Consider the following 144,179-nt stretch of genomic DNA (forward strand, 5'->3'; position numbering starts at 1 on the left):
GGAGAGGCTTCCGTCGGGCCACTCTGCCATAAAGCCCCGACTGGTGGAGGGCTGCAGTGATGGTTGACTTTCTACAACTTTCTCCCAACTTTACTTCTCTCACCAATGTTCTTCTCCCCACCTGATAGCTCAGTTTGGCTGGACGGCCAGCTCTAGGAAGGGTTCTGGTCGTCCCAAACATCTTCCATTTAAGGATTATGGAGGTCACTGCGCTCTTAGGAACCTTAAGCGCAGCAGAAATTTTTTTGTAACCTTGGCCAGATCTGTGCCTTGCCACAATTCTGTCTCTGAGCTCTTCAGGCAGTTCCTTTGACCTGATGATTCTCATTTGCTCTGACATGCACTGTGAGCTGTAAGGTCTTATATAGACAGGTATGTGGCTTTCCTAATCAATCAAGTCCAATCAGTATAATCAAACACAGCGGGACTCAAATGAAGGTGTAGAACCATCTCAAGGATGATCAGAAGAAATGGACAGCACCTGAGTTAAAGCGGAGTTCCACCCTAAAGTGGAACTTCCGCTCATCGGATTCCTCCCCCCTCTCCGGTGTCACAATTGGCACCTTTCAAGGGGGAGGGGGGTGCAGATACCTGTATAATACAGGTATCTGCACCCACTTCCGGTTATAGCTAGCCGCAGCTAGCCGCAGACCCCCCGCCCACCCCCGTTGTGTTGTGGGAAATACACAGTTCCCACAACACAACGGTGACCAGTGTAGACGCGCAGCGCGACTCGCGCATGCGCAGTAGGGAACCGGGCAGTGAAACCGCAATGCTTCACTTCCTGATTCCCTCAGTGGGAATGGCGGCAGCAGCACCCGAGGATCGAGGGACGGTTCGGTCTCGGGTGCTGACATCGCTGGACCCCGGGACAGGTAAGTGTCCTTATTTTAAAAGTCAGCAGCTGCAGTATTTGCAGCTGCTGACATCTAAAAAAAATTTTTTTCGCGAAACTCCTCTTTAAATATATGAGTGTCACAGCAAAGAGTCTGAATACGTAAGACCATGTGATATTTCAGTTTTTCTTTTTTAATAAATCTGCAAAAATATCAACAATTCTGTGTTTTTCTGTCAATATGGGGTGCTGTGTGTACATTAACTACTTGACCACTGGGCACTTAAACCCCCTTAATTGCCAGACCAATTTTCAGCTTTTGGTGCTCTCACATTTTGAATGACAATTACTCAGTCATGCAATACTGTATCTATATGAAATTTTTGTCCTTTTTTTCACACAAATAGAGCTTTCTTTTGGTGGTATTTAATCACAGCTGGGTTCTTTATTTTTTGCGCTATAAAAGAAAAAAGATTTTTCTTCATATATTTTGGCCAAAATTTATACCGCTACATATCTTTGGTAAAAAATAACCCAAATCGGTGTATATTATTTGGTCTTTGTGAAAGTTATAGAGTCCACAAGCTATGGTGCCAATATCTGAAAATTGATCACACCTGAAGTACTGACGGCCTATCTATATTCTTGAGACCCTAACATGCCAGAAAAGTACAAATACCCCCAAATGACCCCTTTTTGGAAAGAAGACATTCCAAAGTATTTAGAAAGATGCTTGATGAATTTTTTGAAGTTGTCATTTTTTCCCACATTTCTTTGCAAAATCAAGTTTTTTTTTTCACAAAATTGTCATATTAGCAGGTTATTTCTCACACACAGCATATGCATACCACAAATTACACCCCAAAACACATTCTACTATTACTCCCGAGTATAGCGATACCACATGTGTGAGACTTTTACACAGCGTGGCCACATACAGAGGCCCAACATGCAGGGGAGCACCTTCAGGCGTTCTGGAGCACCCAGGCCAATTCTGACAATTCCCTCTCACATGTAGAAATCATCATTTATTTGCTGGAAAATTACATAGAACCCCAAAACATTATATATGTTTTTTAGCAAAGACCCTAGAGAATACAATGGCGGTCATTGCAACTTTTTATCTTGCACGGTATTTGCGCAGCAATTTTTCGAACACGTTTAAAAAAAAAAAAAAAAACTGTTTTGTGCTTTAAAAAAAAAAACAAAACAGTAAAGTTAGCCCAATGTTTTAGCATAATGTGAAAGATGAAGTTACGCCGAGTAAATAGATACCCAACATGTCACCTTTCAAAATTGCACACGCTTGTGGAATGGCGCCAAACTTCGCTACTTAAAAATCCCCATAGGCGACGCTTTAAAATCTTTTACTGGTTACATGTTTTGAGTTACAGAGGAGGTCTAGGAACAAAATTATTGCTCTCGCTCTACCAATCGCAGCGATACCTCACATGAGTGGTTTGAATACCATTTTCATATGTGGGCGGGTATTCAGTCGCTTCTGCATGCGTGCACACGGGGACAGGGGCGCTTTAAAAAAATATTTTTTTTATTGTTCATTTTACTTTATTTTATTTTGACGCTTTTTTCCCCCCAAAAATTTTTTTGACCCCTTTTTTCCTATTACAAGGAATGTAAACATCCCTTGTAATAGGAATATGGCATGACAGGCCCTCTTTACAGTGAGATATGGGGTCAATAAGACCCCACATCTCACCTCTAGGCTGGAAAGCCTGAAATAAAAAAAATAAAAAAACAACGATCCTGGCTTCGATCGTAGTGGTGAGTCGGTAGAAGCACCAGAGGGCGGCGGGAGGGGGGACGTCCCCTCTTGCCTCCCGTAAGAACGATCAAGCAGTGGAACAGCCGCTATGATCATTCCTATGGTGTAGGGAATTGCTGGCTGAAAAAGCTGATATCCGAATGATGCCTGTAGCTGCACCCATCATCCAGATATCCCCGCACAAAGTCAAGGACGTCGTATGACGGCGGGCGGGAAGTGGTTAAAACGCTTTTTTTTTTTTAACACAAAGTTGTTCATTTATACAATATTTCTAACACATAGCATGTACATACCAAAAATGACACCCCAAAATAGATTCTCCTACTCCTCCTGAGTATGGTGATACCACATGTGTGAGACTTCCACAGCCTGGCCACATACAGAGGCCGAGTACACCCGAGTATGGCTGAGCATGGCGGAGTATGGCTGAGCATGGCAGGGTATTGCAGGGTATCGCAGAATATGACTGGGTATGACAGAGTATGGCTGGGTATCACCGAGTATGGCAGAGTATGGCTGGGTATGGCAGAGTATTGCGGGGTATGGCAGAGTATTGCAGGTTATTGCAGAGTATGGCAGGGAATTGCAGGGTATCGCCGAGTATGACTGGGTATGGCTGGGTATGGCAGAGTATGGCTGGGTATCACCGAGTATTGCGGGGTATGGCAGAGTATGGCAGAGTATTGCGGAGTATTGCGGGGTATTGCAGCGTATTGCAGAGTATTGCGGGGTATTGCAGAGTATTGTGGGGTATTGTGGGGTATTGCAGAGTATTGAACAGTATTGTGGGGTATTGCACAGTATTGCGGGGTATTGCAGGGTATTGCAGAGTATTGCGGGATATTGCAGAGTATTGCAGAGTATTGCGGGGTATTGCAGAGTATTGTTGGGTATTGCAGAGTATTGCGGGGTATTGCAGAATATTTCAGGGTATTGCAGAGTATTGCACAGTATTGTGGGGTATTGCACAGTATTGCACTGTATTGCAGAGTATTGTAGTGTATTACACAGTATTGCAGGGCATTGCAGAGTAGTGCAGGGTATTGCAGAGCATTGAGGGATGGCTGAACATCGATGGATGGATGGCAATTGTCACTGAGCAGCGCTGTGGGCACTACACATGCAGCCCACAGCGCTGCTACCATCCGATCCCTCCCCCTCTCCGCTCACAGTGTACCGATCGTTACACAGAGGGGAGGAGAGGAACCGGCGTCGTGAGATGACGCCGGTTTGTTTACATGTGATCGCTCCATCATTTGACGGAGCGATCACATGGTAAACGGCCGCGATCAGCAGCCATTTACCGGGTCCTCTGGACCTGGCGGTCACGGATGTTCTCGGGTGCGCGCCCCAGGGGGTGCGCGAGAGCAGAATTCTGGGAAGACCTCACTGTACGCCCTCCCAGAGTTAAAAAAACGCCCTGTAGCCGTCATTTGGCTATGGGCCAGTTATTAGGTGGTTAATGAGGGGAAAAAAAAAGAACTTAAATGATTTTAGAAAATGGCTGCAAGATAACAAAGAGTGAAAAATTTAAGGGGGTCTGAATACTTTCCGTCCCCACTGTATACACACATACGAACCTAAGCGCATGCGTCGGGGGCTCCTACGTGTGAAAACGTCGATTGCGAGACACATGTTACATATCGCTGCTCACACCAGAGTGAGAGCAATAAATCGAACACAAGACCTCCTCCGTAACACTAAACTGATACCTATAGGGGGCTTTTGAAGCATCGCCTTTTGAAAATATAGGGTACTGAAGTTTGTCGCCATTTCATGTGCACTCACAAATTTAAAGCTGGACATGTGTGGTATCTATTTACTCGGCGCAACCTTGCAACCTATAGTTTACCAAAAAGTTGGGTAGTTTATTGTGTTTCTTTGCCCTAAAATTCCCTTTAGTGTGTCAATCAAAGCCAGTGAGCTAATGAGGAGAGAGTGGGGAGCAGGGCTGAGCCACGCTCTGTGTGTGAATGGACAGTATCCATTCACAGGAACACGCGGCTTGGGAGCAAGCTTGCTCGAGTGCCCCCATAGCAAGAGCCTTGATATTGTGGGCACTTGGCGGGGGAGCCAGGACCACCACCCAAATAGAAGTGGATTGGAGCTGTTCTGTGCAAAACCATTACACAGAGCAGGTAAGTATGACATGTTTGTTATTTTTTTATTTTTTTTTAAATACAACCTTTAGAATCACTTTAAGCTGGCCATACACTGGAATTTTATTTGAATATTGTCGCTTAAAAAATGTTCTTATAATCATAAAACTGGTACACTGATAAAAGTTTAACAGGGGCCGGCTGAGTTTTGATCAGTGAGTGACCATACCTGCTAAGCAGAAGGTGATCGTTTGTTCAGCTGCTGTCAAAGGGACCTGTTGGAAAATTTAGCTCACTCAGCCTCTGCAGCCAATTGTTTGGAGCCGCCGATCATATATCCTAACAATAGCAAGTCAGAACACAATGTCCCAGCGGGGGGATTCCTCTATCCACCGTGTTTGTGTAGATAGAGGCAGCTGTTCGTTTTTGTTATTTTCTCGCCCCGCTGGCTGAAAAAAAAAAAAAATAATTGTCTGGGGCCAGCTCTAGTGGGGTAAAATTGACCATTTCTCCAAAATGGAATGTAAGACGCCTTTCACACTGAGGCGCTTTTCAGGTGCTTTCACGCTAAAAAAAGCACCTGAAAAGCTCATGAAAACCTATTTTCATTAAAATCAATGAATGCTTTCACACTGGGGCAGTGCGCTGGCAGGGTGGTGAAAAAACGCCCCTCTCCATTGAAATGAATGGAAAGAGCTTCAAAAGATCCTGAAAAGCTCTTCAAAGGTGCCTGAAAAGCTCTTCAAAAGTGCTCGGTGTTTTACTGGCAGTTTACAAGCGCCTCAGTGTGAAAGTGGCCTTAAAAGCAAAAAGTTTTGGATAATATTCATCATGTTATTGAATGTACTGATGAGAAATATCATGCATGTTTTTTTTTTTCCCCAAAATGTACTGTATGACCAGCTTTAGAGTTTAAATCTACAAAAAAATATTATATTACTTTAATGCTGTATCCTGCTAGAAGGCAGAAATTCTTAAAAAAAGCAAAAAAAAAAAAAAAAAAAAAAAAAAGCTTGGCGTAATGCAAGCAATTATTTGATGCAGCATATTTTTTATATGACCCCCCCCCCCCCCCCCCACCTAGCCAGCAGTATATCCGGCAGTTGAAGCCAAGGTCAGTTCCATAGGCTGAGGGCTATCCCTTTCCCAGTGTGCTTTGCAGCGTGCATGTGTGCAGTCTTGCACGTCCTCACTAGTGGTAATGAGGAAGGAGGGAGGGAGATGGGGAGAGAGGACCCAGCAGGGGGTGAAGTGGGTGGAGGAAAAGAGGGAACTTCTACCTTCTTTACTGTCTGCTCACCACAAATATAGCAGCATCCTCCGCCGTCTGCAAGTCAGTTTGGTTTAATCCCACAAGCCGTGCTGAGTGTTCATAGGAGAGGGGGAACTTATGATTTCCTTAGTGATGACTTGTAGGGGCTTTAGGTCTACAGGGACCCTGCTGTAAGGCTGCAATACTAGGTACATTGGCTGTTGATGACTATCAGCAGTCATATGAAAGGGAAGACGTGTCATGGCCCCAGGGCTTGTGTCAATGGATGTTGGTTTCCTGCATTTGACAAACACATCAAAACACAAGTCAGCAGAATCCCATTTACTTGTATTGAGCGATAGACATGGCAGTTCAGAGCTTGCTTTGCATTGACACGACATGTCCTGTTAGGATTCACTGGGATCTCAGCTCTGTGATAATTTGGCGCAAGGAGGCAAGTCTCCGTGTTGCTTTGGATTTGCACAGTGGAATCTTGACTGAGGTATTGTTGATGTTTCGGCTGCCTTGACCTCACCTCTCTAATCTATAACACCTGACTACCCCAATAATGACACAATCACATATTTTGGATCAAAATGGCAATAGCAGCCTTTTATTAACAAACCATAAATAACAAAATAACTTATTACTTCCATTCTGCTTAAACAACATATTTCTCAACCATAATGTACCTAACTAACTTTTCCATGAGGCTTAGATTAATGAAGGCACGTTTTCCTCTATTGCATCGGGTGTATCAGCCACCACATTCCTACCCCGGCCCCCAGCCACAGTTACACCAACTCAATATAATACCAGTTTTAAACGATAGCCCCTTATTGATGTCACTGAGTAGGGAAGGTACACCTATACCGAGATGGGCCCAACCCATTACACTCAGGCCCGGACTGGCCATAGGGCAGACCGGGCATTTGCCCGGTGGGCCGGGGGCCGCCGGGCCGCATGTCTTGGACATGCAGTCGGCCGCGGGTTCTGACATGCAGGACCGGTGTTCTAACACCGGCCGCTGATGTTCCACCAGTGGCGTACTAAGTGGGGGGCGGGCCGCCAGTGACAGGCACTTTGAGAACTGTAGTTGCGCTTTGCAGTGGGGGGTGGGTGCGTGTGAGCCTCGGGGCCACACTCGAGTGACACCCGTCGGCACATCAGGGGGCCGGGACCCGCGATGATCCCCTTCTCTCTGGCACTAAGCCGCGGCTCTAATCAGTCTAGGGGTCCAGAGGTGCAGGGTGCTGTGTAGTGTAAAGGGGTCTAGAGGTGAAGGGCGCTGTGTAATGTAAAGGGGTCCAAAGGTGCAAGGTGCTGTGTAATGTAAAGGGGTCCAGAGGTACAAGGTGCTATGTAATGTAAAGGGGTCCAGAGGTGCAGGGTACTGTGTAATGTAAAGGGGTCCAGAAGTGCAGGGTGCTGTGTAATGTAAAGGGGTCCAGAGGTGCAGGGTGCTGTGTAATGTAAAGGAGTCCAGAGGTACAAGGTGGTGGAACCCCACATGCCATCATCAACCGCCGCCGCGAAGCGCCGCCGCTGCGCCCCCCCCCCCCAGGGCTGCTCAGTCTAGAATGCTATTTTTTGTCCCAGTCCGGGCCTGATTACACTCCACCTGTTTTTTGACCATGTCCACCTTAAAAAACCGAAGAACCCTGCCTATTGCTATGACAAACCCAAACCCATGTGCAAAGAACACCCCGAGCAACAGTCACCCTACAGCACCCATTGCTCCTTTAAGAAAAAAACATAGGAAAATACGTCAATTGAGGGGAGGACGGGCAAGTGTCTTCGTCGCTGACCTGGCTCCCACTGACAAACTAGCATCTCCCACCCTTCTGCTAGACCAGTGTTTCTCAACCTTTTTTCTGTCAAGGCACCCTTTAAAATTTTGCATACTTAATTTAAAATGTAAAAAGCAAAACTAATGCCGCGTACACACGACCGGACTTTCCGGCAGAAAAGGACATTCCGATCGTGTGTGGGCTTCATCGGACCTTTTTTTTTTCGAAAGTTTAGACGAACCTAGAAATAGAACACGTTTAAAATCTTTCCGACGGACTCAGTTCCTATCGGGAAAACCGCTCGTCTGTATGCTAGTCCGACGGACCAAGAACGACGCAAGGGCAGCTATTGGCTACTGGCTATTGAAATTCCTTTTTCTAGTCCCGTCATACGTCATCACGTTCTAAACTAACAGACTTTGGTGTGATCGTGTGTAGGCAAGTCCGTTTCAGCGGAAGTCCGTCGGAACTCCGTCGGAAAGACCATCAGACTTTGGTCCGACGGAAAGACCGGTCGTGTGTACGCGGCATAATAGTTTTACATAACACAGCAACATCTACACATGTAGGACACCCAACATTAGAAGAGACACCTTTGTTCAAAGCAAATACATCTTTGCACCAGTGGCGCTGCCCCCCCTTTCCCTGCCGCCGCCTCCCTATCCATGCGCCCGGCCCCTTTCAGGACGCTAGACACAAGGATTCCTATAGTGGGGGTGGGAGGGGGTGTTTTTATTTTAAGCACGTGGTTAGAGCCAGAGGCTCTAATCGGCTTGAAAAAAGGGTGGGCTTGGGGCGCAGAGAGTGCGCCCTAATCCCACCCAATTGTGTGATCATATTAAATTAATTTTCGCTATCTTCACACTACAGTGCCTCCCCGCCAATCAGAAGGCAGGTCGGTGAAACCTGTTTCCCGATTGGCCAAAGTGCCAGGCAAACCTATTGGATGCCTAGTGGCGCTTTGGCAAGCGAAGGAAGCATGAGAGGAGCGGACACCTCTGCCGCTGCTGCTGCCTGAGTGTGGAGGATAGTGGAGACACAGAGGATGCTCTTGTGTGTGTAAGATGTTTAGTGATTTTTCTCTCAAATTTTTTAATGCCAGGGTAAGTGGCTGCATTTGACGGGCACAAATGGCTGCATATGATGAACACAAGTGGCTGCATTTGATTGGCACAGGTGGCTGCATTTGATGGGCACAAGTGCCTGCATATGATGGGCACAAGTGGCTGCATATGATGGGCACAAGTGCCTGCATATGATGGGCACAAGTGGCTGCATATGATGGGCACAAGTGGCTGCATATGATGGGCACAAGTGGCTGCATTTGATCGGCACAAGTGGCTGCATTTGATTGGCACAAGTAGCTGCATATACTGGGCACAAGTGGCTGCAAATGACGGGCACAAGTGGCTGCATCTGATGGGCACAAATGGCTGCATATGACGGGCACAACTGGCTGCATATGATGGGAAAAAGTGGCTGCATTTGATTGGCACAAGTGGCAGCATATGATAGGCACAAGTGGCTGCATATGATGGGCACAAGTGGCTGCATATGATGGGGCACAAGTGGCTACATATGATGGGCATAGTGGCTGCATTTGATGGACACAGTGAAGCTGCATTTGATGGACACAGTGAGGCTGCAATTGATGGGCACAAATGGCTGCATATGACGGGCACAAGTGGCTGCATATACTAGGCACAAATGGCTGAATTTGATTGGCACAAGTGGCTGCATTTGATTGGCACAAGTGGCTGCATATGATGGGGCATAAGTGTCCCTCAGCACTGTGCTCTCCCTCTGGAGTCCTGGATGCACTTCCCTGAAAGCTTTCCCCGGGATCCTGGCTCTCTCTATCTCCCATTCAGCTGAGCATGCTGTGTGGGCTGCAGTTTCCGTGTTACAGTAGGGCTGCCAGTCCTCGGGACCACATGTCCCACAATCCTCTTCTCTGCACCTTTTTTTAATTCTATTTCTTCTCTGGCCGATATGAAGGCGGGGGAAGAAACGTAGTCGGCGGGTGCCACTCACTAGTACAGCAGCGCGCGAGGAGGAGAGGTAGAGGGAGGGGGGAAAGAAGAGACCGCGGCTGCAGTGGCGTCACTAGGGTTGGTGTCACCCGGTGCGGTAAAACATGGTGTCACCCCTCAGAATAGACTCCCCCCTCCGTCAGTACAGACCCCCCTCAGGACAAACCACCTCCCTCCATTAGTACAGAGCCCCCCAGGACAACCACCCCCCATTAGTACAGACCCCCTGCAGGACAAACCAACCCCCTCCATTAGTACAGACCCCCCAGGACAAACCACCCCCCTCCAATAGTATAGACTCCCCTCAGGACAAACTACCCCCCTCCATTAGTACAGACCCCCCTCAGGACAAACCACCCCCCTCCATTAGTACAGACCCTCCCAGGACAAACCCCCCCCCTCCATTAGTACAGACCCCACCCTAAGGATGAACCACCCCCCCATTTGTACAGACCCCCCAAGGACAAACCACCCCCCCAGCAAAAAACAACCTGATCAGCAAGCACCCCACCAGCCCGTTACTGCACCAGCTTGGGCGGCTCTGGTACATAAAAACACCCGGGCGGCAGCTGGAGAGGAGAGGACAGTGTGCAGATCGTGAAAGACAGAGAGGAGGAGGAGAACTGGAACACATGTCAGGCATGGACCACCCCCCCAGCGATGTCACTGAGCGGCTGGTCTCTCTCCACACAGAGACAGCCGCTCCGATCTCCGGCTGCTACACTCTTCTCCTCTGACAGGAGGAGGGAGGGAGGATGGGCTTGGGCAGGAAACACAGCGGCGGCACAGTCTCTCCTCCTCTGATCTGCTCCTGTCAACTGCTGGCGGAGAGAGCCATCTCTGGACACAGACAAGGAGAGGAGGAGGAGGTAGGGGAGCACTCTGACGCTTCAGCGACCCCCCCCCCTCTGTGGCGCCCAGTGCCCAGGCCCAGGATCGGCCCTGCAAAGAGTCAATATTTGCAGTGTTGACCCTTCTTTTTCAAGACCTCTGCAATTCGCCCTGGCATGCTGTCAATCAACTTCTGGTCCACATCCTGACTGATGGCAGCCCATTTTTGCATAATCAATGCTTGGAGTTTGTCAGAATTTGTGGGGGTTTTTTTTGTCCACCCGCCTCTTGAGGATTGACCACAATTCTCAATGGGATTAAGGTATGGGGAGTTTCCTGGCCATGGACCCAAAATGTCAATGTTTTGTTAGTTAACACTTTTGCCTTATGGCAAGGTGCTCCATTAGGCTGGAAAAGGCATCGTTCATCACCAAAATGTTCCTGGATGGTGTTCTTAGGCAAAATTGTGAGTGAGCCCACTCCCTCGGCTGAGAAGTAACTCCACACATGGATGGTCTCAGGATGCTTTACTGTTGGTATGACACAGGACTGATTGTAGTGCTCACCTTTTCTTCTCCAGATGAGGTATTTTCCGGATGACCCAAACAATTGGAAAGAGGATTCATCAGAGAAAATGACTTTCCCCCAGTCCCATTCCTATACCTTTTGCAGAATATCAGTCTGTCCCTGATGTTTTTCCTGGAGAGAAGTGGCTTCTTTGCTGCCTTTCTTGACACCAGACCATCCTCCAAAAGTCTTTTAGTCACTATGCATTCAGATGGACTCACACCTGCTGCCATTCCTGCAAGCTCTGCACTGGTGGTGCCCCGATCCTGCAGCTGAATCAACTGTAGCAGACGGTCCTGGCAAATGCTGGACTTTCTTCTGCGCTCTGAAGCCTTCTTCACAAATGCAGTGGAAATGTTTTTTTTTTTTATGGGATTAAGTTCATTTTCATAGCAAAGAGAGACTTTGCAATTAATTGCAATTCATCTGATCACTCTTCATAATATTCTGGAGTATATGCAAATTGCCATCATAAAAACTGAGGCAGCAGACTTTGTGAAATTAATATTTGTGTCATTCTCAAAACTTTTGGCCATGGCTGTATGTTAACCCCTTCTCGCTGTGCCTCCAACCCCTTTAACCATTGGAGACCACCGCACGCTGATTTATGTCGGCAGAATGGCACGGGTAGGCAAAAGGGCGTACCCGTACTTCCCTTTGAATTTGCTGCCTAGCGTGCCCGCGGGTCCCGCAAACTCGATGTTGGCCGGCAGCCCGCGATTGATGCGAGGAGAGGTAGAACGGGGAGATATAAACAAGGCATTTCCCCTTTCGGCCTAGCAGCATGACAGGGATCCACTGCTCCCTGTCATCGGGAGCAGTGATCTCTGTCATGTTGTAGTGAGCCCATCCCCCCCACAGTTAGAACACATCCAGGGAACACACTTAAACACTTGATCGCCCCCTAGTGTTTAACCCCTTCCCTGCCAGTGTCATTTGTACAATAATCAGTGGCTATTTTAAGCTCTGATCGCTATATAAATGTCAATGGTCCCAAAATAGTGTCAAAATTGTCCGATCTGTCCACCATAATGTCGCAGTCCTGATAAAAATTGCAGATTGCTGCCATTACTAGTAAAAAAAAAACAAAAATTATAATAAAAATGCAATAAATCTATCCCCTATTTTGTAGACTCTATAACTTTTGCGCAAACCAATCAATATACACTTATTGCGATTTTTTTTTTAACAAAAATATGTAGAAAAATACATATCAGCCTAAACTGTGGAATAAGTTCGTTTTTTTAATATATTTTTTGGGGATATTTATTATAGCAAAAAGTTACAAATATTGCTTTTTTTTCAAAATTGTCGGTCCTTTTTTGTTTATAGCGCAAAAAATAAAAACCGCAGAGGTGATCAAATACCACCAAAAGAAAGCTCTATTTGTGGGGAAAAAAAGGACATCAATTTTGTTTGGGTACAATGTCACACAATTGTCAACTAAAGCAACGCAGTGCCGAATCACAAAAAATGTTCTGGTCAGGAAGGGGGAAAATCCTTCCGGGGGCTGAATTGGTTAAGAGCTTCTAAATCCTGAGGGTCGGAGGCGGGCATTCGGGTCATGTGAACGCTGTGATTGGCTGTCACTGAGGCTTTACAATTTCTAGGGTTATCCACAGAAAACATATTCAAATAGCCAGCGAATCCAGTGGGGTTTTGTAGTAATCTGCCACTCTGCTGCTTCTAACTTGGTCCTGCACTGCCATCTTCTTCTGTGACATCTTTGTAGCAGGTAGGTTGTCTCTCCCAGGTTCATGCAACCACTCCCATGATGACACATATGTGCCTCAGCATGAGCAGGAGCATGATCAGCAGGAGTCAGCTGCAAGAACCAGGAAGAGGCAACCAGCTTTTTGATGACGCATTTCGGCGAATGCGCTGTTGAGTACCCCACCTCCTCCTAGGATGTGCACCGTAAGTATCGAAGAGAAAAAATAATCCCTTCTCTTCCTGTCCCCAATCCATCTCCTGACAGCACAAAGACTTGGGGACACTCTGCACATGCTCAGTTTGGTGTGTTATGCTAGAGTTTTTAGTTTTTCTTTTTCTTGAGAGGGTGCATGTTATCAGCACAGGGCCAATCAGCATTGTCCAGACAGAGGGTCAGGGGTCCTGGAGCCTCATAGGGCATTCAGAGTAAAATGAAAACTCATCCTACAAGCTTTAACCCATTGTTTCTCAACCTTTTTACCTTGTAGGAACCCCTGGCAAAAAGTTTGAGATCTTGAGGAACCCCTAAAATAATGTTCACATCTACAGCTCACAGAACATTGGTATGATCAGCGAGCTGTTGATAACAAAAATTATTTGTAGAAATAGCATTAAATAAAAGAATAAATATTAAAACGTACCTATTTAATGTGGAGCTTGTGCTTTCTTTTCCTGCAGAGCTGATCCATTACATGGGACAGAGGACATGACAGGGGACATTACATGGGGCAGAGCGCATTACAGGGGACATTACATGGGACAGGGGACATGACAGGGGACATTACATGGGGCAGAGCAAATTACATGGGACATTACATGATACAGGGGACATTACATGGGACAGGGGACATTACATGGGACAGGGGACATTACATGGGACATGACATGGGGCAGAGCACGTTACATGGGACAGGGCACATGAAAGCGGACATTACATGGAGCAGAGCATATTAGATGGGACAGGGCACACGACAGGGGAAATTACATGGGGCAGGGAACATGACAGGGGACATTACATGGGACATGGCATGGGACATTACATGGGGCAAGGGACATTACATGGGACAGGGAACGTGACAGGGAACATTGCATGGGACAGGGCACATGACAGGAGATATTATATGGGGCAGGGGACATTACATGGGACATGACAGGGCACATGACATGAGACATTACATGGGGCAAGGGACATTGCATGGGACAGGGAACGTGACAGGGGACATTGCATGGGACAGGGCACATGACAGGAGACATTACATGGGACAGGGCACATGACAGGAGACATTACATGGGACAGGGCACATGACAGGGGACATTACATGGGGCAGAGCGCATTACATGGGACAGGGCACATGACAGGGGAAATTACTTGGGGCAGAGCACGTGACAGGGGAAATTTCATGGGGCAGGGAACATGACAGGGGACATTACATGGGACATGGCATGGGACATTACATGGGGCAAGGGACATTACATGGGACAGGGAATGTGACAGGGGACATTGCATGGGACAGGGCACATGACAGGGGACATTACATGGGACAGGGGACATGACAGGGGACATTACATGGGGCAGAGCACATTACAGGGGACATTACATGGGGCAGAGCAAATTACATGGGGTAGAGCAAATTACATGGGGCAGAGCAAATTACATGGGGCAGAGCACATGACAGGGGAAATTTCATGGGACAGGGGACATTACATGGGACAGGGAACATGACAGGGGACATTACATGGGACTGGGGATGGGACAGGAGACTTTACATGGGGCAGAGCACATTACATGGAACAGGGCACATGACAGGAGACATTACATGGGCAGAGCACATTACAGGGGACATTACATGGGAAAGGGGACATGACAGGGGACATTACATGTGGCAGAGCACATTACATGGGACGGAACACATTACATGGGACAGGGCACGACAGGGGACATTACATGGACCAGAGCATATTGCATGGGACAGTGGACATTTCAGGGGACATTACATGGGACAGGCCACATGACAGGGGACATTACATGGGACAGGCCACATGACAGGGGACATTACATGGGACAGGCCACATTACATGGGGTAGGGCACATTACATGAGGTAAGGGACATGACACATTTCGGTTACTGGCTTTCTTCTTCTAGCTTAAAAACTGTCATTCACTTGGGTGTTGAGGTCCATACACCTTGAATCAGCTATTTATGCGGCTGAAGCCACCAGGTGCTGCGTGAATTTCATATCTTCTTCAGTGGCGCGCTGTTCCCCCTCGGCCCCTCCTCCTCCTATCCTGTCCACCCCAGATGATGTCACATACAACCACTCGGGAAGGACAAGAGGGGAGGAGAGGCCTGCGGGGAACAGCGCGCTACAGCCAATAGGATGCCGGCCGCTTCCCTGCCTATCTCTGCCTATGTCTGTGCGATCCTCCTGTCAGCTGCCTGCAACTGACAGTCACATCGCCGCGGAACCCCTGGGGACCTCTCGGTTCCGCGGAACCCTGGTTGAGAATCACTGCTTTAACCAGACACTGATGGAAGCCACAAGACTGTTATATACTGCAGATGAGAAAATGTATTTAGCAGTTTATATTTACTAAAACGATTGCATTTCCATGTTCTGTGTACTGTGGAAGACCAGATATAGTGAATGCAGAGTCCTGGGTTTAGTAACACTTTAAAGTTAAAGGCAAACCTTTTTTTTAAAGCGGTAGTAAACCGCAGTTAAGCCTCGGTTCACACCAGAGGCGGCACGACTTGCAGGTCGCCTCACCGAGGCGACCTGCACACGACTGCCCGGGCGACTTGCAAAATGACTTCTGTATAGAAGTCTATGCAAGTCGCCCCAAGTCACCCCCGAAGTCGTACAGGAACCTTTTTCTAAGTCGGAGCGACTTGCGACGCTCCCCTTAGAACAGTTCCATTGTACTGAACGGGACGCTACTTGCCAGGCGACCTAGGTCGCCTGACAAGTCGTCCCAGTGTGAACCGAGGCTCAAGAAAAAATAAAAATCCCTTGCATAGCAAAGTCATAATGTGCTAGTATGCAACACATACTAGCACATTATGAGAGAGTTACCCAAAAACTAAACTCTCCAGCGTCGCGCTGTCACTGCTGAGAGGGCTTCCATCTTCACCCTGTCTTCCTTCCGGGTTTGCGGCCTCTGGCTACATGAGTGGAGCGTGATGGCGTCACTCCAGCACATGCGCACGGAAGCGGCAGTTTACGGCATGGGCTCTGAAGGTCCGGCATGGTATAACGGCTCTTCAGAGGGCATGCGCCAATGACGTCACTGGCTGCATGCACTAAGAATATCTCCTAAACAGTGCAAGTTTAGGAGATATTCACAGTATCTATAGGTAAGGGTTACCTGTAAGTAAAAGATGAAAAATTGGGTTTACTATCACATTAAGTAAAAAAACAATTTTTTTTTTGTGTTATAAAATAGGTTGTATTTTATTATCTTAGAGATGCAAAAATAGCTTCATCCCAGCACTCCAGTTAACGGAAAACACCAGTATCCCGAGCAGGTTGATGCACACTTGTCATTACTGGTCCTCTTCCTCATTTGTGTGCCAAGTAAACTTGGCAAGCTGTGATAGAGAGGCAGGAGAGATGAAGGCCTGGACCTGTGCAGACACGACACTGCAGACTCCACTTTCCTGACACTCAATGGAACCGAAGGCATGGCTGGGATAAATTACAGAACATCTTCAACGTTATGCCCCGTACACACGATCGGACTTTCCGACAACAAAACTGTAGAATTATGTTCGACGGGTGTTGGCTCCAACTTGTCCTGTATAGACATCACTGAATAATGTTAGGAATAAATACTATTTTCAAAATGTGTGGGTTTGCTGTCCTGTCTTGAATAATCATATTTCTCAGGAGGGTGCAGTCATGCGTTCTAAAAAATGCACGTCTTTGCTGATTTGTCAACTCTAATTCCGGCTGACCCTGACAGTAATACAGACAGCTATGCACTACATTCCTCAAAAACACCCTTAAATTTAAAGCAGATCTTCACCAATTTTTTAAAGTTATGTTCACCATAAAGCCCACCTGCAGTGTATAAATAAATGGATATTCTCATTTTTTTTAAATTTGAAAGTATGTTTTTTCTTTAAGCCACTTAAGCCCCGGGAGATTTGGCTGCTGAATGACCGGCCCATTTTTTGCGATTCGGCACTGCGCCGCTTTAACTGACAACTGCGCAGTCGTGCATCTCTGTACCCAAACAAAATTGACGTCCTTTCTTTCCCACAAATAGAGCTTTCTTTTGGTGGTATTTGATCGCCTCTGCAGTTTTTATTTTTTGAGCTATAAACAAGAAAAGAGCGACAATTTTGAAAAAAACACAATATTTTGTACTTTTTGCTATAATAAATATCCCCATTTTTTCTTTGAAAAAGCAATTTTTTTCTCAGTTTAGGCCGATATGTATTCTTCTACATATTTTTGTTAAAAAAAAAATCACAATAAGCGTATATTGATTGGTTTGCGCAAAAGTTATAGCGTCTACAAAATAGGGGATAGATTTATAGCATTTTTATTTTTTTTTGCTAGTAATGGTGGCGATCTGCGATTTTTATTGGGACTGCGACATTATGGTGGACACATCGGACACCTTTGACACATTTTTGGGACCATTGTCATTTATACAGCGATCAGTGCTATAAAAATGCATTGATTGCTGTAAAAATGTCACTGGCAGGGAAGGGGTTAACACTAGGGGGCGATCAACGGGGGTAAACTGTGTTCCCTGCTACGTGTTTCCAACTGAAGGGGGAGGGGACTGACTAGAGGAAGTGACGGATCGTGGTTCCTAGCTATTAGGAACACACGATCTGTCACTCCTCACAGAGCAGAACAGGGATTTGTGTGTTTACACACACTACCGTGTTCTGTCTCTCATGCCCGTGATCGCTTGTGGCCGGCGGTCATCATGACCGTCAGCACCCCCCGCAGTGCAGCTGGTGCGTGTGTGCCTGCTATCCCGATCCCACGAACCGACATATAGCTACGACGGCTCACGGGATCGTGCCGACCTGCCGCAGTAAAATGATGACGGCTGGTCGGCAAGTGGTTAAAGCATAAGCAGTTAAATCGGTTAAAGCATAACTCCACTTTTTAAAAAAAAAACATTCCCCTCTGGGTGATGTGCAAGGATTTTAACAAACTTTGTTGCAGATTCCTACCTTTTGTTATATACACAGAAATACCTGTGTGCTTGTCTGTATACATGTGGGAAAGTGAGTCTAATGGGAGTGGTTTCCTAATTATTATTTAGCTGCTGCACTTGCAGGGCTCTAATGAGGAAAGTTGTCGGGCCTGCATCCCTTTAGATGTGATTTCCTATTGGAAGTATCTCTCCAAAAATGTAATTTTTATTGCAGGGGATGCCTGATATCTGACTTATATCTTTGTGTAGAATTCTGGGTAAATCAGTGAACCAATCACACAAGCAGGAAATTATGTTTCTGGGGGGGGCGTTCTGTATACCATCTGTGTACAGAACAGAAAGAAGGAAGGGGAAAGGTTTGGGACTTTAAATGAGGTATACATATGATAATATGTGCCTCCATCTCTGATTCAAATGAATATTAGAAAGGAAGTTGGGACTTTGTAGGAAGCAAGTTTAGCTGCCACTTGCCTCATACAAAGTCACAACTTCCTTTCTATTATTCATAGTACAGAACAGCTCCAGGCTGCCATATTGCAATGCATTTTCAGAAAATCACAGTGGCTGCAGATTGAAAAGGAAAGGTAATTTTTAATAAAATTCAATTACAATATGACTTGTGTCGCAATTGTATACGCTATATTATTTTTTCTTTATTTCCTATTTTTTTTCCAATGAAAGTGGAGTTACCCTTTAAGTTTTGCAGCACTTCTGGTCACCGCTTCCTTAGCAAGTGACATTATTATATAAGCTGAATCCACCCCTCAATGGCAAAGATGAAATAGTGGCGCTATCACCACTGACTGTGGGAGTGAGACAGGCGCTAGCACACACCCTGATGACGTAGAGTGAGCTGGAAGTGCACTGGATCACAGAGGCTGTATATATGGGATGAGTTTAGAGTGACCAAACAAATAAACATCCACTATTGATATAGCATAAAAAATATATACATACATAAAAACATGTATAAACAACCTAATGTATTGTGACACTGTAACACAAGTGAATGGATAAGCACAAATAATCTGACAAAAAAAATGACTAAAATGCAAAATAAGTGAGCTATAAATATTATTTACACCTCGTGACAGATGTGTGAGACTGGTATCGTGATACCAGCACTAAAAAAGCCTCCAAAAGCTAGGCTGAAGGAATAAATACTAAAAAAAGTATAAATATATAAACTGGAAAAAAAAAGGAAAATTTATTATCAAATACTTACCGTAATTTTCCTTTCCTGATGGACTCCATGGCAGCCTGCGTGTGGGTTTACCCCGCCTCCTCTCCAATGCTATAGGACCCCATTCCCATAAATGAGTACTCACCACTAGCTACTGCGTTCCGTAACTAGCCTACTCTTTGACCAATGGGTGGGAACTCCGTCTGCCATGGAGTCCATCAGGAAAGGAAAATTACGGTAAGTATTTGATAATAAATTTTCCTTTTTCCTGACAGACTCCATGGCAGCCTACGTGTGGGAAATAACTAGCCGACCACACGGGTGGGTATGCTGAATCAAACAAAAATTTTTAATTTGTCCTATCAACCGATAGGATTCTCAAACCAAAGTCTACAGAGGATAATGAAGCAGGCTCAATACAGTAATGAGACATGAAAGTGTTAATAGAGGCCCACGAGGCTGCTTTGCAAATGGTGTCTGGGGCCACATGTCGAGCTGCCGCCCACGAAGCTGCCATTCCCCTGGTGGAGTGAGCTGTCACCGCCTGTGGAGGAGCCAAGCCCTTCGCCCTGTATGCTTGTTAAATAGTTTGAACAATCCAAGTAGCGAGTGTCCTAACTGAGGCTTTCTTTCCTTTGTTACTTCCCAAATGTAAGATGAATAGATGGTCAGAACGTCTGAAGGGAGAAGTCACTCTCAGATATTCTTTAATTGCTTCCCCTACATCCAGAGGATGAATCTCAGAGGACTCCAGAGACCTAAACGTGGGCAAGACTATCTCTTGATTATCATGGAATACCGAGGACACTTTTGGGTTAGAACCCAGCATTGGGATAAGGACTACCCGATCCGGGAAGAATGTTAAGAAGGGTTCTTCACAACCCAGAGAGCCAATCTCAGAAACTCTTTTTGCAGATGTGATGACTACTAGAAAGACTACTTTAGCTGAGAAGTCCTTGATAGAGAGCGGGGAAGGCCCAGAAGTACTGAATCCGGAGATTGAGTCCAGAACAAGTGGCAGGTCCCATTTGGGGAACCTGGATTTCCTTTGGGGCTTGAGCCTTGCGGCGCCACAAAAAAATTGTCGAATTAGTGGATTAGTTGCCCAGGAGGACCCAGAGAAGGCCGACAGTGCTGAGACCTGAACCCTAAGCGAGCTGATGGATAATGGTAGATCTAAGCCCGTTTGAAGGAAGCTGAGTATATCTTGTACCCCCGGGTGCCTAAAAGACCTGCCGCCAGAGGAGCAAAAATCCACAAATTTAGACCAGATTCTACCGTAAACTCTATTTGTGCTGGATCTTCTTGAACTCATGAGAGTTGATATTACTGTAGGAGCGCAGCCCAGCGAGATTAGCCTCTCCCTCTCAAGAACCAGACCATCAGTCTCAGCACTGCTGGACACGGGTGCAGGACTGACCCCTGAGAAAGAAGGTCCGGCCTGAGAGGGAGAGGCACCAGATCCCTGAAGCTGAGTTGGACAAGGAGAGGGAACCAGGGTCTGTTCGGCCAGTATGGAGCTATCATCAACACTTCGGCCGTTTCTGAACGGAGTCTCTGCAGGAATCTCAGGATGACTGGAAACGGCGGGAAGGCGTACGCCTTGCTGAACTTCCAAAGGTCCGTCAGTGCATCTGACCCGAGAGCCTGACTGCAACGGCCTCTGGTGTAAAATTTCTCCAGTTTGAAGTTGTGGCGAGAGGCGAACAGATCTACCTCGGGGTTGATCCCTAGTGAAGAGATCCATCTGAACGTCTCCATATGAAGAGACCACTCGTTGTTGTCCAGTTCGGTGCGTGAAAGGAAGTCCGCTTGAGCATTCTGGACTCCTGGAATGAACACTGCCGAGATATTGCAAAGATTCTTCTGCGCCCATGAAAGAATGGGCTCGACTTCTCGAAGGAGAGTGGGACTCCGGGTACCCCCTTGCCTCTTCACGTAGGCGACAGCCGTTGTGTTGTCCATTCTTAATAGTACTGACTTCCCTTTCAGTAGGTGAGAGAAGGCCTGTAGAGCACACCAGGCCGCCCTGAGTTCCAGAACGTTCGAACCTGGGACTGTACGGCAGGAATCCCACTTGCCTTGGGCGAGGTTCGAGCCGCAGAGGGCCCCCCAACCCGTCCCGCTGGCATCGGTCGTCACCGTGACCCAGGAGATGGGAATGATGGAATGACATGCCAGGAGATTCTTGCGATGAAGCCACCAAAAGAGGCTGTTCCTCATTGACGAAGTCACCCGGATGACTTGATTCTTGTCCCCTGTTCTCCACTGCTGCAGAAACCCCGACTGGAAGGGACGTAACCTCCACAAGGCCCACTTGACCATGAGCGTCATAGAAACCATCGTGCCGATAATTTCCAGACACCGAGAGGCTTTTAGGTGTGAGGCATGTACAGCCCGAGAAATCCTGTCCCGTACCACCGGAATTTTCTGTAGTGGAAGGGAAATGGTGCCTCTTACAGTGTCGAACTGAGCTCCTAGGTATATTAGGCGTTGCGCTGGTTTTAGATGACTTTTTGCCAAGTTCAGGAGCCACCCAAAACTGGAAAGGGTAGAGATCACCTGTTCTCGGTGGGCCAGCAGCTGTTCCCTGCTTTGCGATAACACCAGGAGGTCGTCGAGGTAGTGGTAAAGACGTACCCCCTTCAGTCTTATGTGAGCCACCGTGGCCAAGAGAATTTTTGAAAAGACCCGGGGGGACGTTGTCAATCCGAAGGGGAGGCAGATAAACTGAAGATGATCTTGCCCTACTTGGAAGCGGAGGTATTTGTGAAACCCTTCCTCTATCGGGATGTGAAAATAAGCGTCCTTTAAGTCGATGGAAATCATCCAATCGCCTGGCTGAATAGCTTGCTGAATAGTCGACAGCGTTTCCATCTTGAATCTCCCTGGCTCTATAAACTCGTTGAGGTAGGTCAGGTCTATGACCGGGCGCCAAGAGCCACTCTTTTTTTGAACCAGGAAGAGAGGGGAGTATATTCCCTGAAACCACTCGTCCCTCGGGACGCACACCACTGCTCCTTGAGATTTCAGGAGATCCACATAGGACAGAAGCACTTGCTTTTGATCTTCCGACCGGGGCAAAAGAGTAGGGACAAATCTGGGGGGCGGAGCACTGGAGAAGGTCCATCTGTGACCTGTCGAGACCGTCTTTATTACCCAAAAGTCTGAGATCGAGGCCACCCAGACGTGCCGGAAGAGGCGCAGCCGTGCCCCTACCCGACCCGCCTGGGCGGGCGCAATCTCAAAAAGACCTCACCTGTTCACGGCCGCTGGATGTCTGGCCTTTAGCGGACTTGCGAAAAGATGTCTGGCCCCTGCTCCAATTCTTCCTGAAGTCCCTACCGGGCTTGTAGGAGCGGGCTTCCCTGGAGCGCTCCGGAGAGCGTCTTCTGAACTGCGGTTTCTTCCGACCAAGAAGGCGCCTGTCCTGGGGGAGAAACCCCGACTTGCCACCCGTGGCTCATGTTATGGCATCGTCTAGTTTATTGCCAAACAGCGAAGATCCCTCGAAGGGAATTTTACACCAAGCTTGTTTGGAAACGGGGTCAGCAAGCCAAGGACGTAACCATAAGGCCCGTTTGGCCGTGACCGACAGCATAATTCGCGCCAATAGGCGAATCAAATCAATGGATGCCTCCCCCAAGAACACCGCCGCTAGCTTTAATTCTGCAGCTGCTGAACTTCCCGCTAGCTCCTCTGAAACCCCTTTAAGGAAGGAATCCACATTCTCTGTCCAGGCCTCCATGGCTTTTGACATGGCTGCCAGAGCAAAAGCAGGTTTGCAGGCCGTTCCGGCCAACCCGTAAATCCTCTTCAAGTCTTGGTCGATCCTTCTTTCAAGACCATCCTTGAAGGACACTGCATCTTCCAAGGGAAGTGTAATATGCTTAGCTAGACGCATTAGAGCTGCGTCTACAAGGGGAGCATTCTCCAGATACTTCACCTCTTCTGACTTGAAGGGATATAATCTGGAGGTCTTATTTGTCATAGAGGACTTCCTGTCCGTCTTACTCCATTCCTCATCAATGATTTCTTTTAGCTCAGAAAGGAGCGGAAAACTTGCGCATTCTTTCCCCAAATGCTTGAAGAATTTTTTTTGCTTGGCTGGGGGAGTAGAGGGGTCCTCCCATTTAAGAGCCTCCTTGATTGCCTTAATTAAAGGTGACACCATACTGAAGTCAAAACCTCCGACTTCCTCTTCTTCCTGAGGATCATCATCTGAGGAGTCAAGGGAGGCCACATACGGCTGAGAAGTGCCCGGGTCTTCACGGGCTTCATCGGCCGGGGGGCCAGACAGTGTAGAAGACTGGCTCAGTGTGTGGGGAGGATCCAGCTCCTTCAGGGACTGCTGTACCACGCGTTTGACGAGAGTTTCCAGACACTGGTTTTCCGATTCTTTTTCCCTGGTCGCCCGGGCATAGCAACGGTCACACAGTGACTTGCCCTCCGGAACTCGTGTTCCACATCCCCAGCAGGCTCTACGATCAGAGCGGCTGTCGTGGCGATGAGAGCGGTGTCTGGAGGAGGAATGAGAGCGTCTCCCCTGGTGGTGATTTCCAGACGTAGAGTCATGCCTGGATCTTGAAGGTGACTGGTGTTGCGGCCTGGCAAGGTCTCTGTCATTCTGGACCACGATCTGAGGGTCCGATCTGGAAGGGCTGGGAGAAAAAAACACAGTAGGGAGGGGGAAAAAGGCGAGACCAACATCAGATAACGCAATTCACAATGCGACTGACTCTCAACCCCTCCCCTCATAAGCACATACCTTGTGCGTGAGGGCTGGCCACTTAAAGGCGGTGAATTGTCCATGACTTCCATATGAAGAGCGACACAGTACGGTTAGTCTGCAGAAAAAAGGCAGCCTGGACGGGCCAAGATACCAGTAAAAAAGGGTCATTCTGCCCCATAAATACAAACAAGTACACTTGCAGCGTGTGTCCAGAAGAAAAAACCCTTCTTATACCTGGACATAAAAATATAACTCATTCAACCCTTTAAAGAAAAAAAATTTCTCTTTTTTTTTTTTTTTTTTTAATAAGCAAAAAGCTTAATCAGGGACTCACCTAAAGCAGACCAGGGCTGGACATGGGGAAAAAAAACGCTCCACTCCTACTCACTGTGAGGGCATTCCCACTGTGAAGGAGTTCATGAGCCGAATTTAAATCCCCCGCCCATGACGTCACCGCCCGACCTCGCGCCTGCGCCGTCGGATGGTGACTGTACTGCGCATGTGCGGATTGCCGAGCGTTCCGCCGCTCTGCGCACCCGCCAGCCAAGCCTCGGACCCTAGGAGGCTACCGCGCATGCGCGAGCAGTGCGGACGGCCGAACCCGGAAGTGCTGAGGCGAGCTGGAACGCACAAGCGCTCCAGCCGCCATGAGGGGGAAAACGGTCCCAACAAAGACCGCCACGGTCATAGCCCGAGCCAGGAGACCTAGGGGGGGAAACGGACAGAACATAGAAACAACTGCCATGGAGAAAAACTTTAAGCTTCCGACCTTGCCAGCCAATGATGTCCCTGGATGTCCGGCATACAGAGGCGACCATCCTTCCACCAAAAGGGTAAACATCAGCCTCTACCCGCTACTCGCCCGCCCGTGGCTGGGCCCTGAGCTGCACCGCAAAAGGTATGCCATGATCCTGGATCCGTCCGACCGGACGCGAACATCTTGTGTAGGTCCATTGGAGGAGGACAAAAAAGGAACACAGTAGCTAGTGGTGAGTACTCATTTATGGGAATGGGGTCCTATAGCATTGGAGAGGAGGCGGGGTAAACCCACACGTAGGCTGCCATGTAGTCTGTCAGGAAAATATATATAGATAAATATATATAAAAAGTTAAATACTTTATACTGGAGAATAATGAAATACATTATACTGGGGAATAATGCCCCAAGGGCTGGATAAAATTCAAGCAAAGGGCCACATCCGCCCCCCTGGCCGCAATTTGGAGACCACTGCCTTAAGATGATCATACACAGGGAAATTCGATCGTTTAATGGTAATTGCAATTTGTTCTCCCATAGAAATAAAAAAGTAATCAAATGAAAATTCTGCTATTTTCGACTGATCACTGGACAATTAAGTTAGAGAAATCCTGATTCAACATAGCATAAAATATGATTTCTTTCTATCTGATTGATTGTGTTCCTGTTTTCAATCAATTTTTATTTATTGGAATTATTTTTTTAAAGGGGAACTGCGCTGCATTAGAGCACCACAAACCAAAAACACTATTTCATTCATTTTTAACCACTTAAAGACCAAGCCTTTTCTGGTACTTTTTGTTTACAAGTTTAAATCAGTATTTTTTTGCTAGAAAATTACCTATAACCCCCAAACATTATATATATATTTTATATATATATATATATATATATATATATATATATATATATATATATATATTAGCAGAGACCCTACAGAATAAAATGGCAATCGTTGCAATTTTTTATGTCACACGGTATTTGCGCAGCAGTTTTTCAAGCGTAATTTTTTGGGAAAAAATTAATTTTAACAAATTAAAAAAACAATAATCTATACCCCTTTTTTTTGTAATAATATGAAAGATGATGTTACACTGAGTAAATATATACCTAATATGTCATGCTTTAAAATTACGCACGCTCCTGGAATGATGACAAACTACGGTACTTAAAAATCTCCATAGGCAACACTTTAAATGCCTTTACAGGTTACCTGTTTAGAGTTACAGAGGAGATCTAGGGCTAGAATTATAGCTCTCGCGCTAACATTTGTGGGGATACCTTACATGTGCGGTGCAAACATGGTTTATGTATATATGTGTGACTTATGTATACATTAACTTCTGCACACAAACACAGAGGGATGTTATTTTTTATTTTTACACTGTCCCTTTAATTTTTTTTAAATTTTTTTATCACTTTTATTCTTATTACAAGGAATGTAAACATCCTAGGAATCAAGAGGATGTTTTTATTAACATTTGGGGTAGAAGACTGTAGCTTCTCTTTAAAGTACAACTAAAGTCACAACTTTTTTTTTTTTTCATTTTAGATGAGTACCAGTCATTAACCCATCAATTTTTCCCATTGGGGATTGGATGTCTTATTGGGGAGATTTCCCTTCACTTCCTGTGCCATAGCCAACACAGGAAGTGAGAGAAAAATCTTCCAAAGTGAGAGAAATCCCTGGTGGTCACCAGAACTAATGTTCCTATTGGAAGATTTCCCCTCTTTTCCTGTTTAACGCTATCAATAAAAAAAGATCGACAATTTTGAAAAAAAAACAATATTTTTTTTCTTTCTGCAATCATACATATCCAAAAAATATATAAAAAATAAATAAATAAATAAAAATGTATTCATCAGTTTAGGCCAGTATGTATTTTTCTACATATTTTTGGTAAATAAACCCCAATAAGTGAATTAATCCTCTCGCTTTAACGTTTGTGGGGATACCTTACATGTGTTGTGCAAACACGGTTTATTTATACATGTGTGACTTATGTATACATTCACTTCTGCATGCAAACTCAGAGGGATGTGTTATTTTTTATTTTTACACTGTCCCTTTAATTTTTTTTTTTATCACTTTTATTCCTATTACAAGGAATGTAAATATCCCTTGTAACAAAAATAAGGAGGACAGGTCCTCTTTTTGGAGAGATCTAAGATCAGAAAGACCCCAAATCTTTCCTTTACCTTGAAAAGCAAAAGATCCAAAAAAAAAAAAATGTTTTGAGCTTTGACTTAAAAAAAAGAGAAAAATTGTTTACTTCCACCCTGAACCGGAAGTGACGTCATAACGTTGTATTATAAATGTATTAAATGTACGCTGTATTATAAATAGCTCCGTAATAAATGTTATAACCTCTAGTGGGCACTGCTGGGATAAAGCATGCACATCTAGGGGGATGCAGGGGATGCCTCTGCTGCGGAGCCAGGGGGGGGGGGCAGAAAATTAGGTTTCGCCTGGGGTGTCAAAAATCCTTGCACCAACCCTGGATAGGTTCCACTGCAAACAGATCCCAGGCTGCAGTCCTCTGACTCACTTGAGCAGGCAACTACTGGGAGCAGTCTCCCAGAAAGTAGGAGATTAGTAGTCTTGGGAGAACTAGAAATGTTCTCCAGTAGGAAATACTGGGAAACCTAGGAATCTTTTTCACTAGGAAACACCGGGAAACCCTAGGAATCTTCTCCACTAGGAAAAACTGGAGAACCCTAGTTTTCTTTTCCACTGGGGAACCCAAGGAATCTTCTCCACTAGGAAACACTAGCGAACCCTAGGAATCTTCTCTACTAGGAAACACTGGGGAACCCTAGAAATCTTCTCTACTAGGAAACACTGGGGAACCCTAGAAATCTTCTCTATTGGGGAACCCAGGGAATCTTCTCCACTAGGAAACACTGGGAAACCCCAGGAATATTCTCCACTATGAAACACTGGGGAACCCTATGAATCTTCTCAAAAATACAGTCTCTGGTGAACCTTGTGCTAGGAACACTAGCTGTTGCACAAACTATATCTGAGGCAATGAGCTTAGCTTAAAGCGGTGTTCCGCCTGGGGAAAAAAAAAATAAAAGTCAGCAGCTACAAACACTCCCTTTTTACATTTAGATTATCACATTTTTGTTTTTTTAGTTATACATACACATTCACAAATATCAATCCAATTTTTATTCACAAATTGTATACCTTACAAGTGGGTTATATTATGGTATATTATAATCACATACATATATATATTTTTATAGGGCTAGGTTACTGTATTATACTATATATATATATTTTTTTTTTTTTAAATTCTTTATTTGTGAAATACACGTTATATTGCAAATCATACAAATATAGTCAATCAAATGTAATAACACAGAGGTTACAACTTTATATTAGTTCAAAACCGATGAATCTCTGTTATTCTGGTCGCATCCCTCCCACCTTGAACGCCTTTTTGGAAAAAAAGGACTAAACCAACTTTGCTCGGTAAGCTATCTCAAGGTATGGGAGCCCGCTGAGTCCCCTGTGTGCTTAATCTCTTATAAGTATGAAACCAGTAACTTACAAGGTATGACCACGGGGTCATTAGTTTCTATTATTAATAATGTGACCTTAGTGGTCCTGAGAATGCTAAAAAGGGGTAAAGAAAAAACAATAGATGAAAGTGAAGTGGAAAGAGAGGGGGCGAAAACAAAACATAAATAAATTAAAGTAAAAAAAATTAAGAAGGGGGGGGAGGGAAGGGAAAGAGTAGGAAGGGGAAAGGGAAGGGTGAGGGGCGACCCGGGGGGTCAACCCGGTCTCCTCTCCTCACCCCCCGGCCCCCCCCGGTCAACCACCAGGCACCACTGTTACCTGTCTGTGCCTCCTCGTCCTGTTTCGTCAATTGTTTTCCTGTGTTTACACTAACAGCCCCGTGTGCTCCTCCGAGTAGAAAAATTCACGCCAATAGTACCATTTCTTAAGAAATTTTTCACTGTTTCCTTTGTCTGTTGCTATCAGGTCTTCCATTTCGTAAATGTCGGCAATTTTCTTTAGCCACATCGCGACTGTCGGGGGTTCCGTTTGCTTCCAGAGCAATGGGATACAACTTTTTGCTGCAGTGCTCAACAGGGGCAAAATCGACTTCCTGTAAGCTTTGCTCGGGATGTCATGGTGATGCAGTAAAAAGAATTCTGGGCTCCTGGGTAGCTCCCTGTCCGCGAACTTTTGAACAATTCTATGTACCTCGGACCAAAAGGATGATAAGTGTTTGCAGGACCAGAAGATGTGGAGAAGGGTGCCCACCTCCTCTCCGCACCTCCAGCAGAGATCCGAGCTCTGGGGGAACATCCGGTGTAGCCTATCTGGTGTGTGATACCATTGGGACAGTATTTTAAATCCCGCTTCTTGCTGGTTCGAGCAAGTTGAGGTTTTAAAAGTGAAAAAAAGCATTCTCTCCACTTGCTTCTCGGTAAGCTGTATGCCCAGATCCCGTTCCCATCTGATTATGTAGGGGGGCTTATAGCCTGTGGGAGTAGCGATCAAGAGTTGGTATGTGAGCGAGATGGTGTGTCGCATTGGTTCTTGGTCTAGACTTATCTGCTCGAAAGGTGTCAGGGGTCTCAGATACGGTGGCGGTGGGATTTGTGCTTTAATAAAGTGAGCTAATTGTATTTTTTGCCAGAAGGAAAGGCAGGCTAAGAGCGGGTCTTCCATAATAGCTTTCCTGGTCAACCACTGTCCATTCAGTATGAAGTGTCGGAGTTGGCTCCTGTCACTGCCTTTCAGCTCCTGAAAACTGTCGTCTTGACACCCCGGCCTAAAGTCCGGGTTCCCTATTACCGGGGTAAGTGGGGAAGGGGCCGGTGCAATCCGGTATTCTCGATTAGTCTTCTGAGTAATACGCCAAGTCTCTCCTACCGTAGGGTGGTTAGCTACTTGAGCTGGTATGCTTTTCTGACACCAGGGTAACCCCTTTAACTCTAACCCCGAGAGAATTTGCTCTATTTGAATCCATTGTTTAAGTTTTTCGTGTTTGCACCAATCCAGAATTCTCGACCAGTGGCACGCAGCGTGGTACAATCTCACATCTGGTAGGCCAATGCCACCTGATGTTTTAGGTAGTCTTAGAATTGCCTGTGCCAACCTTGGACGTTTCTGGGCCCAGATGAACCTACCTATAGTATTGTTTACAGTACGTAAGAAGGCATTTGGAACCTTGACGGGAAGGGTCTGGAGGTGATATAATAAACGTGGTATGATGTTCATTTTTATTATGCTACACCTACCAAACCAGGAGAACATGCCTGATTGCCATTTCAGAAGATCCTTTTTAATGTCTGATAGTAGTGGGGGAAAATTAATTGCGAACGTGTCCTCCACCTTACACGGTAGGCGGATACCTAAATATGTAATGTATGACCCCGCCCACTTAAATGGGAAGTCTAGTTTTAGAAGGTTAAACAAGGAATCTGACAAGGAAATATTTAATGCTTCCGACTTTTGGATGTTAACTTTGAAAGCCGATAATGTGCCATAGGTCTTTAACTCTGACATTAAGTTAGGAATAGAGACCAAGGGGTTCGTTATGAAAAAAAGTAAGTCATCGGCAAAGGCTGCCGTTTTAGGGGCTAGGGATTCACTTAGACGAACTCCCGATATATTAGGATTATCTCTAACTGTACGGAGGAAGGGTTCTAGGGATAATATAAAAATTAGTGGGGACAGGGGGCACCCCTGTCTTGTCCCATTGGAGATAGCAAAGGGGGCGGAAAGCTGGCCATTGACTTTCACTTGTGCTGTGGGCTTGGAGTAGATGGCGTGTATCCAATTCATCATCCGTGTCCCCAAACCTATCTGGCGTAGTGTCTCAAATATGAAGGGCCAATTCACTCTATCGAACGCCTTTTCGGCGTCGGTAGAGAGAAGTATCAACGGGATTTTCCGTATTCTGGCTGCGTGAATCAGATTGATCGCCTTTGTGGTGTTGTCCCTCGCCTCTCTAGAGGGTACGAAACCTACCTGGTCCAAATGGACCAGCGAGGGGATTAAGTCTGACATCCTCATGGAGAGTACTTTAGTGAATATCTTTAGATCGATGTTAAGGAGTGAAATTGGTCTATAGTTTTGACATAATAAAGGGTCCTTGCCCTCCTTGGGGATTACTGAGATGAAGGCCCGTAGGGTATCCTCCGGGGGAAGTGCCCCCTCCCCGGCGTCATTGTAAGCCGCTAGAAAGTGTGGTGTCAGAATGTTGCTAAAAGTCTTAAAATACGTTAGCGTGTATCCATCAGGGCCTGGGGCCTTACCTGATTGCATACGTGCTATGGCTTTCAATACCTCTTCTCCCGTCAACGGCTCCTCCAAGGTCTGTAAGACCTCGTCAGGTAACCGAGACAGGCCGGATTTCTGAATATAAGCCCTTATTGCTTCCCGTTCACGGGATTTCTCGAGTCCCGAGGAGGGGCGTGCAATATTGTATAATGCGGTATAGTAGTTACGAAACTGTTCCAGTATTCCCTCTGTGGTGTGTACTTTGGATCCATCATCTGCCTTCAGTTCTGGGATGAAAGCTTGTGCCCACTGGGTTTTCAGGGCCCTCGCTAACAGCCTGCCACACTTGTTACTGTGTTCATAAAAAGTGCGTTTACACTTTGCTAAGACTGCCTTAGCCCTATCTAATGCCAGGGATCTCAATTGACCCCTAAGGGACGTAAGCTCCCGTAACGTCTGCGTAGCTTGTGATTGTTTGTGGGTAGATTCCAGACTCCTGATTTTCCCCAATAGGTCGAGAGTTTGCTGAGCTCTCTCCTTTTTGAGACGGGTACCTATTTTTATCAGGATCCCTCTAATGGTGCATTTGTGGGCTTCCCACACCAGCAAGGGGGCGCATTCCCCTTCTGCATTTGTTGAGAAAAAATTCCTCATTTCTCTCGCCACTTCCTCTATCACCTCCGGTGACTGGATCAGTGAGTCATTGAGCTTCCACTGCCATTGCTTGGGTCTAAGGGGTAGTAAATCTATGTCTACAAACACCGGGGCGTGATCCGAAAAGGTGATTGAACCTATGGATGCGGATCGTACTTTGGATAGGAGAGATTGGGGTAACAGGAACATATCGATTCTGGTATATGAATCGTGGGGATTTGAGTAAAAGGTAAAGTCCTTCTGGGTCGGATGCAATATCCTCCAGACATCTACCAGATGAAAAGCATAGAAGTTCTTTTTCAGGCGTTTGAGTGCTGCGTATGAGAGTTGGGAAGATTGCCTAGAGGTGTCTAACAAAGGGTCCATGGCAAAATTAAGGTCGCCCCCCAAGATCACCTCACCTTCAGCGAAGTCAAATAGTTTGGTCAAAACGGGTTCCAGGAATTCTACCTGGCCCGTGTTGGGGAGATACAGGTTCACCAGGGTTACCAGGGAGCCACCCAAAACCCCCTTCACAAACAGAGCCCGGCCCTCCTCATCATTCCAAGCATCGTGGAACGTCCACGGCACTGTGGAACGTATCAACATGCTGACTCCCCTGGACTTGGAGTCAACGGAACACCCGTGATAGACAGTCGGGAAATAACGGTCATTTAATTTCGGGATACTATTGGCACGAAAATGAGTTTCCTGGAGGAAGCATATGTGGGCTTTCGCATGACGTATGTTAGATAACACCACGGATCTTTTCTCGGGGGTGTTAAGCCCCTTTGTGTTTATGGACATCAACTTAATGGACTCCATTATACTTATTCAACCGTCTAGGTCAGGGCGAGGACCAGGGCGGGCCGGAAGGGCAAGCAAGGAGGGAGAGAAGAAAAAAAAAAAAAAAGGGGGGGGGGAGGGGGGGTAGGGCAGGCGGAATAGACAGGGGAGGAAAAAGTAGGGAAGAAGAGAAGGTATTAGTGGAAGATGAAGGAAGAAAAAGCAGAAAGAAAAATGGACGAGTTACTTAATTGTCAGTGAACTCGGGTGACTAATGCGCTCTGAGCGCAGAAGAGACTTAGTCTCAAATACACCCGTGGAACTACCTAACAGGGCTCCAGAGGGGTGTCAACCTATGTGGGGTTGTGGCTGCACTAGACGGGACCGAGAGCTCCCTCTCCAGACCCACCACCAAGATATCATATTGTAAGAACACACTAAAAAATATCAAACAAGCATTAAGGCAGCAAATACAGTGAACAATCTAACTTATATAACAGGGCTAACTGTGTCCAAGAAGAGCCCGCTCCTGACAGGATCCACCACTTCCGACCCTCCTCCCCTCCACTGCACGGATACATAGCACCCTGTTGTTCTCTAAAAACGACCCTAGTAGCTATCTTGAGGGCGCACGTGTAACATCATACGCCTTACTTACATATAACTACTCATGTTAGAACATACATTTAAACAATTGGCTTAGCTCAAAGTATAATTTAACCTCAGGGGCTCAGAATCCTAACCAACAAAGCCCGCTTAACTCGCAAGGACCGAGACCCCTGCTCCGAAGGAGGAGTGTTCTCTCCCTGTGCGTCAGTGGGGGTCACGATCCCGACCCAGTCAGTTTTGGGCTCCACGTGACCCTCCCCCGTTGCCCAGGAGGCAATAAGCCGAGATAGACCATCGTCCTTCGGGTCCCTTATTGCCGCTCCCCCATAGCTGGTCAGCCTCCTCCATGACTCCCTCCCACCCCCTCCCCGCCACCACCCACAACTACGCTTTAAATCTAATCATGCATTGCAACCTATATCCTGTAACATATACCGAGCTGCGTCTACACAAATACCTGGGCGAAAAGAAAACCTTTGCGCCTGAAGTAAAACACAGAGAGGTTGTGCTTAATTAAATAAAGGTCTTGGAAGGTATACCTGCAGTGTGCAATGTTAATGACTAATTATTTCTCTGTATGCATTCGGTCAAAGTAACTCATATCTTAGCAGGCGTCAGGTTGATCTTCTCTGGCCTCGTTTTCACCATGTCTGGTAGTGTTTTCACCTGCATGACCTCTCGCTAAGTCTCGCATAGTCTCCAGCCTCAAACGTTCCGGGAGGCGAGAAGCCATACACACAGTCTGCAAAACATGGGCATGCCGCTGGGAGGGGGGCCAAGAGGTCATAGCAAACCGGTAGAGGGAATCACTCGGAGAGCATCAAACAGATCTCAGCAATGAGAGAAAGAAAAACAAAAGTATAAAAATATAGTAAAAAAAAAAAGAGGGGGGGGAGCGGGAGAGACGGCTCATCGAACGAAGCCATACACTTCAGGCATATTAATAAAGACTCAGTTCCATGCAGCCGTTTAAGAGGGTCGACCTGTAACTTACTTGAGAATAGTAAGGGGTCTCAGGGTTCCAGGTCCCCCCTTCCCCCACCGGGAGTGGGTTCCCTCTGACGACGTCTTGCAGAACGGCGTGGAAGTCCCCCCTGGACACTCTGGGAAGCAGGCCGAGGATCGTTTTTTGGCAGAGGCCCCAGCCAATTCCTCAGCGGGATCGGCTCCATATTGAGGAAAGTAAAGAGCTCGGGAAGTTCTGAATGGCGCCGGAGGGTGAAATAATCTGCGCCTTTTCGGATGGTCAGTTGCACCGGGAAACCCCACCGATATGTTAGCTCCGCTCTGTTTAGTCTCTCCAGCAGGGGTTTGAGCATAGATCTTCTCCACAGTGTGGCTCTGGAGATATCAGGGAAAATAGCTATTTGCGCTCCATCAAAGTCCACCGTTCCTTTGAGGCGAGCCGCCCGCATAATCTGCTCCTTGTGGCTATAACGATGTAGGCGGCACAACACGTCGCGTGGTCTGTCTGCATCTGCCAGTCTAGGACCGAGCGCCCTGTGAACTCTATCGAATTCCAGGGACGCTGGTAAGTCTCCATCAAGTATGGTGTGTATGATGGCACTCACGGTTGCTGACAGGTCCTCCTGACCGGTGGCTTCTGGGATCCCTCGGAACCTTAGATTCTGCCTGCGGCTACGGTTCTCCAAGTCTTCGGCGTGCAATTGTACTTCTGCCAGTTGTTCTTGGTGTCTCTGCTGGGCTTTCTCCAGCTGTGTCACACGTAGTTCTAGTGAGCCCACCGAAGCCTCTTCTCTTGTCAGTCTGTCATCAATCACTTGTACCTCCGTACGGATCTCCTGTAGATCTCTGCGGTGCTGCTCCTCCATTCTCATCACCAACGCCTCCATGTCCGCCTTGGTGGGGAGGGCCTCCATGTCTGCTTTGGTCGGGAGTGCCTTCAGCAGGGCTCGAATGTCCGAGTCATCCCCGAAGCTCCGTGCAGAGGGGCTGGTTCCCATCTGACTGCCCATGGACGGGTTTAATAAGGCTGGTATTCCTGTCAGGGGCTGCGAGCTTGCCTGCTGAGGGGAAGCCATTCCGCCTGTGGAGGAAGATGGACGGGTCCCGCCACGCGCTGAAACCGTGTAGGCCTCCGGGCTTTCTTTAAGCTTTTCTCTGAGAAAACGGTCTATCTGTGAAGCCGGATTTGTTCTGGAAGATCCCCTGTGCTTGCCTTTCTTCCGAGAGCTCATGGCCGAAAAATACGGTGTTGAAATGATAGCATAGCTGCCGTTGTAGTGGGTCTGGAGTCAGGAGCTCAAGCACTAAGCGTCCTCACTCCGCCATGTTCAGGCCACGCCCCTTGGCCCAATCCATCTGGAAGTTTCTCCTTCAACTTCTTGTCTGTCTCAGTCTGATCGCAGCTCCATGTGACAAAGGGACTATATATATTTTTTTAACAGAAAGTATTATACTATATTTACATGCACTAAATATTTATATATATATATATGTATTTAATATTTACATCTGCCATGTTTATTAATGACATGGAAACCCTTTATATATGCGTAATTATTTGTTCATCCACTCTTTCATTATTGCACTTTATATAGATGCATTCACATTTGGTTCACCTTTAAAAAATTTCTTTAGACATTTTTGTCTCATGTCAGTCACACTTTATATATATATTTTTTCACATATTATTTTTTATCATTGCACTTTATTATTTATTATTTGTTACAATTCCATTTCAATAACAAGCAATTCACATAAGTCATTCACTTTTATTTTGACTTTTGATTTTTAATTTTTCGTTTTATTTTGTTGTTCATTTATTGATGCTTGTTTTTTCATACTCTACATTTGTATCAAATGTGATTCCACCGCATGTCATTAACCTAGCTAAATTAACACTGAGATCTCATGCAGCTAGCTGTCAGCTGCCCAGTATCATCTCATTAATCCCGGGTCATGTGATATGTATGTTTTATGTATAAAAGTGGTTATCACTCTTATGTAAGCCAGCTATGAGTAAGCGCTCCGTAAGAGCGTGAAACGCGTTAGCGGCTAAGCTGTATTGCTCCAGCGGTGTCATGTATTGATTTTATGCCACGTTTTGAATAAAGAAGATTTTATTTGCTCATGCCTGAGTGCAGCTGTCCAGATCTTTCCTGCACGTATACAACTTTAGCTGCTGACTTTTAACACATAGACACTTACCTGTCCAGGGAGCTCGTGATGTTGGCACCCCAGCCGATTTTTGGATCGGCTGTCGGTTGCTGCCACCCCCATTCGTCGTAAGGAAACTGGCAGTGAAGCTTTTCGGCTTCGTAGCCTGTTCCCTACTGCGCATGTACAAAACGTGCTGTGCTTTCTTATTGGCCCGGTGGCGGGGGAAGGAGGAGGGGGGCCGAACTTCCGAAGGATGGCGCCGTCTCCCGGAAGTGGAGAGGGGTACCTGTCAAAAACAGGTACCCATTTACACCTCCCCCGAAAGGTGCCAAATGTGGCACCGGAGGGGTGGAGGAAGCAGATCAAAAAAGAAAAGAAGATGCCCTGTCTGGGCTGGGCCTCTGGCTAATTGAATCAATAGCAGGTGGTTATCCAGTCTTGTGGGATAACAGGTAACAGCAGAACCTTGCGAGTTAAAGCCATGGCACTACTTGCACCTGCATGCCTGCTGGTCTTTGGGAATAGAGGAGGCAGATAGGTTGCAAACCTACATTTATGGGAAGGTAAATAAATGCTAAGTAATGTATAAGGATAAAACTTCCAAGTATGTATTACCTCTCACAGAGATCTCAGTAGTCCACTGTCAATGACTTTTGCTTTTCTGCCCAGAAAAACAGCGCCATCTTTGTTCAGGCCTTATCCAGGGTCAGCATCTACTACCTGGTGCCTATAAAGCTACTGGCTGTGTTAACTAATGTCTCAGTCAAAGACCTCACTGGATAAGCATACTGCTTCTGTATATTGTGAAATGCGAGGGGTATGTTATTGCAGAATTTGAAAGTTACTGAAAGGCTTACTTTAAACTGGGTTACATCCAATGTTTCCTGTTGAAATGATTTACTTAATTAAAATCTGAATTAAGATGTAATGGTAAGAACAAGTAATTACACTCCAGACACATAAAATGAATTTTCATGGTATGCTGATAGACAGGAACACTCCCAGAAACAAATATTTAAGTCTGGTGGGACTGCTCCTGTAAATTAAATACAGTCGCTCCTACGATTTGTGTCATAAGGTAAAAAGGTGCGGCTTATGGCATTGCTGACTAAAGCATAATGATGAATCGGGCCCAAAATGTTCTACTTAAAGCACCCAACAACTACATCTACCACGACAAGCCACTATGGAGCGTACCCTGCCACTGCCCATCTAAACCCAGTCACAAAAATCTCCCATAATCTTTAACATGCTAATATAATTTAAAAAGTAATTTTCAATCTTTTTAAATCTTTAGATTTCATTAAAATAAAGCCTATCGATCCTGCCATGAAGGTCCTTGTTCAAGCACTTCCTGCAACAGGGTGACAACACTCTCTCACTGTCTCCCGATTGCTCCCCTGCGTTGTCATTCTGTCACATGCAAAAGCATTTGACACAGTTCTCCATAAACGTTTACTGTACAAAGTACTGTACAAAGTAAGGTCCGTTGGCATGGACCATAGGGTGAGTACATGGATTGAAAACTGGCTACGGGGGTGAGTCCAGAGGGTGATGATAAATGGGGAGTACTCAAAATGGTGTAGAAAGTGGGGTCGCTCAGGGTTCTGTCCTGGGACCATTCCTATTCATAAACGACCTGGAGGATGGGGTAAACAGTTCAATCTCTGTATTTGCGGACAATACTAAGCTAAGCAGGGCAATAAATTCTCCGCAGGATGTGGAAACCTTGCAAGAAGATCAGAACAAATTAATGGGGTGGGCAACTACATAGCAAATGAGGTTTAATGTAGAAAAATGTAAAATAATGCACTTGGGTGGCAAAAACATGAATGCAATCTATACACTGGGGGGAGAACCTCTGGGGGAATCTAGGATGGAAAAAGACCTGGGGGTCCTAGTAGATGATAGGCTCAGCAATGGCATGCAATGCCAAGCTGCTGCAAGCAGAATATTGGCATGCATTAAAAAAGGGATTAACTCCAGAGATAAAACAATAATTCTCCCGCTCTACAAGACTCTGGTCTGGCCGCACCTAGAGTATGCTGTCCAGTTCTGGGCACCAGTCCTCAGGAAGGATGTAGAGAGAGAGTATCACCGCTCCAGGTGGGTCAGATCAAAGTAAAAGGCATCTCCTTCAGTCTAGAAGTCCAGGTGCTGGCAATGCTGTAGCATTTAGACATCGAAGAAATCCTGGACAGCCGCACTCCAAAAATATTTGCCTTTATTCAATAAAGTGTCATCCAAAATACAGGTCACAGCAGAGTGGAACAAAGCTTACGCATTTCGCACTACACAGAGTGCTCAGTCATAGCTTCAGGAAGGATGTGCTGGAAATAGAGCGAGTACAAAGAAGGGCAACAAAGCTAATAAAGGGTCTGGAGGATATTAGTTATGAGGAATGGTTACAAGCACTGAACTTATTCTCTCTGGAGAAGAGACGCTTGAGAGGGGATATGATTTCAATTTACAAATACCGTACTGGTGACCCCACAATAGGGATAAAACTTTTCTGCGAAAGGGAATTTAATTAGACACGCTGCCATTCACTAAAACTAGAAGAAAAGCAGTTTAACCCTAAACTGCATAGAGGGTTCTTTACTGTAAGAGTGGTTAGGATGTGGAATTCCCTTACACAGGTGGTGGTCTCAGTGGGGAACATCGATAGTTAAGCACCTGAACGACCACAACATATAAAATCACACACATAGGTTGGACTTGATGGACTTGTGTCTTTTTTCAACCTCGCCTACTATGTAACTATTAAACTTCCAGTTTTGACCATAAACAGCAATGCCAAAGCTCATTGCACAGGTATATTTCACCATTGTCACCACCAGGAATATCACCCTAAGGGCGTCCATATATGGCTTGTATTTTCTCAATTTTATTTTCAATCAGATGAAATTCTTGACATGGGTGAAACCATTGAGATAATTTTCAGGACTGAGGAAACCCCTGATAGTATTTATTGTATCTACAGATCACACCTTAATGTTTACAGTAAGCCACTTAAAATGCGCCCCCTTATATAGGTGGTCAGTGAAATCCTCCCTTAGGCTGGCAATAGACGGTTTGAATCTCGGCCAGTTCAGCAGGAACCTGGCGAAATTTGAACCGTGTGTGGGCAGGCTGAATGTACCAAGTTGATTGATCGATCAACTTGGGTACAACCAGCCTGCTGGATTCACTTGCGATTATCTCTAGCAGCTGCTATAGACGCTAGCAATAATCACTGTCTTCTCCCGGTTGGGGCGGCTTCCCCAGCCCACCCCCTCCCCCGCCGGGAGCAGACAATTGCCTCGGCAGGAGGAATTCCTCTTTCAGCACTGTCTGTGTTGATGGGGAAATCATGCAAATTTCTTTACTGCAACCTGTGTCTGCAGGAAAGAAATTTGCCCCGTCTATGGCCATTAGCCAGCCTTACTTAGATGGCCAGTGGAGACCAGGGGCTCCCTTAGATTGGTAGTGGGAAAAGGACCCCTTTACATTAGTGGAAATTGGGAGGAGGGCTCCTTTACTTTAGTGGTCAGTGCGAACAATGCTACTTACATTGGTGGTCTTTGGGAAGAATGGCCCTTACATTGGTGGGCAGTGGGAACAATGTTTCTTACATTGGTGGTCAGTGGAAAGAATGTTCTTTAAATTGGTGGTCAGTGGGAAGAATGTTCTTTAAATTGGTGGTCAGTGGGAAGAATGTTCTTTAAATTGGTGGTCAGTGGGAACAATGTTCTTTAAATTGGTGGTCAGTGGGAAGAATGTTCTTTAAATTCGGGTCAGTGGGAAGAAGAGTGCTTTTTACTTTGAAGGTCAATTGAAAGAATGTCCCATTACACTGGTGGTCAGTTGGAAGAATCTATCTTACATTGGTGGTTAGAGGAAAAGTGACCCCTTATGTTGGTGGCCAGTGGAAAGAAGAATGATGTTTACATTGGTGGGAAGAATAATCCATGTACAAAAGATAGAGAGGACATTGGTTGTAGTGATTACTTATCTGTGAGTCAGAAACTGCTCATAGCTCAGGGAACCCCTAACAACCTTTGGAGGAGCCCAATACTTCTACAGAACTCTATTCGAGAAACCCTTCCCTATAGTAACTCTGTCATTACAAAATGGAAAATGTTCAAAACTAAAGTAAGCCCAGCCTGTTAAAGAAGATGATGTATACTCGCCTTTGTTGGTAGCCTGTGTGTTAAAACTCCACCGCGTTGATTGTTCTTGCGTCAATGGATAACACAACATACTTCCTACTTGGGTAAGATTGCTTCAATCAAAATTACCATCTTACCCAAGCTGCTTTATTACTTTCACAAGCTCTCTGTGAAATCCCCAGTCGAATCTCAAAAATTTCCAACAAGACACATTGACATTTACATGTTGGGACAACAAACATCATACAGTAGCAAAAACTGTTTTTATGGCCCTTAAGGCCCCATTGGCACTACGTGTTTCCCAAGGGCGCATTTTTTATGCAAAAGCAAAGGGCAGCCCATTCATTTGAATGGGCTGCTCTACACACGCGAGAAAGGTGCCAAAGCACCTTTTACAGTGTGTTTTAGTACATTTTGTTACATGGAAAAATGTGCATTTGCTGGTCGTGTTTGGAGTGCCATGAACAATGGCACTGCAAGCATGTTCTAGGAATGTGCGCACAGATGTGAATAAAGCCCTAATCCCAAGGGGGATGTGCATTTTCATGACATTATAAAGAAGCACTATAAAGCTAATTTCAGACCAGTGACTGTGTGGTCTATTTTATATTCCTACAACAAACAGAGATTGAAAAGCTGTGGTTAGGTGCAGTCCACTGTAATTCTCTGATATGGGCACCTTTGGTTGTTCTTCAAGACTCAGACTGATCCCCAACCATAGCTTGCAGCCTTACACAACGCATGGTACTATCATGGAAACTCACATCTCTCTATCACCTCGGTAGTATCTTGGATATACACACCAGAACTGTCCAACCTTCTGCTACCCTAAAACAGAGATATGATCTATCGTCAAGAGCTCTGTTAAGTTTTCATTTTGTTTAATTTGATTCCTCAAATTTGACCTTCTCCTCTCCTCACCTACCCCCTTTGAAAAGTTTTGCAATTCAGGTGCAACGGGCAGAGGCCTGGTCTTTGACATATACAAAATTTTGATAACCCCAAGCCCTGACACATCTGCAAAGCACAACTAAATGATAAAATATGAACCGATTTTAAATAGAAAGTTTACAGCAGAGAAATGGGTCAAAATCTGGTGCAAGGCACACACATTTTCTCTTTGTACAACCTACTAAGAGAATCAATACAACTTTATGGCTCAAGCAGCCTTTGACAAAGGTCTGTTAGCTATCTCCAATAAATTGTTGTACCAACATGATGGCACTATAGGTCTCAGATTCCTTAGGGAATGGGAGACAGAGTTAAGTTTGGTGCACATGGGCCAAAAACGGTTGGTTTGGCAGGAACCGGCTGACTTCTGGCCCGTGCATACAGCTCCTCATCTGGCTTCTGTTGAAAGAGCATGCTGGAAAACCAGCATCTGATCACCACTCACAGCCAATGGCTCATTGTGCTGAACATTGTGTTCAATGGCTCAGTGGGGGGATCGCCGCGCTAACATCAGATGTGTTAGTGCTGTAATCTGTACGTTTTCTTTTTGTTTAGCCCACTGGGTTGAACAGAATAAAAAATTCCCGTGTGTACCCAGCATTAGACTGCCTCTTTACAGATTTACAGAGATGTAATATGTTAAGACTAGCACAAACCTCTTCTATTTGTACCAAAATACAAGAGACTAATTATAAACTTATGTCAAGTTGGTATATAGGGTCCCGAAGATGTTGGATGTTGTAAATCCTCCAGTCTCAGATAGGTGTTTGCGGGGTTGCAATTTACAGGAATCTCATATCCATATTTGGGGGGTTTGCCTCAAGATTAGACTGTTTTGGGTCGAAATCAGGAATTTAATTTTTGAAATCACTACCGTCCTAATTCAGGACTACCCTTTACAGTGCCCTAACTTTGAGTTCCATTAGGCTGTATAAGAAAAGTATAACCCCCATTTGTTAGAGGGCTAATCCCGTTTTTTGTCAAAAGACGCCTTCTATAGAACATTGGCGAAACAAGTTAATGAAATGATGGAAGCTGAGAAATGGTTGCATCGCTATAGTAATAGATTTGAAAAGTTTCAGGCTAAGTGGGAACCCTGAATCCATTACATAGATGGTACAGGGAATGAGAGTTAAATAATGATGCATTTGGTGACAAGGGGGTACTTTTTTTGGAGCTTTCTTGCTGTTTTATCTATTTATTTATGTAGCACCCTCTAGTTAGGTAGGTGCTAAAGTGAGGATTTTTCTGGAGAGTATGAAAATTTAGGTAGGCCTAGCTGGTGGCTAGGCCTGATTTTTTTCATTCTGGGCTGGGAGTGGCCTAGGGCAGGGCTGACTCACAGGTAGTATCACTGTCACCTCCCTCTTCCTTCTAGAACATGCTGGAAGGAGAGGAGGGGAGGAGAGGTGGAGCTGCCTGGGGTGTCTTGAGGAGCCTTGACAAATCCCCAACTTGGAATGGCAGGAGGCAGGCCTCCTCAAATACCTGGGGTTAGCCCAGCTGGGGGAGGAGGTGTCGGGTGGAAGAGCTGGAGTGAGAGAGTGTGGAGGCTTTCAGGGTCCATAGGGAGCTCCCCGGTCTGGAGGAGGAGTGAAAAGATCCTGGAAGGAGAGGCACATGAGAGAGCAAGTAGAGGACAGCGGGAGAGAACACTTCTAAGAGTCTCCAGGGAGGACAACTGGTCACAGCCATGAGGGCTGGTGAGTGAGCACAGTCAGGAGGCACGCCTGAGAGAACTGGAAGAATGAAGTATGAGATGGATGCAGAACCAGAAGAGAGGACTGTGGAAAGAGGTCTCTGCGGCCAAGCTGGTTGGCAGGGCCTGAAGAGAGCTATCTGGGAGTGGTAGCTGAATAGAGGACAGTTAGCACCTAAACTATTTCTACACCACAGGGGCCCGAGGTCCCTGCCCGCAAAAGTAGTGTCAGGCCTAACCACGCGGTGCTAACTAGTCTGGAGGAGTAACAGTCTGCAGCAAGTGAAGTGCTGGAGGAGTGAAGTTTAGGAGGTCTTAAGCAAGAGTAAGTGCTGGAGAGAAGACTGAAGTGTATATACTGGATAGTATATAGAAGTCCCGAGCAAGTTTACACTGAATATTTCCGGACGCCCCATAATTCCCAATTTCCCATCCAAGTTTAACCCCCTCAATAAAAAAAAAAAAAACAAAAAAAAAAACTATGGACTGTTCTATGTCTCTGAGTGACTGAGAGATGGATGTCTGGCTGGGCAGGGTGACAGGTGAACCACGACATTCAGCAACCCCATACAGTGACATTTATTTTCGCTCGGAACCTTTAAATCCACTGTGTTGGCAATTTAGAGACCATCCAGACTCCCTCTCCCCTTTCTTTTTTTTTTCTGGGTGTAATTTTATTACTGTTCAGTAGTTATATATTTTGCAATCTAGGTTAAAGTCTGTATCTTGGGTGGAGATTTGTATGATGTATTTTTGTATATTTGTTAAGAAAAAAAATAAAGATAAAAAAAAAGAATAAATACAACACTCTCTATCACTGGTACTTCACCCTTGTTTTCCTACATGCTCCGTCCTAATTCTCACATTCTCAGACTATTGTTGGAGATGCCGGCAGCACTCAAGCTCACTGTCCTACAGTATATATACTGGACTTACCCTGAAGATCAGAGGAAGCTGATGAGCAGATTATTGACCCATTATTGTCTTGTTTTGTGACTGTGCATATTCTCTGGGAAGATTCATCATCCTTTACCTTTCACTATTACTTTGCACTTGCCAACTATTGAGCACCGCTAGTCCTGTTTGGCCAGAGTCTATACAGCAGAACTTTAACTATACCTGATCCCCTCCCGCATCTAAGGTGTGCTAAGGAGCCCATTGTTTCTTAGAACTATCCCACTGAGTGTAGAAATATCCAACACCATTAAGCACGCCAACGTCTTCAAGGGCCCCAATATAGCCGACAGAAGACTAAATTTAAAGCAGAGCTCCATCCAAAAGCGGAAGTTCAGCTTTAAGCACATAGTTTTGACAGGTACCCGCTCCCATTCTTGCTCAGACCACCTAGGTCAGTGATGGCGAACCTTTTTGAGCCTGAGTGCCCAAACAGCGACTCAAATCCAACTTATTTATTTCAAAGTTCCAACACGGAATTAAACCTACCAGCGGCTCTGTACAGAGGATGGGACTGATCATCCCTCTGAACGAGCCCTAAGGGACCAAAAACGTATAATGATTCTGCCAGATTCACTCAGAATGCAGGGAACAGGAGTGTGTTCCGCTCAGAATGCAGGGTTCAGGAATGCGTGGTGCTCAGAATGCAAGGTTCAGGAATGCGTTGTGCTCAGAATGCAGGGTTCAGGAATGTGTCGTGCTCAGAATGCAGGGTTCAGGAATGCGTTGTGCGCAGAATGCAGGGTTCAGGAATGTGTTGTGTTCAGAATGCACTGTGCAACATACACTGACCTGCCTGACACATACACTGACCTACGTGACAGATACTTCCTGCACTACTGTGCAATGTAGATCGGAGGATCCATCCTCCTCCTTACCTCTTCATGGCCTCCTCGTCCATCACATCAGGGCTCTCCTCTGCAGCGGGCAGACAGTAGTGCAGGAGTCCCCGCCATCCAGCCGCTCCTTGGTATCCCAGCTGCCGGGAGGTCAGCTAGCAGCCACTGCACCTCTCCCATGCTTATGATCTGCTCAAAGCACCGCCCCTCCGCTGTTCCACAGGTCACATTGCCACTGAGCTGGACCAAAGTAGTCCTGGGGCAGGGGGAATAGGGTGCCGCAGAGAGGTATGCCCGAATGCCTCACTGGAGGTGTAGGAGTCTAGGGGAGGCAATAAGCTGCAGCACAGACCCTTGGGACAGCGGAGGAGTAACTTTACACCCCCCTATATGTCGCACATGGGGCGAGATGACTGGCTGCCCAAGCCCCCTGCCGATGCCACTGGCACTGATGCAAGGAAGTGCAAGTGACTGCCTGACTGGGGGATCATCCACCATCCTTGCGGCGCTGGCACCGTCAGCTGGCGTGCCTACAGAGTGGGCCCTGCGTGCCAGCTGTGCCACGCGTGCCATAGGTTCGCCGTCACTTGCCTAGGTGGTCTGAATGATAGTTCTCCCCTCCCTGCAATCTTCTGGGACACGTCACAAGTCCCAGAGGATTGCCCAACCATTCAGAAGGTGCAGCTCAAATCACACATGCGCAGTGCGCATCCGGCTGTGAAACCGCAAGCTGTAAAAGCCGGGTGCCCACAGTTGTAATGCCTGCACCGAGGAGAGGAGAGGGAGAGAATAGATTGTTCAGGCGGCCGCATCGCTGGATCCTGGGACAGGTGAGTGTGTGTTTATTAAAAGTCAGCAGCTTGCCAGCTACACTTTTTGTAGCTTCTGATTTTTAATTAACACAAAAATGACTGGAACTCCGCTTCAAGAACTGTACCTAGTTCACTTGCTATTGAGGGCCGCTACCATTACACTGCAGTCTTCTTTTACAAAAGGCCTAGGCTTATTTCCCTCATTGCAAGAGCCAATTGGCAACTTAGCCTCTAGCTGTGTATGGTACCTATCTTGGTTGCCTATTTCTGCTTATTTATTGAGGAGAGTTACAGTTTAAGCTAATCAGGTTTGAGTTTATTGCAATACTGTAAATATTTCAAGAAACCCTCTGTGTATTGTGTATGCTGTTAAACTTTTTACTATTATACCTTGTCCTATCTGATAATTAATTGACAATATACTCTGTTATTTTCTACAAAGTCTCGAGTTTAATTTCAGGGCGACCCTAAGGTGTTGAAAAATCACTAGCCTACCTCTGTTAAAATTGGTACCCTAAGGTGTCAGTAGTGCTGAGGAATTTATTGGAGTCACAGTAAGAACAGAGGACAGGACATAACCAGTGGCTCCTTCGGGGGTAACACTGCAGAAGGTGGACCTTACATGTGTTAACAGTTGCGAGAAGCATGATTGCCTCTCACTGGTGGCGGACCCATGGAGCATCCACACTTAAGTTACACTATCATATTTGAGAGGTTAAACTTATTAAAGCTCTTTTGGATATAATATAAATAATATTCTCCCTACCTGGAGGACTCCTGGATGCACTTTGGGGCTCCCTTTTAGGATATCTCTACTTGCTGTTTCCTTTAAAAAAAAAAAATGATGTGGCCATCGTCCTGTTCCTTCCCATGTCCCCATTTTGTCCTCCTTTCCTTCTCCTTTTCTACATCTTCCTCTTGTCTACTTTGGTCTAACATACTATCACCCCCCCCCCCTCCTTCTTCCCTTTTACTGTCTTTTAATCTCATCTTATATTTTGTTTGCATTGGACTATTATACCTCTTGGAACATCTTGTGAGAGGAAAATTACAAGCCTTGGTCCAGTAAGAAATCACTTTTTAGCTAAGGTTTTAATATAGCCTAACTGGTGTTTTCAGAGATTACTACTTTACAGGAATTGTTAGCCAGACACATACCTGAGTCGGCCATTAATTTGTTTTGTTACCTATTGTATTACCTTTCGCTCTATTTAGGGTAAATATATACATATATATATATATATATATATATATATATATATATATATATATATATATATATATTTTTTTTTTTTTTTTTTTTAATATGAAGGCCTTTCTGTTTTGTATTGATGAAAAATTTTCGAATAACAATTATATGAAAGAGAAAAGCTCCATCACGTTGCAGTTTTACTGTGTTGCGTTTCATGTGTTGAATACCTGTGTCCCAACCCTATGCCTTTTTCAACTTTAGTGACAATAGTTCAATTCAATTTACCAGAATTATTTTAGTTCCATTTTACCAAAATCTTTCCGCACATAATTGACTCTCAAACAATGCTCCTGACAATGCCTTCATCTTCTTTTCTTTCCATAAGTATGAAATCATATTTCATTAGGCATCATCCAATATCAGCATGTACTTCCTGGATTGAGATGCAGGCTGAAATGACTTGATCACTTAAATCCTAGTGCCTTCATAAAAATCTGACACAAATTAGCACCTGTTGCAGCCTCTCACCTTCTGAGTTACTAAAAAGGTACATTGTTGTAGTCTGGTCTCAGACTACCGGTCTCATCTTCCAACCCAGGCAAATTCATGTCTATTGGTCTCAGATCCCAATCTAGGCAAAGTCACCTCTACCAGTCTCAGATCCCAACCAAGGCAAAGTAACCTTTACTGGTCTCAGATCTCAGCCTATGCAAAGTCAACTCTACCAGTCTCTGATCCCAGACATGGCAAAGTAACCTCTACTGGTCTCAGATCCCAACCTAGGCAAAGTTACCTCTTCTGGTCTCAGATCCCAACCTAGGCAAAGCCCAATCTATCAGTCTCAGATCCCAACCTAGGCAAAGTCCTATCTACCAGACTCAGATCCCAACCTACGCAAAGTCACCTCTACCAGTCTCAGATCCCAACCTAGGCAAAACCCAATCTACCAGTCTAAGATCCCAACCAAGTCGAAAGCCCAATCTACCAGTCTCAAATCTGAACCTAGGCAAAGTCACCTCTACTAGTCTTGAATCCCAAACTAGGCAAATTCACCTCTACTAGTCTCAAATCCCAACCTAGGCAAAGTCACATCTACTAGTCTCAAATCCCAACCTAGGCAAAGCAACTTCTACTGGTCTCAGACCTCAGCCTGGGCAAAGTCACCTCTACCAGTTCCAGATCCCATCCTAAGCTAAGTTACAAGTCAAGGCTTTTATTGATAAAATGTAAATTATAGTGCAGTTGTATATGTGACATATCTGAAACTTAATAATGTAGTCTTGTAGTCAGATTTACCTCTACTGGTCTCAGATCCCAACCTAGGCAAAGTCACCTCTACCAGTCTCAGATCCCAACCTAGGAAATGTCACATCTACTAGTCTCAAATCCCAACCTAGGCAAAGCAACTTCTACTGGTCTCTGACCCAAGCTTGGACAAATTCACCTCTACCAGTCTCAGATCCCAACCTAGGCAAAACCCAATCTACCAGTCTAAGATCCCAACCAAGTCGAAGCCCAATCTACCAGTCTCAAATCTGAACCTAGGCAAAGTCACCTCTACTAGTCTTGAATCCCAACCTAGGCAAATTCACATCTACTAGTCTCAAATCCCAACCTAGGCAAAGCGAATTCTACTGGTCTCAGACCCCAGCCTGGGCAAAGTAACCTCTACCAGTTCCAGATCCCAACCTAAGCTAAGTTACAAGTCAAGGCTTTTATTGATAAAATGTAAATTATATTGCAGTTGTATATGTGACATATCTGAAACTTAATAATGTAGTCTTGTAGTCAGATTTACCTCTCCTGGTCTCAGATCCCAACCTAGGCAAAGTCACCTCTACCAGTCTCAGATCCCAACCTAGGCAAAACCCAATCTACCAGTCTAAGATCCCAACCAAGTCGAAGCCCAATCTACCAGTCTCAAATCTGAACCTAGGCAAAGTCACCTCTACTAGTCTTGAATCCCAACCTAGGCAAAATCACCTCTACTGGTCGCAAATTCCAACCTAGGCAAAGCAACTTCTACTGGTCTCAGACCCCAGCCTGGGCAAAGTGACCTCTACCAGTTCCAGATCCCAACCTAAGCTAAGTTGCAAGTCAAGGCTTTTTATTGATAAAATGTAAATTATATTACAGTTGTATATGTGACATATATGAAACTTAATAATGTAGTCTTGTAGTCAGATTTACCTCTACTGGTCTCAGATCCCAACTTAGGCAAAATCACCTCTACCAGTCTCAGATCCCAACCTAGGCAAAACCCAATCTACCAGTCTAAGATCCCAACCAAGTCGAAGCTCAATCTACCAGTCTCTCATCTGAACCTAGGCAAAGTCACCTCTACTAGTCTTAAATCCCAACCTAGGCAAATTCACCTCTACTAGTTGCAAATCCCAACCTAGGCAAAGCAACTTCTACTGGTCTCAGACCCCAGCCTGGGCAAAGTGACCTCTACCAGTTCCAGATCCCAACCTAAGCTAAGTTGCAAGTCAAGGCTTTTTATTGATAAAATGTAAATTATAGTACAGTTGTATATGTGACATATCTGAAACTTAATAATGTGGTCTTATAGTCAGATTTACCTCTACTCAGGGCTTTTTTTCCTCACAATAGATGCTGGAACTCAACCATGACCACCCAAAACCCCTTCCCCCACACACACCCTCCAAATCACATCAAATAGTGGGGGTGGTCATATTTCACAAACAGTAGGAGGGTCTTAAATGGGCATTAAATATCAGGATTGCATTACATACAGAGTGCAGAGCTGTCACTTGTAAACACAGAAACCAGACCTCTGTGTTTACAAGTGATTGTGTTGAGCAGGCACCAAAGGGTCTGAGCCAGAGGTGGTGGAACTGAGTTCCAACCAAGTTCCCCCTGAAAAAAAGCCCTGCCTCTACTGGTCTCAGATCCAAAGCATAGCAAAGCCACGTGTCAAGACGTTTTAATGTTAAAAGGTAAATTATACTACAATTGTGTTTTGTGATGGATCCAGAATGTATTAATGTGGTTTTGAAGTTACTGAAACGTTCAAATAAATTTTTATACGAACATGAAAAATAAATTGGCGTGCTAAAACCACATATTGATGGATGATAAATACGCCGGTCAGCTTTAGTAAACGCATGGGAAAACACATACAAAAATACGCATTATAAGCAAAACTGGTCCTACATGCGATCTGAACCTCTGGCTGAGTAGGGGTTAACGAGAAAGCAATAAGGAGCGCGTCGGAGAGATGAATACGCTCATTAGCGTGCAATTTTATGCAACCTCTAAAGAAAAGGCAGCAACGCCTTTGACGGGCATGCATTGCATCCGCCACCACCAGCGCGCCATCAAACCAAATACGTCCAGATCCCCCGCTGCCTGTCCTTGCCACTCATCTGCCTGTGTATGGCCAGCTGCATACAGGGAAGAGCAATCTGGATGGTTTTGGGGGAATATAAATAGAAAGCAGCTTTATATCAGAGTGTTCCAGGCTGTTCCCTCTCCCAATGTATCTCTACTAGCGGCAGACTGTCCCCGATCTCCTGTCTGATGTATAGATCATAGGGGAGGATGAGCCGACCCCCTCCGGGGACACACATCGTCTATCACGTCTGCAATCAGCGCTGTCACTCGCTGCTGGGATCGGCTCCTTACCGGCGCCCTCTAGCGGGCACGATGCGTCAGCGCGGCCTGTCCTCTGTCACATGATCATGGTGCACGTGTATATGACACAAAGCCTTATGGAGGGGGAGACTTGGTCCAGGAGGAGGGGGCACATCACTACTATTACACAAGCAGACTGCTCCGTGCCGGGAGGGGGATGTCTGATCTGAGCATGGCCAGCAGGAGCACGGGGCGAGCGCTGGGAGCCCTATAGAGCCTGGGCACAGGAGCTAGCACTCACATCCAGCCCTGGGAGCACCAGGGACAGGAGTGGGCACAGGGTGAGGTGGGGAGGGCACAGGTGAGTACAGGGTGAGGTGGGGAAGACACAGGGCAGGGTGGGTACAGGGCTAGTGTGGGCACAGTGTAAGCTGAGGAGGGCACAGTGTAAGGTGGGGGAGGCACAGTGTAGGTTGGGCACAGGATAAGGAGGAGAGAGCACAGGTGGGTACAGGGGCAGGGTGGGCTCAGGAGAAAGAGACAGCACAGGTGGGCATAGGGCAAGGAGAGAGCACAGGTGGGCATAGGGGAAGGAGAGCGCACAGGTGGGCACAGGAGAAGCAGAGAGCACAGGTGGGCACAGGGAAAGGAGAGAGCACAGGTGGGCACAGGAGAAGGAGAGAGCACAGGTGGGCACAGGAGAAGGAGAGAGCACAGGTGGGCACAGGAGAAGGAGAGAGCACAGGTGGGCACAGGAGAAGGAGAGAGCACAGGTGGGCACAGGAGAAGGAGAGAGCACAGGTGGGCACAGAGAAGGAGAGAGCACAGGGGGACACAGGAGAAGGAGAGAGCACAGGTGGGCACAGAAGGAGAGAGCACAGGTGGGCACAGGAGAAGGAGAGAGCACAGGTGGGCACAGGAGAAGGAGAGAGCACAGGTGGGCACAGGAGAAGGAGAGAGCACAGGGGGACACAGGAGAAGGAGAGAGCACAGGTGGGCACAGAAGGAGAGAGCACAGGTGGGCACAGGGAAAGGAGAGAGCACAGGTGGGCACAGGGTAAGGAGAGAGCACAGGTGGGCATAGGGGAAGGAGAGAGCACAGAGAAAGGAGAGGGCACAGGTGGGCACAGGGGTAGGGTAGGCATAGATTAAGGTGAAAGAGGGCACAGGGTAAGGTTCAGAGAGCATATGTGGGCATAGGATAAGGTGGAGAGAGCCCAGAAGGCTAAAGGGGCAGGGTGGGCACAGGGTAAGTTGAAGAGCTCACAGGGGTAGGGTGGGCCCATGTGCAGGGGGAGAGAGCACAGGTGGGCACAGGATAAAGTGCAGAGGGCACAGGGGGAGGGTGGTACCAGTTAAGGTGGAGAGGGCATGGTGGAGAGGTGCGCACAAGATAAGGTGCTTAGAGCACAGGTGGACACAACGGCAGGGTGGGCACAATACGAGGGGGAGGGAGCACAGCAGGTACAGTAAAAGGGTGGACACAAGGTAAGGTGCAGAGAGCACATGATGGCGCAGGGTGGGCACAGGTGGGCACAGAGGTAGGGTGCAAAGGGCACAGGTAATGCTGCATCTCTGCCCTCTCCTACACTGAGTGTAGCACACAGACATGCATTGTCAGCCATGCACATCATTGCTCTGCCCTCTCCTGGGCATTCTATACATTTAGGAGCACACATACATTCAGCAGGGTGGGGGCTCCAGACAGCCTGCAGACAGCCCTGGGTGTCAGTGTCTGGGCACACTGAGGACGTCGCTCCGCTGTCTCGGTAAGTCACCTAAGCTGACCATGGCAGGGACTTTCTGGATTGGCTGCGGCGCAGAGCCTCGTGCCGATGGCTTATTTTCTCCATGGCAAACAGGAGGCTCTGCATCTGCCTGGCACTGCCAGATGTCCCTGATACCCAGAGTCCTGCAGAAGCATCCCTGGCATATTGCAGAGGATTAGAGTTATAAGTAGTTCGGGAGGGTGCGTAGGTTCTATAGATGCTGCATCAGCCTCAGATAGCAGGCAGGGCGTGTTAGCTGGGGCTGGAGGAGTGTTAACCACACCACTCTGTTTGTCTTCTCTAGGAGAAAGTTGTGCTTTGACTTGATCGCCTGTCACTGCGGAGGAGAGGAGTGCAGAGAGGAGTGCTACTTGTCAGCTGAAGAATAGAATGAGTGCCCTACCCCTGCTGGCTGGTGCTGTGACCTGCACTACCCTGTGAATGATGGGGCCAGGACGTGTGCTACGTGCAGGGGACATGCTGACACTGACATGGATAGAGTGCATCAGCTGGGTCATCCTGTAAAGAGTGAAGTCAAGCCATCCAACCAAGACCAGGGGAACTCCAGCACGTTGTCCGCTCTGCCGTGTGTCAGGATGGGGGTTGACAGATACCCACAAGTCACCGTGAAAGCATCTCACCCGCTTCCAGATGTTCACTCCACCATCAGCGTGTTGAATGGGGGCAAAAGATGCCACCTGCGCCCCTTAACCATCCCGGAGAAGACTGCTGCTGAGAACCTGTGTGCCGAAGCTGAGGAAGAAGCACTTTTGGCATCATGCACGGTGGCTCCAGTGAGGGCTCGGGTGACACCCAATGGAGAAATGCCAATGGCCAGGTCGGCCACCATAGTTAATAGAGACATAGCAGGGTCTTATTCAAGGGACTTGGAAGGTGGCAGCAGTTGCCAAGAAGTCGTGGTGAATGGGCGAAGGGATGCGGTGCCCATTAAAAGGAAATGGACTGGCAGTGGGTTAGCAGAGAATACAGTTATGGTGATGGCACCAGAAAGCGGACCTTCTGTTTTCCCTCCCATGGAGGGCAAGAGGCGTAAAAACGAGGTACACACCGATACTCAGACCCCTCAAGACCTTACGTGCAGGCGAGAGGGGCCTAATAACTCCAAAACGGCTACGAACAATAATTTGGTGGTCACTCCCCAAAAAATGGCCTTCGATTATATAGTCCCATGTATGACTTACTACGGTATTTGTGTCAAGGACCACTTTTTAGGGGAAGCTTTGGGCTCACGTGTCCTGGACGAGGTGGAATTACTTAACCGCAGTGGGAAGTTTCGGGACGGACAGCTGGTCAGTCAGAGGACCATACCATCCAAAAACATTCGTGGTGACCAGATCGCCTGGGTGGAAGGGAAGGAGCCTGGGTGTGAGAACATTGGGATCCTCATGTCCAGGATAGACCAGGTTATCATGCACTGTAGTGGAAAACTGGGCAGCTACATTATTAATGGCCGAACCAAGGTGAGCAAAATACCACCGCCTCTTAATGTTCCTCCTAAGCATGCGTTTTCATTGCAGGTACTGACACAGCTGTAGATTAATATGTATGACCATAGACATGCCGATCTTTTGTAATTGTGGTTTTTGTAATCGTGCAGTTATAAAGCTGTATTAACCCATAACCTGGCTCTGCCATCAGAAAAACGCGTTGGCTGCCATTACTGGCCATCTTGTGAAAATATTAGCTGTCTGGCTTCAATACCTCTGACCCCCATACCTTTTGCCTCTGAAGCCAAAGCATCAGCATGTCAGCCAGAAAATTTGCATTCTCAAAGGAGAGGGCAGCAGTGGCAGCCTCCATACTTTTCTTATGACATGGACCTTAAAAATTGATAGATAGCACTTGGGGCATGCTTTAATGACATACGGTGTAATTGAGTAAGAGACCATTTTAGCATCCCTTGAACAATATTTAGCGCTTCCTAAGTGAGTTAGATGAATCAGAACCAGTGTTAGCACTATGACACATTGGGGGATTATTTACTAAAACTGGAGAGTGCAAAATCTGGTGCAGCTCTGCATAGAAACCAATCCGCTTCCAGGTTGTATTATCAAAGTTTAATTGAACAAGGTGAAGTTCGAAGCTGATCGGCTACAATGCAGAGCTGCACCAGATTTGGTACGCTCCAGTGTTAGTAGATCAACCCAATTCTGTTTTCTTGAAACAACTCTTCTGACTTTTGAAGTGACAGATGTTTTCCAGCATGCTTGAAAATTTTTTAAAGCACCGTAAAAGATTTTGTGAACTTTCCGGTACCGCTTTCTTAACCAAATGTTACTTGATTATCGCGATCAATATATATTTTTTTTATTCTGCTGATGAGAAAATCAGGGAGCATATTGGGAACTTAGATCTCAAAATGTGGCAACAAACGCTTTTTATAGACTGTTTTTTAAAATGGATTATGAACACAAATTTTTGTTTTTTTGATACTTTGGTTATATACTTTACTTTATACGTAGAAACCATAGCCACCTCAACCCTTCTCTTCTCTACTCTGCTACTGATCACCTCTATGACAAAATCTCACCCCTGTCCTGCCCCAACCTAGCCACTCTAATCTACAACAGCTCACTGTTTTCCTCCCTAGACGAGCTTGCCCCCTCACTACACGCAGAATTAGGCCCCGACTGCTACAACTCTGGCAAACAGACGACACCAGAAGTCTCAGAAACGTATCTGTGCTCTTGAGTGTCTGTGGCATAAGACTAAGTTCCAGGAAGACTTCACACAATATAAATCTGCTCTTCTAAAATACTATTCCTGCCCTCCACACTGCCAAACGGACCTACTTCATCACACTCGTTAACACCTTCTCATCCAGTCCACGTCATCTCTTCTCTACCTTTAACACTCTATTCTGTCCTCCACTGCCTCCACCCTCTTAACTCACTCACTGCCCAGGAGATCGCCAATCACTTCAAAAATAAGATTGATTCAATTCATGAGATCTCCAACGTGCAGAAACCTCCCCCACGCAACACCCCATGTCCACAGATACAATCATTACTTCCCTCATTCAACCCTGCTAGTATTAATGAGGTTGCTAAACTTTTATCTAACACTCATCTAACCACCTGCCCCCTGGATCCTGCTCCCTCGCAAATGCTACGCTCATCCTCTGACTCGATTCTAAACTCTCTAACTCACATTTTCAACCTCTCCCTCTCTTGTGGCATTTTCCCAAACTCTCTAAAACACGCTAGCCACCCCCATACAGCCCTCACAGGACCCCACCAATCTTAACAACCTAGGTCCCATCTCCTTACTCGCCTTCTCCTCCAAACTTCTTGAAAAACTGGTCTACAACCAACTGAGCTACTATCTGACCATGAACAAATTTCTTGATCCCCTTCAGTCCAGGTTTCGCCCTCAACACCCCATGGAAACTGCTCTCCTTAAACTATCAAATGACCTACTAACGGCTAAAACCAGCAGACACTATTCTGTACTACTTCTCCTGGATCTCTCTGCTGCCTTTGACACAGTGGACCACCCCCTCCTCCTCAATAAACTCCACTTCTTTGGTCTCCGTGACTGTACTCTTCGCTGGTTCTCATCCTACCTATCCCACCGCTCCTTCAGTGTCACTTACAACTCTACTTCCTCCTCTCCTCTTCCTTTCTCCGTTGGGGTCCCCTGAGGTTCTGTTCTTGGACCTCTCCTTTTCTCAATTTACAACACCTCCTTGGGTCAGTTGATTGCCTCCTATGGCTTTCAATATCATCTATACGCTGATGACGCCCAAATCTATCTCTCCACTGTCCAGCTCTCTCCATCTGTCTCCTCACACATTACCAACTTGCTAACAGACATATCAGCCTGGATGTCACATCTCTTCCTCAAACTATGCAAAACCAAGCTCATGATATTTCCTCCCTCAGTTGCCACTTCCCCTGATTTCTCTGTCAATATGAACGGCTGAACTATCAACTTGTCCCCCCACGCCAAGGTCCTAGGTGTAATCCTGGACTTTGAACTAAGCTTTCGGCCCCACATCCTATTGCTATCCAAAATTTGCCGCCTCAACCTCCGCAGCATCTCCAAGATACGCCCCTTCCTAACCAATGTCACCACAAAGCTTCTAATCCACTCCCTGGTCATCTCCCACCTCGACTACTGCAATTCCCTCCTCATTGGCTTACCTCTAAATAGGCTATCCCCACTTCAGTCCATCATGAACACTGCTGCCACCTCACAAACCGCTCAGCGCCTACTATACCCCTCTGCCAATCCCTCCATTCGCTGCCATTCAGCCAACTAATTAAATTCAAGATACTAACTATAACTTACAAAGTAGGGGTGCAACGGATCAAACAACTCACGGTTCGGATCGTTCCTCGGATCAGGAGTCACGGATCGGATCATTTTCAGATCAACAAAAAAAAATAATTATTGAATTTACAAAATTCCACCACCATATAGTCCCCACTGTAATATCCACAATCTCCCCACTGTAATATCCACAATCTCCCCACTGTAATATCCACAATCTCCCCACTGTAATATCCACAATCTCCCCCACTGCTGTAATATATTATCCACGTCACCTCCCCACTGTAATATCCACGTCATCTCCCCCACTGTAATATCCACGTCATCTCCCCCACAGTAATATCCACGTCATCTCCCCCACAGTAATATCCACGTCATCTCCCCCACAGTAATATCCACGTCATCTCCCCCACTGTAATATCCACGTCATCTCCCCCACTGTAATATCCACGTCATCTCCCCCACAGTAATATCCACGTCATCTCCCCCACAGTAATATCCACGTCATCTCCCCCACTGTAATATCCACGTCATCTCCCCCACTGTAATATCCACGTCATCTCCCCCACAGTAATATCCACGTCATCTCCCCCACAGTAATATCCACGTCATCTCCCCCACAGTAATATCCACGTCATCTCCCCCACAGTAATATCCACGTCATCTCCCCCACAGTAATATCCACGTCATCTCCCCCACTGTAATATCCACGTCATCTCCCCCACAGTAATATCCACGTCATCTCCCCCACAGTAATATCCACGTCATCTCCCCCACAGTAATATCCACGTCATCTCCCCCACAGTAATATCCACGTCATCTCCCCCACAGTAATATCCACGTCATCTCCCCCCACTGTAATATCCACGTCATCTCCCCCCACTGTAATATCCACGTCATCTCCCCCCACTGTAATATCCACATCTCCCCCCACTGTAATATCCACATCTCCCCCCACTGTAATATTCACATCTCCACACATCTCCCCTACAATTTTCTGCTTGCTTGAGGCGGGTGATGATGACGTCAGAGCGCCGCTCACCTAGGCCGCTGTCGGGTGTACCAAGATGGCCGCCACTTCGGAGCTAGGCCGAAGCCGCGGCCTTTCCTAAGGCCAAGGCGGCGGAGCGCGTGTGTGCGGATCCGAACAGGCTGAACCGTTCGGATCATGGATCGGTGACGATCCGTTGCACCCCTATTACAAAGCCATTCACAATCTGGCCCCCAGCTACATCGCTAACCTAGTCTCAAAATACCAAAATAATCGTTCCCTTCGCTCCTCCCAAGATCTCCTGCTCTCAAACTCCCTTGTCACCTCATCCCATGCTTGACTTCAGGACTTCTAGAGCCATCTCGCATCCTCTGGAATGCTCTACCCCAGGGATATGCAATTAGCGTACCTCCAGCTGTTGCACAACTACAAGTCCCATAATGCCTCTGCCTCTGGGTGTCATGCTTGTGGCTGTCAGAGTGTTGCTATGCCTCGTGGGACTTGTAGTTCTGAAACAGCTGGAGATCCGCTAATTGCATATCCCTGCTCCACCCCAATCTGTCTGTTTTTCTTCTACTTTATCCACTTTCAGACGATCCCTAAAAATGTATCTCTTCAGAGAAACCTATCTGGCCCCCACCTAACAACTGTACATTTATCTTCTCCATCAGCACATCCCCCACAGTTATTACCTTTTGTATCTCTTGACCTTCCCTCTTAGATTGTAAGCTCTAAGGAGCAGGGCCCTCTGATTCCTACTGTATTAAAGTGTATTGTATTCGTACTGTCTACCCTCAAGTTGTAAAGCGCTGCGCAAACTGTTGGTGCTATATAAATCCTGTATATTAATAATAATAATACTTTAAAATATATATTTTTTTTAATGTTTTTTTTGTTTTGTTACATCTTTGCTTTTGCTTTATTTTTTTTAACAATGCACTATTTATTTCTCCGTGCTCAGTCATTTTCTTGTCTTCAGAGCATGCAGTCTGTCATGAGAAGGAAGGACTCTGTGGGGTTGATTTACTATAAATGTAAAGTTCAAAATCTGGTGCAGCTGTGCGTGGTAGCCAATCGGCTTCTAAGGCTGGCCATACATTATACAATTCTCTTGTACAATTTCCCTCTAGATTTACCAAAAACCATGTAATATGAGGTCAAACCTAAACACTTTCAATTCGTATCCGATCAGGCAGGCCCTTGTACTACATAGTTGAAGGTAAATCTAAAGGAAATTGAATAAGGAAATTGTATAATGTATGGCCAGCTTAACTTTAGCTTGTTCCATTAGGCTTTTGATAAAAAAAAACAAAAAACTGGAAGCTGCACCAGATTTAGCACTCTCCAGTTTTAGTAAGTCAGCCCCTGTGTCCTGTAGTCCATGGCTGTGTCATGCAGGCAGGGGGTGGACCCAGGTGATATTTGTTTGCCTCATCTCCACTGGGCCATAGGGCTGTGTCAACGTGATCATGTTTAATAAGTAGAGCAAAGCTTACTGAGCTTAAATGTCACGTATTTCTGTGTGGCTCAGTTGTGCTGGCAGATATATGATCGTTGCAGGAGCGCAGTAGGGAGGAATGTGTAGGACATAACATATTGGAGCTTTTGCCGCGATTTTGTACAGGTCAAAAGGTCACCAATGTAAAAAGCAGAAAAACGCCCAAATCTGCCTAAAAAAAAAAAAAAAAAAAAAAAAAAAAGTTCTAGAACTTGTTTGAGCTTCAGGTGTTTTGGAGTGGAGAAGTGAACCATCTCCATAGAGAATAGATGATTTTTTTTTCCCCTCCAGCGTTTTGTAGCTTTAGGCTTTAAGCTACAAAACGCCCAGGTGTGAATGGAGCCTAACACACATTCCATTCACAATAGATACATCTGCAATCGTGTTGTCAAATATTTGTCGTATTTGCATCTTCGGTGTCAATCAATAACATCATAGTGACAAGCTAAGTGACTGTAACAGCAGGATAGGCTAAGGGTTACCATAGATGGGCAGAGGTTACCAAGATTGAAGTGTTAATAAGGCCCAGCTCCATGGTGAACACTTAAGTGACTTAGGTCTTCACGATGGAGTTGGGTCTCGCTAACACTGTTTCTGTCACAGCAGGAACCATGGTTGGTCATGGTTAGGCACATGTTACTAAGAACAAAGTTTTAGTGAGGTTCAACTGTATGGTGACGACCTAAAGTGACTAACAACAGAAAGACCAGGGGCAGCATTAGATGATCGGATGTTACCAAGAATGACGTTTTAGTGAGACCCAACTCTGTGGCGAAGACCTAAGTGACTGTCACAGGATGGACAGGCTAAGGATGGCTTTAGATGGTCGGATGTTACAAAGAACAAAGTGTTAGGTCTTCTCCATGAAGTTGGGTTTTACTAAGTCACTTAGATCTTCACCATGAGGTTAGGCCTCACTAACACTTCATTCCTGGTAACAGCAGGGACAGGCCAAGGTTGGCCATAGGTGGGCATATGTTACCAAAACCAAGTTTTGGGGAGGCTCAACTCTATGGGGAAGACCTAAGTGACTGTAACAGCAGAAACAGGCCAGGGGCAGGCTTTGATTAGTAGATGTTAACAAGAATGATGTTTTGGTGAGACCCAACTCTGTGCTGAAGACCTAAGTGACTGTAGCAGAAGGACAGGCTAAGGGTGACCATAAATGGGCAAATATTACCAAGAATGAAGTGTTAATGAGATACAACTTCGTGGAGATGCCTTAAGTCACTTAGATCTTCACCATGGAGTTGGGTCTCACTAAAACTTCATTCCTGGTAACAGCAAGGCTAGGCCAAGGTTGGCCATAGGTGGGCACGTGTTACCAAGAGCTAAGTTTTAGTGAGACCCAACTCTAACCTAACAGCAGAAAAAGGCCAGGGGCAGGCTTAGATTAGTAGATGTTAACAAGAATGATGTTTTAATGAGACCCAACTCCGTGCTAAAGACGTAAGTGACTGTCACAGCAAGGACAGGCCAAGGGTGGCTTTAGATGGGCAGTTGTTATCAAGAATGAAGTGTTAATGAGACTCAACTTCACGGAGAAGACCTAAAGTCTCGTACACACTACTAGTTTTATTTTTTTTATATGCAACCCAGCAGGTTGAACAAAAGAATCTGATGTTAGTACAGCAATTTCACCTGCTGAGCTATTGTGTTCTGACAAAGGGAACCCCCCCCCCTCCCCGGTCTCCAGTCACCGCTCTCAGCCATTGATTAAGAGCGTTTTGCAGATTTTCAAACAGAACTGTAATGCCCCGTACACATGGTCGGACTTTCTAACATAAAATGTGCGATCGGAGCTTGTTGTCGGAAATTCCGACCGTGTGTAGGCTCCACCGGACATTTTCCATCGGAATTTCCATCACACAAAATTTGAGATCTGGTTCTCAAATTTTCCGACAACAAAATCCGTTTGCGCAAATTCCGATCCTGTATACATAATTCCGATGCACAAAGTGCCACGCATGCTCAGAATCAAGCAGAAAAGCAGTACTGGCTATTGAACTTCATTTTTCCGTCGTACGTGTTGTACGTCACCGCGTTCTTGACGTTCGGAATTTCCGACCAACTTTGTGTGACCGTGTGTATGCAAGGCAAGTTTGAACCAACATCCGTCGGAAAAAAATCCATGGATTTTGTTGTCGGAATGTCCGATCAATGTCCGATCGTGTGTACGCGGCATAAGGCTACTTTCACAAAGGGACGGGCGCAGAGGTAAATCGGTGTTATTTTTAGCACTGCTTTACTGTCGTTTTAGCGGCGCTATTCGGTTTTAACCACCGCTAGTGGCCGAAAAAGGGTTAAAACTGCCGGCGATTTATCGGCTCTGCCCCATTGTTTTCAAAGATGCGGCTTGCAGGACGGACTTTTATTACCGTCCTGCAAGCACGCCCCTCCAGTGGTCCTCGGGCTTTCACACTGCGGAGACAGGAGAGGCTCTTTACAGGCGCTATTTTTAGTGCTGTAGCGCCTGTAAAGTGCCTCCGAGTGAAAGTAGCCTTAATATATTATATGCTGGCCATACAAAAACAATGCCTTCCTTCAAAAAAAAAAATTGGAATTTTAAGAACTTTGATTTTCTAATCATTAGTGGGGTCAAATTGACGTTTTGTTTTCAAGCACAGTTATGGGAAAATTTAGAAATAGAAAACTTCTTGGTCAAAAATTTTTTTAGACAGTGTATGTGGTTTTCATTCAGAAATTACATTAATTTTAAAACAGAATGTTAAAAGCAAGTGAACTTTTCAAACAACATTCTTTCATTCAGCGAATGTACAAAGATTTTTCGTCTGAATATTCTCGTCTGAAAATTGATCGGTGTGGCCAGCATAAGGCTCGGTACAATCCTATGCAGTTTGCTTTTGATCTGTTTCTGTAGTGCTTTTTGCTGTGCGTTTTGATTTTTGAAAACATGATTTGCGCTTTTGCATTTTTTTTTTTAATGCTTTTTTTTTTGGTCAATTTGTTGTTGGGCAGATAAAAAAAAAAACAAATTGCTGCAAAAACACACTACATGCTTTTCTGTAGCTTCTCCATTAAAGTATGTTGAACCAAAAAAGCACCGTTTTGCGTTGAAAAAAGTCCCTGACCCTTTCCAAATACGCAGCGGACAAAAAAAAAAAAGCATAGAAGCGAACATGTCCCATAGGATACCATGTTAAATGAACTGTAGTGTGTTTCTGCAAAAATCACCAAAAAAACACGTAGATGTGAACCAGGTCTAAGACGTTTAGTAAAATAATGGGGCTAAAAAAAAACTAAAATGAACCCTTTATAGTAGGGCTGGGGAAAAAATTGATTGGAATCTTGAATCGAGTTGAGAGGTCAAATCGATTCAAAATTTCAGCAAATCGATTTTTTTTAGATTTTTTTTTTTTTCCACCAGGACCGGCGCGGTGTCAAAAAAAATCTAAAAAAAAATCGATTTGCTGAAAATTTGAATCGATTTGCAGGCAGGAGTTTTTAGGTGAGGCCGCGGCTTCAGCCTAGTCCGTGAGGCGCCGCGGACTAGGCCTCACCTAAAAACTCCTGCCTGCAACTCCTTAGGACCGGCGCGGTGTCCATCAAAAAAAGAAAAAAAATCGATGTGAATCGAGTTTTTTTTTTTTTTTTTTTTGGAGAAAATCGCCCAGCTCTACTTTATAGTACAAAAAGAAGAACTCACTACTGTAAGGGGTTCATTTTTTTACTGTAGAACTGTGAAAGTAATATTTACAGTAGCGATTATTTGCTCTTTTTGTACTATAAAGGGCTCATTATAGTTTTTTTTAACCCCATTATGTTACTGGCCGATTAATCGATTATGAAAATAGTCATCGATTAATTTCATGTTCGATTAGTTGTCGATTAGTTGTTTCAGGCCTACTCTACATATCGGTTGTAGGAATTTTCTGAGCGGCTCGGAAATCTCTGTACTCTCCATTCAGCAGTCAGGAGAAGAGTTTGGAACGGTAGGGAGGATGTCAGATAATTTTGTAGGATCTCTCCGTTGTTTTCCTCTAGCAAAGCCAATGACATCTCTGTCAGATCTTTGTCTGAACTGGTCATGGATGAGAACCAAACATTCTAGTTTCATACACAGTAATAGAAATGCTTGTGTGATGAGTGTATTAGCTGTATACACTGACAGCTGCAGGCCGTCTACACCTTGTCTGTCCTCCCTACTGCTCACTATGGAATGTTTCAGATTTCCCGTAAAGGATGTTTTTGTTGGGATCATGACCCCAAGAGCAAGACCTTCATCTAAAGTTCTTCCAGTGCAGCTCTATCTTATTTTCTAGTTTTGGGTAAAGTGAAGATGGGTTAGAACCTCTATCAGGGTGTTTATTGCCATACAATGCCTTGAAAAAGTATTCATACCCCTTGAAGTATTCCACATTTTGTCATGTTACAACCAAAAATGTAAATGTATTTTATTGGGATTTTATGTAATAGACCAAAATAAAGTGGCACATAATTGTGAAGTGGAAGGAAAATGACGAATGGTCTTCAAATATCTTAAAAGTGTGGCATGCATATTTGGGGATGTCTCTACCAGCTTTGCACATCTAGAGAGTGACATGTTTGCCCATTCTTCTTTGAAAAATAGCTCAAGCTCTGTCAGATTGAATGGAGAGCATCTGTGAACAGCAATTTTCAAGTCTTGCCACAGATTCTCAATTGGATTTAGGTCTGGACTTTGACTGGACCATTCTAATGCCGTGTACACACGAGCGGACTTTCGACGGACTGAACTCCGAGGACTTTTTGACGGAGTTCCGACGGAGTTCTGACGCAACGGACTTGCTTACACACGATCACACCAAAGTCCGACTGATTCGAACGTGATGACATACGACCGGACTAGAATAAGGAAGTTCATAGCCAGTAGTCAATAGCTGCACTAGCGTCGTTGTTCATCCGTCGGACTAGCATACAGACGAACTGATTTTTCGACCGGACTCGAGTCCGTCGGAAAGATTTGAAACATGTTCTATTTCTAAAGTCCGTCTGATTTTTCGACAGCAAAGGTCTGATGAAGCCCACACACGATCGAATTGTCTGGCGGATTCGTTCCGTCGGACCTTTGCTATCGAAAATTCCGGTCGTGTTTACACGGCATTACACATGAATATGCTTTGATCTAAACCATTCCATTGTAGCTCTGGCTGTACGATTAGGGTTGTTGTCCTGCTGGAAGATGAACCTTCACCCCAGTCTCAAGTCTTTTGCAGACTCTTAACTGTTTTTCTTCTAAGATTGCCCTGTGTTTGGCTCCATCCATCTTCCCATCAACTCTTCCCTGTCCCTGCTGAAGAAAAGCATCCCCGCAACATGATGCTGCCACCACCATGTTTCACGGTGGGGATGGTGTGTTCAGGGTAATGGGCAGTGTTAGGTTTCCGCCATTTTGCTTTTAGGCCAAAAAGTTTAATTTTTGTCTCATCTGACCAGAGCAACTTCTTCCACATGTTTGCTGTGTCCTCCACATGGCTTCTCACAAACTGCAAGCAGGACTTCTAATGGCTTTCTTTCATCCATAAAGGCCAGATTTGTGGAGTACATGACTAATAGTTGTCCTGTGGACAGATTCTCCCACTTGAGCTGTGGATCTCTGCAGCTCCTCCAGAGTTATCATGGGCCTCTTGGCTGCTTCTCTGATTAATCCTCTCCTTGCCCAGCCTGTCAGTTTAGGTGGACGGCCATGTCTTGGTAGGTTTGCAGTTGTGCCATACTCTTCCCATTTTCGGATGATGGATTGAACAGTGCTCCGTGAGATGTTCAAAGCTTGGGATATTTTTTATAACCTAACCCTGCTTTAAACTTCTCCACAACTTTATCCCTGAGCTGTCTGGTGTGTTCCTTGGCCTTCATGATACTGTTTGTTCACTAAGAAACCTCCTGAGGGCTTCACAGAACAGACTTTATTTACTAATTAGGTGACTTCTGAAGGCAATTGGTTCCACTAGATTTTAGTTAGGGGTATCAGAGTAAAGGGGGCTGAATACAAATGCACGCCACACTTTTTAGATGTTTATGTGTAAAAAAAAAAAATGAAAACCATTTATCATTTTCCTTCCACTTCACAATTATGTGCCACTTTGTGTTGGTTTATCACATAAAATCCCAATAAAATACATTTACGTTTTTGGTTGTAACATGACAAAATGTGGAAAATTTCAAGGGGTATAAATGCTTTTTCAAGGCACTGTATGTATCCAGAATGGGCATAGTCAACCCTGCTTTCTACCCGAAAGGACTCCAGGACATGTCATGAGAGGGAACAGAAAGTTTTACAATTGTCAGCAGAGAAAAGGGGATATCGCCAAATGGGACTTTTTATTTGACAGTCAGCAAAAGTGGGTTTTCTCCTTTTTTTTTTTGGAAGATTTTTTTTTACTTCCTGTTGTCTCTGGTGCAGAAACCGAACAGAAAGTCTCCCTGATGAAAATGCATATGAAAACTGTGTTTAAACCACACATGTGCCCCTAGACCTCCTCTGTAACTCAAGACATGCAACCTGTAGAATTTTAATCGTCGCCTATGGAGATTTTTAATGGTAAAAGTTTGTCGCCATTCCACGAGCGGGAGCAATTTTGAAGCGTGACATGTTGGGTATCAAATTACTCGGCGTAAAATTATCTTTCACAATATAAAAAAATTGGGCTTTTTACTGTTGTCTTATTTTTTTAATTCAAAAAAGTGTATTTTTTCCAAAAAAAGTGCGCTTGTAAGACCGCTGCGCAAATATGGTGTGACAGAAAGTATTGCAACGACCGCCATTTTATTCTCTAGGGTGTTAGAAAAAAAATGTATAATGTTTGGGGGTTCTAAGTAATTTTCTAGCAAAAAAAACTGTTTTTAACTTGTAAATAACAAATCTCAGAAAGAGGCTCGGTCCTTAAGTGCTTAAAGAGGGAGTCCACCTAAAAAAAAAAAGATTATAAGCCAGCAGCTACAAATACTGCAGCTGCTGACTTTTAATAAATGGACACTTACCTGTCCTGGAGTCCAGCGATGTCGGCAGCTGAAGCTGATCAATCGCTCGGCTGCTGCCGCCGCCATAATCTGTGAGGGAATCGGGAAGTGAAGCATTGCAGCTTCACTTCCTGGTTCTCTACTGCGCATGCGCGAGTCGTGCTGCACGTCCTAAGTGGTCCCCGCTATCTCCTGGGACCTGTGTGGTTCCCAGGAGACAGCGGGGGGGGGGGGGGGGGGTGTGCGGGAAGGGGCGTGACTCCAGGAGGTGGGTGCAAATACCTGTAGTAGACAGGTATCTGCACCCCCCTCCCCCCTGAAAGGTGCCAAATGTGACACCGGAGGGAAGGAGCAATCAGATGAGCGGAAGTTCCACTTTTGGGTGGAACTCTGCTTTAAGGTAAGCGCATTTCTAATGGGGGAGCACTGTGGTGAATTCATGTAAGGCACGGTTTTTGAGGATCTGTGAAGATTCAGGAAGACTCATCTTGTTTTTGGACACTTATTTGATAATTATTTATAGAGCATTAAATTGCAGTGGAACACTGGATATATTGTTTGGACTATCATAAGAAGATACATTGTTATTAATAATGTATTTATGTATTCAACATTGGCACAGAGTAACAGTTTGACACAATTAGAGATTAGATATGGTTTCACCATAGCATCAAAATGTTTAGTATCCTGTCCTGCTATGTTGCTAGGATGTTGCTAAGACACTCCTAGCCTATTTAAAGTGGTTGTAAACCCATTACAACCACTTTAACCTGCAGGTAAACCTAGATTAAGGCTTAACTGTAGGTGCAAGAAATATCTCCCAAACCTAAAAGGTTTAGGAGATATTTGCAGAAATAGCGGCACCGATGTTTACGGCGCATGCTCCGTAGACATCGGGCGCAGGCGCACTGAGTGTGCCGTTTCTAACAGCGATCAACTCCGGGATAGATGGCGCCATCGGAGGAGGTGAACGAGGGCCGATGCGGGGGGCTTCGATCTCAGGTAAGTAATTCATAATGAGCTAGTATGCTATGCATACTAGCTCATTATGCCTTTGTCTTGCAGGGTGTATTTTTTTTTTTTCAGAGGCTTTACTTCCTCTTTAAATATGTTTGCACGCACTCTTTCTCACCTGTAGCAGTAACTCTGAGCTCAGTAAGATAGTAGATTACACATGTGCGTGGGTTTGAGCGCTTGCTCCTGTGATATTGGGGGTGAGCAGTAACAGCTGGGAGTGTCTTAGCAACGTCCTAGCAACAAGGCAGGACAGGAGGATGCTATCTCTGGGAGTTTTTTTAGCCAGGTATCAGAAGGTAAGTAAATGGCCTACATAAAAACAAGGTTGGATATATATATTTTTTTTATTATCTGGGTAGGGCTGCAACTAATGATTACTTTTATAATCGATTAGTTGACCGATTATTGTTTCGATTGATCGGATAATAGCCTTAGAAAAAAGAGTGGTGTATAATTTAGTTATTATGTAAAGTTAAAAAAAAGGCAATTTATTCATAAATATCGCTATGCAGTGGTAAATATAAATAACCAACTATATGGTTAGGGAGCAAAATCTGTAATCCACTCTGAGAATAACAGACAGAAGAGATATAAATGTATACACTCTAATGCCCCGTACACACGGTCGGACTTTGTTCGGACATTCCGACAACAAAATCCTAGGATTTTTTCCGACGGATGTTGGCTCAAACTTGTCTTGCATACACACGGTCACACAAAGTTGTCGGAAAATCCAATCGCTCTAAACGTGGTGACGTAAAACACGTACGTCGGGACTATAAACAGGGCAGTGGCCAATAGCTTTCATCTCTTGATTTATTCTGAGCATGCGTGGCACTTTGTCCGTCGGATTTGTGTACACACGATCGGAATTTCCGACAACGGATTTTGTTGTCGGAAAATTTTATATCCTGCTCTCAAACTTTGTGTGTCGGAAAATCCGATGGAAAATGTGTGATGGAGCCTACACACGGTCGGAATTTCCGACAACAAGGTCCTATCACACATTTTCCATCGGAAAATCCGACCGTGTGTATGGGGCATAAGAGGTTGAATCTGGTAAATATCATCAGACTCCGAGATCAATTTTTTTATTTAAAGAAAAAAAAAAATTAAAGTCTGTTTTTCAGACAGAACTGTAATATAATAATATGTATGACACACTCCCTTGTCATAGGCAGGTGATAAAAGCTGCCTGCGCTTGCTGTCACTTATGCCAGCCATACAAAAACAATGTCTTCCTTCAAACAAACAAAAAAAAATTTAAGAACATTCGTTCGATTTTCTAATCGTTAGTGGGGTCAAATCGATGTTTGAATTTTCCCATCACTGTGGGTGAAAACTAAGTAGCAGAATAGAAAACTTCTTGGTCAAAGGAATTTTCATACAGTGTACAGTGTAATATAGCGCGCCCCTATAGCAAGGTAAAAAAAAAAAACTTCTGCCTTTTAGAACCGCTCACTTCCCAGTCCTGATCAGGACTACATGTCCCATGAGGCATTGCTCCTCACACATTCACAAGTTCTCAGGCACTTACTGACATGTATGGACGGTGTATTGAGCTGTATGTATGCTGCACTGTATTTCCAGATATGTAAGTAAATAATACATTAAATATAAATAATGCATTCTGTATGCAGGCCAACTAATTGGCTGACCGATTAATCGATAATTGACTGACCGATTACAACTATTTTCATAATCGATTAGTTGTTGATTAATCGATTTAGTTGTGTCGGCCCTAAATCTGGGTTTAGATACAGTTTAGGCTTGTACATTGCTTCGGAAGGTGGGTTTGGCATTGGCAACCTCTTTTCTTATTGGCTTTTCCCAAAGTGTTTGTACTTGTTCCGAGTCCTAAGGATCTCTCTAGATATTGTATGATAACACATTCTTTAATTCAGTTCATCCATTGAAACAGTTACTACCGTACAACCCTTGTAAGTGATACTTATCTATGTCCCTGTTTATACAAGACCAAGTATGCTGAAGAGCAGGAGAATAGTCCTGTTGTACTGGCGGTGTCATGGCGCTTTGCTGCATGCTGTTTCTTAAAGGGAGATTTTGGCTTCCTTTTTTTTTTTTTCTTTCATAGTAAGTGTCAAAGCACTATATTAAATGTATATCTTGTTCGGTAAATTTAAACAATATTTAAAGCCATTTTGGGCAGCACAGTGGCTTAGTGGTTAACATTTCTGTCTTGCATTGGGGTCCCTGTTCAAATCCCAACCACAGCACTACCTGTATACCTGCATGGAGTTTGCATGTTTTCCCTGTGCTTGCGTGTCTTTCCCCCGGGTACTGCAGTTCTCTCGCACACTCCAGGGACATGCTGGTAGGTTAATTGGCTCCTGTCTAAACTGCCATAGTTTGTGTAATGCATGCACGTGAGATATAGGGACCTTAGAGTGTAAGCTCCATGGGGGCAGGGACTGATGTGAATGTACAATGTGTAAATTGTTGGTGCTATAAAAATGCCTCAAAGGGTAACCCCGCTTTGGTGGGGGAAAAAAAAATAAATTATATAGCCTAATAAAATTGCTACACGAGTCATATTATAATTGAAAAATGACCCTTTGTTTTCAATCTGCAGCTCTGTAACTTTCTGTAAAAAATGTAATATGGCAACCTGGAAGAATTCTGTACACAGAAGGTATAAAGAATGCCCTCCCAGAAATGTAATTTCCTGCTTGTGTGATTGGCTCACTGATTTTCCCAGAAGTCAGCACTAAGATACAACTCAGATATTGAGTATCCCCTGCAACAAAAATGTCATTTTTGTTGAGATACTCCCAAAGGGAAATCGCATCTAAAGGGATGCAGACCCTGCAATATTCTCATTAGAACTCTGCAAGTGCAGCAGCTGATTGATAGTGATGGAACCACTTCCATTCACATTCTCCATGTTGATACGGAGAAACAATCAGCTATTTCTTCAGTATAACCAAAGGAATCTGCTTCAAAGTTTGTTAAAAGCCCTGCAGTTAAACAACTAAAAAATATGATTTTAGGATAGAGTAGGTAATTCAAGAGGCAATATGCCGTCTCCTGAATGCCTGTGTTTTGTGCAGTACAGTCCTATTGTTATCAATGGCTGAGTCTGACAGGAGGTGCCGCCTGTCAAACTCGACAAGCTAAGTTAAATTTGCCATAACCGCAAAGCAAACATCGCAACCACCTTCCCTCTGGGTCCATGTTAGGCTTTCATTGGGTGGTTGGGGGGGGGGGGGGGGGGGTAGAAACGCAGCCAAATCACTTGTTTTTACCACCTGCATCACATTGTTATTACTGGAACAAGTGTCCCCAGAATAACATTTACCCTCTGTTGCTGTTTTTGGTAACAACTCAACATTTGGAATTTTCCCCTAAGTGACATGACAGTGATCACCAAGACAAATGGTGAGGGTGAATCTTCCCAGAGATGACACACATACATGTATACAAAGAATAGAGCCGACAACTCCAAATGTTCTTGTTGCTTCTTTTATTGGTGCATAAAAAAGTGAGTAAAAATATACAGGGGCTCACGCGTTTCAGCTGACAAGCCTTGATCACAACACAGTGCTGTGACCGCAGTGACAAGAAATTTCGAAGGAGCAGGATAAAAAAAAGTTTCTTGAACAATCTTCTAACAGTTATGCCGCGTACACACGGTCGGACTTTTCGACTGGACTTGTCTGACGGACGCCGACGGACCAAATCCAGCGAACAATCAGATCGTGTGTGGGCTTCACCGGACCTTCAGCGGACTTTTCCAGTTGCAAATCTGACGGACTTTAGATTTGGAACATGCTTCAAATCTTTACGTCATAACTCCGCCGGACCCAGAAATCCGCTCGTCTGTATGCTAGTCCGACGGACAAAAACTAACGCTAGGGTAGCTATTGGCTACTGGCTATCAACTTCCTTATTTTAGTCCGGTGTACGTCATCACGTACGAATCCGTCGGACTTTGGTGTGATCGTGTGTAGGCAAGTCTGGTCGTTAGAAAGTCTGTCGAAAGTCTGTCGGACGAGCTGTTGGACTTTTGTAGATGAAAAGTCCGACTGTGTGTATGCGGCATTAATGTGGTTTTCATTCGGGCAAAGTCCGTTGATTCCAAAATGAAAGGTAAACGAAATTTTGAAGTACTTTAGAATGATGTGCGTCAAATCATTGGATATACTGGGAATTTTAGTATGAATTTTCTCTACTAGTGTATGGCAAGCTTTATCATTACAAGTAAGTATCAGCATGCCGTGTTTTTTGGTCCTTTTAGGCTTTACAATGCACAATCATCACAAATTATTTTAAACCTGTGATTTATCTTGCTTATTTTGGACTCTGTGGGGCCATCCTAAGATCTAGTGGTCAGCGGTCAGGATTTCTTAAACGTCTACTGGTTTTGTATACTGTTTACAATCAAGAGTTGTTGAAGTTTTCTGGAAGTGGTTATTTAACCCTCAAGGTTTACACATCCGAAATATTCCCAAGAACTCGCAGATCATCCATCTCGTAAAACTGGATTGTCAGGAGGATTCTACGTGACATTGATGACCCCTGAGACTAAGCACACAACAACAGTCGCACGGATGGAATTAATTTGCTCAATGCAACTGCTAAATGGCCGCTTGTGAGAGCCACCTAATTTAATTTGAAAGGTGCGCACAGAATTAGTTACTATCTGTTCACATGCTAACGTTTTCCTAGCGTGACATCGGTCACAGGAAGATATAGGGTTGAAACGTGACAGGCTAAGCTTGCTATAATTGGTAATATAAGGTGGGATGCTTTTGTGTATACAAAAGTAGTATCTGGTTATGCTAATGGTGGTATCTGGTTATGCTAATGTGGAAATTATTCTGTTTAAATCTGTAAGCCATAAGGAAAATTTAGTTTGTATTCAAAACTTTGCGAGCAGTATCACGGAGGTGTTCGGAATTGCACCTATACTGCGCTATAGTATATCGCCACACATAAATGTGAATAATCATCTTGGGTTGAGAGCCCATGAAAACTAAATGGGCAACCTTACTGCAACACACCTCAACACAGGGAAAATGTATAAGGTGGGAATATACCCTTATGCCCTGTACACACGGTGGGATTTTCCGACGGAAAATGTTTGATAGGACCTTGTTGTCAGAAATTCCGACCGTGTGTGGGCTCCATCACACATTTTCCATCGGAATTTCTGACACACAAAGTTTGAGAGCAGGCTATAAAATTTTCTGACAACAAAATTCCGATCGTATGTACACAAATCCGACGCACAAAGTGCCACGCATGCTCAGAATAAATTAAGAGACGAAAGCTATTGGCTACTGCCCCATTTATAGTCCCGACGTACGTGTTTTACGTTACCGATCGGATTTTCCGACAACTTTGTGTGACCGTGTGTATGCAAGACAAGTTTGAGCCAACATCCATAGGAAAAATATACATGGATTTTGTTGTCGGAATGTCCGATCAATGTCCGACCGTGTGTACAAGGCATTAGGGTATAACTTCATCACAAATAATATTTTAGGTATAGGTGGATATTGATGGAGGTGACCTCTGTCTAGCTAGCATATAACCAAAAACTGTCTGTTTAACATAGTCCCTATAGCTTTGTCAAACCTGAATTAAGAGCTACATGGCGTCCACCATTGTTGGCCTTTGAACCGATGGTTTCAGGTCTTGTGAGTCACTGACCTGGAACAAGTATGCAAAGAAGGTTTTTAGACTTTCCTGTCCATATGCATGTTCCATACTAGTGGTTTAGGAAATACTGAAGTCGGATGAGCAACATGACTGTCAAACTGCTAGCATTTTCAGAAAAAATCAACAATACCAACATTCATGTTTCTTATGGTATAGGCTTCCTTTAAAGAAGACCAAGCTTACTTGACTCATGGCTCTAATTTTCATTCTAGCATCTTGTGCACCTGGCAATCACACCATATAAACTTGCCCATAAGAATTTAGAGGGTGTTTGGTGTACAGCAATGATGTGTCCACCCACAGCCAAGAAAAATATGCTTGGTATATTGGGGAGAGGGGAAGAAGGAAGAGGAGGGAGCATGCTGCCATTGCTTATTTATTGGAGAAACAATGGCAATTGGAATGGGCTTTCTAACAAGACTTCTCGTTCCCTCTGATGATGCCTGGCTTGTTTTGTCCCTGTCCGTCCATAGGATCGAGGTTGTCACATGATCTGAACCATATCCGCCCATAGGATCTAGGTTGTCACATAATCTGAACCATATCTGGATGACATTTAGGTGTCCTTCACACTGTTGTGTTGCAGTAACAAGCAATACTGTGTGTTGGGGTGCCATTCATTTTCAGTGCATTAAACGTGGTGCAGTCCAATTTTCAGGCAACTGACATGCTGGCAGCCCTTATGTAATCAATGAACTTCCCTAATGGAAGGACATGGTAACAAGCAATATAATGTGCACTTAATGCACCACAACAGCCCATAGTAGTGTGAATGGACCCTTACTTAAAGGAGCCCTGAATTCAGGCTTGGGATCCCATCTGCTGGGTGCAACCTACTGTATTTCTAAGTGTAAGCAGTCACATGGCATAGAATCCTGCAACAAGAGGCTGCAGTCTACAGAAGCTATGTAAAAATTACGCTGAAGCTGGCTGCCACAGATGAAAGATATAAACTCAGAGGACTCTACCAGGAAAAAAAGACTCAAAAGGGTTTGGATCACCTGGGAATTTGTAGGACCTTTTTCTCTGTTGGGTCTGATAGTTGCATTCCTGATCTCATCACATAGAAGCCTCCTCTGTTTTAGATCAAACCGACTTTAGGAGTAATATTATATATTCTGATCTGGCTGGTACAGTTATAGTACCTTTTTAGAAAGCCCCAGCTGACCATTCCAAGGGGGTTACAATTGGACAAGATTGAGAACCTCGCTCAATAGCTATGTTATGTATCTATAGGTAAACCAGGTGCCTGCACCTGACCGCTACTCTAGACAAAAAAGGTAAATGCCCGGCTAATTGGCTATCTCTTCCATTATTGCTTTGAGGTGTTAATCAGAAATGAACATGGAGTTGAAGAAAGTGGAAATGCTTAATCTGCATCCGCAGCCTAGAAAATGCTGAAGCTAGTGGATCACTATGACAGCGAGGGAATGAGTATTTTCAAAAGAAGAGGTATATACATACAATACATGGTGTATGAATATGCAGTTGCCCTCCTGTGTCTGTGAGCTCTGAAAAAACAATAAAAATACAACATATACAGCAGACACCAAGAAAACCAAGGAATTCCGAGCACTCTGGTGTACCCAGAACTTATCACCAGGAGCTGATTGGCTCCAATGTGTTGTGTGAGCACCATTGCTGGGCATTGTCTACCGGATGAAGAGGATTTCCACTTTTTACTTGTTAAGGGAAACAACGTGTGTTGTCTTATGCCCTGTACACACGGTCGGACATTGATCGGACATTCCAAAAACAAAATCCATGGATTTTTTCAGACGGATGTTGGTTCAAACTTGTCTTGCATACACACGGTCACACAAAGTTGTCGGAAGATCCGATCGTTCTAAACGTGGTGACGTAAAACACGTACGTCGGGACTATAAACGGGGCAGTATCCAATAGCTTTCGTCTCTTAATTTATTCTGAGCATGCGTGGCACTTTGTGCTTCGGATTTGTGTACACGCAATAAATCGGAATTTCCGACAACGGATTTTGTTGTTGAAAAATTTTATAGCAAGCTCTCAAATTTTGTGTATCGGAAATTCCGATGGAAAATGTGTGATGGAGCCCACACACGGTCGGAATTTGCGACAACAAGGTCCTATCACACATTTTCCATCGGAAAATCCGACCGTGTGTACAGAGCATTAGATGTTCATAGCAATAGTTAAAATTTAGGATATTTTGAAAGATCAAGAGCAGTTGTCAAATGATTGAACTAAATAATACATGGTAATGTTTACTAGCAAGGGCCAGTAATTTTGTGTGGGTCAGTGGATCTGAAATTGGTGAAAAACTTGAATATGAAAAGTTAAAAACTCTATTGGTAATCTTGCAGATCGTTGTTCTGTTTTATAATATGCATATTTGTACAAAACAAATGTTTTTTCAGCCTGTACTGGCCAACTTGAAGCCCCAGATAAGCTCAGGGGTTGGTTAATGATTACTAGTCAGTGGCAGATACTGAGTCACAGTGACAATCCACCTAAGGCAGCATTAACCCACAGTAAACCATTTAGTTACTTGACCTTGTTGTTATGTACAGGTTACTGCTAGAAGCTTTTGATCTTGAGGACAGAAGGTGGAAACGCCACACGCTGAAACCCAGCCACTTTATAGAAAGGTAGAGATACAGCTTCAGCCTGAACTCCTCCTGACTATGCTCCTCTAAGAGGCTGAAGGCTGAAGCCATATCTCTACCTCTCTATATATTGAATGGGTTCCAGTGTGTGGTGATTCCACCTTCTGTCTTCCAATCTGTTTCAGCTAGCCTGGATGAGCTTGTTTGAACGTCGCCCCCCCCCCCCCCCCCCCATCTGTGCTTTGGACTGCAGGGGGAAGTTTGCAGTGCTTTGAATGGTGCGCCAAGTTTTTGTGTAGGGGTCAATCTTTTACCAGTCACAGCGCCCTTCCAAAGTTTGCAGAACCTTTAGGCACCCGAATCCAAAATGTAAAAATGTAAATGTTACTTATCCTGAGCCTGGGATGATGTACTCAACCACCTTGATGAAAAAAAAAGTGACAACAAAGGTTGTTTTTTTTTTTAAATAAGAAACATTTCATACTTACTTCCACTGTGCAGCTCGTTTTGCACAGAGTGGCCCCGATCCTCGACTTCTGGGGTCCCTCAGCGGCTCCTCCCCACAGCAGATAACCCCCTGGGAGAAGCGCTCTCCCAGGGGGTTAACTTGCGGGCGCGCTCCCAAGTCCAGCATTCAGCATCTATAGAGGCCGAATGCAGGACTCGGCCCGCCCCCTGGCGCCCGCGTCATTGGATTTGACTGACAGCAGCGGGAGCCAATGGCTGTGCTGCTATCAATCTATCCAATCAACAGCCGAGAACCCCGTGGGTCAAGTTCAAGGGGTAAGGTAAGTAAAACAGGAGGGCCGGGGGGGCGGTCAACGACAGGTGTTTTTTCACCTTAATGCATACGATGCATTAAGGTGAAAAAACATGAACCTTTACAACCACTTTAACGTTACATTAGAGAGCCCTCACATCTCTCCAGAGTACCTAGATGACAGAGTCCCTCCCCAATCACTTAAAATTTCCCTGATCTCTGATTCAGGGCACATTTGATCCCATGTTAGCGGCACCCTGGGGGAACCCAAATGGCATCCTGGTTGAGAAATGCTGGTTTTTAGAGAGTGTACCACACTTTCACACCAGATGGTATGGCTCTGAGGAAGAGGGTACTACCCTTGAAACTCGTAAGCCAGGTTGGATTCAGGTCATGCCGTCCTAAGCCCAGGAGCATGCAGATTAGACCGATGAGCTCTGACCTCTTGATGATGAGCTTTGCTTGATATTGTGTTTGTGAGTAGACTTTAATTTTACAATAAATGTTACTTTGGTATAATGCGCTAGGCTCTCTGTTGTGTTTTTATAGTTATTCAGGCTTACCCGGTCCAAAGAGGGCAGCAAAGCGTGGTGTATTTATTGTTCCAGTGCAGAAGTGGATGTATTTAAAGAACTGGTGCTAGGTCCCCACCACACTCATGTGCAGGAGGTGCTTTGTCTTGTAGAGAGTGCTCCACACCTGGGCTTTGTATGTACAGGTCAATATGGACCAGATCTAGGCTGTGTAATTATAGAACACATTGTACTAAAGATTGGGTACCAGACCTGTACTGTATACAGCATGTACAGGTCATAGTTTGGTGTACTAGAAAGTGTGTTACCGACCTGGGTTGTGTATGTGTACATGTCATGGTGTGGTCAAATTTGTATGCTGGGCTTGAACTGTGTAGGTACAGATAATGGTGTAGCAGAGATTGCATAGTACAGTAGAGATGTACTGGACCTCGGCTCTATACATACATGATTGTATTGGCTCTAAACATTTTGTACATTGATTGTAATGTACACACAATACAGTGTACAGATAAGCCCTTCAAGGGAACATGTTAGGATAGAAATATATAGACGTTGCCCTTGCTGACTGGTTTATAACGATGCAGGCTCTGGGGGTTGTTGACCTGGAAAAAGCATGCCATCGGTAAAGTGTGAAAAGTCAGAAATCCTGCTCAGAATTCCTGTTCCAGGTTAGTGAATCACTAGTTGGTGAAGTCGGGATCAGTAAATGGCAAATCCAGCATTTTTCACCATAGATTCACTTTAAGAACCCCATAGACATGAGATGTTCAGGAGAAAAACATGATTACCAGGTTAGAAAACCCGCCTCAATTGCAGTTGTGCAAGCCAGCGGCTACAGCCCCTGTACTGCTCCCTTCCGCAAATCCCTCCCTGAGATCTTTCCATTCTCAACTTGCCAACTTGGCAGAACAGAGCTGACAAGTTTATGGATTGCTCTGGAGTCTGTGAGCGATGGGAGGCCCTCTGATATCTCTGGCCAGTTTAATAGTCCTTTAGCACTACTATGGAAGTCCATGTTAATTTGCTGGGAAGTTTAGGCTGTATGCTTCTTTAGGGTTAGGGACTCGTGTCTTCCTTTTAAGCACTGGGAAATGTGCTGACACTGTATAGAGGACTAAAAAAAAATATCACCAAAGTCATGTTGGCACACCAAACTATATGAAAACTGTATACTCCCAGAAACGTGCATATTTGTTGGAAAAGGGGTATGAATGTTCATGTAAAAGTCTTTGCAAAGAGACATTTTAGGACTGATGAGCCATTGATGGTCAGATAGGTAGGTGGAAAATACTAATGCCGCGTACACACGAGCGGACTTTACGGCAGACTTTGCCCGGCGGACGGGATTTGGTTGGACAATTCGATTGTGTGTGGGCTCCAGCGGACTTTGTTTTCTCAAAAGTTGGATGGACTTTACGGCAGACTTTGCTCGGCGGACTTTTCAACGTACTTTACGACGGACTTTCTGAATGAACGGATTTGCCTACACACAATCCACCAAAGTCCGTCGAATTCGTACGTGATGACGTACGACCGGACTAAAACAAGGAAGTTGATAGCCAGTAGCCAATAGCTGCCCTAGCGTGGCTTTTTGTCCGTCGAACTAGCATACAGACGAGAGGACTTTTCGACCGGACTCGATTTCGACGGATTGATTTAAAACATGTTTTAAACCTAAGTCCGTCCAACTTTTGAGAAAATAAAGTCCGCTGGTGTCCACACACGATCGAATTGTCCGACGAAATCCCGTCCGCCGGGCAAAGTCTGCCGTAAAGTCCGCTCGTGTGTACGCGGCATAAGGCTACATTTCACACTTGAACAGTAATGTCTTTGGTCGTTTTTCATGTGTTTTCAGGCTTAACTGGTTTTTGTTTTAGCCAATAGAAATCTAGTTACTTGGAGGAGGAGACCTCTGTTGAGCATGAAATTGTGCTAAAAATGCCTATTTTGCCAGCGTTTTTTTAGGCGCACCCATCTCTCGGGTCCAAAAGCACACGATCGTGCCTCAAAGAAGCTCCTGTACTTTTTTTGAGCGTTAAGTGACAGCAATGTGAATAGGCACAATAGAATAACCTAAAAAACGAAGCATTGTGCACTGAAGCCCTTTTGTAAACGTGCTTCAAATTTCTCAGATGTGAATGAAGCATAAAAATGAAAAGGAACTCCTTTATTTATTCATGGCAACTCCACCAAATCAAGTATGAGGCTCTCAGGAGCTCTTGCTGTCTTCTACATACAAGATGCCATCCCAGTGACCATCCCTCTAACTGTCTAACAGAAATTCTTTGGACTGGTTACAGCAGGGGCCCTGTCCTTCATTGGCAGTTTCCGACTCCCCTATGTGTATGAACAATTTAGCTTTGGAATCCCAAACACACTTACGCAGAACAGCCAGAAAACAATTCCAAAAATGCCTAAAATGCAGTTCTGCTCTCTGCCTGCCTCCCGTCACAACAGTATGGTCCCTACTAACCCTTCCACTGCCAGAGTCGGCGATTTCAACTGCAGTGTTTCCAAGTAGCAGAAAAGCTTAAGTTCACAGGAAACATCATTTTAATAGTATTTTATGAGAAAGCAGTCAACCACATTTTACAGGGGTGTAGTAAATATTTCAGAAAGTTGATGATAGTTGAGATAAGGCACTTTATGGCAAGCACAGAGAACATCCTGACCCAGTTGGAGGACACAGCAGATGCCTGCTGGCAGGGTTGGCAGTACACTACCCCGTATCCCCTAAAAGTGCCTCTGAGGGCGACTAGTGACACTTGCTTTATTATATGGATTGAGTTGGGATATCGTTTGAGTATACTGTGAGCAGCAAATATCTTCCACTATCAGCAAATAAGGATGTATTAATTTTCTCTTTGCTTACAAAGTCAGAAGACAGTTCACTTCGGTAAACACATGCTAAAGTGAACCCAAACTTAAAAAGTATGTTATAAGAAACATTTAGAAATAGCAAGTGTGCCTGAGCAGTACCCTTTAAAATGTACTTTTTTTTTTTTTTTTTTTCGAATTTCTTTAGAAAAATAGTAATGCACATCCTGGTATGTGAGTGTGCCTAGGCACTCCTGGGTCTATATCAGTGGTTCTCAACCTCTGCCTAGGCACTCCTGGGTCTATATCAGTGGTTCTCAACCTCTCTAGTGCCGTGACCCCTTGATAAAATTTTGATAAAAGTTGTGGGGATCCCTAACAATAAAATTATTTTCGTTGGTCATTTCATTGCTGTAATTTTGCGACTGTTATGAATCGAAATATAAATATCTGATATGCAGGATGTATTTTCATTCCTACAAATTTAACATCTTAAAGCGTAGTGATTAATCACAAAAACAATCTGTAATATACAGCGCTAAATATTTATTTAACATATAAGTTACAAATAATAAAATGCCCCACCGAGAAACGGGGTAAGTGCCGGGCAGATGGCGGGCGGGCGGCGGGGCGCAGTGGGAGCATTGATGTGGCACGGGGGCAGCATTTGATGGTACAGTGGGAGCATTTGATACGGCACAGTGGCTGCGTTTTGATGGGCACAGTGGCTGCGTTTGATGGGCACAGTGGCTGCGTTTGATGGGCACAGTGGCGGCAATTGATGGGCACAGTGGCGGCAATTGATGGGCACAGTGGCGGCAGTTGATTGGCACTGTGGCGGCGTTTGATGGGCACAGTGGCGGCAATTGATGGGCACAGTGGCTGCGTTTGATGGGCACAGTGGCTGCAATTGATGGGCACAGTGGCGGCAGTTGATTGGCACTGTGGCGGCTTTTGATGGGCACAGTGGCTGCGTTTGGGCACAGTGGCTGCGTTTGGGCACAGTGGTGGCAATTGATGGGCACAGTGGTGGCAGTTGATTGGCACAGTGGTGGCAGTTGATTGGCACAGTGGCGGCGTTTGATAGCACAGTGGCGGCAATTGATGTACAAAAATGCTATCTCTGACTTACCAAATCACTGGTGTTCCGTCAGAATCAGCAAGCCGTCTGTGTTAACCAGAAAAGACGTTTCGTCGCCGCCATCTTGGTAAACTCATCCTCAGCAAGCGGACTTCGGTGGGTGTAAAAAGATGTCCGCTTGCCGACTTCTAAGTGTAGCCTCACTGCGGACGAGAGTACTAAGATGGCGCTGATGGAACGTCACTTCCGTGCGGTCTCTCCTCTCCCGAAAGTGACATCTCGCTGGCCGAGACGGACAGACTCCAACGTAACACAGTAACTTTGGGTCCGTCTCGGCCAGCATTCGTGACCCCCTGGCAAATCGGCAATCGACCCCCAGGTTGAGAGCCGCTGGTCTATATCTTCATAGCTGTACATCTGTAGCATCCTTTCTCAACCTTTATAACGCAGAGGAACTCTTAAAATAACTTTCTGAACCCAGGGAACCCCTGTTTAAAAATGTCTGTATCTATAACTCATGATACATTATTGTGATGGTTAGTGAGAATACTTCTTACACTTGTGGACGTTGGGAAGAATTACCCTCTTACAGATCACTATAAAGACCATTAGCGTCAGTGGGACCTTATCTGGGAGGCAGAAATTGCTCATTGCTCAAGAAACCCCTAGCAACCTCTGGAGAAACCCTAGGGTTCCATGGAGCCCTGGTTGAGAAACCCTGATCCGTAGTGTGAATCTAAGGCCTCAAGAACCAAGGGTGTATGGCAATAGGCAGGATCCTACTGCCAGGATCTTGCTTTTCTCTTTTGTCCTCACTCCTCTCTCCATGGTATCTCTGGAAGCAACCATGGTTGTCACACAGACTGGATCTCAAACATGTTTGCCTTTTGTTCATCGTTGGGGGGGATTTGGTAAAACCGGAGAATGCAAAATCTGCTGCAGTTGTGCATAGAAATATATCGGCTTCCAGGTTTTATTGTCAAAGCTGAATTGAGCAAGCTGATTGGCTACCACGCACAGCTGCACCACATTCTGAGTGCACCTATTTTAGTAAATCTCCCCCATGGCGTATTGATGGGACTAATAATGTACAAAAGCGAGATAACTTTGGTTATGCTGTCTTTTCAGCTCACATGAAGTGACAAGGACACTGCATTTGTGGCAGGAACAATGGACATGTTCTGTAATTGCTAAAATGTTCCTAATCTGAAAAAATAAAACAAAGGATCCTTTCAGATGAGATAACCACATTTACACAAAGACTGTTGAGCTGTGCTTACGCATTAAAGTGGTTGTAAACCCTTACATATACCCAGTGAAGTGACTGACCTCATGTGATACACAGAGATGAAACAAATCCTCCTACATAAGTTGTACCTGTTTATCTACAGTCTTTGCTTCTCTACACCTGTTCAAAATCCAGTGTTTATAAAACTTGGCTGAGCTGTCAAAAAAGGGGGAGAGCTCTGAGAGTTGATTGGAGGGTAGGGACAAGCCCCCTTTACACAGCACACCATTAGAGTTGAGGCTGTCAATCAGCTGGAGGTCCCTCCCCTGTCACCTTTTTTTTCTCTTGGTGTCAGGAAAACTTGTCAGAAGTGATTCATGCTGATAGTAGAAGAACAAAGCAGCGGACAAAAGTGATACTTAGTGCTCTTAATTGAGACAAGTACACACTATAGAGGGATTTGGTTTGTTCAGATTTCGTGTCTGAGGTTTACAATCACTTTAAAGTGTTGCCAAGCAAAAAGAAAAATGCTTTAACCCATAGCAGCCAGTCAGAATTTTTGTACCAATGTCAGAGCCTCTAGGTAGTGGTGCACCAAAATGAAAATTTTGGTACCGAACATTCAGGATGCACTTGGCCAAAACCAAAACAGAAATCAAAAGTTTTTACAAAATTTATATATTTTTATAAATCGTATTATATTCGACTTTTTAATTAATATCGTGAATTTAAATGAATATGAATTTATTGTTGGCCATTATCGACACCTTTTTTGCGGGGGGGGGGTCAAAATCCTGCTTGCTGCATTTTTGGTGCTTATTTGTCAAACTGCACCAAAGACGCACCGCACCCCCCCCATTGAAAATGCAGCAAGAACGCATCAAAAATGCACCTGTATTGCGTATTTTGCATTTGCAAGTCACTTGAACTATGAAAAACGCACCATAAGCAAGGCAAAATTGTGGGCGTTTTTGGGAGCCATTATCGGCACTTATTTTTCTTTCGGCACAACACTGAAACCTACTTTTGGCCCATAATTTTTGGTGGCCGACATTTTGGTGCATTACAACCTCCTAATGCAGGCCATACACGGGTTGAATTACGAACAAATTTTCTTTTGAAAATCTGAAATTTCACGAGTTTTGTGATCTGATGGTGCCACTATTGATTTCGAAATTCAACCAACCAAGCCTTCAATTTCACCTCCATGTTCCTACTTTCCTACAGAAAATACATTTTGTGGCCAGGAATCTTCTTTCCTTTCCTGGAAATTTATTTTCTTGCATTCATGCGCATTTCTTTTTTGATTCAATTTCTTGCACTATTCTCCCATCATTGATTAGAACAGTGGTCTCCAAACTGCGACCCGAGGGCCAGATGCGGCCCTTTGCTAGCCTCCGGCCCTTGGGATGCTATTCCTCCCAATGATATCAGGCTCTATTCCTCCCAATGATATCAGGCTCTATTCCTCCCAATGACACCAATGATGGGACACTATTCCTCCCACTGACACCAATGATGGGGCACTATTCCTCCCACGGACACCAATGATGGGGCACTATTCCTCCCACTGACACCAATGATGGGGCACTATTCCTCCCACTGACACCAATGATGGAACACTATTCCTCCCACTGACACCAATGATAGAGCACTATTCCTCCCACGGACACCAATGATGGGGCACTATTCCTCCCATGGACACCAATGATGGGGCACTATTCCTCCCACGGACACCAATGATGGGGCACTATTCCTCCCACGGACACCAATGATGGGGCACTATTCCTCCCACTGACACCAATGATGGGGCACTATTCCTCCCACGGACACCAATGATGGGGCACTATTCCTCCCACGGACACCAATGATGGGGCACTATTCCTCCCACGGACACCAATGATGGGGCACTATTCCTCCCACGGACACCAATAATGATGGGGCACTATTACTCCCACGGACACCAATGATGGGGCACTATTCCTCCCACGGACACCAATGATGGGACACTATTCCTCCCACGGACACCAATGATGGGACACTATTCCTCCCATGGACACCAATGATGGGACACTATTCCTCCCACTGACACCAATGATGGAACACTATTCCTCCCACGGACACCACTATTGGGGCACCAAATGTTTATTCTCATGATGCTGGGTCCGGGACATTTTCCAGCCCCACTGGCAACAATCCGGCCCCCTTAAAGTCTATAGGACAATAAAGTTGGCACTTTATTTGAAAAGTTTGGAGACCCCTAGAAGACCCCTGGATTAGAACATTAGTTTTTCCAAACATTTCCAACATGCCCGACCACTCAAATTCGGTGACCGCACGAAAATCGACCATTGCAGCGGCACCACTAATGGTGCGAAATTCGACCGAAAAATTCTTAGTTACAGTTCTCCAAAGAAAATTATTTCGAAATTCAACCCATGTATGGCCAGCTTAAGGCTTACTTGCGTGTTGCTATTTCTTTTGTCACTTTCTGAAAAAGCCCAAATTCTGCTGGAATCCAAATTGCAGCAAATGCACCACAAATGATTTTCTATCCATCCTATGGTTAGGAACCCATACATTTGGTATGCATAAAATAGAAATGCTACTATAAGTGCATAATGCATGTTGAATTGAACCCTTGCAATAATGTGTAGAGCGAGAGGGCCTTGTTAATGTATAGAACACAGGGATTGAAGAACGATTGCGTGAGAGCGGGATTTTATAAAGTGCCCCCGCCTATACGTGTCCATGTCCTGTAGTTTCTGTCTCTCCTTGTTTGGATGAAGGTCTCCGCAGGCTGATACTCATGAGTCACCAGGCCACGGTTCAAATCCTGGCCTCTGACGTAGGCGTTATCTTTAGCTGCGTAGGTCCTGCAGTTACAGGAAACTGTATATGGAGGCACTACATAACGTGTGTGGGCTGTACAGTTCACTGTTAACCCCTGGTACGCCCTCTTCCTCTGCCACTATACTACTACTACGTGATATGTAATAACTTCAACTATAGATCCACCAAACTCCATATTGTATCTTTTATATTGGAAATTGTGTTGGTGATCGCCGTCCCCTTGGGAGCGATGAGATATTGAATGGTCGGGATAGAATATGATCCAACATATGCGAGTCTTGTACTGCTTGTGTTGCGGTGCAAATTTGTATATATCTAAATGTCAAAGATTTACCCAGAAGTTGACTTTATACCCAGCCATGACTGTGAGCAGGAGCAGGGTTCCTCTGGCTGTTATTTACGGAAAGTTGAATGAAGCTCCGCACACCCATGTATAGGGTTTTCAGACGATAATACCGAAGCATGACTTGTGTGTCGGGATCTTTAATGCCTTATGTCTAATATGTAAAATTTGACAGTTTTACATGGGGATGCAGCACATAATAGAAGCAGCTTTAGCGTGATTATAAAATATGTAAATAAATGAACAAAATACCTCCTAGATAATAAAAAAATGTGGACTCATAAATATCTACTCAGTCTACAGCCCTATGGCCAACTGGACCATGCGCTAAAAAAAAATAAATAAATAAAAGCTTACACCTATCTCCGAAAACCTGCACGTTTTTCAGGCTCCAGAAATCGTTATTATTGGAGCTGTATAGGCCGTTTGTCATATCTTTCTTCTCTTGTTCAGCAGCTAAAATTAAGATCAGGATCAGGACTTAGGCCCGGTTCACACTGATGCGAGTTCATGACGAATGTGATGCGTCAAAAACACTTTAAATTCGCATGTCATCCCTAAAGTCATTGTTTTCAATGACGGTCGTTCACATACATGCGTTGCGATTCCTCTACGAATGCGATGCAATTAAAAAAAGGGTCTTGTGCGAGTTTACTGCGTTGCGAATTTAGTCTCCATAGACATCAATGTAAATCGTTCTTGAATCGCATTGATGGTTCACATATGTGCAAATTCCATCACACTACTCTCCACAAAAAACAGGAAGTACACAGGAAGTTAACACCATTTTTTTATTTTTTTTTTACATTATGATTCCATTGGCTAGAATATCAATCGCAGCTATGTCCATCTCCTGAAATTTGCAGTAAAATCACCGTAAATTCGCACCTCACAAAGGGCAAAAAACGGAACAAAATCACAGCACATCAGTGTGAACCGGGCCTTAGAGATTGCATTTAGGATAAAGTTATCAGCAGAGCAGGCTACGCATGTGTGCTTATAGCATATGTGTGAACAACTTCAGGCTTGTTCTGAATCACACACGTGTGTATGTGTATGTGTGTGTGTATGTATATATGTATATATGTATGTATATGTATGTATGTGTATATATATATATATATATATATATATATATATATATCTATATATAGATATATAGATATATATCTATATATCTATATATAGATATATATATATAGATATATATATATATATATATACTGTATATTACACACATACACATACACACACACACACACACAGTATCTCACAAAAGTGAGTACACCCCTCACATTCTTGTAAATATTTTATTCTATCTTTTCATGTGACAACACTGAAGAAATGACACTTTGCTACAATGTAAAGTAGTGAGTGTACAGCTTGTATAACAATGTAAATTTGCTGTCCCCTCAAAATAATTCAACACACAGCCATTAATGTGTTTAAACCGCCAGCAACAAAAGTGAGTATACCCCTAAGTGAAAATGTCCAAATTGGGCCCAAAGTGTCAATATTTTGTGTGCCCACCATTATTTTCCAGCACTGCCTTAACCCTCTTGGGCATAGAGTAATATATTATATATGAGATTATGGACTTCCACCTGCCAGGTGCAGGGGGCGCACTGCTTCTGCTGTTATAATTAACAGCAGAAGCCGATCTGCGGGAGTCGGGCACTGGATGTCCTCCGGCACCCGCCGATCGTCGGCAATACACAGATAACTGAGATATGCCTATGTAAATAAGGCATATCCCAGTTCTGACAGGGGGAAAGGGATCAATCCTGTGTTCCTGCAAAGCAGGGACTAGAATCGATCTCTTCCCCTAGTGAAAGCAGCACACATTTAACCCTTTGATCGCCCTAGTTGTTTAACTCCTTCCCAGCCAGTGTCATTAGTACTGTGTCAGTACATATTTTTAGCACTGATCAGTGTCCGATTTGTCTGCTGCAATATCGCAATCCTGCTATAAGTTTCTGTTAGCCACCATTACTGGTACAGGCATACCCCACTTTTAAGTACACAATGGGGTTTATTTACTAAAGCTGGGAAGTGCAAAATCAGGCTCACTTCTGCATAGAAACCAATGAGCTTCTTACCTCAGCTTGTTCAATTAAGCCTTGGTAATAAAACCTGGAAGCTCATTGGTTTCTATGCAGAAGTGAGCCTGATTTTGCACTTCCCAGCTTTAGTAAATAAACCCCATTGCGTACTTAAAAGTGGGGTATGCTTCTATAAAAAAAATAACTGAAAAAAATTCCATAAATATCCCATAGTTTGTAGAAGCTATAACACTCATGTAAACCAGTTAATATACACTTATTGGGCATTATTATTTTTTTTTTTTTTTTACTAAACACATATAGCAGAATACAAATTGGCCTAAATTCATGAAATTTATGATTAGATTTTTTAAAAACATTTTTATTGGATGTATTTTACATGCAGAAAGTAAAGTTTCTTTTCTCCAAATTCTCTCTTTTTTTTTTTTTGTTCATAACGGTAAAAATAAAAATCGCAGTGGTGATCAAATACCACCAAAAGAAAAATCTATTTGTGGGGAAAAAAAAAGACATAAATCTTATTTGGGTACTGTGTCGCACGACCGTGCAATTGTCAGTTGAAGTAATGCAGTGCCGTATCGCAAAAAATGGCCTGGTCGTGAAGAGGGGGGTAAATCTTCCGGGGGGGGGTCAAGTGGTTAATGCAGCAGGGGGACTAAGAAGTTAGCCCGCTTACCTTGCAGTGTTGGGGCTCAGATTCAGTTCCCACCAGGAACCCTCTTGATACTGTATGCCCATGTTTGTGTGTGTGTGTGTGTTACCTCTGGGTGCCCCAGTTACTATTCACAATCCCAAAAATATACAGAAGGCTTGTCTTTTGACAAAAGCGGCTCTAGACTGTATGCGACTTAAAAATGTCGTAAATAGTTCTATATGCTCCGTAAAAGCAGAAGAAGCTTTTGGTTTTTCCCCTTAAAATGCGTTCAATGTATCGTGAGATAAAATAGTCACGCTCTCTTGTTTTGCAAACTGGCATTGCCCCTTTAAGAATGGCCTCCCAGGAATGCAGCGGCCCTGACGCAGGGTGATTTATCTACAGGATATGGTGAGGGCTCCTAAAGCGGTGACGCAGGTGGAGCCAGCCAGGAGAGATTAGGACAGTTTCATCGTAGAGCTGGCACGAAAACATGGGGCTGGGAAGAGGGGCTCACAGGCTGTGAAGCCGCATTCACACCTGAGCGTTTTCAGCTTGTAAAACGCCCAACAAGCAAAATCCCATTCATTTCAATGGCACCTGTTCACATATGAGCGTTTTGTCTCCTGAAGCTCAAAAAAGTACATGAGCTTCTTTTTTGGCAGTTTACAAGCATTTTTGGGCCCCATAGACTTCAATAGAAAAAACGCTCATAAAACACTTGAAAATGCTCGTAAAACACCTGAAAACACTCAAATAGCATCTCTTCACCCTAATTTCCTCTCCCTCTCCTCCCCCTAGCGCTAAACAAAAACGCCTGAAGCTGTGAAAACGCTTGTAATACATTTCAAAAATGCTTTGAGAAAGCTTGTAAAAAAGCGTAAAAAAAAAAAAAAAAAAAAAAAACGCTCGAAAAACGCCTGAAAACGATAATCTTATGTGTGAATGCAGCCTGAAAGTGTCCAAAATAGAATTGAAGAACCCTCTACAAAGTAATCCCTCAACCGCGTATGATTAATGCCAGCCACACGTGTTTCTGTGCAACGTGATTTCTCTTTGGTTTGGTTGTCCATATTTCATACAGCGTACCCCCACACAGTGCATGGACTATGAAATGGAAGGATTACATTACAGAGACGTAATGTTCCTGATCATACAAGTCCATAGAAAATATTCCAGGAGTTTCTCTTCCTGTCTTTGGTTGTATGCACACACATTTATTAAGATTTTTTATACGGTTCTACCAGTGCCACAGCGCAAACGCCAAAGCCACCCTTGGCACATGGTGATGGTGCCGTCCCATTGAATTGACCAGGTGCACCTGCCGATCACAAGTCGCTGAGGTAAAACCTAGCATGCTGCACCACAAAGCAACCCAAACTCACTAGTCTGAACTGACACTGGCATTTCTAATGTAACGCAAAGGCCTGTTTTTTTTACCATGGCCTTCTGCCTGTTTGAATGAGGCCTAGATAGAACCCAGTGTTGCCAACCGTCCGTTAATTTACGGGCAGCCTGTAAATTTCAGCCCGTTTTCGGGCCGTCCGTAAATGTCCGTTACAGGCAACTGTGCCAGTAAAAAAGATGGCTGCTGGCCGACAGCACAACTGCGCATGTGCCATTCTGAAGCCGCATAGCCTCTGACCCCCGTACCATGTCCACGTAGCCTTTGACCCCCCCGTACCATGTCCCCGCAGCCTCTGACCCCCTGTACCATGTCCACGCAGCCTCTGACCCTTTGTACCATGTCTACGCAGCCTCTGACCCTTTGTACCATGTCCACGCAGCCTCTGACCCTTTGTACCATGTCCACGCAGCCTCTGACCCCCTGTACCATGTCCACGCAGCCTCTGACCCCCCGTACCATGTCCACGCAGCCTCTGACCCTTTGTACCATGTCCACGCAGCCTCTGACCCCCTGTACCATGTCCACGTAGCCTCTGACCCCCCCCGTACCATGTCCACGCAGCCTCTGACCCCCCGTACCATGTCCACGCAGCCTCTGACCCCCCGTACCATGTCCACGCAGCCTCTGACCCCCGTACCATGTCCACGCAGCCTCTGACCCCCCGTGCCATGTCCACGCAGCCTCTGACCCCCCGTACCATGTCCACGCAGCCTCTGACCCCCTGTACCATGTCCACGCAGCCTCTGACCCCCTGATTTTTTATTTTTTTTGTCAAATGCTATGGTTTACTACCGCTTTAAAACGAAAGAAAAGGTTTAGCGTGGATGACTTATTTTAACCTGCATGTTTACATGGTTTCTGGGTTCCCCAATCAGCCTATAATTAAAGCATAGATGTCAGCGACTTTTGCGGGGCTTTGTGGTAAATCTACGCTGAGCTCATCATAGCTGTGAGCCTATATCGTTTCTCATACAGTATGTTCATAACCTAGCTAATTGCACCTAAAAACAAATTCTACGTTAACCTTTTGGCCAAGCCTGTAGACTCAACCCCAACCCTGAAAATGTATTTATGTTTTTGCCCATGCGGGGTCAATAGGTTCACATTTCATCCGGCCCGCCAATAGCACAAATGTTTTTTGTTTTTTTTTTGCTTCCCTGCCACTCCATTCAGCTGGCGGGTGCAAAACCAAAACCTCAGTACTTGTTGGTGTGGGAAGCACGTGGTTCACTCTTCTTGCTCCCACATGGCAGCGCTGGTGCTTGGTAATGATGGGCCACGTAGACACTCAACGCTGCAATATGGGGTGAGGAGGAACCTTTCCTCACCTCTGCGGTTGAACAGGGCGCCAGGAGAGTGAAGGGAAGGTATGTATGTGCAGTTGTTGGGACCAATATTAATACAAAACTTTTGCTTTTCCCTGTATGGACATAGCACAGCCTCATATTACCTGACCATTAAAGCCTACCAAACGTCCTAATTCTCTACGTGAACCTAACCAATATCTTGTCTATTCACATAAACAGCTGAATTGGTTTTGCCCACAAGATCATAATAATGCTGTGCTCACTCAGTCCTACATCCAGTGGTGTACACGTAGTGCTCAACCCGATGCTACCCTCCTCAAGGGGGGAAACTCTAGACAAAACTCTGTTATGGGACAGGAAGGCGTCTAGTGCATTAACACCGCCCAATTTTATTAAATACAAGAACCAAAAACATACAAACATGGGAAGATCAAGCAATTCCAGCTTTAGGCAATGTCATAATTGCTGTGGTTGGAAATCTGACACGTTTCCGGGGAACTTGCCCTGAGGAAGGGGGCTTATCCCCCGAAACATGTCTGCTTTCCAACTGCAGCAATTATGGCATTGCCTAAAGCTGGAGTTGAGTTTTGAAACGCTTGGACCTTCTCATGTTTGTGATTATTTGGCTCTTGTAATCAATTAAAATATGGTGGTGGTAATGCACTAGGCATTTGTGCCCTCCTGTCTTTTTTAACAGCTAAATTGGTTTGCCAATGCTAACGCCAGTATTTTTCACTGCCAGAATACAACATATCCATCAATTTTCTCCTCTGATTAAGTTCATTCCCTTTCTCATATATTTTTTAATTCTTTATTTTTCATGTATTTTGGAAAGTAGTTGGGAACCAACCATCTGTATAATATAATATATTATAATATAATACTTGACAATAGTAATAACATTTCTTCAATAGACTAAGTAAACCCCACTGTAATGTAACACTGTATAGTTAATGGTATTTTTGATTTTTTTTGTCTTCTAGGGAATGGTGGCTTGTTACCCCGGCAATGGGATGGGATACGTACGGCACGTGGACAACCCAAACAGAGATGGGCGCTGCTTAACTTGCATATACTACCTAAACCAAAACTGGGACACAAAGGTAAGGCTTAAGAATGCCTAAAACCCTTGTGCCCAACCTGCAGCCCTTTGGTACATGATGGTGGGCCCTTGGACTTTAGCTGTCTGTAATGGGACGATGATTAGGGTAATAGTATTGATCTTTATTAGCATAATGTAAAATGTTCCCGGTGTTCTGCAGAATATCCCCAGCCAACAATGTAACATTTCTACAATCTCTGACCCTCATTTATTCTATTCGATCTGCAGAGACAGTTCTCAAAAACATTACATAAACTCAGGGCCGGGACAAGGGGTGGGCAGGAGGGGAAGCTGCCCTGGCACTGTGGTATTGTGTGAGGTGGAGGGGCACCACAAGGAGATTGGGGGGGGGGGGATTTGTGTTGGAAGGGGGAATTTGGGGAGCGGCAGGGGGTATATATTGTTGTAGTTGGGGAAATTTGGGGGGGGGTGCACTAAGAGTGGTAATTTAGGGGAATTTGTGTTGGGAGGAAGAAGATTCTTGCTAGGAGGGGGGATTTGGGGGAAATTTGTGCTGGGAGGGGGGATTTGAAGTGGGGGGAGAAGATGTGTACTAGGAGGGGAAATTTTATGGGTAGAGGATTTGTGCTAGGAGGAAATTTTTTTTGGGGGGGGGGGGGGGGGGCAAAGATTTGTGCTGAGAGGGGGCTTTCAGCAGGTGGGTGGATTTGTACTGGAAGGAGGAATTTATGCTTAGGGGGTAAGCTTGCAGATTAGTACTCCGTGGTTTTTTTTTGGGGGGGGGAATTTTTTCTGACACAAAATGCTCATACATCTTGGGGGGGGGGGGATGGGGGAGACACAGTTTGGTATGTTCGCTCTGGACTCTAGAACCTTGTCCCAGGACTGCATACATTATATTGCCAAAAGTATTGGGGTGCCTGACTTTACACGCACATGAACTTTAATGGAATCCCAGTCTTAGTCCGTAGGGTTCAATATTGCATTGGCCCACCCTTTGCAGTTATAATGGTTTCAACTCTTCTGGAAAGACTGTGCACAAGGTTTAGGAGTGTGTCTATGGGAATTTTTGACCATTCTTTCGAAGCGCATTTGTGAGGTCAGGCACTGATTTTGGATGAGAAGGCCTGGTTCACAGTCTCCACACTAATTTATTCCAAAGGTGTTCTATCAGGTTGAGGTCAGGACTCTGTGCAGGCCAGTCAAGTTCCTCCACCCTAAACTCACTCATCCATGTCTTTATGGACCTTTCTTTGTGCACTGGTGTACAGTCAAGTTGGAACAGGAGGGGGACATCCCCAAACTGTTCTCACAAAGTTGGGAACATGAAATTGTCCAAAATATCTTGGTATGCTGACGCCTTAAGAATTACCGTACTTTCACTGGAACTAAGGGCCCAAGCCAAACCCCTGAAAAACAACCCCACACCATAATCCACCCTCCACCAAATAATTTGGACCAGTGCACAAAGCAAGGTCCATAAAGACATGGATAAGCAAGTTTGGGATGGAGGAACTTGACTGGCCTGCACAGAGTCCTGACCTCAACCCGATAGAACACCTTTGGGATGAATTAGAGCGGAGACTGTGAGCCAAGGCCTTCTCATCCAATATCAGTGCCAGACATCACAAATGCGCTTCTGGAAGAATGGTCAAACATTCCCATAGACACCCTCCTAAACTTTGTGGACAGCCTTCCCAGAAGAGTTGAAGCTGTTATAGCTGCCAAGGGAGGGCCAACTCAATATTGAACCCTACGGACTAAGACTGGGATGATGGCCACAGCGCGGACCTGAATTTCCGGGAGGCCATCAATAGACCTCCTCCCCTTTGCACACTCCCCGCGCGCCCCCCCCTGTAGGGCGTGCGCGGCGCCCGCTGTGATCACCGAGTTACTGAGACTCTGGTGATCACAGATTCAAGTAAGGGGCCGATCCCGGACACTTACCACGTGATCAGCTGTTGGCCAATGACAGCTGATCATGTGATGTAAACAAAAGCTCGGTAATCGTTTTTGTTTTTTTTCTCCTCACACTCCTCACGCTGACAGCATATAAATAAAAAGAGAATAAAAAGCTGATCACCGGCTTACGTGCAAGGGACATCGGTCCCCAAGAGGAAGAGGCAATTCTGCCTCATCTGTGCCAATCAGTACCCCCTGCCAGTGCCACCTGCCAGTGCCCACCAGTGCCACCTATCAATGCCCACCAGTGGTGCCAATCAGTGCCACCTAGCAGTGCTGCCTATCAGTGTAACCTATTAGTGCCCATTATTGCCAGCTATCAGTGCCACCTATTAGTACCACTTCTCAGTGCCCTCCAGTGTCACCCATCAGTGCCACCTCTGTGTCACCTCTCAGTGCCCACCAGTGCCGCCTATCAGTGCCCACCAGTCCCACCTTATTGGTGCCCATCAATGCGGCCCAATGGTGCCCATAAGTGTAGCCCATCAGTGCCCATCAGTGCAGCCTCATCCGCGTACATCAATGAAGGAGAAAAATTACCTGTTTGCAAAATTTTATAACACAATATAAAAAATATAATATTTTTTTTTTAAAAATTCTGTTTTTAACAAAAAATAAAAACTGCAGAGGTGATCAAATACCACAAAAAAAAGCTCTATTTCTGGGGAAAAAAATGATAAAATGTAATTTGGGTACAGTGTTGTATGACCGCGCAGTTGTCATTCAAAGTGCGTCAGCGCTGAAAGCTGAAAATTGGTCTGGGCAGGAGGGGGGTTTAAGTGCCCAGTAAGCAAGTGGTTAAAGTTCATGTGTGTGTGTGTGTGTGTGTAAAGGCAGGGGTCCCAATACTTTTGGTAATGAAGTATATATTGAACATTATGTGCTTCCCTTTGGTGATGTCAGGGGCACATTTGAGGCCCTCTTTAGCTCATACATTGACAACCATTGGCCTAAACCGTGTCACCAAGCATAAGCTCAGGTGTGATCAGATAAGAGTCCAGACTTCCCTGAGCTATATCGCCAAGAAGCTGTCACTGCGGACAGCCAGACATGAGCAGCCAAGGCTTTCCCTCAGCTGTGGACAAGAATGCCCTGTCCACCTATGATTGGGGGTTTGCAGTGACAGTTTCCTGGCAGGATAGCTCAGGTGGGTTAGGACTCTTATCCCGACTCTCCTGAGCTCATCACTCAGTAAGGCTCGGTTTCTACTTTTCATGCGATTTGGGACTGAAAAGTCACATGACAAGTCGTACCCCATGATTTCCAATGAGTACTGTTCATATCTGTGCGACTTCAAGATGCAGCGACTTCAAAGTAGTCCCTGCACTACTTTGGTCCCACTTTGATGCGACTTGAGGTCAATAGACCTCAAGAATACACAGGCATTGCTTCAAGTCGCGGTAAAAAATTACGGCAAAATCGCGCGACTTTGGGGACACAATAGTGGAAACGTAGCCTAAGTGTTTTACATTTGCACAGAGTTGTATTTATTGTTTCGGGGAAGTGAGCTCAGCTGGCAATGGAATTAGGATTTTGCTGGACTCCATAAATAGCATATAGCTGGCAAAATGGTCCGTTTAAGTCCGTTGTTAAGTATTAACTTGGTTGATGCATTCATGAAATTTAGAACAAAAGTTCTCTGACCTCAGAAGAAGCCCAGAAGTTCACTGGAAAAATCACTGAATGTAGTCATTAATTAAGGACCAGCCTCGTTTTGAGATTTTGGTGTTTACATGTTTAAAACAGTTTTCCTGTCGCATCATGGCAGCATACACTTTGGGTTGTGACTCCGCCCCCACAACCTGATAGGACTACATAGCTATAAGTTGTAGAGATGGCCCCTGCCCAGTATTCTCTTATTTTTCCTCACCTGAAGGACTGAACATATCAGAAGCACCCCCTTACCGAATTCGCCCCAGCCAGGTTCTAGCCTCTCCTGGGTGGAAGTCCTTACCTGTACAGCCTCTAAACGAGCTAGATGGAAGGAGCCCCGCTCTGGTGATCTCGGGGGTATGTTGCGGTCCAGTATAAGCCTTAAACAGGCTTAGTTGTTGTGCAGCGGTCGCCATGCCTCTTTTTTCACCTTTTGTCTTTTTCCCTCTTTGCTGGGCTCTGTGGTCCCTCTGTGCCTCCCTACAGCCTTCCCGGGCGTCTCGGCGCTTCCGCGCATGCGCGGTGCGCGCCGTCAGGGCGTCCTTTCGATTTTGCCAGTTTCCAAGATGGCGCCGGGCGCCTCGCGCCGCTACTGCGCATGAGCGAGCGGGTCGTGACCTCGGCGGCCATGGCGGCAAATTTAAAAGCCCTGTTTGTCATTTCTAGCTCTCCTTGCTTCCTGGAAGACTTCTGACTGCTGTGTTTTGACCTTCTGAATTCCTAAAGCTACCCTCTCTCTCTGGGTAAGTGTCTAATACTTATGCACTGTTTTTTGGGTCCTGGTTGCATGTTCTTACCTTCCTATACCCTTCTCAGGTACTCACCTTCCTCTCCTATGGAGGCCGCTGCCCCAGCAGATCACCACCAGCCTAATAGGTAAGGGGGGGGGATTCCAGCGGTAAGTAGAGAAGATTGAAAAAGAGAGCAGGACCGTACTAATGCTACCTAATTGGTCAGCCCTGTCAGGTCCGCAAGATCATCTAAATCAGGACGAAGAGAGTCTTCGCACAGGAGAAGCCGCTCCGGCCATAGACGCAGCCGCTCACGCGGAACAAGTCGCTCAGGCCGCAAGGGGAGTCGTAGACGGAGTCGATCCCATTCAAGGCATAGCCGTTCCTACCGCAGAAGATCCCCTGCACGAGGACACCAATCCTCTACGCACCCTTCCCGCCCAGCCGGGAACGCCTGCTGGGTATGTGGGGCCACGGCCCTCCCAGACAAACTAGCCTGCCGCAAGTGCATAGATGAAGCCATCAGGGAGAAAGAGCCGGATCACATAGAACCCACTGGAGTCTCTACTCCCCAGATCTCAACTCCTGATGTGGAGTTTACGGCCTATAGCACCTCACCCACCATTCCCAGTGCATCAAGAGAGCAAGAGCTCCCGTCGGATGATGAAGAGCCGGAAGCATCAGCTGGCTTTGATTTTGCGCTCATAGAACCGTTCATCAGATCGGTTAAGGAAGCGATTAACTGGGAGGAGCTTGAGGAGACACAGCCTAAACAGAGAAAGTATTTCCCAAACCTCAAGAAGGTTCCGGAGGCTTTCCCATTCATCGACGAATTAGATGAGCTCATTAAGGAGGAGTGGCAGAATCCGGAAAAGAAGTTCAGTCTGTCCAACAGACTTACCAAACTGTACCCACTCAAGGAACCCAAAGTATCTCCTTTACTTTCTCCTCCAGTAGTGGATGCATCTTTGATGCGTCTAGCCAGGCACGTGACGCTCCCCATTGAAGATGCAGTAACGTTCAGAGACGTGCTTGACAGGAAGGTGGATACAGACCTTAAGAGAGCTTACCTGTTCGCAGGAGGTGCCTGCAGGCCAGCGGTGGCATTAGCGGCGGTTGGAAAAGCTATCTCCAGCTGGTCCTCAGCTACAGCGAGGCTCGTCACTGAGGGCGCAGATCAAGAACAGATCACTAAGGCCTTACAAGAACTTAGCCTTGCGGGAGATTTCGTGGCGGAGGCTTCCGTAGATACTATCAGATCCACATCAAGGTCCATGTTAGCCTCTGTAATGGCCAGAAGGGCGCTATGGCTCAAACCTTGGTCGGCTGACCCCGCCTCGAAATCAAACTGGTGTAGGATTCCGTATGACGGGGTGAACCTCTTTGGAGCAAAGCTGGATACCGCAATCTCTAAAGTAACAGGCGGGAAGTCGGGTCTCATACCATCGGACAGAAGGCCGAAACAACAAAGGCCACCTCCCTTTAAACGTAATCTTCCGGAAAGATATAGGGATGCGAAATCCTATAGACCCGGGAAGGAATACAGAAGGAGCTGGAAGAACCCCCAGACGTCCTTCCTCAAGTTCCAGAAACCCAAGACCCCTGCCTCCAATGACCAGAAGTCCTTTTGAAGGTTCGCCCGCCCAACCAGCGGTAGTGGGTGCCAGACTCACAAAGTTCAAGTTGGTCTGGGCGGGAATGATAAAAGACCCATGGACAGTGTCCACCATTCATTTCGGACACAGGTGGGCATTCAGAGGTCGTCCTCCAAGAGACCAATTCTGCTCAACCAGACTTCCTCCTTCTCAAGAGAAAAGACTATCCCTAGTCCAGTATATCCAAGAGTTGCTCCAGAAACAAGCAATAGTGGAGGTACCACCATTCCAAAGAGGCAAAGGTTTCTACTCCCCACTGTTCTTAGTGAAAAAGAAATCAGGGGACCTTCGTCCAGTCTTGGACCTAAAAAACCTCAACCGGTCAATACGGTTAGAAACATTCAAGATGGAAAGCCTTCAATCAATCCTCCAAGCAATAAACTTGGGAGATTGGATGCTGTCAATCGACCTCCAGGACGCGTATTTGCATATCCCTATCCATTCCGAGTTCCAAAAATTTCTCCGGTTTACCCTAAATCATCGGCACTTCCAATTCCGAAGCCTTCCGTTCGGGATCTCTACCGCACCCAGGACGTTTACAAAAGTCCTATTACCTGTAATAGCCCACCTGAGAGAAAACGGGCTGAGGGTCCACCATTATCTGGACGACATCCTACTTCTCTCAGACAGCCAGGACTCTCTTGTCCTTCACAGGGAAATCCTGGTCTCCACGTTACAGTCCCTAGGGTGGCTGATAAATTGGAAGAAGAGCAACATCCATCCCACACAGAGAATGGTCTTTCTGGGGGCCGAATTGGACACAAGGGAGAATACAGTGGAACTTCCGGGGGAAAAAATCCCTCCTCTAATTCAAAAGGTGAAAAGGGCAATCTCCGCTACAATGCTCTCGGCCAGGACGTGTCTCAGTATCCTGGGCTCCCTAGCTTCCACCATTCCAATGGTCCAATGGGCGCAATGGAATTCGAGGCCTCTCCAGATCTCCTTCCTACGTCAGTGGAAGGGCACATCAATGTCCCAACCAATCCTCATCTCCCAGGAGGTAAAGCAATCGTTGATGTGGTGGGTACGACCTCACAACTTGAGAAGATGCAGGCATATAATCACTCCCTATCAAGAAACCGTGACCTCAGATGCCAGTCTACAGGGATGAGGAGCTCACTATCAGGACCTTGCGGCTCAGGGTCGTTGGCCTTTCAGGGCACAGGATACAGTGTCGAACGTTCTGGAGATGAGAGCAGCGTTCCAGGCTCTCCTAGCCTTCAGTTTTTACTTGAAGGGGAAGCACGTCCTCCTGAGGATGGACAACAAGGTGGCTGTTGCCTACATCAACAGGCAGGGGGGCACCAGAAGCAGGTCCATGTTGCAGGAGGTCCGTCCTGTTCTGGAATGGGCGCAGCTGAATCTACTGGATCTAAGGGCGGTTTATGTCCCGGGAGTCCAGAACACCTTAGCCGACTCGCTGAGCAGAAATTTCCACTCCAACAACAAATGGTCTCTGAGTCCACAAGCCTATGCTCTCATATCCCGAACCTGGGGCCCTCCAGAGATAGACCTAGCAGCAACTCCGGAGAACACAAAGTGTCAGAGATTCCTATCAAGGATACCGTTTCCTTCGGCAGAGGGGACGGACTGCCTCCAACACCCCTGGAACTTTCACCTGGGGTACATTTTCCCCCCGACGCCTCTCATAGCGAGATTCCTCCTGAGACTCAAGAAGTCAACAGCATTGGTGGTAGCAGTGATCCCTTTCTGGCCGAGGAGGCCATGGTTTACTACCCTCATGCAGCTGAACACGGCAGAGCCTCTGCCTCTCCCATTGACGACAGACCTACTCTCCCAGGGACATCTTCTTCACCCGAACCCGGGGAAGCTACACTTGATGGCCTGGAGACTGAAAGGGCTAGGTACCTAGAGCAGGGCTGTTCCCAGAAGGTGGTGGATACCTTACTCCAGGCCAGAAGGCCTACTACCAACATCACGTACAGAAGAGTTTGGGAAAAATTTGTCTCCTTCTCCCAACAGCAAGGTTGGGACTCGTCCTCCCCGTCGGTGTCTCAGATCTTGGAATTCCTTCAATTAGGCCTAGAGAAAGGCCTTAGGTCAAGCACCCTGAAGGTCCAGGTATCGGCCCTGTCCGCCTTGACAGGAGTTAAATGGGCGCAAGAGCCTCTGGTGGTTCAGTTTCAGAGGGCCTGTCTAAAGCTGAGGCCCCCCAGAAAACCGTCATTCCCGGTCTGGGATCTCTCAATTGTTCTAGAGGCATTATCCAAGGAACCCTTTTTTCCAACGCAGAGCATATCCCTCTGGGATCTAACGCTGAAGGTTTCATTTTTAATAGCCATAACATCGGCGAAGCGAGTGTCAGAGATGCAAGCTCTAATGGTTAGCGAACCATACTTGGTTGTTCTTCCAGACAGGCTAGTCCTAAGGCCTTCGGATCGATTCATCCCCAAGGTGTCCTCATCTTTCCATTTTAACCAGGAGATTAATCTTCCAGCACTCAGCACAGATCAGGGAGACCCTCATCCACTAGATGTTAAGGGTACCGTTATGGAATATCTCTCAGCAACAAAATCCATCAGAAAGTCGGAGAACCTCCTAATTATCCCACATGGTTTCAGGAGAGGTCAAGCGGCATCCTCACGCACCATTGCTTCATGGCTAGTAAAGACCATCAAGAGATCTTACTCACTGAGTAACCATCAAGTACCTGAGGGCTTAAGGGCACACTCCACCAGGGCAGTGGCAACCTCCTGGGCGGCATATTGTAGAGTCTCGGCGGAGACGATTTGCAGAGCGGCTACCTGGTCCTCCAGGAACACCTTCATGTCTCATTACAAGGTGGATTCCGCCTGCTTATCCACGGTGGATTTCGGAAGATCCGTTATCCAGGCCAATTCCTCTATTATTTGATTAATAAACTTAGTTTGAATTCCCACCCAGTCTTTGCGAGTTACTCCCCAAAGTGTATGCTGCCATGATGCGACAGGAAAACGGAAAATTGTATACTCACCTTTCCGTAATTTTCCTTTCCTGTCGTATCTTCATGGCAGCATACAATCTCCCACCCGTCTAAGGTGAGATATATATACGGAGAATACTGGGCAGGGGCCATCTCTACAACTTATAGCTATGTAGTCCTATCAGGTTGTGGGGGCGGAGTCACAACCCAAAGTGTATGCTGCCATGAAGATATGACAGGAAAGGAAAATTACGGAAAGGTGAGTATACAATTTTCCGTTTTTTTGCTAGAAAATTACTTAGAACCCCCAAACATTATATAACACCCTAGAGAATAAAATGGCGATCATTGCAATACTTTTTTTCACACCGTATTTGCGCAGCGGTCTTACAAGCGCAGTTTTTTTGGAAAAATTTCACTTTTTTGAATAAAAAAATAAGAAAACAGTAAAGTTAGCCCAATTTTTTTTATATTGTGAAAGATAATGTTACACCAAGTAAATTGATACTCAACATGTCACGCTTCAAAATTGCGCCCGCTCGTGGAATGGCATCAAACTTTTACCCTTAAAAATCTCCATAGGCAACATTTAAAAAATTCTACAGGTTGCATGTTTTGAGTTACAAAGGGCTAGAATTATTGCTCTCGCTCTAACGATACCGCACATGTGTGGTTTGACCACCGTTTTCATATGCGGGCGCTACTCACAAATGCGTTTGCTTCTGCACGCGAGCTCGTCGGGACGGGCAAAATTTTTTTTTTCTTACTTATTTTACTTTATTTTATTTATTTTTTCACTATTTTTTTTTTTTTTAATTGGATCGCTTTTATTCCTATTAGAAGGAATGTAAACATCCTTTGTAATAGAAAAAAGCATGACAGGTCCTCTTAAATATGAGATCTGGGATCAAAAAGTCCTCACATCTCATATTTGGACTTGGAAAGAAAAAAAAAAAAATTTGACATTTGAAAAAATGACAAAAAAAATGGCTCTTTTAAGACATATAGGCGGAGCTGACGTTATGACGTCACTTCTGCCCTCCTATATACCATATACCATCTTCCCCTCACTCGTCTCCATACCACAGACATGACAGGTCCCGATCGCCTCCACCGCTACTGACGGCTCCGGTAACGGCGCAGGAGAGCGGCGGGAGGGGGGTGGCATCTCTCCCGCCACCGATAACGGTGATCTCGCGGCGAATCCACCGCAGAGACCACCATTATCGTGAACACAACCGTCTCCTGAAAAGATGGATACCTCGGTTGTGGCAGCAGCTGCTGCTGTTACCGAGATATCCAGCAGCCATAAAGTGCCGACGTATATGTACAGGCGCCAGTCGGTAAGTGGTTAAAGTGTATCTAAATGCAAAAATAAAGTCACTTTTGTCACTTTAAAGAGGAGGCTGGACCTCCTCTTTAAAGTGACAAAAGTGACTTTATTTTTGCAGATCGCCGCCATTACCAGTCAAAACAATAAAAGAAATATAAAATTCCCTAAATCTATCCTGTAGTTTGTAGACGCGATAACTTTTGTGCAAACCAATCAATATACGGTTATTGGAAAAAAAGTTTTACCAAAAATATGTAGCAGAATACATATTGGCCCCAAATTTTGATTTGATTTTTTTCAGTTTTTCTACTGGATATGTTTTATAGCAGAAAGTAAAAAATATTGTTTGTTTTTTTTTTGTTTTTTTTTTCAAAATTGTCTGTCTTTTTTTTAAATCTATAGCGCACAATAAAAAAAAAAAAAAAACGCAGCGGTGATCAAATACCACCAAAAGAAAGCTCTATTTGTGGGGGAAAAAAAGGACATAATTTTATTTGGGTACAGCGTCGGACGACCGTGCAATTGTCAGTTAAAGTAACGCAGTGCCGTATCGTAAAAAATGGCCTGGTTATAAGAGGGGTAAATCTTCCGGAGGTTAAATGATTAATGCAAATGCAATACCTGTAGGTCTTTTCTTTCACCCATGAAGCCTGGCTGAAATACTCTCACTCCTATGTCCTGGCTTCTAGGACATGGCAGAAATTGGACGCTCATCCCCAGTATTGCAGGAGCAAGTGCACTCGCTGATTTCAAAAGCTGTGTGTGTGTAGTCTACGCGTTTGTGGACTGCCTATTGCAGATGTACTGCGACAGAGCGACCCCCCCGCTGCGCTAGATCATGTACATGTACGTGATGCAGCACCTCCAGGTAGGGGCTGCACGTGTGCCCGCCGCCCCGGCTGTGCTGTCATTCGCTACAGTACAAGCCGATCAGTGGGTTCCGGCTAATGATTTATGGCTGGAACCTGCTGATTGGCTGAGCAAATGACAGAACAGGGGTCTGTGTTGGTACATAACACAGCGATCTCTACAGACGGCAGCGATGGCCTGGTTTTGTTCTCCCTGCAAATCGGGGAGTAAAAACCGGCACATTGCTCAGTAAAAACTGAACACAGCACACATAGTAAACATTATTAGGCACACCGTTAACCCCTTGATTGCCCCTAAATGTCAGCCAGTGTCATTAGTATAGTGACAGTGTATATTATTAGCACTGATCACTGTATTAGTGTCACTGGTGGTGTCAGTCAGTTAGTGTCAGATTGTCCGCCGCACTATCACAGTCCCATTTTATAAGTCGCTAATTGTCGCCATTACTAGTAGTAAAAAAAAAAAAAAAAAAAAATAGAAAAACTCCAGTGTATACAGTGGAAACTCTGATTTGCGAGTAATGAGGTTAACGAGCTTTTCGCAATACGAGCACTGTATTTTTAAAAATTGTAACTCGGTTTGCGAGTGTTGTCTCGCAACACAAGCATGATTCAGGCCCAAGTGTGTGCAGTACCGCCTTTGGCCTGAGGTGGGGGGACGCCGTAGCCGATCGGCGCCGATCAGCGCCATTCGGAAATGCGCGGAAAGGCCTGAGGACAGCTCGGCTGACCTCGGGAACGGAGTCTTTCCGAGGTTTGCCGAGGTCAGCCGAGGTGTCTTCGGGCCTTTCCAGCTGTTTCCGAGGCTCTCCGGCGCCCCCCCCCCCCCCCCATGCGGTATTGCATGTCATTTAAGTCAATGCGGAACAAATTATTTCCGTTTCCATTGACTTCAATGGGGAAACTTGCTTTGATATGCGAGTATTTTGGATTATGTGCATTCTCCTGGAATGGATTATGCTCGTAATCCGAGGTTCCACTGTGTGTGTGTGTGTGTGTGTGTGTGTGTGCATATGTGTGTATATATATATATATATATATATATATATATATATATATATATATATATATATATATATATATATATATATATATATATATATATATATATATATTCCATCATTTTATAGACGCTATAACTTTATGTTTTATAGCAGAAAGTAAAAAGTATTTTTTTTCATTATTATTTTATTATTTATTTTTTTCAAAATGTTCATATTTTTTCATTTATATAATAAAAAATAACCCAGTGGTGATCAAATACCACCAAAACAAAGCTCTATTTGTGTGAAAAAAAATGATATAAATTTAGTTTGGGTACAGTGTTGCATGACCGCACAATTACAATTAAAGTAGCGCAGTGCTATACAGCAAAAAATGGCCTGGTCATGAAGGGGGTAAAATCTTCCGAAGCTCAAGTGGATACTTTCTCTTCCCCTATCCCAACACTGCTAAGCTCAGCTATTGTTGGTATAGGGGTACAGAGAGCACGCACTTTGATTTCACTACTGCAATGCTGGAATGAGATAAAATGATCCACAGCAAGTATATCCTGATGTGTTCACCCTAAAGATCGATTACTAGTTTAAAAAGAATAAAAATTACACTTTGTATTTTCCTTCATCTTTTTTTTTTTTTTTTTTTTTAAGGTCCATGGGGGACTCCTACAAATCTTCCCAGAAGGCCGATCAGTTGTAGCCAATATTGAGCCAGTATTTGACCGTCTGTTGATATTCTGGTCTGATCGACGAAATCCTCATGAAGTAAAACCAGCCTATGCCATGCGGTGAGTATCTCTGCCTGTATATAATATGTCTGTGTACCTATAACATGTGTCTGTACTCATCCATGGACAGAGCTTTATCTTAACACCTTCCTGTTCCATTGTTCTGATTGGACATCACATGGCGTCCTTCAGAACAAGCCACTCGCGTGCACCCAGCCTCGCCCGGAAACACACCGCATCTCCGATCATGGTAAAGAGCCTATGACGTGGGCTCTATACCACGTGATCAGCCGTGACCAATCACAGCTGATCACAGTGTAAATAGGGAAATGTCGGTTATCGGCATTCCTCTATTCACTCTGACAGGGTGTGAGTAGAGGAGAGCCAATAAGCGGCTCTCCTGACGGGGGGGGGGGGTCTGTGCTGATAATTAGTGTATTGATTATCAGTGCAGCCTCATCAGCGATGCCTGCCATTGTCCACCAGGGATGCCCACCAGTGGTGCCAATCAGTGCTGCATTTCAGTGCCCATCAGTGATGCCTCTCAGTGCCCATCAGTGATGCCTGCCAGTGCCTCATTAGTGCCCATCAGTGATGCCTGTCAATGCCTCCTCATCAGTGCCCATCAGTGATGCCTGCCAGTGCCTCCTCATCAGTGCCCATCAGTGATGCCTGCCAGTGCCTCCTCATCAGTGCCCATCAGTGATGCCTGCCAGTGCCTCCTCATCAGTGTCCATCAGTGATGCCTGTCAGTGCCTCCTCATCAGTGTCCATCAGTGATGCCTGTCAGTGCCTCCTCATCCGTGTCCATCAGTGATGCCTGTCAGTGCCTCTTCATCAGTGCCCATCAGTGATGCCTGTCAGTGCCTCTTCATCAGTGCCCATCAGTGATGCCTGTCAGTGCCTCCTCATCAGTGCCCATCAGTGATGCCTGTCAGTGCCTCTTCATCAGTACTGCCTCATCAGTGCCCATCAGTGCCTGTCAGTGTAGCCTAATCAACACACGTCAGTGAAGGAGAAAAATGACTTATTTACAAAATTTAGTAACAGAGATTAAGAAAAACTTTTTTTTTTCAACATTTTTTTTCCATTTGTTTAGCCGGGAAAAAAAAAACCCAGTGGTGGTTAAATAACACCGAAAGAAAACTATCTGTCCCCCAAAAATTATCCAAATTTAGTCTGGGTACAGTGTTGCATGACCGGGCAATTGTCATTCAAGGTGCGACAGCGCTGAAAGCTGAAAATTGGCCTGGGCAGGAAGGGGGTGAAAGTGCCCAGTATTAAAGGGGTTAAAGTTTATTTTTATTTTTCCTGTTTTTGTTTGAGAAGGGAAGGGATAAAACCCTCACCAGCTTATTTTTTTGCTGGGGAATTTTCCATTTATTTGCTGCCCTAGAGGTGCAGTAGGAAGTTAGAGGAAATCTCTCAAAAGTTAGAAGAGTCTAAAGCCGCGTACACACGGGTGGACTTTTTGACCGGACTGGTCCGACGGACTTTTTAACGAACGGACTTGCCTACACACGATCACACCAAAGTCCGACGGATTCGTACGTGATGACATACACCGGACTAAAATAAGGAAGTTCATAGCCAGTAGCCAATAGCTGCCCTAGCGTGGGTTTTTGTCCGTCGGACTAGCATACAGACGAGCGGATTTCTGGGTCCGGCGGAGTTACGACGTAAAGATTTGAAGCATGATCCAAATCTAAAGTCCGTCAGATTTGCGACTGGAAAAGTCCGCTGAAGATCCAATGAAGCCCACACACGATCAGATTGTCCGCCGGATTTGGTCCGTCGGACCAGTCCGGTCGAAAAGTCCGACCGTGTGTACGCTGCATAACTCTTAAGCCAGGTACACAAGAGCAGAATGTCAGGAAACATTTGCCAGTTGAAAAAAAGGGACCGACTCCCAATCAGTGCTCTCAGCCAATGCTGACCAGAGCAGACATTTTTTTTTCGAATAGTGTGTATCCGGTTTTAGACAACTGTCCTCACTGGAAGATTTCCCATTATTTCTTGTATGGGGACAGTTCTAAAATTTTGGATTCCCTTTTTTCTAGACAACAATGGTCACCAGTACAAATAGAGGGCTTAAAGTGATTGTAAACGATCATATTGTAAAACAACCCATTCAGTTTAAAATTGAAGTGAAAGGCAAAACATTTGTGTGTAGATATTAAAAAAAAACATTATAAATACCTTTTTTTTACCTCTTCTTCTTTTTTTTTGTGAGCACATTCCCTCTGTTCTCAGCTGCATAAGAGCTGGGGGGGGGGGGGGGAGAGAAGCAGCAGCACACTGATCTTCCAAGTGAAAGGTTGCGCAGGGGGCGTGTTGTGTCAGGATAAGTTTGATTGGAGGAGAGCAGCCTGAGTTCCCAGCATAACTAAAGACCTGACCACACTGTGCTTCTCCTGCTTGGTGTGGTCAGTTTTTTAATAGGAAAGCAGAGGGACAGGCAGGAACACCTAGAGTTCACATAAAGGAAGCAATACAAAGAGAACAGGATATTTTATCATACAAGTATATGGTACAGCAGGCCCATTTTAGGAATATGAAATGTTGAGGTAACAAGCGCTTTAAAGTGTTGCTAAACCCACAACAGTAAAGTCAGCATATATATGCAGTAAAGAATGTTTGGTATACTCACTGTGGAACCTAAGGGGTTAATCCTCTACATTGTGCAAAAAGGCTTTTTGATCCTATCTTCTCTGATCCTCCCCTTCTTTTACTGTCCCCAATTCATCTGCTGATAGAACAGAGCCTTGGAGCACATGCTCCGTTTGGTGTGTATTACTAGAGAGTTTTTTTTTTTTTCTTGGAAGAGTGCATGTGATCAGCACAGGGCCTGTGGCCTGTGTCCAGACAGAGGGTCAGGGGTCCTACAGCCTCACAGGACAGTCAGAGGAGAATTAAATCTTCTCCTACAAGCTTTAACCAGACACTGATAGAAGTCATAAAACTTCTATATACTGCTGATGAGAAAAGGAATTTAGCAGTTTATATTGACTAAAATAATTTCATTTCCATGCTCTGTGTACTGTGGGAGATCAGATATAGTGAATGCAGGCTCCTGGGTTTAGTAACACTTTAATTTCCCCAATGGGGACACAGCAGTAAAAAGAGGGTCTAACCCTTCGTCACCCTATCCAAAAAAAAAAAAAGTACAGATACAGTACAGCGAGTAAAGCTGGCCATACATAGGTTGTTTTTTTTTTTTCATTCAACCAGAGGGTTAAATGGAAAGCATGGACCCCATTCCCTCATCTACACATTCCAGGTGGATGCGGGAATCCTCCCTGTTGTGCGATGGTATTCATTGTCTCAGTGAGGAGACTTCCCCGCCATCGGAATACACAGAGCAGCTCTGCTGGCCATTACCTGTGGTGCTGATCGAGCGGCTTTTTTTCCGACAGGGAGGCTGTACACAAGTTCATCACTAGATCTATAACGGATGGCAATATTCACATGTAAGATTCCGACATGCTGGTTGTACCCAAATCGTTTGATGGATCGACTTGTGTACATTCAGCCTGCCCATAGATGGTTCAAATCTCGGCTGGTTTAGCATCGAACCATCTATGACCTGCTTTAGTAGCAGCGTAAACCTGCTTACAAGCAAACCTAACCATTCATTATTCTAGTCTGCTGTGTATCCCAGATATACGCCGCTATTTATATGTCCATGTGAATTAGGAGTGAGGATGAATTTGAGGGTTTAGTTTATTACCTTTATTGTGTCATAGTCTGTGTATAGTGACATTGCTGTTCTTCTTCTTCATCCACAGGTATGCAATTACTGTCTGGTATTTCGATGCAAAAGAACGATCAGAGGCCAAAGATAAATACAGATTAGGTAAGAGGAGAGACCGCCTTGTAAATCATAGGTTAGAAATGTATGTTTGCTTCTAACTTACAGCAGTACAGTAATGTAGAACAGTCCTATAGAAGGGAAAGGGTATTGTAATATCAGTAAAGGTACATTTGTATACCTCTAACAAAGCGGATCCATGAAATCAAATGAAAAGAATCAAGAGGGTTTTTTTTTTTTTAATTAACCACTTCATCTCTGGAAGGTTTCATGATCAGGCCATTTTTTGGTATACGGCACTGCGTTACTTTAACCACTTGCCGACTGCTGCACGCCGATATACATCGGCGCAATGGCGGCAGTGGGCAAATGGGCGTACCTGTACGTCCCCTTTAATCGGTGGGGCTAGCGGCACGCGCCGCCACGTACAGGGTGACCGTTCCTGCGGGACCAGCGGACTCTGTGCCCGTGGGACTGGTGGACTCAATGTCCGCCGGTCTTCCAGCGATCGTGTCACAGAGCGGCAGAATGGGGAGATACCTATGTAAACAAGGCATTCCCCCATTCTGCCTTGTGTCATGACAGAGATCACTGTCATCGGGAGCGGTGATCGCTGTCATGTGAGTTGAAGCCCATCCCACCCACAGTTAGAATCACTCCCTAGGACACACTTAACCCCTTGATCGCCTCCTAGTGGTTAACCCCTTTACTGCCAGTGTCATTTACACAGTATTCAGTGCATTTTTATAGCATTGATCGCCGTATAAATGACAATGGTCCCAAAATAGTGTCAAAAGTGTACGATGTGTCTGCCATAATGTCGCAGTCATGATAAAAATCGCAGATCGCCTCCATTACTAGTAAAAAAAAAAAAAAAAAAAAGAATAATAAAAATGCCATAAAACCATCCCCTATTTTGTAGACGTTATATAACTTTTGCGCAAACCAATCAATATATGGTTATTGCGATTTTTTTTTTTTTTTTTTTTTTTTTTTTTCTTTATTTACCAAAAATATGTAGAAGAATACATATCGGCCTAAACTGAGGAAAAAAAATTGTTTTTTTATATATTTTTGGGGGATATTTATTATAGTAAAAAGTAAAAAATATTGCTTTTTTTCCAAAATTGACGCTCTTTTTTTGTTTATAGTGCAAAAAAAAAAAAAAAAACGCAGAGGTGATCAAATACCACCAAAACAAAGCTTTATTTGTGGGAAAAAAAGGACGTCAATTTTGTTTGGTGCAATATCGCACGACCGCACAATTGTCAGTTAAACCGACGCAGTGCCGAATCGCAAAAAGTGCTGTGGTCAGGAAGAGGGTAAAATCTTCCGGGGCTGAAGCGGTTAAAGTGGTTTTAAACCCATTAAAAAAAATTAAAAATACCTGCAAGTCAAAGACATAATGAGCTTGGATTCATTGCATCCTAGTTCATTATGAAATACTCACCTTAGATCAAAGCTGTTGCAGCAGTCCCCGTACACCACTGTGACCGGCAATATGTCTCCTGGAGTTATTTCCGAGTTCCGGCGCTGTGATTGGCCGGGAGCCGCCAGTCATGACACAGGCCCTTTAGAAACGGCATGATCAAGCCATTTCTTCAGTGCGCCGATGACGTCAGCGTATATGGTAAACATCTCCTAAACCGTGCAGATTTAGGAGATATTTCCAGTACCTACAGGTAAGCGTTATTATAGGCTTACCTGTAGGTACAAGTGGTGTAACAGAGTTTACAACCACAATGACGGACAATTGTGCGGTCGTGCGACGCTGTACTCAAATAAAATGTATGTCCTTTTTTTTCCCCCAAAAAATAGAGCTTTCTTTTGGTGGTATTTGATCACCTCTGCAATTTTTTTATTTTTTATGCTATATACAAAAAAGACAGACAATTTTGAAAAATTTTTTTTTTTTCCGCTATAAAACATACCCAATAAAAAAAAAAAATGTAACAAATCCAATTTAGGCCATTGTGTATTCTGATATTTTTGATAAAAAAAATTCCCAATATGTGTTTTTTGATTGGTTTTGGCAAACGTTATAGCATATACTATGGTATATTTTAATGTATTTTTTTAATTTTATGTTTTTTTTACTAGTAATGACGGCGATCAGTGACTTACAGTGGGACTGCGATAATGCGACAGACAAATCGGACACCCAACTGACACTTTTGACACATTTTGGGGACAGTGACACTAATACAGTGATCAGTGATAAAGACTATGCACTGTCACTGTATACTGCACTGTACAGTGCTTTGACTGGGGGAATGTAAAGATCTGTGTTCCTGCTCAGCAGGAACACAGGATCAGCACGTTCCCCTCTAAGAGAATGGTGGTCTGCTTTGTTTACATGGCCGTTCTGCCTCTTTCCCGAACGTTTGGCAGGTCTCGGCGGACATCGCATCCGGCGGACCTGCTGATTGGACACAGCGGGAGCCAATCACAGCAAGAGCGGGTCGGCGTGCGCACGTGCCCCAGACCCGGAAGTGTCAGATCACATACTAGGTACGTGATCTGGCACAGAGCAGCCGCCCTGCCGCAGTATATGTGTGTGGGGCGGTCGCTAAGTGGTTAAATTTCTTTTGATTGAAAATTGTACAAACATAGGCACTGTCCACACATTGGAGGTAAGTATCAAATGCAGCAGCTTCGAGAGTGGTGAGAACTTCCAGTTTTGTTTAGTCGTCATGCACACTGGACAAGTGCTTTGTGCACTGGTTTGCCGTCCTGTTGGAACAGGAAGGGGCCATCCACAAAGTGTTCCCACAAAGTTGGGGGCATGAAATTGTCCAAAATGTCTTGGTATGCTGATGCCTTAAGAATTACCTTCACTGGTACTAATGGGCCATGCCCAACCCCTGAAAAACAACCCCACACCATAATCTCCCCTCCACCAAATGATTTGGACCAGTGCACAAAGCAAGGTCCATAAAGACATAAATGAGTGAGTTTGGGGTAGAGGAACTTGACTGGCCTGCACAGAGTCCTAACGCCAACCCGAACACTTTTGGGCTGAATTAGAGCAGAGACTGCAAGCCAGGCCTTCTAGTCCACATCAGTGCCTGACCTCACAAATGCTCTTCTGGAAGAATGGTCAAACATTCCCATAGACACACTCCTAAACCTTGTGGACAGCCTTCCCAGAAGAGTTGAAGCTGTTATATCTGCAAAGGGTGGGACAACTCAATATTGAACCCTACGGGCTAAGACTGGGATGCCATTAAAGTTCATGTGTGTGTAAAAGCAGACGTATACTTACTATATTATACTTTTGGTAATATAGTGTATGTATAATATATCTATACCTGGAATTCTTCTTTAAGGGAACACACTGATTGGTTGTAGGCTGTTATTTTATGCTTAATTATATGACCCAAAGGTTTTCCTCCTCCTTTAATATAGGTGAAAGATGCTCTGTAAGCTATTAACCATTCCTGAAAATTGGGACAATTTTCCTGGTGTAACCTTTTTCTTTTTCTGTCTCCTCTTCCAGCCAGCGGACAGAAAGGAATTCAGGTTCCCGTCTCTCATGGTGGCACCGTGTGATAGGAGGACCAGCACATCTCCTAGCGGTCATTCTGTGGGGACCTCTGTGAAATTGAAAGCTGCTATCACCCTGCCAGGGGCTGAGCGTCGGTTGTCGGGCTCAGCGGAGGAGCCTACCTGCGGCTGTGGAGATCTCACTGCCGTCTTATTAGATTTGCCCGCTTGGCCTATAAGGATTTTCTTGAAATGTGAATAAAGGACATGCAGATGGCGTTGCATCCAGCAGAGTATTGCACAGGGGTGGCACTTGGTATCTGCAGACTGTTTCAGAATTATTGAATGTTCATGAAAACATTGCACAAGGAGCTGGGGGGCCGGGAGGAAGGCATCAAGGGTCTCTCCTGTGTGTTTGTGGTCTGGTCTAAGAAGAGGAAGAGGAATGAGAATCCGGTATGGGGTATTCTAAAAGAGGGGTGGTGTGAGGATACAGATGATATTGGAGACATGGCAGGGGGAGAGATGCTAACAAATGTGAACAATGTCACAGAATATAACACTTCCTGTATGACAGTATGGGGGACAAGGAGAGAATACAAAGAAACCATGTTCTTTTTGGCCTTAAGCTACTGGTAACATTTGCAGCAGTGTATATTAAATAGGTTATCCCTGATCATATGCTGATCCTGGAAAATAATAAAAAAAAAAAAAACATTGGAGAATATGTCCTGAACGCCGTGTTTTTGCTGCAGTGTCCTGCAGTGACTTATCCAGATATATGGAATGGGATCCTTTAAACCTACAAATCAAAACAAATGGCAGTATGTATGAATGCAACCTTTTTAGAAGACAACTGCAAGTGAACCTGTGTTTTGCCCAGGCTGAGCAAAGTGATGTATTTAAAGCGTAGCTCCACTTTACAGTCAAATTTGAGAAAACCCCAATATTTGTTTATGTGTTCCCATCCACACAGCATGTCTAAAAAAAATATTTTTTAAAAGGTTTCTTACCTTTTTTGTTTCTTAGAAGGAGGTGTCATGGCTGACTGTTCCTCAAAAAAAAAAAAAAAAAAAAAAAAAAAACAATATTGGAGTGAGCCTAACCCAAGTCTGTCCACATTAACAACATACAATGCAAGAAGCCCAGCCTCTACACTTTTAACCCTTTGTTAGGACAGATAGTATATAAGTGTAATTACAAATGATGAAGAGCTGCCTGCACAGTGCAGGCAGGGTTATTGATGGCACACATAGATGCCCAGCCCCCTCATAAACAAAGTGAACTACCTAGGATTTTTTCTTGCTGGAGGTTCCAGAATAGAGCAAATACGGTGCCTTGAAAAAGTATTCATACCCCTTGAAATTGTCCACATTGTGTCATCTTACAACCAAAAATGTGATTGTATTTTATTTATTTATGTGATAGACCAACACAAAGTGGCACATAATTGTGAAGTAGAAGGAAAATAATAAATGGTTTTCCAAATTTTTTACAAACATGTGAAAAGTGTGGGGGGCATTTGTATTCAGCCCCCCCGAGTCAATACTTTGTAGAACTTTCACTGCAATTACAGCTGCAAGTCTTTTTGGGGATGTCTCTACCAGCTTTGCACATCTAGAGAGGGAAATTTTTGTCCATTCTTTGCAAAATAGCTCAAGCTCTGTCAGATTGGATGGAGAGCGTCTGTGAACAGCAATTTTCAAGTCTTACCACAGATTCTCAATTGGATTTAGGTCTGGACTTTGACTGGGCCATTCTAACACATGAATATGCTTTGATCTAAACCATCCCATTGTAGCTCTGGCTGTATGTTTAGGGTCGTTTTCCTGCTGGAGGTGAACTTCCGTCCCAGTCTCAAGTCTTTTGCAGACTAACAAGTTTTCTTCTAAGATTGCCCTGTATTTGGCTCCATCCATCTTCCCATCAACTCTGACCAGCTTTCATGTCCCTGCTGAAGAAAAGCATCCCCACAACATGATGCTGCCACCACCATGTTTCACGGTGGGGATGGTGTGTTCAGGGTGATGTGCGGTGTTAGTTTTCTGCCACACATAGCGTTTTGCTTTTAGGCCAAAAAGTTCAATTTTTGTCTCATCTGACCAGAGCACCTTCTTCCACATGTTTGCTGTGTCCTCCACATGGCTTCTCGCAAACTGCAAATGGGACTTCTTATGGCTTTCTTTCAATAATGACTTTTTTCTTGCCACTCTTCCATAAAGGCAAGATTTGTGGAGTGTACGACTGATAGTTGTCCTGTGGACAGATTCTCCCACCTGAGCTGTGGATCTCTGCAGCTCCTCCAGAGTTACCATGGGCCTCTTGGCTGCTTCTCTGATTAATCCTCTCCTTGCTCGGCCTTTCTGTTTAGGTGGACGGCCATGTCTTGGAAGGTTTACAGTTGAGCCATATTCTTTCCATTTTCGGATGATGGATTGAACAGAGCTCCGTGAGATGTTCAAAGCTTGGGATTTTTTTTTTATAACCTAACCCTGCTTTAAACTTCTCCACAACGTTATCCCTGACCTGTCTGGTGTGTTCCTTGGCCTTCATGATGCTGTTTGTTCACTAAGGTTCTCTAAGACAGTGGTCATCAACCCTGTCCTCAGGGCCCACTAACAGGCCAGGTTTGCAAGATAACTGAAATACATCACAGGTGATATCATTTGCTGCTCAGTGATTGTAGTATTCTAGTCTGCATCTCCCCAAGGTAATACATAAAACCTGGCCTGTTAGTGGGTCCTGAGGACTGGTTGATGACCACTGCTCTAAAAAACCTCTGAGGACTTCACAGAACAGCTGTATTTATAATGAGATTAAATTATACACAGGTGGACTCTATTTACTAATTAGGTGACTTCTGAAGGCAATTGGCTCCACTAGATTTTAGTGGAGATATTTATTTGTAAAAAATGTTACAAACCATTTATCATTTTCCTTACACTTCACAATTATGTGCTACTGTGTTGGTCTATCAGAAAAAAACCCCGATTAAAATACATTTACGTTTTTGGTTGTACAGTAACATGACAAAATGTGGAAAATGTCAAGGGGTATGAATACTTTTTAAAGGCACTGTAAAAGGTAAGCTGCAATTTTTAGATATCCTATGTGAATGGGGACACATAACAAATATAAAGTAGGTGTTATCCCAATTTGGCTGCAAAAGATGAAATCCATTTTAAAGTGTTTGCCATAGAAAGAAAAAAAATTATATATACAGTGTGTGTATATATTTGGTACATCTCTGCAATAAGTGAATATTGCTGCATGTTTTATCTTGTTAAGCATGTTGCAGGTTTCCGATGAACTGGCCAAAAGTTGAGCAGCGGGGAGACCCTATTGGCACCCTTCTGCCCGACTTCCTTTCATCTGAAAATCAGGGAAGTCCATACATATCATTTTCGACCAAAAAAATCAGCTGATGTCGCTGTTTGGCAGCAACCACTGTATTCTGACAGCCAGAATACAATAGCCTCTGCGTGAGATTTGTCCAACTGCACTGTTTAGTGTGGATGGAGGAATCTGTTCAATCCTTTTTCCTTCAACTCACCGGCTGAACACAAATAATCTGTTGGCATACGCCCATCTTAAAATGACCTGATTTGGCCTGTAGCTGGCTTGCCATCTTTTTTTAACCAGAGGTTGTTAAGCTGGCCATACACTAGTATGCCCCGTGCAAACGATCGGATATTCCGACAACAAAACTCAAACTTGTCTGGCATACACACAGTCACACAGATGTTGTTGGAAATTCCGAACGTCAAGAACGCGGTGACGTACAACACGTACGACGAGCCGAGAAAAATGAAGTTCAATAGCCAGCGCGACTCTTCTGCTCGATTCCGAGCATGCGTGGAATTTGGTGCCTCGGAATTGTCTACACACGCTCGGAATTTCTGACAACAGATTTTGTTGTCGGAAAATTTGAGAACCAGATCTCAAATTTTTGTTGTCGGAATTTCTGACAAAAAATGTCCGATGGAGCCTACACATGGTCAGAATTTCCGACAACAGGCTCCCGACAAATGCCGGAAATTCCGACCGTGTGTACGCGGCAGTAGAGTTTTCAATAAACGTTCATTCAGTACATTTGATAACATGACAAATTTGCTTCAAAAATCTTTTGCTTTTAACTTTAGATTTTGGAGTGAATGGACTTTGCTGAACGAAAACCGCATTCACTGTTAGGCCCCATGCACACTGGACATTTACCTAATCCTTCTAAATGGGAGGAGAAAAGCCGCGTCAAAGAGCCTAAAGCTTAGTTTTTGCAAACACGCTTAGGTGCGTTTAGGCACGCCAAACGCCTGGGCGTTCATTCATTTCATTGGCCAGAATATTAATTTATTTGGGTGTTCATTCATTTCATTGGCCAGAATATTAATCTATTGGGGTCATTAAAATGAATGAACACTCAACTGCTTGATGCTCCTAGTGCTTAGGTGCGTTTACACACATTTAGGCGCATCGGGCGTTTTTTTTTTTTCTGCCAAAACGCTGCTGCTCCTGAACGCACTGCCTTTAAACACCTCTAAATGCCTATTTGTGCATGAACACATAGGCTATCATTTAGGGGCATTTAGAAAATTTACACAAAAAAAAACGCAAAAAGCAGCGTTTAAAACGTCCTGTGTGCATGAGGCCTTAGAAATTTGTTTGAGGAAAAATTCTCCATCCTGCGCCTTCGAATTTTCTCATTATTGCAATCAAAAATGGATGTTGATTTGATCCCACTAATTATTAGAAACTTGAATGAACGTTATTAAAATGCAAATTTTTGTACTAAATTCTAATTCTAATAGTCGTATTTTATAGTGGGGTCCCACCCGATTGCTGTATCCTCCCAATCCTGCTCTGCATCCGTAGATGATCTATGCTGATAACCTCCAGACTCTTTTTACATCTGCAAATGTTACTAAAAGCTTTATTTACCCCCAACCTGTAATTAACGTCCATGTAAAAAAAATAGATAAAAGATGATGGGTGGCAAATGGAATCGATAAAAACAATCCCTAAAGTGCGAATCCGGAAACTTTTTCCCAAGGCAGCCCGCTGTCCAGACATGATGCGTTTCCTTTATCTGCTTGAAGCAGGGCCTGGGCTCTGGCAGTGAAAGGGTTAATGTGAGTGTGTGCGAGTGGAATTCACATGTCGTTTTTTTTTACTTTTTATCGCCCCTTTGCCCACAACAAGCTGAGGTGGAGATCGAATGTCTAAGAAAGAAATACTGATTTATATTGTAACAGCTGCAATAAAAATTACCTCATTACATAGCGCTGAGTCCATGCGTTTTATTGGTGGCGGTGGGTATAGAAGTGTGTGCAGGAATATTTATAGATGCACCATATTACCAAAAGTATTCGGACGCCCGCCTTTACACGCACATGAACTTTAATGGCATCCCAGTCTTAAGCTGGATACACACTATACAATTTTCTTTTGATTTTTTCCTTTAGATTTACCAAAACCCTTATAATATGAGGTCAAACCTAAACACTTTCAATTTGCATGCAATCAGGCAGGCCCTTGTACCACATAGTTGAAGGTAAATCTAAAGGAAAAAAATCAAAAGAAAATTGTATAGTGTGAATCCAGCTTAAGACTGAATGCAGGGTCCTGGGTTTAGTAACACTTTAAGGTAAAATACCTGTGTGTTGAGTCTTTAGAACCACTTTAATTTTGTGAAATTGCTGCTACGCTATAAATCCTGTATAACAATACTAATAGCCATTGTCTTTAGATTTCAAACTATTATAGGCAGGGCCTTCTTGACCCTTCTGCATTGATATGTATTGTAACTGTGCTGTAGGGGGGATGAGCTCACTAGGACAACACAGAGCTCGCTGTTCCTGATCACTAGGAACAGCCAATCTCAGTGTTGTCACCTGTTAGAACAGGGATCCACCTTGTTTACATAGGCAGAACAGGGATCTGTCTTTCTGTGGAGTGATCGCAGGTGGCTGGTGGGCATAGAGTCCGTGCTCCCCAGGCGTGCAGCTCGCGCTCACAGTATCTCATGCACAAAACGATGTACAGGTACGTTGCTTCGTGCAGCCGGGCCGCTCTGCCGCAGTATATGTGCTGTGGGCAGTCCGGAAGTGGTTAAAGCTTGTAGGAGGAGTTTTCATTCTCCTCTGACTCCTCTGCCTGGACAGTGCTGATTGGCCCTGTGCTGATCACATGCACCCCCCCCCCCCCCCCCGAAAAAAAACAACTCTAGCAATACACAGTAAACTGAGCATGTGCAGAGTGCCTCCTGGGGCTCTGTACAATAAATAGATGAATTGGAGACATTAAAAGAAGGAGAGAATCAGAGAAGACAGAATCAAACAGCCTTTTTACAAAATGCAGAGGATTAACCCTTTAGGTTCCACAGTGAGTACAACAAGCATGCTTTACTGCATATACACACTGATTTTACTGTTGTGAGTTTAGAAACACTTTAATTAATTCTCTGCATTAAAGTAAAAAAAATACTCCCTCACTCCCCTTATACTTACCTATCTTGATCCAGCGCTCCAGCTGCTGTCAATCAGATTTTGTGAGCAGGGGGCAGGGCTGAGCTACGCTGTGTGTTCCAATAGGCGCACACAGTCCAGCTCAGGATTGAGCCCACAGAACATGTTTATTATTTTCCAGAAAATAAATTAGCCTTTACAAAGGCTTTTAGGGAGACAGTACAGTTACTGTACAATGCAGTTCAATACAGAAGGGTGCAGAGGCCTGGATCGTAAGAGCTTACAACTAAAAGACAATGGTTTATGTTAACAGTTAATATTAAATTTGACAACCTTAGAATTAAATCTAGAAGAACAAACCAGAGTTTATAACAGATAATAGAAAAGAGATGTAAAATCAAGGCTAGCAGATGTTTTGCTGATTTACTTCTTTGGCCCTAGGACAGTTTTCCTTTCTACACCCTTACTTAACACAAGACAAGATAGGTGAAATAAAACTTATGAAATCCTTAGTCAGCATTATGAAACAGCAGTGTTATAAAACCTAAATCTTACTGTGCTTCTAGATCATTGGTTCTGAGGGTGTGCCACAGAATAAAATTATTCAACAGAGAATTCAGAGCCATAACCTTTGTTAATTCCTCTCCGGCTTGGCACAACTCATGGAGATCAACAGAGCCCTGATGGGACACGTGTGCTTCACCAAAGGATGCCTGGGGGTGTTATTTGCTTTTATGTGCATATGACAGGTGTGCTTTAATACTTCTACTGATATTGTTCTTCTTGGAGACATCTTTTACTTAAAAGGAAACTATGAGGCAGCCACTCTCATGCATAAGAAATTGCCACAACGCTCCGTACCTTACAGCAGCCAGTTGGACTTGAGTGTACTTGAAGATCAACAATTACCTACAAATGTCTTGTGATCTAGACACTCCTGTAAGACCACAGACAAACCATCGACCTCTACAGCAGCAACTGCAAAAAGGTCAAGAAGATTGGAAAAGTCAGCAAAGTGAATCTCCATTACTTTGCTTTCTCCTGTCAGCATATGTGCATGCCGCAGAGCCTGGTTGGCTTCTAGTGTTGGTCTTCACTCTACCAGTCTGAGTGCTGCCATGCAGAGGTATACAGGAGGCTATTATGAAGAAAAATCAAATACTGTATATAGCTTTTTGTGACATGTCAGATGCTAAACTGCACCCCCCCCCCCAGATTTTGGTACCTCCAATTGCGTATACATACTGTAATTTTGGCCTATTTAAAAATAGTTCCTCAGGTCTTGGGACTCTGGAGATAAAATGACACTACGTGCAGGTAACCGGGAGGTCAATCCTATAGAAAGTTGGGTTACATTAACATTTTGCAAGTTGCCATGGTTATACTTTACTCACACTTTCAGTTCCCAAAATAGTTTTTGGTTCTTGTGAACATAAAACAAGAATTTTTTGCCTATACACTGCACCTTCATTCAGTGGCTAGGAGAAATTAACCACAATATAAAATCTCTGGGCCAATACTAACTTAACCTGAAAGTTTCATGAGATCTAGGACCATGTGGCTTTTTTTTTTCTTCCTCTTTGTTGAGCATGAGGGCTTTAAAGAGGACCTGTACTGTGGAATCTGTGCTCAAAAAACAAGGAGAGGGTAAAGGGCTAGTCACCACTATGACCCCTGCAGCTGTTCTTCCCCTCAGGATTGACTTAAGCCAGCCATAGATGGTTCGAATCTTGGCCAGTTCAGCAGGGACCAGCTGAGATTTGAACCATGTATGGGCAGGCTGAATGTACCCAAGTTGATCGATCGATCAACTTGGGTACAACCAGCCTGTCAGATTTTACATACAGTTATTGCTAGCAGCTATTATAGCCACTAGCAGTAATCACTGCGTTCTCCCGGCAGGGGACAGCTCCCCTCGCCCCCACCCCCCGTCTTGAGAAAACAATGGGTCCGCGGGAGGGATTCCCCCATCAACACTGACTGTAATTATAGGGGGAATTTAGTGATTTTATGGCCGACTTTATACAAGTCTATGTTTCTCTGTCAAAGGTCTCACTTCACCCAAAAATATCAGTCATCTGATATCCTACCCCTCATATGGTCCCCTGACACAATGTTTACCACTCCCAAGTCCCAGTCCTACGATAAAGCAATCTGCTTGTATCTGTACTGTATTTGTGTGAGTTGACCCTCAAACTCTTGAGAAGTGCAAGGGTCACCAGGTAGCTGGAAGAGTGGCTACAAATGTTTCATAGGCGCTCAAAGTTAGCTGTTTACAGCTCTTTTATGATGCACAGGGCACACAAATGCCAGTTAGGTATGTTCCTGGGTTGGTTTGGCTCAGAGTAGAAGGCCTAATCAGCCAACAGTGGGCTGTAGTCTGCTGTAAGCTGATGTGGCGAAGCCGCACCAAGCTCTGGAAAGATCCCAACAACCCACCTAGCTGCTTGATTGACAGCTGGCTCCTCCTCTCAGTGCATGGTTGAGAGCTGAAGCCAGCTGTGCCAGTAGCTCCAGTGAGAGCTGGAGGAGCAGAGCAGAGAGCGGTGACTGAGCAGGTCGAGAACAGAGTAATTAACGTTCATGTGTCCCAGCTTAGGGGTTCGTTTTGGATGCAACAACAAACTTCTCCTTTAAAATGGTGTGCAGACCTGCTAATAGGGTGGAATCCCAAACATATTAAACATATGCCAGATGTATTTTTTTACTTTCTCTGGATCAACTGTGGGTATAGGATTCTGTACTTGGAGGTTTCTATTTTTTTTTCTTCTATTTATTGAACTTGATGGGCTTGTATCTTTTTTCAACCTGCCTAGCTAAGTACAGTAGCTATGCAAACAGGTTTCACTACCATTTTTTTTCACCGGAAAACCACATTTACTGTAGAGTTTTCAAGACAAATATACCAATATGCTCCTTTGAATTGCCTTGTCACTACAGTTGAAAATGAACGTTGATTTGACCATGCTAACCATTTGAAAATTCCAAAAATGTCCAAAAATGTCTAAACTAAATTTAGTTGGCTTATGGCCAGCTTGCCATGGCTATCTGTGAAGGGAGGGAGAGCCTTAAAGCTGAAGTCCAGGCTTTGTACTCCCTACCCCAAGGACCCAAAACCCTCAGTAGTATTTATGCTTTTTTACTTATTTTTAATGTCTTAATCACATGACACCTTGGGTCATCTTCAGTCCCCTAGTACTGATAGGCATTTCTGGATGATGTAGAGAGCAGAGTACATGAACTGCTGCAACAAAACACTGTGGCATTGATTTATTAAAGGCAAATAGACTGTGCACTTAGCAAAGTGCAGTTGCGCTCTGCAAGAGCAGTTGCTCCAGAGCATGAGCAGAAGCTCTGCTGACTTTCATCATCCAATCATTATTACAACCAGACAGATTATTAAAACCTCACAGTCCCTCCACACTTCAACGCATTACTAGATTTTTTTTTTCTCCTCAAAAATTGACAAAATAAGACATCAAATTCTTACCACACCACGTTTTATCCACATCACTTCCCGACCCACCTAGTTTTATTGGCTCTGCTCTCTCCCTCTTCTCTCTAATTGACTCGGCATCTCTAACTAAATTGGTCTCTAATATGAAATCCCACACCTGCACACTTGACCCTATTCCCACTTACTTATTTAAATCACGTTTTAGTTCTCTATGCCTCATTATTCTCAATATCATAAATGACTCCCTTAGCACCGGTTCTGTACCAACAATCCTCAAAACTGCCGCCATCCCCCCGGTACCAAAAAACCGCAACATGGCTCTGAAAAATTTAAAAAACTTTCCTCCAATATATAACTTACCTTTCCTTGCCAAGATCCAGGCTGTGATATCTCAGTTTCATAATCACCTGACTTTAAATAATCTATTTAAACCTTTTCAATCTGGTTTTCGGCAACTGCACAGTACAGAAACCTCCTTGGTCAAAGTCTCAAAGTCACTAACAACCTTCTGTTAGCTGCTGATTCCAGGTCACTAACTATTCTTATTCTACTGGGCTCAGCAATGGCAGGCAATGCCAAGCTGCTGCTAATAAAGCAAACAGAATATTGGCATGCATTAAAAGGGGGATCAACTCCAGAGATAAAACGATAATTCTCCCGCTCTACAAGACTCTGGTCTGGCCGCACCTGGAGTATGCTGTCCAGTTCTGGGCACCAGTCCTCAGGAAGGATGTACTGGAAATGGAGCGAGTACAAAGAAGGGCAACAAAGCTAATAAAGGGTCTGGAGGATCTTAGTTATGAGGAAAGGTTGCGAGCACTGAACTTATTCTCTCTGGAGAAGAGACGCTTGAGAGGGGATATGATTTCAATTTACAAATACTGTACTGGTGACCCCACAATAGGGATAAAACTTTTTCGCAGAAGAGAGTTTAATAAGACTCGGGGCCACTCATTACAATTAGAAGAAAAGAGGTTTAACCTCCTTTGAATAAGACACATAGCGGAGGAGAGCAAAAAAAATCCCAAGAAATTCTTTAAGTATGTTAACAGTAAAAAAGGGAGGACAGACCATATTGGCCCCATAAAGAATGAGGAAGGACATCTGGTTACAAAGGATGGGGAGATGGCAGAGGTATTGAATTTATTCTTCTCCTCAGTCTTCACGAGTGAATCGGGGGGCTTCAGTAACCAAAACTGCAGTGTTTATCCTCATGACACAACACAGGAAGCACCTACATGGTTAACAGAGGACGGAATTAAAATTAGACTTGAGAAACTTAACATTAATAAATCACCAGGACCAGATGGCTTGCATCCGAGGGTACTTAGGGAACTCAGTCAGGTGATTGCCAGACCGTTGTTCCTAATTTTTACAGACAGTCTATTGACTGGAATGGTACCAGCTGATTGGAGAAAAGCCAATGTAGCACCAATATTTAAAAAGGGCCCAAAAAACATCCCTGGGAATTACAGACCAGTTAGCCTAACATCAATAGTATGTAAACTCTTGGAGGGGATGATAAGGGACTATATACAAGATTTTAGTAATAAGAATGATATCATTAGCAGTAATCAGCATGGATTCATGAAGAATCGTTCTTGCCAAACCAATCTATTAACCTTCTATGAGGAGGTGAGTTGCCATCTAGATAAAGGAAGGCCCGTAGACGTGGTGTATCTGGATTTTGCAAAAGCATTTGACACAGTTCCCCATAAACGTTTACTGTACAAAATAAGGTGCGTTGGCATGGACCATAGGGTGAGTACATGGATTGAAAACTGGCTACAAGGGCGTGTTCAGAGGGTGGTGATAAATGGGGAGTACTCAGAATGGTCAGGGGTGGGTAGTGGGGTCCCCCAGGGTTCTGTGCTGGGACCAATCCTATTTAATTTGTTCATAAACGACCTGGAGGATGGGATAAACAGTTCCATCTCTGTATTTGCAGACGATACTAAGCTAAGCAGGGCAATAACTTCTCCGCAGGATGTGGAAATCTTGCAAAAAGACCTGAACAAATTAATGGGGTGGGCGACTACATGGCAAATGAGGTTCAATGTAGAAAAATGTAAAATAATGCATTTGGGTGGCAAAAATATGAATGCAATCTATACACTGGGGGGAGAACCTCTGGGGGAATCTAGGATGGAAAAGGACTTGGGGGTCCTAGTGGATGATAGGCTCAGCAATGGCATGCAATGCCAAGCTGCTGCTAATAAAGCAAACAGAATATTGGCATGCATTAAAAGGGGGATCAACTGCAGAGATAAAACAATAATTCTCCCGCTCTACAAGACTCTGGTCCGGCCGCACCTGGAGTATGCTGTCCAGTTCTGGGCACCAGTCCTCAGGAGGGACGTACTGGAAATGGAGCGAGTACAAAGAAACAAAGCTAATAAAGGGTCTGGAGGATCTTAGTTATGAGGAAAGGTTGCGAGCACTGAACTTATTCTCTCTGGAGAAGAGACGCTTGAGAGGGGATATGATTTCAATTTACAAATACTGTACTGGTGACCCCACAATAGGGATAAAACTTTTTCGCAGAAGAGAGTTTAATAAGACTCGTGGCCACTCATTACAATTAGAAGAAAAGAGGTTTAACCTTAAACTACGTAGAGGGTTCTTTACTGTAAGAGCGGCAAGGATGTGGAATTCCCTTCCACAGGCGGTGGTCTCAGCGGGGAGCATTGATAGCTTCAAGAAACTATTAGATAATCACCTGAATGACCGCAACATACAGGGATATATAATGTAATACTGACACATAATCACACACATAGGTTGGACTTGATGGACGTGTGTATTTTTTCAACCTCACCTACTATGTAACTATGTACTGGATCTTAGTTCTGCCTCTGATACTGTAGACTACAATCGTTTACTCTCTCATCTTGAAACCATATTTGGAGTTTTAGAATTGGCTCTGAAATGGATTAAGTCATATTTCACTAATTGCTGTCACTTTGTTTCTCTTGGTGGTTTCCAGTCCAAAGTTGGTCCATTGAAGTATGATGTTCCTCAGGGCTCAATCTTGGGTCCCTTACTTTTTAGCATTTACACGTTTCCACTTGGCCAACTGCTTAGATCACACGGGCTCAGTTATCACTTCTATGCTGATGACACTCAGATATACATCCACACAAAACTAGATTCTACTTCGGCTACTTCTCTCCTATCTAACTGTATTTGTGATATAAAAACTTGGATGGCCCATAATTTCCTTCAATTAAACTGTGACAAGACTGAAGTCATGCTTATTGGCACCCCCTATCAATTATGTAAGGGCAGTCCTAATAGATTGTCTATACAGTGCCTTGAAAAAGTATTCCTAACCCTTAAATTTTTCCACATTTTGTCATATTACAAAAAACGTAAATGTATTTTATTGGGATTTTATGTGATAGACCAACACAAAGTGGCACATAATTGTTAAGTGAAAGGAAAATAATAAATGGTTTTTAACATTTTTTACAAATAAATATCTGAAAAGTGTGGCGTGCATTTGTATTCAGCCCCCTTTACGCTGATACCCCTAACTAAAATCAAATGGAAACAATTGCCTTTAGAAGACACCTAATTAGTAAATAGAGTCCACCTGTGTCTAATTTAACCTCAGTATAAATACAGCTGTTATGTGAAGCCCTCAGAAATGTGTTAGAGAACCTTAGTGAACAAACAGCATCATGAAGGCCACGGAACACACCAGACAGGTCAGGGATAAAGTTGTGGAGACGTTTAAAGCAGGGTTAGGTTTAAAAAAAATATCTCAAGCTTTGAACATCTCACAGAGCACCGTTCAATCCTATCATTCTGAAAATGAAAAGAGTATGGAACAACTGCAAACCTACCAAGACATGGCCGTCCACCTAAACTGACAAGCCGGACAAGGCGAGCATTATTCAGAGAAGCAACCAAGAAGCCCATGGTAACTCTGGAGGAGCTGAAGAGATCCACAGCTCAGGTGGGAGAATCTGTCCACAGGACAACTATTAGTCGTGCACTCCACAAATCTGGCCTTTATGGAAGAGTGGCAAGAAGAAAGCCATTGTTGAAAGAAATATAGCATAAAAGTAGTGCTGCGCTATAACCTAAAAAATGCGCAAAATAAAGTGCAAAAATGTTCAGTAAAAGATATAGTTAAGAGAGGCAATGTTCTTCATCTTTCCCTGATATAGTCACGTGACGAACACGTGCAGTAACACGAGGCACCGGAAGTGACGTGGGCGAGCTCGCAGCTCGTTTTTTATATGCCTTTTTGATACTTCTTATTGGACAAAAAAAAGGGGACTCTGATTTCAGACTAGAGAGACACACACCAGTGGAGCTGGACACGCCAGACTGGGAGTTTGCCAGGAGACACACTGAGATATACCCACATGCTGTTACCTTACAGCGGTAAGGTAAGGGGACATCTATACATTACGCTGCACAGGAGTCAGGAAGTCACCTACCATTAGCATTCTATGTCAGAGAATTGCCACCAGCACCAGCACTTTGCCATTTTCTGCTGACACTGCTAACATCCAGTCACTAATTCATCCTGCACTTTATATGGACACTTTCTTATTCATTTTTATCTTATTCATTTTCACCTATAAGAACTTATGTGGCATATATTTATATGGAAAATATTTATATGTGGTACACTTTTTTACGTTTTCTAGGATCTGTCACCCTTTCTTTTAGGATTTTATAAATTGCTTTTTTAGTGCACGTGTTATTGAGAACTGTTTTTCAATTTTAATTTGCACACATGCCATTTGAGGATGTTTTTTCACTGTTAGTATACATGTAAAATGATATGTTTTATAATATATGTATTTTTTTTCATGTAATACATTTTCTTATATTTTACCTTGGTGTTGTGACTCGATAAAAGTCAGGCTGGTGGTGGTTTTGTAACGGTGTGAGGGATATTTTCTTGGCAAACTTTGGGCCCCTTTTTTTTTTTTTTATCCAAGAAAAAGATTTTATTGAAAACCAAGTACATACAGTCCAAGAAGTCTACAATTACATAATACATAATAGCATAAACAGGCGTAGCATCAGAAATAGAATCACGTCTATACAATAATATAGTACAATTCCCACTGTTAAAGAATATATAAAGAGATGAAATTACTGCATCTGTATCTTTCAAAGTTCCAACCCTCCGTCTGTAACCAACCGGAACTCTAGGCTCCATTTAAGTCTGATACTGGGTACCCAGTGCCTTCAGCCATTATTAAGGCGCAATAATCTATCCATGACCAGGTCCTCCGGGGCGAGCTCAGGAGTGTTTAGCCATGGTTCCCAGAGTTTTTCAAATTTCCTTGAACATCCCCTATGCTGGTATATAATCTTCTCCATTCTCAATATATTACCTAGTGCAGTAATCCATTCCTTGACTTAGGGGGGCGTTTCAGATTTCCAATGTACCATGATTAGCTTACGGGCCACAAAGAGGGCTCTAGATAGGGCTTCTCTGACATGGGGTTCCCAGTCTAGTTCATCTAACACATTCAGAATGCAGTGTCTAGGGTCCAACGGAATTGAGACCCCATACACTGCGCCCAGTGTATCCACCACTCCCCTCCAGTACACATGCAATCTGGGGCACCTCCACAACATATGTATTAAATCTCCATGATCTCTCTTACATCTAGTACAAGTTGGAGTAGAAAGCAATCCCATATTGTGCAATCTATGAGGTGTATAATACGTTCTCAAAAGTGTATATAGTTGCGTTAGTCTTTGCGTTACATTCAGAGAGCATATGGAAACTGACTGCAAGACCTCCTCCCATTGATCCTCATCTAAAGGTCCAACATCCAGCTCCCATTTTCTTTTCACTGCCAAAGGGTGTTTTAGAAGGTATTTGTGAAGTAAAATGCCATAGCTCTGGGAAATGAATCTTTAGAGGTCTCCGCCCCTTTAAGCAAATCTACCAACGGGTTTGAGTTAGTGTGCCAGTCAGCGGTTTTTGACTGTGGGTCAAATGCATGCCTAAGTTGCATATGATAAAACAGCATGGAGGTCGGAAGTCCATATAGGTCCCTCAAATTATCAAAGGAACGCAATGTTCCCTCACTTATAATTTGCTTTAAGTAAAGAATGTCAAATCTCTTCCACCTCTCCGCATGTTGTAATTTAGCAAGTTCTGGATAGGATTCATTTCCCCATATAGGACTATATTCACCAATACCTGTCGCCTCCTGAATATACTTAGTTTTATTCCATATTTTTTGTATGAGGGGTAAAGTGGGAAAACACTTCTGAGGTTTGCTAAAAGCTGAGGCCTCTAAAGCCGTGGGGACTCACCAATCTGGAATAATAAGAACTTGCAGGATTTACTGTCTGTAGACAGTAATAAGCTGTGGGAAAGATGTGGGATAAGTCGACTGATACAGTTATACGCCGGGGATACCCTGAAATCCTTTGAGGAACTGCGGCATGAGTACGGGCTGCCAAATCGAGTATTTTATAGCTATCTACAGATTAGGCACGCCCTGAGCAAGCAGTTCGGCAGGAAACCCCCCATATGGTGCAAGATTCCACTGCTGCAAACAATAATTAAGTCAGAGACCTCTAAGGGGTTAATCTCTGAGATTTATACCCAATTAACAAAGCGAACAAACACGCAGGTAGGCCTCCCTGGGGGCAGGGACAGATGGGCGGCCGATGTGGGGGAGATAACGGACACAGAGTGGAAAAGGATCCTGGAATTTGGACCAGAGGTGTCGGTCTCACCCTCACAAAAAGCCTCCCACCTGATGCTGCTGCACAGATCTTACTACACGCCAAAAAGGCTTTTCATGTTTGGCCGCAGAATTAACGACGAGTGCCCTAGATGTAGAAGAACAGGCGACTTAATCCATATGGTATGGAGGTGTCCAAAACTAATTAGGTATTGGTCCGAGATCCTGAGGAAAATAAATATAACGTTCAATATTAACCTAGAGCTTGATCCCAAGACTTGTGTGTTGGGACATGTCGGCGACGAGTTGAGAGACAGGAGTACAGCGGTAGCAGTAGCAAGATGCCTGTTTCAAGCCAGGAAATTACTAGCACAGTCCTGGCAATCAAGAATCCCCCCAACCCCGGAAGATTGGATTAGAACCGTCAACTCCACAGTGTGGAGCGAAAGGACATTCTACACTAGGGAAGGTAACTACAACAAGTTTGTGAGATTGTGGAACCTGTGGGTCCAAGCAATGCCATGTCCGCAATCAGTGCTACTTTAGCGCTGCGAGTATCCGCTTCCTCAGCAATGGGGCGCGGTTGAGTTAAAAGCAGATTAGACACAAGAGAGAATAACGCACAGAACCGATGATGTCCATTGGGTGTGCCCTGGAACCATGGGGGTCCAACAAGGGAGGGTCACAGGGGGGCGAGGGGGTGGGTTCAACTAAGAGAAAAGTAATAGCATAAAAACATGTATAATGGTAACGATAGGATATGCGGCCAACTGGCTTTGAGGTATAAGTTGTACGGTATGTGCTTTGTAGTCAAGGACTATTGTTACTATTTTTACATTGTAGACTCAAATTGTAACACATTACTTAAATAAAAAAAAAAAAAAAAGGGGAAAAAAAAAAAAGGGGAAAAAAAAAAAACTCTAAAGGCCACAATGATGTGACTGGATTTGAGACATATATGAGTATCACTCTGAAAGCAGTCTCTGGACAAAGTTAACTGATGTGGCAAAAAAGAAAAAAAAAAAAAAAAAAAGAAAAAAGACTGCAAGACCTCCTCCCATTGATCCTCATCTAAAGGTCCAACATCCAGCTCCCATTTTCTTTTCACTGCCAAAGGGTGTTTTAGAAGGTATTTGTGAAGTAAAATGCCATAGCTCTGGGAAATGAATCCTTTAGAGGTCTCCGCCCCTTTAAGCAAATCTACCAACGGGTTTGAGTTAGTGTGCCAGTCAGCGGTTTTTGACTGTGGGTCAAATGCATGCCTAAGTTGCATATGATAAAACAGCATGGAGGTCGGAAGTCCATATAGGTCCCTCAAATTATCAAAGGAACGCAATGTTCCCTCACTTATAATTTGCTTTAAGTAAAGAATGCCAAATCTCTTCCACCTCTCCGCATATTGTAATTTAGCAAGTTCTGGATAGGATTCATTTCCCCATATAGGACTATATTCACCAATACCTGTCGCCTCCTGAATATACTTAGTTTTATTCCATATTTTTTGTATGAGGGCATAAGTGGGAAAACACTTCTGAGGTTTGCTAAAAGCTGAGGCCTCTAAAGCCGTGGGGACTGATTTACCCCCTAACGTATGTAGTAATATATACTCTGAAGCGCCAGGGATCCTGACTGCAGACTCCCCCTCCATGACCATGGTACCTATCAAATGTTGCATTTGCGATGACAGGTAATAAAGCCAAGGGTTCGGTAATGCAAGGCCACCTTCATCTTTAGGGCGTTGTAAATTTTCTAGTTTTATCCTAGGTGGGCGGTTCTTCCATATTAATTCACGAAAAATGGCATTAACTATCCTGAATATCTTGAGTGGAATGACTACCGGTGAATTGTGTAGTATGTATAGCAGTTGAGGCATCAGACTCATTTTAATTAGATTCACCTTGCCTGCAACAGACATACACAGAGCATTCCAGGTTTTGACTCGTAAACGAAATCGAGCCAACAGTGGGGAAATGTTCAGCTGACTATATTCCCTAATCGTACCGTGGAAATTTAACGCCTTTTGGCTTCAGCTTTTTACCTCCCCTGAGAAATTAGAAGGTAACATAATAAAGTTTTTTTCATGTCAACTGGGCTCGTTGTCTGTAAAAAACAGATTGCAAAAAATAACATAGCACAATGGTGCCAACAAACATCAGTGCAACTGCACTAGGGTATTTCCTTTTGTGATTCGACTCTCTCACTCCTGTGAGAGACCTAGCCAAAAAAAACAAAATGGACAGCCTGGTGAGCCATACCAACGGGGTAGGCCTGTAGGGCCCAACTCGGCCTAAAAGCAGACCAACTAATAAGTCACACATCTCAAGTTGAGTAGGGGTGGGTTTCACAGTTCAGTTTCTTTCACTGAAGAGATATAAGATGTTTCCCGGCAATTGGGTAACTTGGAAAAGGTCAGGTGTATTGGTAGATTATGGTAGAGGGTATAAAAACAAAGATTAAAAGGGTATGGTAATGACTCTGCAGTCCAAAAAAAGACAATAAGAAAGAGGGGGTGCGACATCTTAATTTGTAGACAGCACTCTTAGCATCTGGAAATGTGTCCCGGTCACTCGCCCTCCACATCCGCACGGTGACGGCGTAGCACCTGTTCATTGTGATCTAGCCAGGCAGCCGCCTCTCTGGCGGAATCAAAGAATTGAGCATGTCCTTCCGCAGTTATTCGCAGCTTCGCCGGATAAAGCATGGCGTATGGCAGTTGTAAAGCTCTGAGGCGCCTTTTCACATCGCTGAACTTAGCTCTATTTCTTTGCACCTCAGCCGAAAAGTCTGGATAGAATGACACTCTCACTCCATTAAACTTCACGTTGGCCTGTTCTCTTGCGCATCTGAGCACTGCCTCTCTGTCACGGTAGTGTAGCAATTTGTCCAACATTGATCTGGGGGGAGCACCTTGTGGGGGAGGACGCCCTGGCACTCTGTGGGCCCTCTCCACTGTAAAAAATGGGGAAAAAGCTTCACGGCCAAATAACGCAATCAGCCAGCTCTCCACAAACGATGTAGGATCTCTGCCCTCTGATTTCTCGGGGAGGCCAACGATACGAACATTGTTTCTGCGTAAACGATTTTCCGTGTCTTCTGCTCTGTTGTATGTGTCTTGGGCCAACCGATAAGCTGCCTTTGCTTCTCGTGCCAACGGGGGTACCTGCTCCTCCAGGTCACTCACTCTGCTCTCAACTGCAGTTGCTCTTTCTCTAACCTTTTGCAGGTCTTGTCTAAGTAGTGAAACCTCTTCCCTTAGGCCCCCAAACTGCTCCTTCATATCAGTGACTGTGGCTGTGCACACATTAACAGCCTTCAAAATATCAGCCAGGGTGGGCTGCTCCAGGGTCTCTATTATTTCATCTGACGATGGGGGGGAGGGAGGATGATCAGAGTTCTCATGCAGCTGCTCAGGCATATTTTCTGTATCAAGACCCCAGTCAGCTTGTGAAAAGAGATCTGCAGCTTCCCCATTGCTCGCCGTCCCCCCCGTGTCCTCCGGGTTTTGTAATTTCTGTGTATAATATGTCATGTCTCTGTAGTGTTCCTTACCCGGTCCTTTCAGCTGCTTCTTGCTGGTATTGTCCCTGGGAGTGCGCTGTTCTTTAGCTGCTGCAGCAGCGGTGCCATCTTGAGAGTCCGGTCCCGCCATCTCTAACGGGCCTTGGCGGGTCTTAGCTCTTGTACAGAGGGCCGGTGGTGGGTCTGGATGGTAGAGGGTCTCGGAAGCCAGCTGGGGGGCCGAAAAAATCAGGATCAGGGGTGCCGGGAAAGGATCAATCTGAGGATCAGGCAGGAGCTGTGAGAAGTGCGTCCTCTCACATGCCGGTCTTGGCCACGCCCCCAAATTTGGGTCCCTTAATACCAATTGAGCATCGTTTAAGTTCCACAGCCTACCTGAGTATTGTTGCTGACCATGTCCATCCCTTTATGACTACAGTGTACCCATCTTCTAATGGCTCCTTCCAGCAGGATAATGCACCATGTTACAAAGCTCAAATCATCTCACCACTGGTTTCTTGAACATGACAATGAGGTCACTGTACTCCGATGGCCTCCACAGTCACCAGATCTCAAACCAATAGAGCACCTTTGGGATGTGGTGGAATGGGACATTTGCAACAAGGATGTGTAGCTAACAAATCTGCAGCAACTGCGTGATGCTATCATGTCAATATGGACCTAAATCTCTGAGGAATGTTTTCAACACCTGGTTGAATCTATGACACAAAGAATTAGGCAGTTCTGAAGGCAAATGGGGGTCCAACCTAGTACTAGCAAGGTAGCTAATGAGTGGCCACTTGGAGTCTACAAGATGCAAGTATCTCTCAAGCTCCATTCTCTCACAGGGCTATTTCTTCCTATGGCTGCTATGATAAAAACAGATAGCTGAACTAGGAGTAGAAGGGACACCCTGCGGCTTTAGTTAAAAAAAAAAAAAAAAATGAATGGTGAAAAGTTTACAGAAGCTCACAGTAGCCTGTGAACATTCTCAGACTCACCAGCAACAGCTTTTTTGGCCAGATTTGCCAGCCTAGGCCTTATAGATTCTGCTTTTAACCTTCAGCAACTAACTTCTGATTAGTTACCCAGGATCTCCATTTTTTTCAGTTACTTTTTACCAACTTTTCAACCCCTTTTTTTATTATAGCATAGTGCCCATCACTGCTAGTCAGTACTAGGACTTCCTGTGAGTCAACACTCCCGTGTGCTAATAACGCTCAACTTTCCCCCGTGATGCATAGCTCCAAACTGTCCCTGATTTTGAGGGACTGTCCCTGATTTGGAGCAACGTCCCTCTGTCCCTCTGTCCCCCCCCCCCCCTCATTTGTCCCTCATTTTGGTCTGATCCATATAGTTTTATATAAAATGCACTTTTTATCTTTCAAAAAGTATTTCCCAGTGCTAAACTTTTCATCCAATTTCTAAATTGCTGCATTTGTACATTTTAAAAGCCAATATAAAGGAATAGTAGTGGTAAAAAAAAATCCTTGTGGATTTAATTAACCTTTTTCAGTTAATTCTCCTTTAAGGGGGTGTGACAGGGGGCGTGTCCTTTGCCTACATACGTTTGTTAGTAGGTGTCCCTCATTCTTATCTCAAAATGTTGGGAGGTATGGAGATGCTTTGCATGCTTTTAGCACAACATGGACAACTGACCCTTCTTACGATTCCTGTTGTACCCTCCACCCTCGCAGGGGGAGCTCACATCTTTGAGTGACAACCTGCTGGTGCATATAGGGCATAGAAAGACCGTGTTGTCACACTATTACCAGATTTTAGACCTATTTTTTGAAACATGCACAATGAAGAGCATAGCAAAACATTACAAAGATTCATTTTTTAAGGGAATATTTAGATACATTTTAAAGTGTTATAAACACAAAGCCTGCATCTGCATCCTTGGCCATGGGTATCTTGGAGACGTGACAAATGTATCTGTTATCCACCCATTCAGAAAGGCCCGTCAAGGTATATAGTAAAAAACAGAACAGGGCCTGCAGTCTCAGTGAGGACAAACACCATATTCTGTGTTCTATAGAGCATGACGCAACCAAAAGGTATGTTTGGCTGAGCCAATTAGCTCAATGCAATTGTCGTTGAAAATGTTTATGGTCTCTGTGCACTACCATATTTGTCCAGCAGATGGCGCTGCAAGGTGACTCTAGATCAGCCTTTATGAACCTGCAGCGCCAAATGAATGCTCTCAACATTTTTAACATTGAGGAACCCTTGAAACATTTTAGTCTCATCAAACCCCTGCTAATAATGACTAAATCTACGACTGGTGCTTTAGTGGGATGATCAGTTGTAAGAATGTTCCTTATATCTGTGGTCAGTGGGAAGAATATCTCCCCCTTATAGGTTGTTAAAATGATCAATTACGTTAGTAGTTACTCATCCGAGAGGCAGAAATTGCTCATTGCTTATAGGAAGGAACTTTGAATAACATAAATATTTGTAAATGGGTCCGGTTTTTAATGCAGAGGAGACCTACTACGCCTCTTCTGCATTAAAGGGGTTGTAAAGTCTCCAGGTTTTTCTTGTCAAAAGAAGTTTATTGAGTATACAATGTTATAAAGATACATAAAGTAAGTTTACAAGGATCTATAAAGTAAGCTCATTGTTTTACAGTAGGGTTTATATAGGTAAATATCATGAAATTTCAAATATTAAACATTGGGTTCACGTAAACCTAAATTAAAGATATATATCATTTCCTTAGTTACTTTTGTAGGTATTTAAATGATTTATACCTACTATACATATTGTTTACAAGTAGAGTGTATATAGGTCAAATAAATTTTGATAATGAGCTTTAATCGTAAGGTGGAGAAAAGGAAAGAGAAAGAAGAAAAAGGGTTGAAAGGTAGAGGTATGGTCCACAAGGTTGTCCCGCTCGTCAGTTTATTATTCTTTTTAGTTCTCTTTGAAGCCTTAGAATGGGTGTCTCTGTAAGTCATTTAATCTGTTACCATGGCAACAGGACAGAGTCATTGAAATTTGACAGGAACTGTTGTTTTATCCAAGGATGCCAAAGTTTTTCAAATTTTGGAATTTGATTTTGATCGATGGCTACCATCTTAGCATGGGACATTGTATTATTCATTCTGTGAATTGTTTCTGCTAGTACCAATGTAGGAGATTTCCATGCCTTGGCCACTGTTTGTTTTGCAGCCGTTATTAGTTGGATCATAAGTTTGAATTGAGAGAGTGTTAACCATTCCGGTTTTAGATTAAGTAAAGTTAAATATGGATCTGGTTGTATTATTTTTTTAAATATTTTAGATGCAATCACGAAGACTTCCTTCCAGAAGGTTTGGATTACTGGGCACGTCCACCATATGTGTAAATATGTGCCTATTTCTGGGCATCCTCGAAAACAAAGAGTTGAGGTATTAGGTGAATATTTTGCCACTCTAGCGGGTACAAGGTACCAGCGAGTTAGGACTTTATAATTTGTCTCCAGTGCCAAGATGTTGGGTGAAGATGACTTAGATGTGAGCCATATATTAGACCAGTCCGTGTCTTCTAAAGTTCGTCCCAGGTCCTCCTCCCACCTCTGAACGTAAGAGGGTCTATTAAGATTTGGTACTCCATATAATTGATTATAAAGTGATGAAATTGTACCTTTAGCAAATGGATCTTTTGTACAGATTGATTCAAAAATGGATAATTGGGATAATGGTGTATCCCCCTTTAGGAATGGTGTATAGAAATTTTTGATTTGGAGATATCTAAATATCTCAGAGTTTGGTAGATCATATTTTTCTCTAAGCGATGGGAATGAAAGGAATGATTTAGATGCTATGAAGTCATTTAGTGTCTGAATGCCTGATGTTGTCCAAGCTTTAAAAGAATTTGGGTAGATCCATGCCGGATCAAAGGCCGGATTTCTGATAAAAGAAAGGAGAGGATTGTGTGGAGATTGTAACTGATATTTGGTTTTTAGTTTATCCCAGAGAGATAAGAAGTGTTTAGTTATGGGATTATAAATTTTAAAGCGGTCTTTAGGATCAAGCCATAATAAATTTGATATTAATAGAGGGTCATTTTCTGAAGCCTCTATAAATACCCATAATGGGATTTCCTGTTTTGCATGGTATTTGGACAGACTGGCCAAATGTGCTGCTCTGTAGTAGTTAGTAAAATTAGGGTATCCCAGGCCTCCTTTATTTTTGGGAAGATGTAGTGTGTGTATAGGTATACGTGGTTTAGAAGATCCCCATATAAACGAAGTTGCTCTTTTTTGTACTATTCTCAAAAAATAGGAAGGAATTGGAATAGGGAGGACTCTGAATAGATAAAGCAATTTGGGTAGAATAGTCATTTTGATTGCATTAATCTTCCCTATCCAGGATAAAGGAAGTTGCGACCATTGTTTTATTAGATTTGTGATCTGTCTTAATACAGGAGGATAATTGGTTGAGAATAAGTCAGAATGAGATGCTGTTAAATTAATTCCAAGATATGGGATTGATTTTTCTGCCCATGTGAATGGGAGTGCAGCCCTAGCCGGGATCAATTCCATGTTTGTGAGTGAAATATTAAGCACTAGGCATTTCTTAGGATTAATCATAAGGCCGGATAGGGCTGCAAATCCATCAAGAGCTGGTATTAAGTTAGGACCAGAGATCTGTGGTGATGATAGAAAAAGTAATATATCGTCTGCAAATATACATAATTTGTGTGTAATACCTCCTACTTCAATGCCAGTTATAGTTTGGTTTGTTCTGATGTATTGGGCCATGGGTTCGAGTATAAGGGCAAATAATAAGGGAGATAATGGGCAACCCTGTCGGGTACCTCTTTCGATATTAAAGGCTTCAGATTTGTATCCAGCATATTTTATATAGGCTTTGGATTTATTATATAATGCTTTGATCCATGTTAAAAAGTGGGGTCCAAAACCCCATTTTTGTAATGAATATTGCATATATTGCCAGGATACTGTGTCAAATGCCCTCTTAATATCGAGAGATAGAAAACATAAAGGGATTTTCCGTTTTTTAGCAATATGTGCCAATAACACTGCCCTGCGTATATTATCGCCTGCCTGTCTATTTGGCATGAAGCCTACTTGATCTCTATGTATTAATTTTCCTATAATGCTATTGAGGCGTTTTGCTATTATTTTTGCTAATAATTTAATATCGAGGTTTAACAGAGAGATAGGTCGATAATTCACACAGGAAGTATCATCAGAAAGAGGTTTTGGGATCATACAAACAATTGCCATTAGTGTTTCTTGCCGAAAAGAATGTCCATCTAGAAGTTTGTTAAAAGTTTCAGTGAGAATGGGAGAGAGTATTTCTGAGAATGTTTTATAGTATAAAGCCGAGTAGCCGTCTGGGCCTGGTCTTTTGTTAAGTTTTAGGTCTTTTATGGCGTTAGCAACTTCATCTATAGTTATAGGCTCATCCAAACTGCTTTTTTGATTCTGAGATAACTCAGGTAAGGTTATTTTTGAGAAGAAGGATTCAGCTTCTGTAGGATTAAATTCATTGTTTGTCTTGTATAAAGTTGCGAGATGTGAGTGAAATTTATGGACTATTTTAACTGGATTACAAGTGTAAACATTTTTTGATAATTTCAAACGTATTGGTTTGAAAGATTTGTTAGCTGAATTTAATGCCCGAGCCAAATATGTACCTGGTTTGTTTGTATTCATGTAGAAATTGTGTTTGGAGCGTTTGAGGGATTTATCAACTGACTCAGTGAGAAATAGATCGTATTCCAATCTAGATTTTTCCAGATGAGATTTTGTACTCTGAGATGGATTATCTTGAAATGATATGTAGGCTGCATTAAAATTGAGTTCTAGTTTTTTTGCTAGATTTTTGCGTTCCCGTTTAAATAGTGCCATTTGTCTTTGTATTGTACCACGCAAGACAGGCTTATGAGCTTCCCACAGTGTTATTGGGGAGATGTCTGTTGTATTATTAATTGATATGTATTCCTTTAAAGCTTGTTCAATGGCCATCTGATGTAGTGGGTGTTTGAGCATTATGTCCGGTAAGTACCACGTTGGGTCATGCGCTTTTGGTATGGCTGAGGCTATAGTAGTGTATACTGCATTATGGTCAGACCACGGAATCGGAATTATATCTGATGCAAAAATTTCTGGTATCATTCCTATTGTTAGAAAAATATGATCTATTCTGGTGAAGGTTTGATGAGGGTGCGAGAAATAAGTGAATTTCTTTTTCATTGGGTTACTTTCTCTCCATGAATCTACCAGATTGTATTTGGAAAGAAGTTGAGAAAAAGGTAATCTAGAGGTTATTTTGGATGGTTTAAAAGGTGATTTATCTAGAAATGGGAGGAGGACCTGGTTCGAATCCCCACACATTATCACTGTTCCTATTTTGTGTGTATTAATCATTTGTAATATATGTGAGATGAATGGAGTAGGTTGTTTGTTAGGAGCGTAGTAGGAAATCACAGTGATTGCTGTATCCATTATATAACCCATGAGTATCAGGTATCTACCTTCTGGGTCTTTAATTTCTGATGATAAGGTGAATGGTGTGGATCGGTGAAATGCAATTAGAGTTCCCCTTTGCTTGGTACAGGCAGAAGCCGTGTAAATTTGTTGATAAAAAGGAGAAATATATTTTGGAGTAGAATCTTTGGTGAAGTGTGTTTCTTGGAGGCATACTATGTGAGCCTTCTTGTTATGGAAAGTACGGAAGGCTTTGGTCCTTTTTTGAGGGACATTTATTCCCTGAACATTCAGGGAAAGTATATTCAGTGGTGCCATGGCAATAGATCAAATAGTTTTGACTTACTTTTTGTTATGCAGAGCTGACTGCGCAGATCAACCTGTGCGGACTGAAGAGATGAATAGATAGAAAAGAAACCAGTGAATTCTGGAGTAAAGAGTAAACAAAAAACATATGAGATTAGATGATACATTGTATAAATAATTTTTTGCAAGTAATCACAATTTACCCGTGAAAGAGAATAAATATCTCTCTCAGGGGAATAAGTGCCTTCGTCACACTCCCACATAATATGGTTGGGAGAATGAGGAGGGCTAATGGGGGTACACGGATCTTCCGCTTACAGGAGAGAAGTGCTATGTCAAAAGACATCAAAATGATGTTTCATTAGTTGGAGTGCAGAATATAGTTTTTGTTGAAATTATTTATTCCAGGGTGGTTGTATATGGTTAGTCTTGCCCTAGGCTAAATAATTCAGTTAGAAAGGTACTGTTAATAACTTTGGTATTGATGAAGATAGTTTGAATTATTTTGGGATTTTAACCCTTTTAGAGTAAACAATTACATATTTTATTCATATGTAACTGTTTAGATATGTTAACTCATAAAATTGAGGTTGTATTGCTTCAGATTAGAATAAACAAAAACATAATTCTAGGAACTAGTTATATAATAATATATTTGTTTTAAGAAAAGAAAGAAAAAGCTTCCATTACTTGATTATTGAACATATTTGTCCTAAAAAGTAATAAATCTATTGTTATTACCTGATAATATATAACTGAACAAGAATCTCCTTATTTCACTTATATATTCTAAGGCTATATGAATCAGAAGTAATAAGAAATATAACTGGAATGTAACATGATCCCACACAGTGTGTGACTATCAGAATGCAGTTACATTCAGTTATAAATATAGGTTTTTTATAGAGAACCATCTCTTAGTATAATAAATGAAGAGATATCAGGAATTAGGATGTCAGTCCATTGAATCTTCTTGGTCCATGGATGATGTGGCATAAGGGCCTCTTTTGTGAGAATGATGATTCCCATTTTGTTCTGGAATTTTCTGGGTGCTGCCTGAAGGTGAAGATGACGCCATTCTTCTGCGTGTGGGAGTGTTGCTGCTTGTGGGTTCTCTCAGATTTAATTTTAAAAGGGTTTGTTGTAGTTCATCTGCTGATCTGCTTCTGTAAATTGTACCTTGGTAGTTAAATCTGACTGAAAAGGGGAAACCCCATTGATACATAATGTTGTGGCGTTGCAGTTCCATTAGTTGGGGTTTCATGGATCGCCTTTTAGTAATAGTAAGTTGGGATAGGTCAGCAAAAATTTGATAATTGTGTCCTTGAAAATTAAGTTCCTTTTTTTCTCTTGCAGCAATTAGTATTTGTTCTTTCGTTCTGTAATAATGAAATTTTGTGATTATATCACGTGGGGGTCCATCTTTCTTTTTGGCTGTGAGGGCTCTGTGTACTCTGTCCAGTTCTAAACGTTCAATAGGGATATCTGGCTTTAGTTCTTGTAATAGAGCAGTAATAGTAGATTGCAGGTCTGTCACAGTTTCAGGTATTCCCCTTATGTGCAAGTTTGAACGTCTGGCTCTATTTTCGTAATCTTCGAGCTTAGTTTGAAGTATTAAATTCTCTTTTTTTAATTGTTCCAATTCTGTTATATTTTCTTGGGTTGTAATTTCAATTTCATCCATTTTTATTTCTAAGGCTGCGGTGCGGTTTCCCAGCTCTCTTATTTCTTTGGTTAGGCTTTTTGTTATTTGGTCTGAGGTTTGTTTTAAAGCCTTATGAAGCATCTTTTCAAATTGTAATAATATTACTGGGGATGCTGAGGAGGCTTGTGGAGAAGTTTGTGAGAGGATTTGTTCTGTATCTGACTCAAATGGAGAGTCTTGCTGTGACATTTTCTGTCTGTGAGAGCGCCCTGATGCTGTATCTTGTGAGGTGACTGGAGCTGCTTCAGCTGCAGTGAGTGCCTGTGAGCTCTTTGTGAGGTGATTTTTATTTCTGCCACGGTTTCCTCCCAGTACCATATTTCCTGCCCAAACTTTCACAGTTTGTTCCCTGGGGCAAAAAGGTTCAAATGGATACCTTTTGAGCCTGCAGGCTCCGCTTTGTCCTTCTCTTCTCTCCTCAGCGGTGTGGAGCTCTAACAATGCATGTCTGCTCTGCTAGGCTCCGCCTCCTGCCCTCGTCTCCAGGTTTTTCACCTTATGCATTAAGGTGAAACATTTTCTGTGCTGAAGCTGCCCCCAGAGCCCTCCCTTTTTCTTACCTGAGCCCGTCGGTTCCAGCAATCTGCACGAGCCCGGCGACTCCAGCCACTGTCTCCATCCTCATTGGATATATAGATAGCAGCGGGAGCCAATGCCACTGTTAATAAAATCCAGTGACAGGAGTGGGGGGGCGAGGGCGAGTCCTGCTGTCTGTGTCAATGGACGCAGCAGCGGGACTCGTGAGCGCACCTGCATGGGTGCCCCCATGGCTTTCCGATGAAGAGGAGGAGCCAGGAGCGCCCCCGGGGCACCCCAGAAGAAGAGAGAACTGCTCTGTGCACAACCCTTGCATGGAGCAGGTAAGTATAACAAGTTTGTTATTTTATTTATTTTTTTTTTTAAACAAACTTTTACAATCACTTTAAAGTATTCTTTCCTGTCTGCACTGTACACTGTAGCGCACAGCTCATTGTACAGTTTCTGCATCTGCCGAGATGAGTGAACTCCTGCACATGCATGGGAGTGATGTTATCTTGGCTTGGGTAATCAAAATGACAGAAGATCAGAACCCAGAAGAATGCCTATGCGTCCGCTACTTTTAGCGCTATAGCGTGAAAGCAGCCTAAGAGATAAATACCGCATCAGTTGTTGAGCTAAAATAACTTATGTGGTATTTATCACAAAAGTGGTAAATTCGCTAAACAACATGTGTTATTTTTCTCAAATGCAATAAATTATTTATGTTTTGCGATATTTCAAGCTTAAATTTTGCATTATTTTTGGCATTTTTTCACTTTTATTTTAACCACTTGCGGACTGCCCACTGTAGATATACTGCGGCAGGGTGGCCGCTCTGCGCCAGGTCATCTGACACTTCCAGGTCTGGGGCGTGCAGGAGCGCCACTGCCGGCCTGCTCGATGTCCACCGGCACCTGCCAATCCTTCGGTACACAGAGGGACAATGGCAATCTGCCTATGTAAACAAGGCAGATCGCTGTTATGTCAGTACTGAAAGCATGGATCCTGTGTCTCTGCAAAACAGGGGCTCCGATCCATGCCTTCCTCTAGTACAAGCACCTCCCCCACAGTAACAAAACAGTAGCTAGGCACACAGTTAACCCTTTGATCACCCCTGATGTTAACCCTGTCCAGCCAGTATCCTTAGTACAGTGACAGTGCATAGTGTTTAGTACTGTTTAGTGTCACTTGTCCTCAAAAAGTGTCACATAGTGTCAGATTTGTTTGCCACAATATCGCAGTCCTGCTATAAGTCGCTGATTGCCACCATTGCCAGTAAAAAAAAAAAAAAAATATATATATATATATAAAAAAAATATATATATAAATATAAAATATATATATATAAATATATATAATATATATATATATATATATATATATATATATATATATATATATATATATATATATATATATATATATATAAATCCCATAGTTTGTAGAAACTTTTGCGCAAAACAATCAACGCTTATTGGAATTTTTTTTAACCACAAATATGTAGCAGAATACATATTAGCCTAAATTTATGAAGAAACTAGTTTTCTTTCTGTTTTTTTTTTCAAAATTGTTGGTCGTTTTTTGTTTATAGCGCAAAAAAATAAAAACCGCACAGGTGATCAAATGCCACCAAAAGAAAGCTCTATTTGTGGGAAAAAAGGACATCAGTTTAATTTGGGTACAGCGTCGTGCAATTGTCACTTAAAATAATGCAGTGCCTTATCGCAAAAAATGGGCTGGTCATTAAGGGGGTAAATCTTACGGAAGGCAAGTGGTTAATGAAGGCTAACACTGCACCAGAAGGCACATAGCAATATTATGAAACTATAAAAACATTCCCAAAATGATCTCCCTCTGATGAAATGTTACAATTTATTTACATTAACTGAGCTCAGAGGAGAACAATTTCACACGTTGTATACTTTTCACTTCCTGGCCAGTGCAGAGTTCCTCTAATTGTTGTTTTGCATATTTTTAAAATACCGCCAACAAACACCAGGTGATAAATAACGAATGTGTGTGTGTTTTTTTTTTTTAATGAATTCACTTTAATGATTTATCAATTTTTTTTTAAACGGTATTTATCTCACCATTTTAACAAATGTGTGGTATTTACCTTTACATTCAATATTTTACTTTGATGAATTGACTCTTTTATTATCTCGTGCGATATTTCCAAAAAATGAGTCACGTAACCTTCATATCGGATGCGGTAACCTTTAGTGAATTGACCCCAATGTATGCATACATAGATACATTGGTCCAGCTTTAACCAGTGTAACTATGCATAGGCCATATACAGCGGAACCTTGGATTACGAGCATAATCCGTTCCAGGAGAATGCTTGTAATCCAAAGCACTCGCATATCAAAGTGAGTTTCCCCATAGAAGCCAATGGAAACAAAGATAATTCGTCCCACTTCTATTGCATGCATTGCATTGCACATGCACATTGCACATGCATTGCATGTGGCCAGAGGTGGGGGGGCACCGGAGAGCCTCGGAAATACTCGGAGACAGCTCGGTTGAACTCGGAAACCCTCGGAATGGCTCGGAAACACTTGGGAACTGAGTATTTCTGAGTGATTCCGAGTATTTCTGAACAGCTCCAAACCGTTCCGAGTGTCACCAGCGCCCCCGCACCTCTGGCCAAATGCGGTACTGCACACCCCATTCGCTTGAATCCTGCGCGTTTTGCGAGACAACACTCGCAAACCCAGTCAGGATTTTTTTTAAAAAGTCGCTCGTCTTTCAAAACGCTTGTTAACCGCATTACTCGTAAACCAAGGTTCCACTGTACTTTTGGAATCCAGAAGAAGGAAAGGGGAGCCGCTCACCATAAAAGCCAACTTGGGTTTATTGAAGCAAATATGTCTTTGCTTCAGTAAACCTAAGTTGGCTCTTATGATTAGCAGCTCTCCTTAACTTCTTCTGGATTATACAACTGCTACATGTTCAGAGGTTGATGACCGTGGAGAACTTGCTCCAGCCATCTGGAAACAAGAGACGGAAGAGGAGCCTGAAGTGGATCACTATTCAGACTAGCATACTGACTTTGCATATGCCATACCTGGCTGATTTCCCTGGAAGCTGGAAATCACAGAAGTAGACAGCGCTACTTCAGTGATCTCCACTTGCTTTTGGTTCCCGTAATGAGCAGCTGTATATATATATATATATACACATACATAAAAAAAGGTATAACATATTGGAAAGTTCATTAGAAATTATTGAGGGATTATTAAAAAAGTTAATTAAGAAGCAGAAGTACTAGAAGTAGTAGAAGTATACATACACATATACAAGAGGAATAACAGTATCTCACAAAAGTCTATCTTTTCGTGTGACAACACTGAAGAAATGACACTTTGCTACATCTTCAGTAGAAAACTCTCCTGCGCTCAGGTGTCCAGTGACTATATATGTGGCGCGACCACCTTATTGAGGTAATGCCTGACATCTTGCAGCCCTCCTTTGAACAATGGGTATTCATAAACTAAAAAGGAACAAGAAAAGAAGGAGGGCGCACCGACCTAGTGCTTTACCACTGGTAGACTTTATTACAGCATAAAAACAGCAAGAAGTATACTCACAAACGAGCTATGAAAAACAGCTTTTAATTTGTGGTACTATCCAGGACAACTATGGTTCCACCTTTCTAGTGTGCTCCTTGTCACTATAAGATTCACTTTGGGGCTTACTTATGGGGTCTACT

The 144,179-nt window shown here is 44.2% G+C and overlaps 1 protein-coding gene across 3 annotated transcripts; it reads left to right on the plus strand.

Moving 5' to 3' along the window:
* Positions 1–50,481: 50,481 nt before the first annotated feature.
* On the plus strand, positions 50,482–116,672 carry EGLN2 (egl-9 family hypoxia inducible factor 2). 3 transcript variants are annotated; one of them, XM_073598548.1, is made up of 6 exons: positions 50,482–50,714; positions 52,427–53,603; positions 91,168–91,287; positions 104,023–104,159; positions 107,888–107,955; positions 111,410–116,672. In XM_073598548.1, the coding sequence occupies exons 2-6, from the start codon at positions 52,614–52,616 to the stop codon at positions 111,460–111,462; spliced, it is 1,368 nt and encodes a 455-aa protein (XP_073454649.1). In that variant the 5' UTR covers positions 50,482–50,714; positions 52,427–52,613; the 3' UTR covers positions 111,463–116,672. The 3 variants fall into 3 exon arrangements, with proteins under 3 accessions (XP_073454649.1, XP_073454651.1, XP_073454650.1); XM_073598550.1 differs by having other exon boundaries at positions 50,482–50,694; XM_073598549.1 differs by lacking the exon at positions 50,482–50,714 and adding an exon at positions 50,730–52,122.
* The last annotated feature ends 27,507 nt before the right edge of the window (positions 116,673–144,179 follow it).

The sequence above is a fragment of the Aquarana catesbeiana genome, linkage group LG09 (genome assembly GCF_042186555.1).
Source record: "Aquarana catesbeiana isolate 2022-GZ linkage group LG09, ASM4218655v1, whole genome shotgun sequence".
NCBI lineage: Eukaryota > Metazoa > Chordata > Amphibia > Anura > Ranidae > Aquarana > Aquarana catesbeiana.

What these genes read in the sequence shown, in the direction of transcription:
- EGLN2 (XM_073598548.1), top strand. Translation starts at nt 52,614, where the DNA reads ATGGATAGAGTGCATCAGCTGGGTCATCCTGTAAAGAGTGAAGTCAAG. An exon ending in ACCAAAACTGGGACACAAAG is followed by an intron (nt 91,288 to 104,022) that starts GTAAGGCTTAAG and finishes TTTTTTTTTAAG; the next exon opens with GTCCATGGGGGACTCCTACA. An exon ending in AAACCAGCCTATGCCATGCG is followed by an intron (nt 104,160 to 107,887) that starts GTGAGTATCTCT and finishes CTTCATCCACAG; the next exon opens with GTATGCAATTACTGTCTGGT.